General features: G+C 40.4%; 2 protein-coding genes across 8 annotated transcripts in view; both read left to right on the forward strand.

Moving 5' to 3' along the window:
- The first annotated feature begins 25,543 nt into the window (after positions 1–25,543).
- LOC128684995 (zinc finger and BTB domain-containing protein 14) lies at positions 25,544–97,256 on the forward strand. Of its 4 annotated transcripts, none has more exons than XM_070104048.1 (8): positions 25,546–25,719; positions 38,066–38,157; positions 48,251–48,448; positions 52,301–52,567; positions 66,082–66,240; positions 69,865–69,960; positions 79,531–79,687; positions 96,126–97,219. In XM_070104048.1, the coding sequence occupies exons 2-8, from the start codon at positions 38,077–38,079 to the stop codon at positions 96,245–96,247; spliced, it is 1,080 nt and encodes a 359-aa protein (XP_069960149.1). In that variant the 5' UTR covers positions 25,546–25,719; positions 38,066–38,076; the 3' UTR covers positions 96,248–97,219. The 4 variants fall into 4 exon arrangements, with proteins under 4 accessions (XP_069960171.1, XP_069960149.1, XP_069960157.1 ...); XM_070104056.1 differs by having other exon boundaries at positions 25,547–25,689; positions 96,126–97,223; XM_070104070.1 differs by lacking the exon at positions 38,066–38,157 and having other exon boundaries at positions 25,544–25,719; positions 96,126–97,256.
- Positions 97,257–129,179: 31,923 nt separating this feature from the next.
- The window catches only part of RabX6 (RAS oncogene family member RabX6), a 54,742-nt gene continuing 39,742 nt past the window's right edge, over positions 129,180–144,179 (forward strand). The window contains exons 1-2 of one of the 4 annotated variants that reach the window (XM_070104075.1): positions 129,192–130,665; positions 133,584–133,676. In XM_070104075.1, the coding sequence (XP_069960176.1) occupies positions 133,604–133,676 (73 nt within the window). In that variant the 5' untranslated portion in view covers positions 129,192–130,665; positions 133,584–133,603. Of the gene's footprint in view, positions 130,666–133,583; positions 133,677–144,179 lie in introns of all 4 variants that reach the window. The other 3 variants (XM_070104082.1, XM_070104094.1, XM_070104088.1) reach the window with 3 other exon arrangements.

Consider the following 144,179-nt stretch of genomic DNA (forward strand, 5'->3'; position numbering starts at 1 on the left):
GGTTGATCCCCAGGCATAAATACCATAGGTGAGGTAAGAATATATTACAGTGGTACTGGGTAAGGAGTGTCGCTGTGGTACATAGTACCGTATCTTGGAGTGTACAATAATATGGTATAAAATACCGACAGGTTGTTAGGTAAGACATATGCAACAGTTAGGTATCTTTATTTCGAAACGTTTCGCCTACACAGTAGGCTTCTTCAGTCGATGGTTGGTAGGTAAGACACATAGGCAACAGTTAGGCAACTTTATTCCGAAACGTTTCGCCTACACAGTAGGCTTCTTCAGTCGAATACAGAAAGTAGGCAGGAACAGTAGAGAAGACGATGTAATCAGTCCATCACCCTTGAAGTCGTAGAATTTGAGGTTGTCAGTTCCTCAGCCTGGAGAAGTTCAGTTCAATAGTCGAGTACAGAAAAGTTGATAGAAGCAGAAGAGACTTGAAGACGATGTAATCAGTCCATTACCCTTGAAGTTTTGAGGTGGTCAGTCCCTCAGTCTGGAGAAGAGTATTGTCCCATAGTCTGAAACAATATGGAGTTGAAGTGACAGGATGGAGCCTTATATAGCGCCAGGAGGTGAGACGTAGGTCACTAGTAGAGGTAAGAATGTAGACGTTGAGAGGTCAGGTCCCTCTCAAATCCAGCCATTCTCACTAGTAGAGGTTGTCGAAGTTGATTTCAAGTCTGTACCAAGATACCCTTGTGTTGCAGTGTCTGACAGAGTGTACAATAATATGGTATAAAATACCGACAGGTTGTTAGGTAAGACACATATGGCGCTATATAAGGCTCCATCCTGTCACTTCAACTCCATATTGTTTCAGACTATGGGACAATACTCTTCTCCAGACTGAGGGACTGACCACCTCAAAACTTCAAGGGTAATGGACTGATTACATCGTCTTCAAGTCTCTTCTGCTTCTATCAACTTTTCTGTACTCGACTGAATTATTATTATTATAATCAAGGGGGAAGCGCTAAATCCGGAGGATTATACAGCGCCTGGGGGGGGGGATGTGGAAGGCATTCAGGCTTAATTCGGGGAACTGGAGCACAGATCCAATTCCCTAAATCAAGAGCCCCTCACCAACATCAAGGAACCTTCCTTGAGGGGTACTGATTTGGAAATTTTCTTGGATATGTGTTGGATGTAAGAATGAAATTGAAGATTACAGTCAAGGAGAAAACCTAGAAATTTACCCTCAGTGTATCTTGATATAGAACTATTTATCGATAGTTTGATATTTAAAAGTCTGTTGCCAAACAGCATAAAGTATGTTTTGTCTTTTTTTCTTTCTTTCTTTGTTGGGTTTATCAGGGCCACTGACAACACAAGTCGTATCGAGCCCGACTTCTCGATGGTACGAGGAAAAATTGTTGCCCAAGTCTGGGCGATGAGAGAAAAGGAACAAAAGTTCCTTTGTAAACAGAGACAGAAACTTAAGTTTCCAATTAGATCCGGTGGACGCCCTTGCCAAGCTCCAGCAGGGAGGGACGCCCACACTCCCACCTGAGTTCAGTAACCGGCTTCCCACCAACTTGAGGCCCAGTCCCTGGACCCATTATGTACCTCTGTAATCTTTTGACTACCGCCCACAGGATGGGTATGGGGTGCATAATAAACATATTAAACTAAAAAATTAAACTACTCCCACATAACTCCCAAAGTATTTGGAATATTTCCAAAAACTCATCGGTGGAAATAAGAGAAATCATTATTCTACAATATCTGTGAATATTATTCCATTTAATTAAATAATAAAGGAAGCACTTCCTACTTTAGGTGAATAAGTTACTTCCGAGATATCGGCCGAGAACGCCGGCCGGCCCCCCGTCTCAAAAAAAAAAAAAAATCGCGAAAATCGCGTTTGTTTGGGTGTATTTCTTAGTAAACTGATGTTCTAGTGCAGTTATCCTCTTCAAAACACCGTTTTCTCTTACTCAGAGACCAAAGAATACGACATGGAGAGGAGTAACTCAATATTTATCGAAATATTCCCGATAATCTTTCGTCATATTATGGCCTATTTTATTCAGTCTAGAGTATATAACATGTTTGTATGTTATTTATAGTGTTTATTATATCATATTAGATCAATTCTGATAGACAAATAAGCCGTAGAGTTGATATATAAGCGTAATAATGGGTGATTCCTGCTGGCACCTCGGGAGCAGGAACACTGCCGAGCATTCCCGTCTGGTTCCCGGTTGTCTCTAAGTCTGCGGATAAGTCCCACCTACTGTTTTATGATGCCAAATAGTCGGTTATTATATTAGAAAGAATAATGCAAGAAAAGGCGATAAAAACAAGGAAACAACTCCAAAAAAATATATTGGGCGTGAGCAGACTCGCTATCAACATCGCCCGGTGGTCTGGTGGCTAAAGCTCCCGCTTCACACACGGAGGGCCCGGGTTCAATTCCCGGCGGGTGGAAATTCTGACACGTTTCCTTACACCTATTGTCCTGTTCACCTAGCAGCAAATAGGTACCTGGGTGTTAGTCGACTGGTGTGGGTCGCATCCTGGGGGACAAGATTAAGGACCCCAATGGAAATAAGTTAGACAGTCCTCGATGACGCACTGACTTTCTTGGGTTATCCTGGGTGGCTAACCCTCCGGGGTTAAAAATCCGAACGAAATCTTATCTTATCTTATCTTGTCACCATACCTGATATAAATGACTGTAATTTCTTGTAGAAACGTCGTAGAACATTCATTCTGGTACCCCAATGGAAATAAGTCACTCTGTCTGACTTTTTTGGGTTATCCTAGGTTCTCTACACATGCTGCTATATATGATAATTCTATGTAACTGTATTTGTGTATACCTGAATAAACTTACTTACTTACTTACTTACTTACTTACATTGTGTTGCCAAAGAGTTGAGCTATTTTCCAGTATATATAACTCAATTTCCATATTTTTTCGATTTTTGGGTGAGCGCGCGGGGAAAATTGCCCTACAACCCCCTTTATATACCCTCTATGTAAATACTATAATGATCCACAGCTGCGCAATCTAACACATGCAGCTAGGAGGATTGGTAAAGTATACCGTGAATGTAGAACCCCAGACCTGCTCAGAACGTTCCAAGCTGCACTAACAAATGCAAGGAATAGAAAGGAAGAACTTAGGCAATAGTAATGGGAACAGTTTGTTAGTGGATTAAATAGGTCCACCCCTTTGAGTTTGGCTTGGAAAGGTATAAATAAAATAACCAGGAAAAAGACTGGCAATGTTGCTCATCCCTTTCCTCTTGAAAAAGCAAATGACCTCATAAATGACTGGTCCAAAACATCCAGGCATGAAAGCCTTCCATCTCATATTAGAAAAAATTTAGAGAGTACTTCTGAAGAAATGTTGAAACTGATTAATTTTATGAGCCAAAATATTGATGAGAGTGATTGCCTCTTTACCGAGTATGAATTAGATAATGCATTAACCAAAGGTCGATCAACTGCTCCTGGAGAGGATGGTATAACCAATGATATTCTCAGAACTCTAAGGCACGTGCCTGATAACCCTTTGTTGGCACTGTATAATCTCAGTTACATTGAGGGCGTTCTTCCTACTTCCTGGACCAATAGTCTCATTGTGCCTATCCCTAAGCCCCAACAGCCTGATACATTTAGGCCGATCTCCTTAACTAGTTGTCTTTGTAAAACTTTTGAAAGAATGATGCTTAACAGACTGTACTACAGAATCAGACGTCAACTTTCCCCCTACCTCTATGGGTTCATGAAAGGTAAAAGTGTGCAGAACTGTATTTCCACCTTTCTCACTGCACACACCTCTACTAGTTTTACCACTTTTCTTGATCTAAAATCTGCATTTGATATTGCGAACAGAACCGTTATACTACATGAACTAGCCAAAATGAATATTGGTGGTAGCTTACTCTGCTGGATAATAGGATACCTGTCAAATAGAGTATCCTCTGTCTTTTACCAAGGCTTCAGAAGTGATTCTAAAGAAATGTCTTTAGGTACACCGCAGGGAGGAGTTCTTAGTCCCATGCTATTTAATATTCTGATTAATGCTCTCCTAAATGCTCTACCTGCCTCACCTAAACATATAGCTATAAGCTATGCTGATGATATCATGATCCATACAACAGGGCATAAGAAGATGAATACCATTCTTAATGAAGTTCAAGCAATTTGTAATCGACTAGGCCTCATAATATCTTCCTCTAAAACTAAGATATTAACAAGCAAACGACATCCCCCACCCATCTATTTGCAGGGTGAAATCATTAGCTACGTTAAAACTTACAGATATCTTGGTGTAGATGTACCCTTTAACAAATCCACTATACCACAACTAAACAAGAAATGTAAAGCTAGGCTAAATGCTCTCAAAGCTGTTGCTGGCTACAATCCCAACTAGGGTGCTAATGTGAGAATCGTGAGAATGATGTACATAGCCTATGTTAGGTCCTTAATTGATTATGCTGCTCCCATGTTGATATTAGCTAGAGAAAGTTATCTCCGACCCTTGGAGTTAATGCAAAATGAAGCTCTCAGAATTATTCTTGGCTGTCCCAGATCTACAAAAGTTCTTAACATGAGGAAGGAGCTTGGTATTTCTAGTATCAGTGATAGGATTGTTGAAATTAACACTGTACTCGGTATTAGAATGTTGAGAAACGAACCAGACACTGTCACAGTGAATCTTACCAAGTGTCTAGAGGTAAATACACACAGATCTAAATGGATTGTGAAAACGTGCAATTGCATTAAGTTTTATAACCTGCATGAACTGTATCACTGTAGGCAACAAGAGCATTTCACCCCTCCATGGAAGATGTGTTCATTTAATATCACATACCTACAAGTCCCTCCCAAGAAGCTCATTGCTAGTAATCCCTTCCTTAAATCTCTTGTTAGAGCAACTGCTCAAGAAGAAATTTCTCACCTAGCTGGTAGTAACAAGTTATCACAAGTTATATACACTGATGGATCTAAACAGGAGTCTTCTGGCAGGGCTGCATCTGCTCTTGTTGCCACCTCCCTAGTTAAGAACGATAACAAATTTGTTGAGTTAGGCATAAGAATTAACAACTGGGCGTCTACACTGCAAACTGAATTGTTTGCAATCCTAATGGCGCTAAAGCTAACCTATGACACTGAGCTTGACTCTATCATCATTACTGATTCTATGTCATCATTGAAGGCTCTTGGCTCATATAATGACTCCAACAACATGCTCATTGGGGAAGCCAGGTATAGATACTCAAAAATTAGGGACAAAGGAATTAATGTACAATTGCTATGGATCCCATCACACATTGGATTACTCCTTCATGATAAAGATATGTTAGCCAAGAAGAGTATCCAGAAGGAGAATGTAGAATATAACTTTGGTATAACTGTGTCTAGCATTAGGAATAATATTAGGGGAGAAGTAAATAATGAAAATGATTGTTATAGGAATGCAGTTAGAAGCCTGAGTAGATCTATAATCCACTGTGATAACATGAACGTAGATAAGTATGTTTATGGAGCAACTTGCAATGTGAACAGACTGACTGATGTTGTAGTGGCCAGGCTTAGGCTTGGTTACAAGTACTTCTGGCAGTTTGGCAGACACACAGATGATGATCAAACTAAATGTAAATTATGTGATCAGGCATATGGTCACTCTCTTGAACACTATGTGCTTAATTGTCCACTTATTGAGGAATACAGAGACAGACAGTATAATAACCTATGTGACATGTCAAGATATCTTATTAATGAAAATAAGATACCAGATATACTAAGCAAATTTCCTAAATTTGCTTGTAACAGATAAGTGAACTATAGATATGTAGATATAAATCCATATGTATTCCTGTTAACCCTTTGGGGCCTAGTTCCTAGGCCTTTTGTGTATCCATATGCTCTCGCGCTACCGTCCACAGGATGGATATGGGGTGCACAATAAACTAGCCACTTCGGTGGCAAAATCTAAAATCTAATCTATATACCCTCTGTGTCCATGTATTGTTTGTAATGGCTTGATAAAGCTCCTGGAGAGAGAAACGTTGCCACAATAAAATGTCACATTAGTTGCACTTGTGTCCTTTTACTTTACATGGTTTAAGGTTGCTGCTCACCATAACCCCCAAGTCCTTTTCGCAATCTGTATGGCTAAGTTCTACACTTGTTACAGATCCCCACTCGGATTTAACCCCATTTATGGACACTCTGCTTCCTGTCTGTGAGCCATGACTCGATCCATGAGAGCACTTTTCCCCCAATGCCATGAGCTGCCACTTTCTTCAACAGTCTTTGGTGCGGAACTCTATCAAAAGCCTTACTAAAATCTAAGTAAATAATATCAAACTCTTTATCGTGGTCAACAGCCTCAAAAGCTTTACTGAAGAAAGTTAATAAATTAGTTAGACAAGACCGGCCTCTTGTGAATCCATGCTGAGTATCATTAATCAAGCTATGCTTATCGAGATGGCTTCTTATAATCTGAGCTATAATTGACTCTAGTAATTTGCCTACAATTGAGGTCAGGCTTATTGGGCGGTAATTTGACGGTAACGACTTGTCCCCTGTTTTAAAAATAGGAATTACATTAGCCATCTTCCACATATCAGACACTACACCTGTTTGAAGAGATAAATTAAAAATATTAGTTAATGGTTCGCAGAGTTCCATTTTGCATTCCTTAAGAACCCTTGAAAAAACCTCATCAGGACCCGGCGACTTATTTTGCTTCAGTCTGTCTATCTGCTTCACAACCATTTCACTAGTGACTGTGATGTTACATAATTTATCTTCTTCTAGCCCACTATAAAAATTAATTACTGGAATATTGTTAGTGTCTTCCTGTGTAAAAACCGAGAGAAAATAATTATTTAAAATCGAGCACATTTCATTCTCTTTGTCAGTAAGATGCCCATAGTTATTTTTAAGGGGACCTATCTTATCTCTGACTTTTGTTCTATATACCTGGAAAAAACTTTTTGGGTTAGTTTTAGAATCCCTAGCAACTTTAATTTCATAGTCCCTTTTAGCTTTTCTTATCCCCTTTTTTTATGTCCCTCTTAATGTCAATATACTGATTAATAAGATGACCCTCACCTCTTTTGATACGCCTATAAATTCCTTTCTTATGCCCTAGTAGATATTTGAGTCTATTATTCATCCATTTTGGGTCATTTCTATTTGATCTAATTTCTTTATACGGGATAAACGTTCTTTGAGCAGCATGTATATTGTTCAGAAAACTGTTATATTGATAGCTCTCTTCGTTACCCCAGTCAACAGATGATAAGTGTTCTCTAAGCCCATCGTAATCTGCTAAGCGAAAATCTGGGACTGTTACTGAGTTATTGCTACTATCGTACTTCCATTCAATGCTAAATGTAATTGATTTGTGGTCGCTAGCACCCAGTTCCTCTGAAATTTCTAAATTATTAACAAGGGATTCATTGTTTGCCAGAACTAAGTCAAGCAGGTTATTTCCCCTTGTAGGTTCTCTCACAAACTGCTTCAAAAAACAATCCTGAACTACTTCTAAGAAGTCGTGTGATTCTAAATTCCCAGTCAAGAAATTCCAATCAATATGACTAAAGTTAAAGTCTCCTAGAATTACTACATTATCGTGCCTTGTGGCCATAACAATTTCCTCCCATAGTAGTCTCCCTTGGTCCCTATCTAAGTTTGGGGGATGGTATATCACTCCTAAAATCAATTTTTCATGCCCCTCTGAAAATTCTATCCAAACAGACTCTGTATGTGTTACTTCAGACTTAATACCCGTTTTTATGCAACAGTTCAAGCGATCTCGGACATACAATGCCACCCCACCCCCCTTCCCGATACTTCTATCTACTTGGAACAATTTAAAACCCTGAATGTGATATTCCGCAGGCATGTCCCGACTTTTTGAATTAAACCACGTCTCAGTTAAGGCAAATACATCAATGTTACCTGGACTAGCAACTAATCTCAACTCGTCCATCTTATTCCTAGCACTACGGCTATTAGCATAATAAACATTGAAAGACTCCTTTCTCTTTACCCTTCCTGCTCATTTCTGTTTTTCTACTAAACCTATTACTGTCCTTATCACCTAGTGTCACTGGCTTTTCAATATCTACCTCGTTCTGCTTATTACTAGTTCCCCTAGAACTCATAATATTACTACACTGGGACTTCACTGTTTTCCTGCCAAAACCCATACCACTAACTATTCCTAGTTTAAAGTCCTAACAGCTCCCTCCACTGCAGTTGCCAGTGCTCCCACCCTAGACCTAGATAAGTGAACCTCATCCCTGGCATACATGTCATTTCTGCCATAGAAGAGGTCCCAGTTGTTAATGAATGTTACCGCATTTTCCTTACAGTATTTGTCCAGCCAGCAATTGACACCAATTGCACTGCTCTGGAGAGAGTTTGCTCTGGAGAGAGTTTCGGGGGTCAACGCCCCCGCGGCCCGGTCTGTGACCAGGCCTCCTGGAGTCTGGAGTCTACCTGGAGAGAGTTCCGGGGGTCAACGCCCCCGCGGCCCGGTCTGAGACCAGGCCTCCTGGTGGATCACAGCCTGATCAACCAGGCTGTTGCTGCTGGCTGCACGCAAACCAACATACGAGCTACAGCCCGGCTGATCCGGAACTGACTTTAGGTGCTTGTCCAGTGCCAGCTTGAAGACTGCCAGGGGTCTGTTGGTAATCCCCCTTATGTGTGCTGGGAGGCAGTTGAACAGTCTCGGGCCCCTGACACTTATTGTATGGTCTCTTAACGTGCTAGTGACACCCCTGCTTTTCATTGGGGGGATGGTGCATCGTCTGCCAAGTCTTTTGCTTTCGTAATGAGTGATTTTCGTGTGCAAGTTCGGTACTAGTCCCTCTAGGATTTTCCAGGTGTATATAATCATGTATCTCTCCCTCCTGCGTTCCAGGGAATACAGGTTTAGGAACCTCAAGCGCTCCCAATAATTGAGGTGTTTTATCTCCGTTATGCGTGCCGTGAAAGTTCTCTGTACATTTTCTAGGTCGGCAATTTCACCTGCCTTGAAAGGTGCTGTTAGTGTGCAGCAATATTCCAGCCTAGATAGAACAAGTGACCTGAAGAGTGTCATCATGGGCTTGGCCTCCCTAGTTTTGAAGGTTCTCATTATCCATCCTGTCATTTTTCTAGCAGATGCGATTGATACAATGTTATGGTCCTTGAAGGTGAGATCCTCCGACATGATCACTCCCAGGTCTTTGACGTTGGTGTTTCGCTCTATTTTGTGGCCAGAATTTGTTTTGTACTCTGATGACGATTTAATTTCCTCATGTTTACCATATCTGAGTAATTGAAATTTCTCATCGTTGAACTTCATATTGTTTTCTGCAGCCCACTGAAAGATTTGGTTGATGTCTGCCTGGAGCTTTGCAGTGTCTGCAATGGAAGACACTGTCATGCAGATTCGGGTGTCATCTGCAAAGGAAGACACGGTGCTGTGGCTGACATCCTTGTCTATGTCGGATATAAGGATGAGGAACAAGATGGGAGCGAGTACTGTGCCTTGTGGAACAGAGCTTTTCACCGTAGCTGCCTCGGACTTTACTCTGTTGACGACTACTCTCTGTGTTCTGTTAGTGAGGAAATTATAGATCCATCGACCGACTTTTCCTGTTATTCCTTTAGCACGCATTTTGTGCGCTATTACGCCATGGTCACACTTGTCGAAGGCTTTTGCAAAGTCTGTATATATTACATCTGCATTCTTTTTGTCTTCTAGTGCATTTAGGACCTTGTCGTAGTGGTCCAATAGTTGAGACAGACAGGAGCGACCTGTTCTAAACCCATGTTGCCCTGGGTTGTGTAACTGATGGGTTTCTAGATGCGTGGTGATCTTGCTTCTTAGGACCCTTTCAAAGATTTTTATGATATGGGATGTTAGTGCTATTGGTCTGTAGTTCTTTGCTGTTGCTTTACTGCCCCCTTTGTGGAGTGGGGCTATGTCTGTTGTTTTTAGTAACTGTGGGACGACCCCCGTGTCCATGCTCCCTCTCCATAGGATGGAAAAGGCTCGTGATAGGGGCTTCTTGCAGTTCTTGATGAACACAGAGTTCCATGAGTCTGGCCCTGGGGCAGAGTGCATGGGCATGTCATTTATCGCCTGTTCGAAGTCATTTGGCGTCAGGATAACATCGGATAGGCTTGTGTTAATCAAATTTTGTGGCTCTCTCATAAAAAATTCATTTTGATCTTCGACTCTCAGTCTGGTTAGCGGCTTGCTAAAAACTGAGTCATATTGGGACTTGAGTAGCTCACTCATTTCCTTGCTGTCATCTGTGTAGGACCCATCTTGTTTAAGTAGGGGCCCAATACTGGACGTTGTTCTCGATTTTGATTTGGCATAGGAGAAGAAATACTTTGGGTTTCTTTCGATTTCATTTATGGCTTTTAGTTCTTCCCGCGATTCCTGACTCCTAAAGGATTCTTTTAGCTTAAGTTCGATGCTTGCTATTTCTCTGACCAGTGTCTCCCTGCGCATTTCAGATATATTGACCTCTTTTAGCCGCTCTGTTATTCTTTTCCGTCGCCTGTAAAGGGAGCGCCTGTCTCTTTCTATTTTACATCTACTCCTCCTTTTTCTTAGAGGAATAAGCCTTGTGCATACATCGAGTGCCACCGAGTTAATCTGTTCTAGGCATAAGTTTGGGTCTGTGTTGCTTAGTATATCTTCCCAGCTTATATCGGTTAGGACTTGGTTTACTTGGTCCCACTTTATGTTTTTGTTATTGAAGTTGAATTTGGTGAATGCTCCCTCGTGACTAGTCTCATTTTGTCGGTCTGGGGCTCCACGCATACATGTCTGAACCTCAATTATGTTGTGATCTGAGTATATTGTTTTTGATATGGTGACATTTCTTATCAGATCATCATTGTTAGTGAATATGAGGTCTAGTGTATTCTCCAGTCTAGTAGGCTCTATTATTTGCTGGTTTAAATTGAATTTTGTGCAGAGATTTAAAAGCTCGTGTGAGTGTGAGTTTTCATCAGAGCTGCCTCCTGGTGTTATTTCTGCAACAATATTATTTGCTATATTCCTCCATTTTAGGTGCCTTAAGTTGAAATCCCCCAGGAGCAAGATGTTGGGTGCAGGAGCTGGAAGATTTTCCAGACAGTGGTCAATTTTTAACAGCTGTTCCTGGAATTGCTGGGAAGTTGCATCCGGAGGCTTGTAGACTACCACAATGACTAGGTTTTGGTTCTCGACCTTTACTGCTAAAACTTCCACTACGTCATTTGAGGCATTAAGCAGTTCTGTGCAAACAAGTGACTCTGCAATGTACAGGCCAACCCCCCCCTTTTGCCTGTTCACTCTGTCACATCTGTATAGGTTGTAACCTGGGATCCATATTTCGTTGTCCAAGTGATCCTTTATGTGGGTCTCAGTGAAAGCCGCGAACATTGCCTTTGCCTCTGCAAGCAGTCCACGGATGAAAGGTATTTTGTTGTTTGTTGCTGGCTTTAGACCCTGTATATTTGCAAAGAAGAATGTTATCGGACTGGTGGTATTGTTGGTACTGGGGGGGGATTTTTTTTCCGGCATTAGTATCTGTATCTGTTGGTTTGGAGTGGAGGCCATCGACTGTGGTTCCACTCCAGGAATGACTCGATTTGGTGTACGATTTCTGCCATTTCCTGCCAGTTTTTTTTCCTTCCTGGCACTAAAAAACCTCTCCCTCTTGAGTGTCTGTGGCTACCCAGGTTTTCCCATGGCCTGGATGTTTTGTATCTTTTTGTCCCCTTTAGATGGTATGCCTGGCAATTTAAGTTATAGCACAGTCTTTCCTGTACTGAAGAGGTACACATTTCAGGGTGGTGGATCAGCGCCTGATCAACCAGGCTGTTGCTGCTGGCTGCACGCAAACCAACGTACGAGCCACAGCCCGGCTGATCAGGAACTGCCTTTAGGTGCTTGTCCAGTGCCAGCTTGAAGACTGCCAGGGGTCTGTTGGTAATCCCCCTTATGTGTGCTGGGAGGCAGTTGAACAGTCTCGGTCCCCTGACACTTATTGTATGGTCTCTTAACGTGCTAGTGACACCCCTGCTTTTCATTGGGGGGATGGTGCATCGTCTGCCAAGTCTTTTGCTTTCGTAGTGAGTGATTTTCGTGTGCACTGGACAATCATTCATTTCCAACTCCTCTCCTTGGCAAAATACCACATATGACAGGGTCCCCACCCTTCCTCCTAATTATTTCTATTGCTGACCTATACCTGCTAATCAGGTCTTCACTCCTATGTCTGCCAACATCGTTGCCTCCAGCTCTGAGACAGATAATAGGATTGCTCCCATTGCCTCCCATGATGTCATCCAGATGGCTAACAATATCCTCCATCCCAGCCCCAGGAAAGCAACCCTCTGTCTCCTACTCCTGTCCTTCAAGCAGAATGCCCTATCCATATACCTAACTTGGCTATCCCCAACAACAACAATATTCTTACCTTCCTTGGTGTCGTTCGTCGTGACGTTCCCAGTAGTCGACTCACATTCGTCGGGTAGCACTGAGAATGTATTAGATGTTTCCAAAACAGTTTCCATGGCAGTCTCTTTCTTCTTCATCGTTTCTACCTTTCCATTCGTCTTCTTGATCGCCAACTTCGTTCCCTGCTGTCCAGCCACTGACCAGTTTCCTTTCTTGACCTGAGGACTCAAAACAGGAGGACTACTAATCTTCTTGTTTTCCTCGGTCAGTCGCCGAATCTCCATCTTCGCCATCCTCAATTCTTCCTTAAGCTGTTGGTAAAGTTGCTCGATGGAGGGCATCTTGCTTCAATTCGTAGAGAGCACACAAACAGGTCTTCACAGAGCTAAGTACACGTCACCACTCCCGGCGACTTATTTTGCTTCAGTCTGTCTATCTGCTTCACAACCATTTCACTAGTGACTGTGATGTTACATAATTTATCTTCTTCTAGCCCACTATAAAAATTAATTACTGGAATATATTGTTAGTGTCTTCCTGTGTAAAAACCGAGAGAAAATAATTATTTAAAATCGAGCACATTTCATTCTCTTTGTCAGTAAGATGCCCATAGTTATTTTTAAGGGGGCCTATCTTATCTCTAACTTTTGTTCTATAGACCTGGAAAAAACTTTTTGGGTTAGTTTTAGAATCCCTAGCAACTTTAATTTCATAGTCCCTTTTAGCTTTTCTTACCCCCTTTTTAATGTCCCTCTTAATGTCAATATACTGATTCATAAGATGACCCTCACCTCTTTTGATACACCTATAAATTCCTTTCTTATGCCCTAGTAGATATTTGAGCCTATTATTCATCCATTTTGGGTCATTTCTATTTGATCTAATTTCTTTATATGGGATAAACGTTCTTTGAGCAGCATGTATAGTGTTCAGAAAACTGTCATATGACAGGGTTCCCACCCTTCCTCTTAATTATTTCTATTGCTGACCTATACCTGCTAATCAGGTCTTCACTCCTATGTCTGCCAACATCGTTGCCTCCAGCACTGAGACAGATAATAGGATTGCTCCCATTACCTCTCATGATGTCATCCAGACGGCTAACAATATCCTCCATCCCAGCCCTAGGAAAGCAAACCCTCTGTCTCCTACTCCTGTCCTTCAAGTAGAACGCCCTATCCATATACCTAACTTGGCTATCCCCAACAACAACAATATTCTTACCTTCCTTGGTGTCGTTCGTCGTGACGTTCCCAGTAGTCGACTCACATTCGTCGGGTAGCACTGAGAATGTATTAGATGTTTCCACAACAGTTTCCACGGCAGTCTCTTTCTTCTTCATCGTTTCTACCTTTCCATTCATCTTCTTGATCGTCAACTTCGTTCCCTGCTGTCCAGCCACTGACCAGTTTCCTTTCTTGACCTGAGGACTCAAAACAGGACTACTACTAATCTTCTTGTTTTCCTCGGTCAGTCGCCGAATCTCCATCTTTGCCATCCTCAATTCTTCCTTAAGCTGTTGGTAAAGTTGCTCGATGGAGGGCATCTTGCTTCAATTCGTAGAGAGTGCACAAACAGGTCTTCACAGAGCTAAGTACACGTCACCACAAATCACAAGAAACTATCACTTTCCCGACACTACTCAAGACAGCAAGGGTTACACCAATACACAACAATGGTGACCCTGTAAAGTAAAAGGACACAAGTGCAACTAATGTGACATTTATTGTGGCAACGTTTCGCTCTCCAGGAGCTTTATCAAGCCGTTACAAACAATACATGGACACAGAGGGTATATAAAGGCTCAGAGTGAGGTGAATACTAGTGAGGTACCATTTCGATGTTCACTAGTGGTAGTAGTGGTAGTGACAAAAGCAATTAATTCGTACATGAGTAAAAGGATATAAAAGCTATTACTTGGGTAACATAAAAATAATAACATAAAAGTAATAGCTTTTATATCCTTTTACTCATGTACGAATTAATTGCTTTTGTCACTACCACTACTACCACTAGTGAACATCGAAATGGTACCTCACTAGTATTCACCTCACTCTGAGCCTTTATATACCCTCTGTGTCCATGTATTGTTTGTAATGGCTTGATAAAGCTCCTGGAGAGCGAAACGTTGCCACAATAAATGTCACATTAGTTGCACTTGTGTCCTTTTACTTTACATATTGTCGGTAATTCTACCAACTTTATTACAATGGTGACCCTACAGATGTAAATAACTATCTTATCTCCAAGAGAGAACCCGCAGTAATGGATTTAAATTAGACAAGTTTAGATTTAGAAAGGACATAGGAAAGTATTGGTTTGGAAATAGGGTAGTTGATGAGTGGAACAGTCTACCTAGTTGGGTTATTGAGGCTAGGACTTTGGGTAGTTTCAAATTGAGGTTGGATAAATATATGAGTGAGAGGGGCTGGATTTGAGTGGAACTAGCAAATGAATGGATAGAGTTATCAGAGCTTATTTCTTGGGTAGCATTGAAAATTAGGTTGGGTAAATGTTTTGTTAGTGGGATGGATTGTAAAGGACCTGCCTAGTATGGGCCAACAGGCCTGCTGCAGTGATCCTCCTTTCTTATGTTCTTATGTAACTAGAGGCCAATATCAAACTTACCGGTTGTATCCAAAATCCTCGAGAAACTCGTGCACAAGAGATTATATTCCTTTATAACAACGCGAAACATCCTCAACCCCTACCAATTTGGTTTCAGGAAAAGCAAAAGCACAAGCGAAGCAATTGTAAAAACGCTAGAACTGCTTTACATAGCACTGAAACAATGAATATCCATTAGGACTCTTTATCGACCTAAGGAAAGCTTTTGATGCAGTAGATCACAGCATCCTACTCCACAAACTTGATCATTATGGTGTAAGAGGACACTCACTCACATATTTCAAATCCTATGTTACTAACAGGCATCAATTCGTCTCTATTAAGAACACGACCTCATCAACAAGACCACTAGATACTGGAGTGCCACGGGGAAGTGTCCTTGGTCCCCTGTTCTTCCTCTTATGACACGACTTATGTCATCTCTCACCCTATCTTGCCTCATTCAACACCATTGTTAACGAAAAGCTAGTAAAAATATCGACCAGAATGACTGTTAATAAACTTACACTTAATATTGACAAAACCTTCTATATTATGTTTGGGAGCAGAACAGGTGTTGCCCAGCTAACATTATGATTGATAACACTCTTATTGCTAAACATAATGAGGCCAAATTCCTGGGCCTGCACCTTGACAGCAACCTGAAATCCAACACCCATATCTAACACATAACAAAAAAAAAAGTATCCAAAACGGTTGGGATCCTTTCCAAGCAATTTGTAGCAATTTGTAATCGACTAGGCCTCATAACATTCCTCTGAAACAAAGATATTAACAAGCAAACGACATCCCCCACCCATCTATTTGCAGGGGAAAACATTAGCTACGTTAAAACTTACAAATATCTTGTTGTAGATGTACCCTTTAATAAATCCATTATATCACAACTAAATAAGAAATGCAAAGATAGGCTAAATGCTCTCAAAGCTGTTCCTGGCTACAACCCCAACTATGGTGCTAATGTGAGAATCGTGAGAATGACGTACATAGCCTATGTTAGGTCCTTAATTGATTATGCTGCTCCCATGTTGATATTAGTTAGAGAAAGTTCTCTCCGACCCTTGGAGTTAATGCAAAATGAAGCTCTCAGAATTATTCTTGGCTGTCCCAAATCTACAAAGGCTCGTAATATGAGGAAGGAGCTTGGTATTTCTAGTATCAGTGATAAGATTATTGAGATTAACACTTTACTCGGTCTTATAATGTTAGAAACGAATCAGACTCGTGTCATTCGATTTCGTGAGTCAGACTCTGTCACTAAGAATCTTACTAAATGTCTAGAAGTAAATGCATATAGATCTAAACTGATTGCGAAAACTAGACAACAAGAGCATTTCACTCCTCCATGGAAGATGTGTTCATTTAATACCACATACCTGCAAGTCCCTCCGAAGCTCATTGCTAGTAATCCCTTCCTTAAATCACTTGTTAAAGCAACTACTCAAGAAAAAATTTCTCGCCTAGCTGGTAGTAATAAGTTATCACAAGTTATATACACTGATGGATCTAAACAGGAGTCTTCTGGCAGGGCTGCATCTGCCCTTGTTGCCACCTCCCTAGTTAAGAACGTTAATAAACTTGTTGAACTAGGCATAAGACTTAACAACTGGGCATCTATACTGCAAACTGAATTATTTGGAGTCCTAATGGTGCTAAATTTACCTAGCTTATGACACTGAGCTTGACTCTATCATCATTACTGATTCTATGTCATCATTGAAGGCTCTTGACTCATATAATGACTCCAACAACATGCTCATTGGAGAAGCCAGAGATAGATACTCAAAAATCCAGGACAAATCAAATCAAATCAAATCAAGTTTATTCTCTATAAGGGTTACAGTGTGGGGTTTACAGGATTTGGATATTGTGTGGTTTACATGTTATAAAATGCTAATTACAGAGGGGCCCATTAGGACACCTAGCATGGCTAGGCATTTCGGGCAGACTTAGATTAATTCTTAACATTAAATCCTTACAGATTATGGTATTAAGGCTAGGTGACTACATCATAATTTGTGAGTTTAGCAATGTGAATGCTTTTGTTTTAGCACAATACAAAGTGTCTATATTGGAGTATCATAGGCAAACTTATGACCAGTTAGGATTCATTATTTTAAGATTAAGATTAGTATTTCTGTGTTTATAAAAAGTGGATGAGTGAGTGTAATTGTGAACCACCAGGTGGTTATCATGTAGTTAGTTGTCGGGGTGTATCAGGGAGATAAGATGTTTTCTAACTGTAGTTTTGAAAGTAATGAGTGTGTCTGCAGTTCTAGAGTTTTCAGGTAGGGTGTTCCAGATTTTAGGCCCTTTGAAATACATTGAATTTTTGTAAAGGTTTAGTCAGACACGGGGAATGTCATAGAGATGTTTGTGTCTGGTGTTATGCCTGTGGATCCTGTCACAACTATCAAGAAAGCGTTTTAAGTCAAGGTTAATATTGGAATTTAAGGTCCTGTAGATATAGACTGCACAGTAAGTGTGGATGTTCTGAACAGGGAGTAAGTTTAGATCTATGAAGAGTGGGGGGGGTTGCCAGGGATGGGATTTAGTGTTTATTCTTACTGAGGCTTTTTGTTGGGTTATTATTGGCTTTAGGTGTGTTGCTGCGGTTGAACCCCAAGCACAGATAGCATAGGTGAGGTATGGATATATAAGTGAATGGTATAGTGTGAGAAGGGCAGTTTGTGGTACGTAGTATCGTATCTTGGAGAGGATCCCCACCGTTTTGGATACTTTTTTTGTTATGTGTTGGATATGGGTGCTGAAATTTAATTTGTTGTCGAGGTATAGGCCAAGGAATTTACCCTCATTATGTCTGGCAATTAGTGTTGTCGACCTTCATGTTAGGTTGCGCAACACCTGCTCTGCTACCAAACATAATATAGTGGGTTTTGTCAGTGTTAAGTGTAAGTTTATTGGCTGTCATCCAAGTCGATATTTTGAGCAGCTCCTCGTTAACAATGGTGTTGAGGGTGGCAAGATTAGGGTGGGAGATGACATAAGTCGTGTCGTCAGCAAAGAGAATGGGTTTCAGATGTTGGGATTTGTTTGGAAGATCATTGATGTAAATGAGGAAGAGCAGGGGTCCAAGGACACTTCCCTGCGGAACTCCAGTATCAAATGGCCGTGTTGTTGATGCTGTGTCTTTAATGGTGACATACTGATACCTATTAGAAAGGTAGGACTTGAAATATGCAAGTGCATGGCCTCTTATACCATAGTGGTCAAGTTTGTGGAGTAGGATGCCGTGGTCAACTGTGTCAAACGCTTTTCTTAGGTTAATAAAACTTCCTAGCGGATATTCCTTATTTTCCAGTGCTGTGTAAAGCAGGTCTAGCATTTTTATAATTGCATCATTAGTGCTTTTATTTTTCCTGAATCCAAATTGGCAGGGGTTGAGTATGTTTTGTGCCGTTATAAATGAATACAGTCTCCTGTGCACGAGTTTCTCGAATTTTTTGGATAGCAATGGTAAGTGTGGAAAATTTTTTAATTTTCCGAAACTATAGTGCCTAATAGGTGTTTAATGTGTCTATATGGGTCAAAAATGTATTTGAAAATAAGAGTAGAACCAAGAGTTCCCTTTGCGCATGCGCGGATGTGCGGGGGGGTGAGGCGGATTGTTTTGAATGTGGTGAGGAAGCTGAGAAAGCATGGAACCACGAAATTGGCATTCACGGCGGCCTAAGGATTAATATAGGCCTCATTTCATAATAAGAAGTGTCGTAACTGTTCCTGGTGGAGAGTGAGGGAACGTGATTTACGGGACCACGGTAATAGAGTGGTAAAATGTGTGATAAGAGTAGGACCGGGTGGCAGGTGCACGGCCAGGGTGTGTGCCCAGGGGACATACCCTTGTGTTAATCCTCGCTCATCGGCCTCAGATCTTAATGGAGTGACCTCTAATTTGTATAATAGTTATGAGACGTTAAATCGTCTTGTGAATGGTAATGTAATCAGTGATAATAACATTGAGTTAAGAGAATGCGGGATGTGAAATAGAGCGCCTTGCTCCGAGTGAACGTGTGACTCTCGTACCGGGGATAATGGAGATTTATGGAATCACGACTTCTAACCGGGACAAACCGACGGATACCTCGTCCTGCCGGAATGAGAACCGTGTCGGTGTAGCAGGACATCGAAACTGAGATGGTGAATGGAAGAAATAAGGAGTATCAATCACCCACAGTTAAGTAACCCTTCTAGTTATAACAAACTTATGCTGGCCAGTTGTGTTATGTTGTAATTAGATAGGTTATGAGTGATCCAACTACATCAAGTGACCACCAGAGAACATCTGGTAAGTGGTGGGATTATGTATAAATGTTTTCCTTGATGGATGTATCCAGGTGTATCCTACCCCCCTCCCCTTCATTCAGCTAAACTAATATAATCTATACAGTCCACAATTAATTAGTAGCACCGTACTTGTGGGTGCTACCCAATCCATACTGGTCTCGGATAGATATGGATAAGATTGTGAGGTCGAGGGGACCACTTGGTGCGACCAGGGGTGGTTAAGTTTTCTCACATGTCTACACGGGGTGACTACGGTAAACAATATGATTGTCTCCCAATGAGATTACTGGTATGTATATAATGTTGAGGTACATACAGGTAAGCACCCTAGAAAATTTTCCATAACTGCCCGTTGGTCCTTCGAGAACCGGATGCAATCAGTGAAAAAATTAATTGAATTAATTACTTAATAATTAAGTGACTGATTGAAGGAAGTGGGTGTAGGGTGCACGAGTTTAATCGATCGTGTGATGGATGACAATTAGCCCAATTAATTGCTAGCACATGTGTGGCTAGGATTTATACAAGAGTAAAGTGCAAGAATTACTCTTATAAGGCGCCTACTTAAGTTGTATAATCAGTGATTAATAATTCTCTAACCATGACTGGATCTAATGGAGTTAATGTGGCTGACAAGTCCATGAATTTTAGAGTAATGAAAGCATCATTACAGGCTATTAAAAGCCATGTGACGAAGGCATTTGATTTAGTGAATCAAAGAACCGTGAACCCTAATGAATTAAAGTTATATTTAGATGCTTTAGAGAGTAGATTTGATTGGTACAAATTGTGGTTTAAAGACTGTGAAAGAGATCTGCTAGAGAATTGTGCAGATGGAATGGAAATGAATGTTTTAATTAATCAACATTACGAATTGGAAGAAAAACTGTCTTGTAAAAGTAAGGCTTTGAATAAATTAAAGGGTGTAAGCCAGACAGTTGATCAACCTATTAATGCAAAGGGTGTGTTTGCCAAAACCTCCATAGTACGATCTGGAGGAAATCAGACTAGGTCGGCAGGAATTAATTGTTCAATTGCAGACCAGTCAGCCAAACAGTTCTAAGGATATAACACATAATGACTCTGAAGTATCTGTCAAGTCTCAAAAGGGAAAACTAATCCCAGTGGTAATAATCATAGTTAAGAGTTAAATAGGCACATATCAAGTCAGGAATCAGTAATAGTGGTTCCTCACATCAAGGTAAGAGGAATAAGTACCTCAGTAAGTGTAACCCAGTTAATAAGAGGTCAGGCAAGGAAAAGAGAGACTGCCTCTTCTGCCAGGGTACTCATTTCACTAAAAAATTGTAATGCCTGTAATTCATGGGATATTAAAGTGGAAAGAATGAAAGAACTTGACAGATTTATCAGATGTCTAGACAATCATAATGTAAAGGATTGGCATACCAAATTGAACAGTTGCTATCAATGCAACAAGGGAAAGCACCATACAGTTATGTGCAGGGTTGTATGTGATTCTTATAATAATGGTGACAATAATGATAATGTTAATAACCCTGACACTACAGTGACTGATGTAAAGGTTGAAGCTAATGGCAATAATGATGGCCTAGCTGAGGTAGCCTTGCCGGTGTTGGATGTAAAAATTCAGGATAAAGGGCATAAATCCAAACCATACGGCGTCACTCTCCTCAACACTGGTACGGGCCATGTAATATATGGCAGACTACCGCCTAGTAATAATGACTAGAGGAAGTAGTGAATACGGTCACGGTGTCTTACTCATGAAAGGTCAACCCAGTACAAGTATTCTTCTATCGAGAATGATGTTGAACCAGTCTAATTTGTGGGAGCTGGACAGCATAGGGATTAATGTAAATGAGGAAAGTCCAAATGATTCCTTTACTCAGGAACAATACCTGAAGGATGTTAAATGTGAATCTGGACATTACTGGGTGCGACTACCGTGGAAGCTTGACCGTCCAGAATTACCTACTAATTATAGGATGGCGTATGGACAGTTAGAGGGCCCAGCTCTGCGAACTGAGCAAGACACCAAAATTGTTGACTGCTTATAATGATGTAATTAATAAACAGTTAAATAATAAATTGTTCTTACTTCAGGCGACGATAAATGTACACCTTAAGTGCACAGGTGGTCCACTGAGCGAAGTAATTGGGTAAATAATCTTATGTGGACAATTTCCGGGTGTGACGTCAACTGAAGAGGAACTAATGAGGATATGTGAAGGGATTAATGAAATAATGCAGTAAGGTGTTGGGACTGACTTGGGATACTGAGAGAGACTTGTTATTGTTAAAGTCTCAAAATTCCAGTATGCCCAATAAATTAATCCAGGGAGCATAGGCTTATGCCCCTGAGAGAATGGAACACTAATTAGTCCATTTTGAGGGATCGATAAATATAGATGGCCATGGAGTTGGTGCCTGTATGCAGTAATGTGCTGGGGCTGACTTGGGATACTGAGAGAGACTTGTTATTGTTAAAGTCTCATAATTCCAGTATGCCCAATAAATTAATCCAGGGAGCATAGGCTTATGCCCCTGAGAGAATGGAACACTAATTAGTCCATTTTGAGGGTTCAATAAATATGGGTGGCCAGTGAAGATGGGAAAATTGTACTCCACATTATGTAAGTCGTCTAGCAACGACCTCCGCCCGGCCGCAGTGTGGAAAATTTTTTAATTTTCCGAAACTATAGTGCCTAATAGGTGTTTAATGTGTCTATATGGGTCAAAAATGTATTTGAAAATAAGAGTAGAACCAAGAGTTCCCTTTGCGCATGCGCGGATGTGCGGGGGGGTGAGGCGGATTGTTTTGAATGTGGTGAGGAAGCTGAGAAAGCATGGAACCACGAAATTGGCATTCACGGCGGCCTAAGGATTAATATAGGCCTCATTTCATAATAAGAAGTGTCGTAACTGTTCCTGGTGGAGAGTGAGGGAACGTGATTTACGGGACCACGGTAATAGAGTGGTAAAATGTGTGATAAGAGTAGGACCGGGTGGCAGGTGCACGGCCAGGGTGTGTGCCCAGGGGACATACCCGTGTGTTAATCCTCGCTCATCGGCCTCAGATCTTAATGGAGTGACCTCTAATTTGTATAATAGTTATGAGACGTTAAATCGTCTTGTGAATGGTAATGTAATCAGTGATAATAACATTGAGTTAAGAGAATGCGGGATGTGAAATAGAGCGCCTTGCTCCGAGTGAACGTGTGACTCTCGTACCGGGGATAATGGAGATTTATGGAATCACGACTTCTAACCGGGACAAACCGACGGATACCTCGTCCTGCCGGAATGAGAACCGTGTCGGTGTAGCAGGACATCGAAACTGAGATGGTGAATGGAAGAAATAAGGAGTATCAATCACCCACAGTTAAGTAACCCTTCTAGTTATAACAAACTTATGCTGGCCAGTTGTGTTATGTTGTAATTAGATAGGTTATGAGTGATCCAACTACATCAAGTGACCACCAGAGAACATCTGGTAAGTGGTGGGATTATGTATAAATGTTTTCCTTGATGGATGTATCCAGGTGTATCCTACCCCCCTCCCCTTCATTCAGCTAAACTAATATAATCTATACAGTCCACAATTAATCAGTAGCACCGTACTTGTGGGTGCTACCCAATCCATACTGGTCTCGGATAGATATGGATAAGATTGTGAGGTCGAGGGGACCACTTGGTGCGACCAGGGGTGACTACGGTAAACAATATGATTGTCTCCCAATGAGATTACTGGTATGTATATAATGTTGAGGTACATACAGGTAAGCACCCTAGAAAATTTTCCATAGTAAGTTTGATATTGGCTTATAGTTGTTTACATCTGTAGGGTCACCACCTTTATGTATTGGTGTAACCCTTGCTGTCTTGAGTAGTGTCGGGAAAGTGCTAGTTTCTAGTGACTTGTTAAAAAGTAATGTAATAGCATGCGAAAGGACATGGGCCGCTCGCTTGTACAATAATGGTGGGACGTGAGACAGATTCCCCGAGTTATTTTTGAGTGACTTTATGATCGCGGTGACTTCCGTGGGCTCAGTTGGTACAAGATAGAAGGAATTTGGGAAATTCCCATCTAGATAGTCCCCGGCACGGGCATTGGTACCTGGGATTTTACTGGCGAGATTAGATCCTGTGTTTGTATCAGTGGGATGCAGTGGTGTTTCGTGAGGTTTAGTTAGGACAATATTCTTGTTTTTTTTTCAGTTTGTGGGTCCCCAGAATCTGGGAGTGTTTTTCAGGTCTTTTTTATATCTCCTCTTATGTCAGTGAATCTGCTGGAGTAGTACAGTTGTTTGGCTTTCTTTATTACTTTGGTGAGAACTGATGAATAGTGTTTAAGAATATCTTTGTGTATTAAGCCCTGTCTATATTGCTTTTCATGTTGGTGTTTCTTATCAATGGATTTCAGAATGGTGCTGGTTAGCCATGGGCAACCAAGCCGTTTATTCGTGATCTGTTTCGTTTTTATGGGACAATGTTTGTTGTATAGTCTAAGTATTTTGTTAAGAAAAATGTCTGTCCAGTCGTCAATACCATTGGCATTGGAGAATTCTGTAGGCCAGTCAACATCTCTAGGTCTGCTGTGAAATTCAAATTCAATTCAAATTCAAAGTTTATTCTCTATAAGGATTACAATGCTGAGTTTACAGAAATTTGGTTATTGTTTGGTTTACGTGTAGTAAAATTGTGATTACAGAGTGTACCACTAGAACGCTTAGCATGGCTAGGCATTTCGGGCATACTTAGTTTTATTCTTAATTGTAAAATATTACAAATTATGAGGTAAGTTGGTATTATGGCTAAGTGACTAAATACTAGTTTATGAGTTTAGCAATGTGAATGCTTTTGTTTTGGCACAGTATATTGAGGCCTCGTCATGGAACCTAAATCAAACTTTGTTGTATTCGAGTGGTGGCTTACTAATGTTTGTTAAGAGGAAGGATGGGTAGTGGTTTGTAGTGCTGTCTGTGATCATCCCTGATTTAAGGGGGGCTAGTATATTGGTCCATATGTGGTCTATTATAATTGCACTTGTCTCAGTCAGCCTGGTTGGTTTAGTTATTGTTGGTATGAGAAGTGTGTTGTTGATATTGTTGATGAAATCAGTTACAGCCTGATCATCATCATGTACCTCAAAACTCCAGCCCGTCGCGTTAGCCACTAGACCAGCTAGCCACAATAAGATTCATCCAACTAGGTATATTTCTACACCATAGGAAAGTTAGCACAGGCACCTCTGTGACCACAAATGCAAGTTTTTACAGACGAATCTCCAGCTAACTTTCCTATGGTGTAGAAATATACCTAGTTGGATGAATCTTATTGTGGCTAGCTGGTCTAGTGGCTAACGCGACGGGCTGGAGTTTTGAGACTCTATGACCGCGGGTTCAATCCCGGCCGGGGGTATGGATCATCATGTACAATTGATCCCATCACACATTCGATTACTCCTTCATAATAAAGTTGATATGTTAGCCAAGAATGTGTACCTAGAAGGAGAATGTAGAATATAACTTTGGTATATCTGTGTCTAGCATTAGGAATAATATTAGGAGAGAAGTAAATAATGAAAATGATTGTTATAGGGATGCAGTTAGAAGTCTGAGTAGATCTATAACCCACTATTATAACATGAACGTATATAAGTATGTTTATGGAGCAACTTGCAATGTGAACAGACTGACTGATATAGTGGCCAGGCTTAGGCTTGGTTACAATTACTTCTGGCAGTTTGGCAGACACACAGATGATGATCAAACTAAATGCAAATTATGTGGTCTGGCATATGGTCACTGTCTTGAACACTATGTGCTTAATTGTCCACTTATTGAGGAATGCAGAGACAGACAGTATAATAACCTATGTGACTAAATTTACTCATTGTAATATTGTTATATGTTTTGTACTACCTCATTATAATTAATCTAATTATTCAGTTTAGTTACCTAACTTTTATATCAGTATGCAATAAGGTACATTAAAATGTACTGCTCCATAACCTGTGTCAGTATAGAGTAAGAATTATGATTAGTCTGCCCGAAATTCCTAGGCATGCTAGAGGCCTTCTTTGTAATTAATATTTTGTAATATGTAAGCCACACATTGTAAGCTTTGAAAGGAAATAAACATTTACATTTTCATTTTCATATTCGTACTATCGAGAAGTTGGGCTCAGTGCGGCTTATACTGTCAGTTGCCCTGACAAACCCAACTAAGAAAGAAAGAATACGGCAACAGTTGTGGTGACCCTATAAACCCCCAACAACAAGTAGACTATAATAAGAGGCTTCTCTAAGTGTTCCCGATTTTTTCGTCTTAATTTGGTAAATATTTTTCTCCTCAAACTCCGACAGGTAAGGCGATATACGACGTAAACTTTTGTTGTTTTGAGTCACCCAACAACAAATGAAATCAACTGTTAATAACGGACACTGACAAGAGAACCATGCACTTAGTGTGCAAGGTCAGCTAAGTAAGTAAGTAAGTTTATTCAGGTATACACAAATACAGATACATAGAATTATCATACATAGCAGCATATGTGTAGAGAACCTAGGATAACCCAAAAAAGTCAGACAGAGCTCTATTATAAAGTTTCTATATAGTGAAATTTTTCATAAATGCGATTAAAAAATACATCCATAATTGAATAGCACAAAGCCAGGCCTTCATAGTACGTGTTATTCAATTTTCGATATACTTTCTAAATCACATTTACAAAAAATGCCCTATGTAAAGGAGGTTTATAAATGATTTTGAGGAATTTTAATGCAACCTTTGTCCTCAGAACATCTACTTCTTTCTCCTTCACAATTTTCATAACCTTGTATTTGATGGGGTTGAATTCTTGAAGTCACTTATTTGATCAGTCATGTAGTTTATCCAGGTCCATTAAATTCAATTCAATTCAATTCAATTCAAATTCAAAGTTTATTCTCTATAAGGATTACAATGCTGAGTTTACAGAATTTGGTTATTGTGTGGTTTACATGTAGTAAAATAATAATTACAGAGTGTACCACTAGAACACCTAGCATGGCTAGGCATTTCGGGCAGACTTAGTTTAATTCTTAATTTTAAAATATTACAAATTATGAGGTAAGTTGGTATTATGGCTAAGTGACTAAATATTAGTTTGTGAGTTTAGCAATGCGAATGCTTTTGTTTTGGCACAGTACATAGTTTCAGTATTGGAGTATCACAGGATTCATTATTTTAAGATTGAGATTAATATTTCTGTTTATGGTCAAATGGGTGGGTGAGTGAGTGTAAGTGTGAACCACCAGGTGGTATTCGTGTAGTTAGTTGATGGGGTTTATCAGGGAGATAAGATGTTTTCTAATGGTAGTTTTGAAGGTGATGAATGTGTCTGCAGTTCTAGAGTTCTCAGGTAGGGTGTTCCAGATTTTAGGGCCTTTGACATACATTGAATTTTTGTAAAGGTTTAGTCGGACCCGGGGAATGTCATAGAGATGTTTGTGTCTGGTGTTATGCCTGTGGGTTCTGTCACAACTATCAAGAAAGCATTTTAGGTCAAGGTTGATGTTGGAGTTTAAGGTCCTGTAGATGTAGATTGCACAGTAGTAAGTGTGGATGTACTGAACAGGGAGTAAGTTTAGATCTATGAAGAGTGGGGGGGGGGCTGTTGCCAGGGATGGGATTTAGTGATTATTCTTACTGCGGCTTTTTGTTGGGTTATTATTGGCTTTAGGTGTGTTGCTGCAGTTGATCCCCAAGCACAAATAGCATAGGTGAGGTATGGATAAATAAGTGAGTGGTATAGTGTGAGTAGGGCATTTTGCGGCACGTAGTATCGTATCTTGGAAAGGATCCCAACCGTTTTGGATGCTTTTTTGGTTATGTGTTGGATATGGGTGCTGAAATTCAGGTTGTTGTCAAGGTATAGGCCAAGGAATTTGCCCTCATTATGTCTGGTAATTAGAGTGTTGTCGATCTTAATGTTAATTTGTGCATCTCCTGCTCTGCTACCAAACATAATATACAGTGGACCCCCGCATACCGTTGGCATCACATAACGTTAAATCTGCATACCGATACATTTTATCCTAAGATTTTGCCTCGCATACCGCTAAAAAACCCGCTCAACACTATTCGTCCGAGACGCATCTAATGTGCGGCCTGAGCCAGCCTCACATGTTCCGCCGGTGGCATTGTTTACAAGCCAGTCTCCGCGGTAACATCCAAGCATACAATCGTAACATTTCATATTATTACAGTGTTTTTGGTGATTTTATCTGCAAAATAAGTGACCATGGGCCCCAAGAAAGCTTCTAGTGCCAACCCTATGGTAAAAAGGGTGAGAAATATTATCGAAATACTGTGGTACCATGGCCAACTGCTGATGCTGCTGCTGCTGTAGCACTGTCAGCTGCTGCTGCTGCTGTACCACCTTCAGCTGCTGCTGCTGCTGCTGCTGTAGTACCATCTGCTGCTGCTGTAGCATCGTCTGCTGCTGCTGTAGCACTGTCAGCTGCTGCTGCTGCTGCTGCTGTAGCACTGTCAGCTGCTGCTGCTGCTGTAGCACCATCAGCTGCTGCTGCTGCTGCTGTACCACTGTCAGCTGCTGCTGCTGCTGTAGTACCGTCTGCTGCTGCTGCTGCTGTAGTACCGTCTGCTGCTGCTGTAGCATCGTCTGCTGCTGCTGTAGCATCGTCTGCTGCTGCTGTAGCACTGTTGTTGGTGTGGCTTATTGAGAATACCAAGAAATAATTAACCCCAGAGGGTTAACCACCCAGGATAACCCAAAAAAGTCAGTGTCATCGAAGACTGTCTAACTTATTTCCATTGGGGTCCTTAATCTTGTCTCCCAGGATGCAACCCACACCAGTCGACTAACCCAGGTGAACAGGGAAAAACGCCTGGAACTAGTGCTCATATTGGTGAATTTAAAGCCAGCAAAGGTTGGTTTGAGAGATTTAAGAATCGTAGTGGCATACACAGTGTGATAAGGCCTGTTCTGGAAGAAAATGCCAAACAGGACCTACAGTACTCAGGAGGAAAAGGCACTCCCAGGACACAGTGTCTCATGTCATTGCTGCATCTTCAATAAAGGTAAGTGTCATTTATTCTTCATTTAGTAGAGTAGTACATGCACAATATATATTGTGCATGTACTACTCTACTATTGTGCATGTATCCTTCTCTTTGTGTGTAGGAAAATGTATATTTCATGTGGTAAAATTTTTTTTTCATACTTTTGGGTGTCTTGCATGGATTAATTTGATTTCCATTATTTCTTATGGGGAAAATTCATTCGCATAACAATAATTTCGCATAACAATGAGCTCTCATGAACGGATTAATATCGTTATGCGGGGGTCCACTGTAGTAGGTTTTGTCAGTGTTAAGCGTAAGTTTATTGGCTGTCATCCAAGTCGATATTTTGATCAGCTCCTCGTTAACAATGGTGTTGAGGGTGGCAAGATTAGGGTGAGAAATGACATAAGTCGTGTCGTCAGCGGAACTCCAGTATCAAGTGGCCGTGTTGTTGATGCTGTGTCTTTAATGGTGACATACTGATACCTATTAGTAAGGTAAGATTTGAAATAAGCAAGCGCATGGCCTCTTATACCGTAGTGGTCAAGTTTGTGGAGTAGGATGCCATGGTCTACTGTGTCAAAAGCTTTTCTTAGGTCAATAAAAATTCCTAGTGGATATTCCTTATTTTCCAATGCTGTGTAAAGCAGATCTAGCATTTTTATGATTGCATCATTAGTGCTTTTATTTTTCCTGAATCCAAATTGGCAGGGGTTGAGTATGTTTTGTGCCGTTATAAATGAATATAGTCTCCTGTGCACGAGTTTCTCAAAGATTTTGGATAGCAAAAGTAAGTTTGATATTGGCCTATAGTTGTTTAAGTCTGTAGGGTCACCACCTTTATGTATTGGTGTAACCCTTGCCATCTTGAGTAGTTTCGGGAAGGTGCTAGTTTCTAGTGACTTGTTAAAAAGTAATGAAATAGCATGTGAAAGGACATTGGCCACTCGCTTGTACAGTAATGGTGGAACATGAGACAGATTCCCTGAGTTATTTTTAAGTGACTTTATAATCTCGGTGACTTCCATGGGCTCAGTTGGTACAAGATAGAAGGAATTTGGAAAATTCCCATCTAGGTAGTCCCCGGCATGGGCATTGGTATGTGGGATTTTATTGGCGAGATTAGATCCTATGGTTGAGAAGAAGTCGTTTATCTTGTTAGCTGTGTCACTGGGATGTAGTGGTGTTTCATTAGGTTTAGTTAGGACAATATTCTTGGTTTTTTTCAGTTTGTGGGTCCCTAGAATCTGAGAGTGTTTTCCAGGTCCTTTTTTATATCTCCTCTAGTGTCTGTGAATCTACTGGAGTAGTATAGTTGTTTGGCTTTCTTTATTACTTTGGTGAGAACTGATGAATAGTGTTTAAGAATATCTTTGTGTATTAAGCCCTGTCTATATTGCTTTTCATATTGGTGTTTCTTGTCAATGGATTTCAGAATGGTGCTGATTAGCCATGGGCAACCAAGCCGTTTGTTTGTGATCTGTTTCGTTTTTATAGGACAATGTTTGTTGTATAGTCTAAGTAATTTGTTAAGAAAAATATCTCTCCAGTCATCAATACCATTGGCCTTGGAGAATTCTGTAGGCCAGTCAACAGTCTCTAGGTCAGCTGTGAACTTCCTTATTGAGGCCTCGTCATGGAGTCTAAATGAGACTTTGTTGTATTCAAGTGGTGGTTTACTAATGTTTGTCAGGAGGAAGGTAGGGTAGTGGTCTGTAGTGCTATCTGTGATTATCCCTGATTTAAGGGGGGCTAGTATATTGGTCCATATGTGGTCTTTTATGGTTGCACTTGTCTCAGTGAGCCTGGTTGGTTTAGTTATTGTTGGTATGAGAAGTGTGTTGTTCATATTGTTGATGAAATCAGTTACAGGCTGATCATCTAGTATGCCAAGGTTGATGTTGAAGTCTCCAGCTAAGAGAAGGTGGTGCTTATTCATTTGTCTGTTTGTTATTAGTGACTTTAATTTCTCACTGAAATTTGGGATGTTTGTGTTAGGTATCCGGTAAATGGCACCGATTGTTATAGGTGTCTTAAGGTTTTTTACAGTAAAATTAGCAAAAATGTATTCCCCATATTCATCACTAAAGCAAGTGGTGCTAATACAAGATAATTGGTTTGAGTAATAGATTGCAGTACCACCCCCAACTTGGTTTGGTCTGCAGTTGTGAATTGCTGTGTATCCTGGTAGAGGGTAGATATCTATTGTGTCCTGCTTAAGCCAGGTCTCAGTAAGAATAATGCAGTAGGGTGTCTTTAGTGATTCAAGGAGTGCCAGGAGGTCATCATAGTGTTTGCTTAAGGACCTGATGTTGTAGTTAAGTACTGATAGACTTTTAGCATTGTTTAGGATAGTGCTGGCTTGTGATGCTGTGTAATAAAGGCAGTTACTTTCCAATAGGTTTTGATTGGGTGTCAGATTATGGAGGTTTAGATCAGGGTCAACGTGATCAATCATCTTCTAGGTTTAAATTATGGTTATTTATATCCTGAGTTGTGTGTTGAGTTCTAGTACTGATATCTGTAGTGGTGGTAAGTTTGGACAAGTATATAGCTAGAGTATTTTGGTCATATAGAGTATAGTTACTAATACACATAATGAAGTTGATGTTGTCTATGTGTTGTGCTGGAATGAACTAAGGTACAACTAGGTATAAACTAGTAATATAAAAATACAAATTAAAAATAGAACAAGACTCTCACTTGCAATTGCACTAAGGTCTAATATAATGACTTTTGTGGAGTCTATGTTTTGAGCTAGAATGAGCTATAGTACAACTAGGTTTAATCTAATAATATAAAAATACAAATTAAAAATAGCACCAGTCTCTCACTAGTAATTGCACTATGGTCTAATATAGTGAATTTGGTATTGACTATGTATTGAGCTAGAATGAGCTATAGTACAACTGAGTTTAATCTAATAATATAAAAAAGGCACAAGACTCTCAATTGTAATTGCACTAAGGTCTTATATAACTTGTTTACAAGAATTAGAGTATAACTAGATTTAAATTGACAGGATAAAATACACAAGTTAAGGTAGCAAAAGAATAAGAAAAAAAATGATAAAAATAAAAATGGCAATGACTTGGTTATAATATGCTATTAAGATGGTAGACAGGATAATATAAAAGTTGTAGTTGAAAATACTAGTTTAAAAAAGTATAGAATAAAAATGGTCTATAAAAGAAGTTTACAATAAGTTTGGTCAATATAGTTTAACCCTTTCAGGGTCCAAGGCCCAAATCTGAAGTGGTGCCCCAGTGTCCAAGAATTTTCAGAAAAAAAATTTGTTATTTTTTCTTATGAAATGGTAGAGAATCTTTTTGTGAAGGTAATAAAACAAAAAGTACGAAATTTGATGGAAAATTGACGAAATTATGCTCTCGCGAATTTTGATGTGTCAGCGATATTTACGAATTGGCGATTTTGCCGACTTCGACTCCCATTTTAGGCCAATTACATTATTCCAGTCAACCAAATTCTTAGCTATTTCACTAGTATTACTTCTATTCTATCGATTGAGCACAAGAAATCGCCAAGTCAACTGTTTCAACTACAAATTAAAGTGATTGGAGATTGTTAATTTGGCCAATTTAACACAAAGTTCAAAATATTCCAATTTCAAAATAGGGTCCAGAATAAACAATGTAGGTATTCCTGGAACTAAACTAACATTTCCTCTGTTCATTAGTTACGTTTTGAGGCTTTACAAATAAATTCCATTTTGATTTTTTATTCACATAATGAATTTTTATTCACACCAAAAAATAGAAGATTTACTGTTATGCAATACTGTAATAATTGTATAAATATCATCACCATATTTGTGAATGCATATTAGACCCACCAGCTGGCGTGTATTAGACGTGTGAGGTCGTTTGTTTACTCTTGAATATCAGCAAAAATTTAACATTTCTGCTACTTTGAGCTCAGTTTCAAGCCATTTCCAGTGCTAAAACCAATCAAAATCATCTCTATTTCTGTAATATGTCTTCCATTCTATCAAATGAGACCAAGAAATCGCAAATAGATCTATAAAAAACATACGAAAAAACACTGCAAAGTTGCTGTTTTAATCGAAAAATCATGATTTCAGTTTTTTTCTCTCATTACACACAGCGTGCTGCAGAATCTGTTTTATGTGGTGCACACATACCACATAGATGTATTCTCTCATATCTAGGCCCACTCGCAGTTTATCAGAGTGAGCTGAGCTCATGACGTAGATCTACGGTTTGGACCCTGAACGTAAAGCCGTAGATCTACGGGACGGACCCTCAAAGGGTTAAAGCAAAATTGGGCAATAATAGGGATTTTAGAATAAAATTGGGCAATTGAGTATTTCTTAAAGTGAGGTAGAATTATTGAGGACAGGTTATGGTTAGTTTATAATAAAATAAGATAGAACAGTGATGTGGTAAGTTGTAAAAAAGGAGATAGATTCTGTAGATATTAAACAAATTAAGACTCTGAGGTAGAATGGTCGTTGAATACAACAATGACAATCAAAAGTAGTTGGGGTATTAGAATTTTAGGGGGGCACAAATTTATGACAATATAACACTAACGGTGGACTATGGGTATTATCTGCACTTTACTCTGATTCTATTAGTCCAGCCTCACTTAGGAATGTTTTAAGGTCATGTTCTGTAGAGATGAAGTATCTCTTCCCAGTGGGCTGTTTCCTAACTGCGATTTTTCCATCCCTCACAAAGCACTGGTGGATTTTTTGGGCATAGCGTAATTTTCTTAGCCGATAAAGAAGGTTTTGTCTTGTTTTGGTAAGGCACTCATTGACGTAAACATCAGTTTTCATAGAAATAGATGTTTTTAGTAGGTTGCTGGATGTTGTTGTGTAACATTGAATACTGTATGAAAATAAATAGCAGTAATTAGTTATGTAGATATTTAGGTAAGTATATGGATTAATAAAGCTCCTGGTGAGCAAAATGTATCCATATAAAAATTTCCTAATTTTCACATTGGTAGTAAGAAGGCAGTAAATGACAATATTTTACAGGAAAAAAGACACAAGTTTGTTTATTCAGGATGCTGTTACTGAAGACATTTCAGTAATGGACCTCATGTCTTTGAAGTGATCAAGGTCCCAGGACCAAAATGTTTTTGATAAATTTGCCCTAAGAGAATGAACTTGTGTCCTTTTCTCTCTTACTGCATTACTGTATCCATACAGTTGAGATTCCCTTCAGGAGGAAGAGTGATGATGATGATGAATAGTGTTTGATCCAATGACCTGGATATACCTTCCCCTTCCTGGGATCAAACTTGGTTCTCTCATTCATGATTGAACCCTACAGGCTTAGTGCTTCCCCCTTATTATAATAATAATAATAATACTAATAATGTGGTAGAAACTTATGAAGGGAATGAATTAGTTATGGTTAAAATATTTTATAAACTCATGCTGGATATATAAAGCCTAGGCACCCTGTCTTTGAAAGTAAAGCGATGAACGTTGTATGAGCTTTTACTGCTTCTGGGATGCTGTTTTGTTTTTTGGGCTCCTGTTTTTGCCCTGAGTACCTGCATAAATTGCTTCATATATTAGGTATGTTAGATATAATTAACGTGTTGTGTCCATGTGAATTATTGCAATTGTCTAGAAATGCAATATCATTATGACTTGGGTAAAAATACATATTTTCTGTAGACAGACAGTGTACAATGAAGGAAATGTATTTTTAGCACTGTAGATTTGAGAGTTTGCTTTATATTATAGTTTCACATTTCTGATCCCCAGTAGAGACCCTTATGGGTAAAATGCATTGATAAGCAAGTAGTACAGTCTAAGGTTATTAAGAGGTGGATATGTAGTTGTGCATTTTAGAATATACAGTTGTCCCTCAATAATCGTCCAGCCTGAAAGTCGTCCATTTCAGAAATAGTCCCGTTATTTCATCTAAACATTGGCTCGCAAATGGTCTGTTAACTTGCTAATCGTCTTTTGTCCTGGACGTGTACTCACGGCTCTGAGCCACGTTGTCCTCCCTTCCCAGCCAGTGTGCCATTGTTTACCAGTGAGCGATGGTCCCCTCACGTGTTCATACGAAATATTTCATAATATTCCATTCATTTTAGTGCTTGCAAGTGCTAAATAAGCTACCATGGCTCCAAAGAAAGCTCCTAGTCCCAAGCCTTTGGTAAAGAAGGTGAGAAATACGATTGAATTTAAGAAAAACATCATTGAACAATATGAAAGTGGCGTACAAATCCCGTACAACCATATCTTCCATCATAGCCAAGAAAAAGGAGGTAAATATACTGACAAAAATGAGATCACCAGTACTCGAAGCTGTTGAGAAGTTATTATTGGTGTGGATAAACGAAAAACAATTAGCAGGAGATAGTCTTATGACGTTGCTCATTTGTAAAAAGGCTAGGCAGTTGCATGACGATTTGGTAAAGAAATTGCCTGCAACTAATGCTGATGTGAGTGAATTTAAGGCCAGCAAAGGCTGGTTTGAGAGATTTAAGAAGCATACTGGCATACACAGTGTGATAAGGCATGGTGAGGCTGCCAGTTCGGACCAAAAAGCGGCTGAAAAATATGTGCAGGAATTCAAGGAGTACATAGAGGCTGAAAGACTGAAACCTGAACAAGTGTTCAGTTGTGACGAAACAGGCCTCTTTTGGAAGAAAATGCCAAAGAGGACCTACATTACTCAGGAAGAAAAGGCACTGCCAGGACACAAGCCTATGAAAGACAGGCTGACACTCACGTTCTGTGCTAATGCTAGTGGGGATTTCAGAGTGAAGCCTTTACTAGTGTACCATTCTGAAAATCCCAGAGTGTTCAAGAAAAACAATGTTATGAAGAGTAAATTGTGTGTGTTTTGGAGATCTAATAGTAAGGCATGGGTCAAGAGGGACATTTTCATCGAGTGGTTCAATGAAGTGTTTGGCCCTAGTGTGAATTACCTCCTGGAAAAGAAATTGGATCTCAAGTGCCTCCTAGTAATGGACAATGCACCTGCTCATCCTCCAAACTTGGATGACCTAATTCTGAAGGAGTTTGGGTTCATCACAGTAAAGTTCTTGCCCCCGAATACTACTCCTCTCCTCCAGCCCATGGACCAGCAGGTCATTTCAAACTTTAAAAAACTCTGCACCAAAGCAATGTTTGAAAGGTGCTTTAATGTGACCTCAGACACTCACTTGACCCTAAGAGATTTTTTGAAAGAACACTTCAGTATTCTCCATTGCATAAGCCTTATAGGTAAGGCTTGGGAGGGAGTGACTACCAGGACTTTGAACTCTGCTTGGAGAAAATTGTGGCCAGATTGTGTCCACAAGAGGGATTTTGAAGGGTTTGAGGCAGCCCCTGATGAGCCTATGTCAGTTGTGAACTCTATTGTGGCACTGGGGAGTTCCATGGGGTTGGATGTGAGTTTGGAGGATGCGGAAGAGTTGGTGGAGGACCACAACGAAGAGCTAACCACTGAGGAGCTGCAAGAGCTTCAGCAGGAGGAGCAACAGATTGCAGCTCGGAATCTTGCTGCAGAGGAGGAGGAAGAGAGATGGAAGAAGGTGCCTTCAGAAATTAAGGAGATTTTTGAAATGTGGGATAAGATGGAAAGATTTATGGAGAAACATCACCCTGAGAAGGATGTTGCAAGTCATATTGGCAACTTGTACAGTGACAGAGTCTTGGCCCATTTTAGGGAAGTTTTAAAGAGACGCCAGAAACAGAGCTCTATGGACAGGTTTTTTGCGAGACAGGACTCCAGTGACTCTCAAGCTGGCCCTAGTGGCATGAAGAAACAGAGAAGAGAAGTAACCCCAGAAAAGCACTTGGTACCTGAGGTGTTGATGGAAGGGGATTTCCCTTCCAGACAGTAATTCAATCTCTCTCCTCCTCCAGTCTTCCATACACTAAGAAGAATCACCAATAAAGGTAAGTGTTATGCTGTTAATGTTTTATTCATCATGTCCCATTGTATTGTTTATGTACTACATCTATATTTCACGTAAAAAATTTTTTTGTTTTAATACTTCTGGGTGTCAAGAACGGATTAATTCTATTTACATTATTTCTCATGGGGAAAATTGATTCGAAAATCGTCTATTTCGATAATAGTCCCACTTCTAGGAACAGATTATGGACGATAATTGAGGGTTCACTTGTGTTATTTATATTTAAATGTTTTGTTTGTTGATATGAGTGTTGAAGATTAATGTTTTGTTCATTTGTAAAGGTAAAGTAGAATTATCTCGTGTTCTTCTTAATATATCATAGTAGTGGTAACATTGGGTGATCTTTAAAAATAGGTCATACAAATATGTGAGGCCAGTAGCCCTTCTGCAGTGCTCGTTGGTGCAGCTAGTGTCATTTAATTCTAGGCAGGTCCTATCCCTACCCAAGGATGCAGCAGGCTTAATATTGCTGGTTATGGTCATATCCAGATTGGGTAGTAGTTAGTTTGCAAAGACTAGGAAATACTATAACTGCCAGATTTCTGTGAGAAATTGCAAGTGACTGCTATCAAGGTGACCTCTTAACACATTTGACAGTATAGGCCATTTTCATTTACAATTAACTTATTATTATTATTTTATTAACACACTGGCCAATTCCCACCAAGGCAGGGTGGCCCGAAAAAGAAAAACTTTCACCATCATTCACTCCATCACTGTCTTGCCTGAAGGGTGCTTTACACTACAGTTTTTAAACTGCAACATTAACACCCCTCCTTCAGAGCGCAGGCACTGTACTTCCCATCTCCAGGACTCGAGTCCGGCCTGCCGGTTTCCCTGAATCCCTTCATAAATTTTACTTTGCTCACACTCCAACAGCACGTCAAGTATTAAAAACCATTTGTCTCCATTCACTCCTATCAAACACGCTCACGCATGCCTGCTAGAAGTCCAAGCCCCTCGCACACAAAACCTCCTTTGCCCCCTCCCTCCAACCTTTCCTAGGCCGGCCCCTACCCCGCCTTCCTTCCACTACAGACTGATACACTCTTGAAGTCATTCTGTTTCGCTCCATTCTCTCTACATGTCCGAACCACCTCAACAACCCTTCCTCAGCCCTCTGGACAACAGTTTTGGTAATCCCGCACCTCCTCCTAACTTGGCTTCTCTAAATTTCATGAGCTAGCCCTGCTTGCTCCTGTGCCGGACACAGGCATTATTTTGATCATTGTAGTTGCAGGCATTTCACTGTTCACATACTCTTACTTCCAGAGATCTTGCCGTTTTGCCCACATACTTCTTTTCACACCTTCCACAGGGTATAACATAAACTCCGACACTGGTGATTGTGTTGTCAGTTTGTTTGCTTCTTATGAAATCCCTGACAGTAGCAAAAGAATTTGTAGCTGTATTTAAACTGACTGTCTCACTGTCTAGGATACATTGACAGTGAGAAACAGTCAGTTTTATATACTGTAGCTACAAACTCTTCAACCACTGTCAAGAACTTAGTAGGGAGCAACTTAAGCTTATATTAGCATGTTTCAGTGTTCTTTAATATACATTTGGTGCAGTGTTGTGAATTTAAGATGGTAAAAATGTAAACTTATCACTGTAAGGATGTGAAGATAATAATGTATTAAATTAGCTTTATATGTAGGTACAATAACTCATACCTTACTATGCTTCTTTCTCCTGTAGAATAGCCAGCAATGACCGAGGAAATTTTATCACTCAAGTGGAATAATCATCGTACAACATTTCTTCATGTATTATCAAATGTTAGACTAAAGGTAGGTCTAGAGTACAGCTGCATATGTATGTATTTTCTAATCATGTTTAAGCATGCATAATTGTTAAATGTGTTAAATATACTTTTTTTTTTTTTCCAACACACCGGCCATCTTCCACTGAAGCAGGGTGACCCAAAAAAGAAAGAAACACCTTCACCGTCATTCAACGCTTTCACCATCATTCACACGCAATCACTGTCTTTGCAGAGGTGCCCAGATATGACAGTATAGATGTCACTCCAAACAGCCAATATCCCAAACCCCTCCTTTAAAGTGCAGGCATTGCACTTCCCACCTCCAAGACTCAAGTTCAGCTAACCAGTTTCCCTGAATCCCTTCACAAAATATTACCCTGCTTACACTCCAACAGCTCGTCAGGTCCCAAAAACCATTTGTCTCCATTCACTCCTATCTAATACACTCATACATGCCTGCTGCATATCCAGGTCCCTTGCACACAAAACCTCTTTTACCCTCCCTCCATCTTTTCCTAGGATGACCCCTACCCCTTCTCCCCTCCATTACAGATTTATACACCCTCCAAGTCATTCTGTTTTGATCCATCCTCTCTAAATGACCAAACCACCTCAATAACCCCTTTTCAGTCCTCTGAATAATACTTTTTATAACTCCACACCTCCTAGTTTCCGCACTACGAATTCTCTGCATAATATTTATGCCACACATTGCCCTCACACACAACATCTCTACTGCCTCCAGCCTCCTCCTCGCTGCAGCATTCACAACCCATGCTTCACACCCATATAAGAATGTTGGTACCATTATATTCTTGTACATTCCCTTCTTTGCCTCCATGGATAACGTTTTTTGCCTCCACAAACACCTCAATGCAATGGCATGAGTCAGTTCAAGAAGAGAGCCAAAAGGTACCAGATGAATGTAGTGACAGTAAGGGAGGAGAATGATTTTTTATTTTTTTTTTTTTAGCTAACACATGTAAATATAAATAACTCATTTTACATTATTCCTAGTATATCTCCTTTACAGTATAATAATAAGATATTATCTCCTTTATAGTATAATAATAAAGTATTAAATGGACCCAAGTAGAAATAAGTCACTTTGTCTGACTTTTTTAGGTTATCCTAGGTTCTCTACACATATACTGCTATATTTGATAATCTGTGTAACTGTATTTGTGTATACCTGAAAAAACTTATTACTTACATCTGCTGACAAATCTACTCCCAAATATACGAACAATCTTCCATACTCCCTCCCAGTGGTGGCTTGTCCATAGGAGCTGCAGAGCTGCAGTTCCCCCAGATGCTCACTGCTAGATGTATGACTTCATTAAACTTAGGTTAAAATAATTTTCAACTGACAAATATATTACAGGAAAAATCAGTTGTATGTTGTTTTCAATGTACAGTGGACCCCCGACATTCAATAAATCCGACATTCGATGCATTTTAACGCAAAAATTTCGCCTTGGCATTTGATGGAAAACCCAACATTCGATACAATTCATACGAGACGTGTCCACGTGTGGCCTGAACTGCCCCGTGTGTGCCAGTGTTTACAAGCCAGCCAGTGTGCGCGCATCTAAGGATACATTCAGTACATTCCATATTATCACTGTTTTTGGTGCTTGTTTCTGCAAAATAAGTCACCATGGGCCCCAAGAAAGTTTCTAGTGGCAACCCTTCAAGAAAGAAGGTGCTAATGACTATTGAAATGAAGAAAGAGATAATTGCAAAGTACGAAAGTGGAGTGCGTGTGTCGGAGTGCATGATGATTTGGTAAAGAAATTGCCTGCAACTTGTGGTAATGTGAGTTAATTTAAGGCCAGCAAAGGTTGATTTGAAAGATTTAAGAATCGTAGTGGCATACACAGTGTGGTAAGGCATGGTGAGGCTGCCAGTTCAAGTCCTAATGGAAGGGGTTTCCCCTTCTAAACACTAACACCATCCACACTCTCCCCTCCTCCCATCCCATCAATCATCACCAGATCTTCATTAAAGGTAAGTGTCAATTATTCTATTGTCATTAATCTATTGTTATTGTAATTATTCTATTGCATTAAACTTAATATTTCATGTGGTAAAATTTTTTTTTTCATAATTTTGGGTGTCTAGCACGGATTAATTTGATTTCCATTATTTCTTATGGGGAAAATTAATTCGACTTTCGATATTTTCGACATTCAATGGCTCTCAGGAACGGATTAATATCGAATGTTGGGGGTCCACTGTATTTACAAGCGATTTTTTTTTTTTTTTTTTGAAATGAGAAAAAGAAATTATTAAAAATAGGAGTTTGATGCAGTACGATAGTATAGGCATTACTGGCGTTGCATCTGGCAGCGAGGAGCTGCATTCGATGCAGCACACACCCAATTGCCTCACGTTGACATCATGTTTTCTTAGCTTCAGTCTAGAAATATTAATGCAGTTAAGGCTAATGGCTCTTTAACCCTTTGAGGGTTTCGGCCATACTAGTACGGCTTACGACCCAGGGCTTTTGACGTACTAGTACTGTCATGTGGGTTCGATTACATGGATGGGGTAAAAATACTCACGTAGGCTGGTTTGTACGTATAATATATAATGGGAAGTATGGGAAGCGCCAACAGCCGACCTGCCTCTCTCTGCTCCCTATCTTAGACTGACTCACCAGTGCCTAGCAGGTAAGGCATTCAAAATATGCTATGGTCAGCAGCAACATGAATAACAGTTAGTGATTCACACAGATGGTTGGTAGTGAGTCATCTACTGGTAACTGGTTACTGGTAACTGGTACTACTGAGAGCTCAGCAACTCTGACTTCCCAGACGAGGTCAAGCGTTTGTTGACTGTTGAACAAACGTCGTAAAGCCATTGCCTTACCAGGTGAGAAGATGGGTATAACGAACTTATTGTCCCATCGTATTCCACTTGAACCTGGTACTAGACCTATCTATATACCTGCGTACAGAATGCTTCATTCACAAGTTGCTGTTGCAGAAGAATTGATCAATCAAATGCTTGATGATGGAGTTATTGCACCTAGCAATTCACCTTGGAATGTGCCCTTGATCCTAGTACCTAAGAAGGATGGTACTTGGCGCCCAGTGATTGACTTTAGGAAGTTAAATGCGAAAACTATTCCAGATCGCTTCCCACTTCCTGTACTGGGTGATCTTTTACGTAACATTGGAGATAACAAAGTCTTTTCAACCCTGGACTTGTTACAAGGGTTTTGGCAAGTCCCTCTTCACGAGGACAGCCAAGAGCTAACTGCATTCTCCACTCCTACAGGTCATTATCACTTCCTCCGTATGGTGTTTGGATTACGATCCTCCCCATCACGTTCTCAAGGCTCATGACTAATATCTTTAGAGGTCTCATAGGTAATGCACTTATGGTGTACTTAGATGACGTAATCGTCATGTCTAAAGACGTGGATACACACTTGAAAAGACTTGATGTAGTACTTGGTAAGCTTGAAGAAGCCAATTTAAAGATCAAACTGTCTAAATGTCAATTTTTCAGATCAGAAATTAAGTTTCTTGGTCACATAGTCACTCCTAGAGGGGTTACGACTGACCAAAGTAAAGTAACTGCAGTACTAAATTTTCTAACTCCCAAAACTGCTGATGCCGTAAGATCCTTTGTGGGCTTAGCAGGTTTTTATAGATCATTCATTGCCAATTGTTCTTCCATAGCTGCTCCTCTAACTGAGTTGCTTAAGAAAGATGCTCCTTTTGTTTGGACCTTCCGTCAAGAAAGAGCATTCAAACTCTAAAAGAAAAGCTAACATCTGTTCCAATTTTGAAATTTCCAGATTTTTCTAAGCCCTTCTATCTGACAACTGATGCTAGTTCTATTGGCAAGTACAACGCAGTTGCATTTGCTAGCCGAGTCCTTACGAAGGCTGAACGTAATTATACAGTAACTGAGCAAGAAGCTTTAGCAATAGCATGGTCTTTGAAGCACTTCCGAGACATTATTTATCAGTACTCTGTTCATGTCTTGACAGATCATGCTCCACTGATACCTTTATTCCAGAACAAACAACCTACTGGAAGGTTAGCCAGATGGACCTTGACTATCCAAGAGTTCAATCCCACCGCTGCCACCAATTTGTCATGTGGGTTCGATTACGTGGATGGATGGGGTAAAAATACTCATATAGGCTGGTTTGTACGTATAATATATAACGGGAAGTATGGGAAGCGCCAACAGCTGACCTGCCTCTCTCTGCTCCCTATCTTAGACTGACTCACCAGTGCCTAGCGGGTAAGGCATTCAAAATATACTATGGTCAGCAGCAACATGAATAACAGTCAGTGATTCACACAGACGGTTGGTAGTGAGTCATCTACTGGTAACTGGTTACTGGTTACTGGTAACTGGTACTACTGAGAGTACGCCTAAATTCTAGTGCCCTCAAATCTAGTGGGAGAAAGCTGGTAGGCATACATATGAAAGAACGGGTCTATGTGGTCAGTGTGCACAGTATAAAAAAAATCCTGCAGCACACAGTGCATAATGAGAAAAAAAAAACTTTGACCATGTTTTTGGAATAAAACAGCGACTTTGCACTGTACTTTCGTATGATATTTATTGTTGTATTCTAGTTTTCTTGGTCTCATTTTATAGAATGGAAGACATATTACAGAAATTGAGATGATTTTGACTGGTTTTACAATGAAAAGTACCTTGAAATTAAGCTCAAAGTAGCAGAAATGTTCGATTTTTACCAAAGTTCAAAAGTAAACAAATCATGCCAAGCGTCCAATACACGTCAACTGGTGAGTCTAATATTCTTTCACAAGTGTGCTGATATTATTTATACCATTTCTACACTAATGCAGCAGTCTGCATAACAGTAAATCTTCTATTTTTTGTAAGAATAAAAATTGAAAGTGGAAAGCCAAAGAAATATAAGAGAGGCCTTGGGATGTGATTAATGAACAGAGGAAATGTTATTTTAGTGCCAGGAATGTTTTTCTTGTTTATTCTGGATCCTATTTGGAAATTGGCATCTTTTGAAATTTGTGTGAGATTGGCAAAGTTGCTAAATTCTGACCACTGTATTGGATAGTTGAAATCAGTAAATGGGTGGTTTCTTGTACTCATTCAATAGAAAAAATAGAGTTCTAAAGAAATAGTTATGATTTTTGTCGACTAGTACACTGGAATTGGCCGAAAATAGGGCTCAAAGTGGGCAAAATCGCCGATGAGTAAACATCGTCGAGACTGCTAACTTCGCTAGAGCATAATTCTGTAAGTTTTCCATCAAATTTCAAACTTTTGGTGTCAATATGATCGGGAAAAGATTCTCTATCTTTTCATAAGAAAAATAATTTTTTTTTTTTTTAAATTTGGCCGACCCTGAGAATGAGTTGGAGAGGGCCTGTCAACCCTCAAAGGGTTAACAGTTTTTGCCTCATCAGTTCAGAAATTAAGAGATGAATGTGATGCTTCCACAGTGCCTTCTGAACAAAAGAGAAGAAAATTTAATACAGATAAAGCAGTCCCTGCAAAAGAGGTTTGTGACGTAATTTTATTGCAGTGTAGAACGAGATTCAGCTTCATGGATCATTTGGAAGCTAGCCAGTTACTACTAGTGAGTAATTTTTCAACATATACTGTAAACTTCCCTAGTGATGCACTTGAGCATGTAGCTGCAGCCTATCCCATGCTCAAAAAAGATAAAGTGAGAACTGAACTATCTGTACTGTATTTGCGAGAAGATTTGTGCAAATCGTAAAAACTTATTGACTTGCTAGAGATGATAAATGACAGTCATCTGCAGTCAACATTTTCAGAAACTGTCAAGCTGTTAAAAATTTTAATAACGACTCCAGTGATAACAGCAGAAGCAGAAAGATGTTTTTCAACCTTGAAAAGAATCAAAACTTTTTTGCACAGTGCAGTGGCAAATGAAAGATTGACTGCTCTGGCAATGATATTGATTGAAAACATAATGACAGAAATGAAAACTTTTAATAGAAAAGTTATAAACCATTTTGCGACATCAAAAAATCAATGCTCGGATTTTATTTTCAAATACTGTAGTTGTAACATCACCTCAGCTAGCCACGTCTCCACCAGCAGGACTGTGACAACCTCTATGGGTACATATATGTGAACGCTTATCATTATTAAGTTTATTTAATTTTAAAAATTATTACTTTAATAATGTTTATTATGCTGTCCTATGAGGCTTCAGTCACGCAGTCCCCCATTCTATTTTTTAACGAGCCGCCACTGCTTCCTGCCTCGATTGTGATATCCGATTTTTCTTTACCTAACTCGTTTGATACCCTCATCACCTTACTCTTATCTGTGTTTGCTTTCAACTTTCTTTACACACCCTCCCAAACTCGTTCACTAACCTTTGCAGCTTCTCTTTAGACTCTCCCAAAAGCTCAGTATCATCAGCAAAAAGTAACAGTGATAACTCCCATTTTGTATTTGATTCCCCATAATTTAATCCCACCCTTCTCTGCAACACCCTAGCATTTACTTCTTTTACAACTTCATCTGTGTGTGTTTTAAACAACCACAGTGACATTATATACCCCTGTCTAAGGCATACTTTTACTGGGAAGTAATCACTCTTTCTCATACACCCCTAACCTGAGCCTCACTATCCTCATAAAAACTCTTTACAGCATTTAGTAACTTACTACCTGTTCCATACACTTTCAACATCTGCCACATTGCTCCCCTAACCACCCTATCATATGCCTCTTCTAAATCCATCAATGCAGTGAAAACATCTCTCCATTTATCTAAATATTGTTCACTTATATGCTTCAGTGTAAACACTTGATCTACACAGCCCCTACCCATTCTAAAGCCTCCTTGTTCATCTGCAATCCTGCTCTCTGTCATTGTATATTCATATAAATAAATATATATAACACAAATGCACAGAAAGAATACAGTGGACCCCCGGTTCGCGAAGTCATCAGTATCCGATAAATCCGGTATCCGAAGCATTATATCGCAAAAAATTTACCTCGGTTCCCGTTACAAAACCCGGTATGTGATACGATTCGTACGAGACGTGTCCATGTGTGGCCTGAACTGCCCCGTGTCTGCCAGTGTTTACAAACCAGCCAGTGTGCGTGCATCTAAGGATACATTTGGTACATTCCATATTATCACTGTTTTTGGTGCTTGTTTCTGCAAAATAAGTCACCATGGGCCCCAAGAAAGCTTCTAGTGCCAACCCATTGAGACCAAGGGTGCTAATGACTATTGAAATGAAGAAAGAGATAATTGCAAAGTATGAAAGTGGAGTGCGTGTGTCGGAGCTGGCCAAGTTGTATAGTAAATCCCAATCAACCATCTCTACTATAGTGAGCAGGAAAACAGCAATCAAGGAAGCTGTTCTTGCAAAAGGTGCAACTGTGATTACAAAACAGCAATTGCAAGTGTTAGAAAATGTTGAGAGACTGTTATTGGTGTGGATAAATGAAAAAACAGATAGCAGGAGATAGCATCTCTCAAGCGATCATTTGTGAAAAGGCTAGGCAGTTGCATGAGGATTTAATTAGAAAAATGCCTGCAACTAGTGGTGATGTGAGTGAATTTAAGGCCAGCAAAGGTTGGTTTGAAAGATTTAAGAATCGTAGTGGCATACATAGTATGATGAAAATCACCCTGACACAGCTACTGCAAGCTGTGTTGACAACCTGTACACTGACAATGTTGTGAACCACTTTAGGAAAGTCATAAAGGAACGACAGGTACAGGCTTCTATGGACAGATATGTTGTGCGACAGAAGTCCAGTGACTCTCATGCTGGTCCTAGTGGCATTAAAAGAAGAAAGGAAGTAACCCCGGAAAAGGACTTGCTACCTCAAGTCCTAATGGAGGGGGATTCCCCTTCTGAACATTAAAAACTTCGACACTCTCCCCTCCTCCCATCCCATCAATCATCACCAGATCTTCATTAAAGATAAGTGTCAATTATTCTATTGTGATTATTCTATTGTTATTATTGTTATTGTAGTTATTCTATTGCATTAAACTTAATATTTCATGTGGTAAAAGTATTTTTTTTCATACTTTTGGGTGTCTTGCACGGATTAATTTGATTTCCATTATTTCTTATGGGGAAAATTGATTCGCTTTCCGATAATTTTGCTTTACGATGAGCTCTCAGGAACGGATTAATAACGTGAACCGGGGGTCCACTGTACAAGCATATGATCAGAGAAGAATTATTCTATTTGCTTCTGCTTCAGATAAATGAGTTCCTATATTTTTTCCTTACATTTTACCATTTGGCATTGACAGAGTCCCCTAGTGACTTTGAAAAGGATTTGAAACTACGTATTTTTTATTCCTTGGAATAATGTTTCCAAGTTCTTAGGGCAACTAGTGTGACTCTGAGCTGGCAGTCTCAGAAAGGCCAGACTGCAGGTTTGAATCCATTTAATTTCCATAAATTGTTTATATTTACTTATGGTGAATTTTTATTTTATTCAGCTTTCCCTTTAGATACAAGAATAATGACTTCATAAACACTAAATTACGACTTTTTTCTAGAAAACTGGGGAAAGACTTTGACTCTCTGAACCTGCATCCACAATTTGGATAATGATTTCATTATCATGAAATTAAACTCGAAAGAATTTTGATAGGTGGGTTTTTTAACCCTTTCACTGTCAAGACCCCCAAAATTAATACTATTGCTCTCAATGTCCACTTTAAAAAAAAATTTCTTCTGAAATGGTAGCAGATTTTTTCCAAAGGTAATGACATCAAAAGAATGAAATTTGATGAATAATTTAAGGAATTACTCAGGCACAAAGTTAGCAGTCTGGGTGCAAGTTATGCCAATTTTGTTGCTCTATTCAGCCAAATTCTTAGCTGTTTCACTAGTATGCTTTCTGTTCTATTGAGCGAGCACAAGGAACCATCTTTTCAACTATTACAACTACCCTATAAAATGTACAGAAGTTAGTAATTTGACCCAGTTTTACACAATTTAAAAAACACCAATATAAAACTAGTCCAAATTACAGTAATCACACAAAAATAAAAGATTTACTCATATATTTGTGATTAAGTTACTGAAACATTATAGTTTATGATGTCTCAGTAATTGAATCACACCTATTAAAAACCCATCAAACAGACTGGGAGGTGTTGTGGGGGGCTTTACCTGTTCTCAGTTAAATTGGCAAAAATCTAATATTTCTGCTACTCTGAGCCCAGTTTCAAGTTACTTCCAGTCCTAAACCCAAGTTAAATCATATCTATTTCTGTAATATGTCTTTCATTCTATCAAATAATACAAAGAAACACCCAATAAAACCATAAATATCTTAGAAAACACCTCAAAGTTACTATTTTAAACACACACTGCATGGGGCAGGATTTTTTTTTATAATGTGCACACTCGCTACACAGACCCACTTTCTCATATCTAGGCCAAAATTTACCACTCACAGCTTATCTGAGTGAGGTGACCCTGTATCATTCACATTTTAGCCTGTATCATTCACATTTTAGCCTGTATCATTCACAAATTAGCCTGAATCATTTATATTTCCTCATAAAAAAAGTCTCCCAAAACTTTCATATTTTTTTAGAACTACCATCAGCAAACATTAACCACTGGTGTATGAAATTTATCCCAGTCTTATGTTTGGATGAAGTTAATATGCCACAGGTGGCTGGTAATAATGATTGTGGTAGATAGATGTGAGCTTGTTTTGCCATGATCATAATAATTGACAGTTCTGTAAACAATGAAATTTGTTTGTTTCCAAATCATTTGATCCAGGTGAGACTGGTTAAATTGAAGGTTTACTTTAGATATGTTGAGAAACTACTCTATGTGAAAGTTGTCCTTAACAAGGCTATTCAGCTGAGTAAAACTAGAAAAAGACAAGCATGAAAAAAATGACAAATAAAATAAAATGAATGCATGTATTGCCAGTGAAAAAAATTTACTAGGGTGTCAAGGGATAACCCCTCCACTTATCTCATATTAGTGCTCTCACAAGAAACTGAAACCATTAAGTCTTTCACTTATTATAACAACATATATGTAGTAATAATGTTATTTGTAATTTTATTTTATATTTGAAATGCAGTCCCTTTCCTTTTTTTCCTTTCAGGACTCTTACTCTGATGCAACAATCACCTGTGAAGGAAAATTCTACCCAATTCACAAGCTTGTTGTATCATCATGCAGTGATTACTTTGATAAAATCTTTCAAGCAACTCAATGCAAGCATCCTGTTATTGTCATAAAGGACATCAGACACAACGATATGGAAGCTCTATTGAACTACATGTACCAAGGTGAAGTGAAGGTATGGGTAAAGAATACAAAGGCACAATATACAAACAACACCGCACATAGGAGAAGAAGCTTATGATGACATATAGGTCCTACTTGGACCATTAACTAGTCACATTAGTCACTGGTCCAAGTTGGACTGAAATGTCATAGCTACAATACAGGAATAATAAGCATTATTTTACATTGCAGTGTATATGTGGGTTTTGGCAAATGTATTGAATGCAAAATATGGAAATAATAATTTTTTTTTTTACATGCTGGCTGTCTCCCACTGAGGCAGGATGACCACAAAAAGAAAAGAAACTTTTACCATCATATTATCATTGTCTTTGAAATGGTGTGCAGATATGACAGTTGAGATGTCACCCCTAACAGCAAATATCCCAAACCCTTCCTTTAAAGTGCAGGCATTGTACCTCCCACCTCCAAGACTCGAGTCTGGCTAACTGGTTTCCCTGAATCCCTTCACAAAATATTACCCTGCTCACACTCCAACACTTCATCAAGCCATCTAGAAAAGACCCAGCCCAGGACAAGACTGGTGAACCTACTACATTACAGCTCATCAAGTCCCAAAACCATTCATCTCCACTCACTCCTACTTAACATGCTCACACATGCCTGCTGTATTTATTATATATCTTGAAAGGTTTTCAGCAAAGTAAGATTAACATCATCATTGAGCTGAAGCCAAGTAGTTTTAACCAGAAATTATTGTACAACAAAAGTAGCATAGGAAAATCAATATAGAATTATGAAAGTAACTAACTGAAGAAACACTTTCCAGCAGGCATCATGATACATGGAAACTAAGACACTAGTAGCAAAGAATGATTTTTAATAGGTTTCACATAATAATGGGTTTCTTCAAGAATATAGGAGTGAGTAAATACACTATAAGGCAGATGAGTACCCAGAAGTCAGGCTTGGAGAAAAATAGGTCACATGTGAGGTCATGAAAATGCAAAATCAAGTATAGGTGAGGTCAAGTATATGTGGGGTCAGATATTGGTAAGAGTAGGGGATGAGGCTTGTGTTTATTATTTAGCTGATTTTTTTTTTTACTTTATAGATTGCTATAGAATAAACATTAATATTTTTTTTTTTTTTCAACAAGTCGGCCGTCTCCCACCGAGGCAGGGTGACCCAAAAAAGAAAGAAAATCCCCAAAAAGAAAATACTTTCATCATCATTCAACACTTTCACCACACTCACACATTATCACTGTTTTTGCAGAGGTGCTCAGAATACAACAGTTTAGAAGCATACACATATAAAGATACACAACATATCCCTCCAAACTGCCAATATCCCAAACCCCTCCTTTTAAGTGCAGGCATTGTACTTCCCATTTCCAGGACTCAAGTCCGACTATATGAAAATAACCGGTTTCCCTGAATCCCTTCACTAAATATTACCCTGCTCACACTCCAACAGATCGTCAGGTCCCAAGTACCATTCGTCTCCATTCACTCCTATCTAACACGCTCACGCTCGCTTGCTGGAAGTCCAAGCCCCTCGCCCACAAAACCTCCTTTACCCCCTGTCTCCAACCCTTTCAAGGACGACTCCTACCCCGCCTTCCTTCCCCTATAGATTTATATGCTTTCCATGTCATTCTACTTTGATCCATTCTCTCTAAATGACCAAACCACCTCAACAGCCCCTCTTCTGCCCTCTGACTAATACTTTTATTAACTCCACACCTTTTCCTAATTTCCACACTCCGAATTTTCTGCATAATATTTACACCACACATTGCCCTTAAACAGGACATCTCCACTGCCTCCAACCGTCTCCTCGCTGCTGCATTTACCACCCAAGCTTCACACCCATATAAGAGTTTTGGTACTACTATACTTTCATACATTCCCTTCTTTGCCTCCATAGATAACGTTTTTTGACTCCACATATACCTCAACACACCACTCACCTTTTTTCCCTCATCAATTCTATGATTAACCTCATCCTTCATAAATCCATCCGCTGACACGTCAACTCCCGAGTATCTGAAAACATTCACTTCTTCCATACTCCTCCTCCCCAATTTGATATCCAATTTTTCTTTATCTAAATCATTTGATACCCTCATCACCTTACTCTTTTCTGTGTTTACTTTCAACTTTCTACCTTTACACACATTCCCAAGCTCATCCACTAACCTTTGCAATTTTTCTTTAGAATCTCCCATAAGCACAGTATCATCAGCAAAAAGTAACTGTGTCAATTCCCATTTTGAATTTGATTCCCTAAAATTTAATCCCACCCCTCTCCCGAACACCCTAGCATTTACTTCTTTTACAACCCCATCTATAAATATATTAAACAACCATGGTGACATTACACATCCCTGTCTAAGACCTACTTTTACTGGGAAGTATTCTCCCTCTCTTCTACACACCCTAACCTGAGCCTCACTATCCTCATAAAAACTTTACAGCATTTAATAACTTACTGTCTATTCCATATACTTGCAACATCTGCCACATTGCTCCTCTATCCACTCTATCATATGCCTTTTCTAAATCCATAAATGCAATAAAAACTTCCCTACCTTTATCTAAATACTGTTCACATTTATGCTTCAATGTAAACACTTGATCTACACATTCCCTACCCACTCTGAAACCTCCTTGCTCATCCACAATCCTACATTCTGTCTTATCTCTAATTCTTTCAATAATAGCCCTACCGTACACTTTTCCTGGTATACTCGGTAAATTTATTCCTCTATAATTTTTACAGTCTCTTTTGTCCCCTTTCCCTTTATATAAAGGGACTATACATGCTCTCCGCCAATCCCTAGGTACCTTCCCCTCTTTAATAAAAAATACTTCTATCAAATTGATAGTTTGAAAGTTTATTTTATTTAAAAATCTCCAAATGCATGTATAGCCCAGTCCTCAATAAGCATGTATCTTTAAAAATAATTATTTACTCCCCACTTCCCAGGAACAATATACAGTGCCAATATTTCACAGGGTATCATTCACACTTTTTTCTTATTTGATTGTTTTGTCATGAATAAAAGAAAAAGTTGATAAACTTGCTCCAAAATCTCATTTTTTTTTTCTTTTTTTTTTTAACACATTGGCCATTTCCCACCGAGGCAGGGTGACCCATAAAGAAGAAATATTATCATTATCATTCACTCCATCACTGTCTTGCCAGAGGCATGCCAATACTACAGTTCAAAAATGCAACATACTTCCACCCCTCCTTCAGAGTGCAAGCCCTCTGCTTCCCACCTCCAGGACTTTAGTCCAGCTAACCAGTTTCCCTGAATCTCATCACAAACATTACCTTGCTCATACTCCAACAGCACATCAAGTTTTAAAAAACATTTGCCTCCATTTGCTCCTCTCTAACATGCTCATGCATCCACACAAAACCTTTACCCCCTCCCTCCAACCTTTCCTGAATGACTCCTACCCTACCTTCCTTCCACTACAAATTTATATGCCCTCCAAGTCATTCTATTGTGTTCCATCCTCTCTTAATGTCCAAACCACTTCAACAACCCCTTTTTAGCCCTCTGGATAATACTTTTAGTAACCCCACACCTCCTCCTATTCTCCAGGTTATAGATTCTCTGCATAATATTCACACCACACATTGCCCTCAGACATGACATCTCCACTTCCTCCAGCCACCTCGTCACTGCAATTTTCACCATCCTTGTATCATACCCATATAAGAGCGTTGGTACGACTATACTCTCATACATTGGCAGATATATACAGGAAAATAGATAGTTCAACTCTCATATTACTTTTGTATGTCATTTATATAAGCTAATTTAACCTCATAGTTATTAATTCTCCAAACCCAGCTTTATCTTTATTTTTGTTTTATATTCCAGGTGTTGCAGAGGGATCTACCTGGATTATTAAGAGCTGCTGAGTGCCTTAGAATAAAAGGTCTGGCAGTACCTGATGAAGCACCAACAAAGGAGGAACGTGATGTACCTCCCACAGAAATTGATCCCGACCCTCCTAAAAAGCGATCAAAATCAGACGAGTGCATAGACACCTTACCACTATCAGAAATACCTGTAACTCAGTCTGAACAATCAGATTACCCCTTGATATATCCTAATCAAGAAAATGGTGAATCCATAGATATTCCGGTAAATAGGTCAGGAAGTATTCAGAATAAATTACTCTCTATGTAGTGTTGCCACTTTAAACTATACAGTATACTGTGATTTGTTCTGAAATGTCTGTAGAAGAACCTTTTATACCTAATTATACATGATTAGCTCTTAATGAGTCTTAACTAATAGTGGTCTTAGCTTTCAATTATCCAGGTAATGACAGATGGCCTTAACCTTCAGCTGTCACTAATGATAATTTATCTTAGCCTTCAATTATCCTTAACCCTTAAACTGTCCAAACATAGATCTGCATTTTCACTGCCAGCACTCAGAATATTTTGAATTTTTTTTTTTTTTTAATTTATTAAAGAGGGCAATTTTCTGTGTGTGATAAGACCAAAAAAAAATTTAGGGTCAATACTTACCAAGATATAAGGTCACGAAATTGGCGCTGGATGCCCACCTGATGGCAACATGGAGTCCTGCCGCTTGCAGAAGTGTTGCCAATATGCCTTTTTTCTCGTTTTTATTTTATTTAATTTTTATGTGCTGATAATTACAGTTTATAGTAGTTCTTGTGATTTCATAGCCAATCTTTGTTCTGATGCTAATATTAAGTACTGAAATAGTACTCAAATAGTCACAAACACACTGGCAGGTGAACATTTTCACCTGTCTTGATCACATACTATTGTCTACAAATACAGTGGACCCCAAACTTACAATATTAATCCGTTCCTGAGAGCACATCGTAAGACGAAATTATCGTTTGTCGAATTAATTTTCCCCACAAGAAATAATGGAAATCAAATTAATTCGTTCCAGCCACCCCAAAGTATGAACAAAAATATTTTTACCACATGAAATATACATTTTCCTACACACAAAAAGGAGGATACATGCACAAAATATATATTGTGTAATGAAGAATAAATGACACCTTTATTGCAGATGTGGTGATGGGATGGGAGGAGGGGAGATGATGGAGGTTTATTAAATTTTGGAAGGGAAATCCCCTTCCATAAGGACTTTAGGTAGCAAGTCCTTTTCCAGGGTTACTTCCCTTCTTTTAAAGCCACTGGGAACAACTTGAGAGTCACTGGACCTCTCGCACCAAAAATCTGTCCATAGAGCTCTGTTCCTCGCGTTCCTTTAAGATTTTCCTAAAGTGGTTCACAACATTGTCCTTGTAATAGTCACCAGCACGGCTTGCTATAGCTGTGTCAGGGTGATTTTCGTCCATAAAGGTTTGCAGTTCAACCCACTTTGCACACATTTCCTTAATCTTTGAAGAAGGCAACTTCCTCAATTTCTCTCTCCCCTCCTCTGAAGCAATTTCCTCAGTTGTGGCCTCTTGCTGTTGCAGATGCTCTTGCAGCTCATTAGTGGTTAGTTCTTCATCGTTGTCCTCCACCAACTCTTCCACATCCTCCCCACTAACCTCCAACCCCATGGACTTTCTCAACTGTCAGAGGCTCCTCAGGGTTAGCCCCAAACCCTTCAAAATCCCTCTCTTCTACACATTCTGGCCACAATTTCCTCCAAGCAGAGTTCAAGGTCCTCTTAGTCACTCCCTCCCAAGCCTTACCTATAAGGTTTACACAATTGAGGATACTAAAGTGATCTTTCCAAAACTCTCTTAGGGTCAATTGAGTGTCTGAGGTCACTTCAAAACACTTTTGAAACATTGCTTTGGTGTACAGCTTTTTGAAATTTGAAATGACCTGCTGGTCCATGGGCTTGAGGAGAGGAGTGGTATTAGGAGGCAAGAATTTCACTTTAATGAAGCTCAAGTCCTCTGAAATTTGCTCTGCCAAGTCTGAAGGATGACCAGGAGCTTTCTCTAATACCAGGAGGCACTTAAGCTCCAATTTATTTTCCAGGAGGTAATTTTTCACAGTGGGGCCAAACACATGGTAAAACCAGTCATAGAAAAAGTCCCTAGTGACCCATGCCTTACTGTTTGCCCTCCATATCACACACAAATTAGCTTTGACGACATTGTTTTTCCTGAACACGCTGGGAGTTTCAGAGTGATACACGAGTAGAGGCTTCACTCTGCAATCACCACTAGCAGTCCTGGCAGTGCTTTTTCCTCCTGTGTAATGTAGGTCCTGTTTGGCATTTTCTTCCAAAACAGGCCTGTTTCATCACAATTAAACACTTGGGGTTTCAATCCTTCAGCCTCTATGTACCCCTGGAATTCCTGCACATATTTTTCAGCTGCATTTTTGTCCAAACTGGCAGCCTCACCATGCCTTATCACACTATGTATGCCACTACAATTCTTAAATCTCTCAAACCAACCTTTGCTGGCCTTAAATCCACTCACATCACCACTAGTTCCAGGCATTTTTTTAATTAAATCATCATGCAACCGCCTTGCCTTTTCACATATGATCGCATGAGAGATGCTATCTCTTGATATCTGTTTTTCGTTTATCCACACCAATAACAGTCTCTCAACATCTTCGAGTACTTGTGATCTGTGTTTCGTAAAGATACTTGCACCTTTCGCAACAACAGCTTCCTTGATTGCCTTTTTGTTGGCCAGGTTAGTAGTGATGGTTGACTGGGGTTTGGTGTACAACCTGGCCAGCTCAGAGGCACGTACTCCACTTTCAAACTTATTATCTGTTTCTTCATTTCAATAGTAATTTTCTGCCTTTTTACCACAGGGTTGGCACTAGAAGCTTCCTTTGGGCCCATGGTGGCTTATTTAGCAGTTACAAGCACTAAAAACACTGGAATAATGCAAAATGTTCCGAATGTATGCATGGAAGCGACCGCACTGGCTTGTAAACATTGGCACACTAACTGAAGGCAGGCCAACTGAGGCACACTCAGGCCAGCCAGACGCTGGACGCGTACGGGACGTACGGGACGAATGATGTAAGTCGAGTTTTTCACCGTAGGTCGGGGTCAAACTTTTACTCTGACAAGCATCGTAAGTCAGTTTTATCATAGGTTGAGGTCATCGTAAGTCGGGGGTCCACTGTATATACAAAATATTTATAGGTCATACCAATGTTTTAGAGATGCTGGAGTATACATGAAACTCCTTGAAGCACAGTATAAGACAAGTGTCACTCCACTGCTGACAGTGCAGCAGCAGAGTAACATTTGAGGATCGAGCACCACTCCAGGGAACCATGGCTTTATTTGTTTTCACTGTTACACACAAATATATCTCTATCAGTCTGTCTAGCTCTGTCTGTTTATCTGCCTTTCTGTCTACTTGTGTGTGTCTGTCTTCCTGTCCCTCTCTGCTTATCTATCTCAGAGAGCCGCTCATGAACCAATAGGTATTACACATGATGCAGAGTCGTCACGTCTGATTCCTGATCAAGTGAAAATATGTATTACTTGCCAGTCATGCTTATTATGTCTTATATCTACAAGCACAATATAGCACTTTGCATTTTTTGGGTTATCCTAGGTAATTTACACTATGTATGATAATTGTACTTATGTGTACCTGTGAGACAGAGACAGAGATAACATAAGAACATAAGAACGAAGGAACACTGCAGAAGGCCTACTGGCCCATGCGAGGCAGACAAAGATAGACAGACAGACAGAGACAGAAGCAGAGAGAGACAGCCAAAATCAATCAGCCTCCCACCCACCCACCCAGCCTGCTGAATATGTATTGTTCAAATTCAAATTCAAATTCAAAGTTTATTCTCTATAAGGATTACAATGCTGAGTTTACAGAATTTGGTTATTGTGTGGTTTATATGTAGTAAAATAATAATTACAGAGTGTACCACTAGAACACCTAGCATGGCTAGTCATTTCGTGCAGACTTAGCTTAATTCTTAATTTTAAAATATTACAAATTATGAGGTAAGTTGGTATTATGGCTAAGTGACTAAATACTAGTTTGTGAGTTTAGCAATGTGAATGCTTTTGTTTTGGCACAACATAGTTTCGGTATTGGAGTATCACAGGCCAACTTATGACTAGTTAGGATTCATTATTTTAAGATTGAGATTGATATTTCTGTTTATGGTCAAATGGGTGAGTGAGCGTAAGTGTGAACCACCAGGTGATATTCGTGTAATTAGTTGACAGGGTGTATCAGGGAGATAAGATGTTTTTTAATGGTAGTTTTGAAGGTGTTGAATGTGTCTGCAGTTCTAGAGTTTTCAGGTAGGGTGTTCCAGATTTTAGGGCCTTTGACATACATTGAATTTTTGTGAAGGTTTAGTCGGACACAGGGAATGTCATAGAGATGTTTGTGTCTGGTGTTATGCCTGTGGGTTCTGTCACAACTATCAAGAAAGCATATTAGGTCAAGATTAATATTGGAATTTAAGGTCCTGTAGATGTAGATTGCACAGTAGTAAGTATGGATGTACTGAACAGGGAGTAAGTTTAGATCTATGAAGAGTGGGGGGGGGGGGGTTGCCAGGGATGGGATTTAGTGATTATTCTTACTGCTGTTTTGTTGGGTTATTATTGGCTTTAGGTGTGTTGCTGCAGTTGAACCCCAAGCACAGATAGCATAGGTGAGGTATGGATATATAAGTGAATGGTATAGTGTGAGAAGGGCAGTTTGCGGCACGTAGTATCGTGTCTTGGAGAGGATCCCAACCGTTTTGGATACTTTTTTGGTTATGTGTTGGATATGGGTGCTGAAATTCAGGTTGTTGTCGAGGTATAGGCCTAGAAATTTGCCCTCATTATGTCTGGCAATTAGAGTGTTGTCGATCTTAATGTTAATTTGCGCAACTCCTGCTCTGCTACCAAACATAATGTAGTAGGTTTTGTCAGTGTTAAGCATAAGTTTATTGGCTGTCATCCAAGTTGATATTTTGATCAGCTCCTCGTTAACAATGGTGGCAAGATTAGGGTGAGAGATGACATAAGTCGTGTCATCAGCAAAGAGAATGGGGTTCAGTTGTTGAGATACGTTTGGAAGATCATTGATGTATATGAGGAAGAGCAGGGGACCAAGGACACTTCCCTGCAGAACTCCAGTATCAAGTGGCTGTGTTGTTGATGCTGTGTCTTTAATGGTGACATACTGATACCTATTAGTAAGGTAAGATTTGAAATATGCAAGTGCATGGCCTCTTATACCATAATGGTCAAGTTTGTGGAGTAGGATGCCGTGGTCTACTATGTCAAAAGCTTTTCTTAGGTCAATAAAAATTCCTAGTGGATATTCCTTATTTTCCATTGCTGTGTAAAGCAGATCTTGCATTTTTATGATTGCATCGTTAGTGCTTTTATTTTTTCTGAATCCAAATTGGCAGGGGTTGAGTATGTTTTGTGCCATTATAAATGAATATAGTCTCCTGTGCACGAGTTTTTCAAAGATTTTGGATAGCAATGATAAGTTTGATATTGGCCTATAGTTGTTTAAATCTGTAGGGTCACCACCTTTATGTATTGGTGTAACCCTTGCCGTCTTGAGTAGTTTTGGGAAGGTGCTAGTTTCTAGTGACTTGTTAAAAAGTAATGAGATAGCATGCGAAAGGACATGGGCTGCTCGCTTGTACAATAATGGTGGGACATGAGACAGATTCCCTGAGTTATTTTTAAGTGACTTTATAATCTCGGTGACTTCCGTGGGCTCAGTTGGTGCAAGATAGAAGGAATTTGGGAAATTCCCATCTAGGTAGTCCCCGGCATGGGCATAGGTACGTGGGATTTTATTGGCGTGATTAGATCCTATGGTTGAGAAGAAGTCGTTTATCTTGTTAGCTGTGTCAGTGGGATGCAGTGGTGTTTCATTAGGTTTAGTTAGGACAATATTCTTGTTTTTTTTCAGTTTGTGGGTCCCTAGAATCTGAGAGAGTGTTTTCCAGGTCATTTTTATATCTCTTGTGTCAGTGAATCTACTGGAGTAGTATAGTTGTTTGGCTTTCTTTATTACTTTGGTGAGAACTGATGAATAGTGTTTAAGAATATCTTTATGTATTAAGCCCTGTCTATATTGCTTTTCATATTGATGTTTCTTGTCAATGGATTTCAGAATGGTGCTGGTTAGCCATGGGCAACCAAGCCGTTTGTTTGTGATCTGTTTCGTTTTTATAGGACAATGTTTGTTGTATAGTCTAAGTATTTTGTTAAGAAAAACGTCTGTCCAGTCATCAATACCATTAGCCTTGGAGAATTCTGTAAGCCAGTCAACAGTCTCTAGGTCAGCTGTGAACTTCCTTATTGAGGCCTCGTCATGGAGTCTAAATGAAACTTTGTTGTATTCAAGTGATGGTTTACTAATGTTTGTCAAGAGGAAGGTAGGGTAGTGGTCTGTAGTGCTATCTGTGATTATCCCTGATTTAAGGGGGGCTAGTATATTGGTCCATATGTGGTCTATTATGGTTGCACTTGTCTCAGTGAGCCTGGTTGGTATAGTTATTGATGGTATGAGAAGTGTGTTGTTCATATTGTTGATGAAATCAGTTACAGGCTGATCATCTAGTAGGCCAAGGTTGATGTTGAAGTCTCCAGCTAAGAGAAGGTGGTGCTTATTCATTTGTCGGTGTGTTATTAGTGTCTTTAATTGTTAGGTAAGACACATGTGCAACAGTTAGGTATCTTTATTTCGAAACGTTAAGCCTACACAGTAGGCTTCTGCAGTCGAGTACAGAAAAGTTGATAGAAGCAGAAGATACTGCTTCTATGGAACAATACTCTTCTCCAGACTGAGGGACTGACCACCTCAAAACTTTAAGGGTGATGGACTGATTACATCGTCTTCAAGTATCTTCTGCTTCTATCAACTTTTCTGTACTCGACTGAAGAAGCCTACCGTGTAGGTGAAACGTTTCGAAATAAAGATACCTAACTGTTGCATATGTGTCTTACCTAACAACCTGTCGGTATTTTATGCCATTTTAATGAATATATATTACACATGTTCTAGAATTGTTTCTCTTTACTTAGGGCATAGGTTATAGGACATTCTGGCAGGATGACACTACCAGTGGTATCAAAATTGAAAGGATGTTGCACATGGGTTATTATCCAGTTTTCTTATGTTTCCTTGACCATTTGTGGCCACATCCATCTCAAAGCCACTAAACTCAGGGTCAGTATCCCTTTCCTTTTAACCCTTTGAGGGTCCGTCCCGTAGATCTACGGCTTTACGTTCAGGGTCCAAACCGTAGATCTACGTCATGAGCTCAGCTCGCTCTGATAAACTGTGAGTGGTACATTTGGGCCTAGATATGAGAGAATACATCTATGTGGTATGTGTGCACCACATAAAACAGATCCTGCAGCATGTTGTGTATAATGAGAGAAAAAAACTGAAATCATGATTTTTCGATTTAAACAGCGACTTTGCAGTGTTTTTTCGTAAGTTTTTTATAGTTGTATTTGCGATTTCTTGGTCTCATTTGATAGAATGGAAGACATATTACAGAAATAGAGATGATTTTGATTGGTTTTAGCACTGGAAATGGCTTGAAACTGAGCTCAAAGTAGCAGACATGTTAAATTTTTGCCGATATTCAAGAGTAAACAAACGACCTCACACGTCTACTACACACCAGCTGGTGGGTCTAATATGCATTCACAAATATGGTGATGATATTTATACAATTATTACAATATTGCATAACAGTAAATCTTCTATTTTTTGGTGTGAATAAAAATTCATTATGTGAATAAAAAATCAAAATGGAATTTATTTGTAAAGCCTCAAAACGTAACTAATGAACAGAGGAAATGTTAGTTTAGTTCCAGGAATACCTACATTGTTTATTCTGGACCCTATTTTGAAATTGGAATATTTTGAACTTTGTGTTAAATTGGCCAAATTAACAATCTCCAATCACTTTAATTTGTAGTTGAAACAGTTGACTTGGCGATTTCTTGTGCTCAATCGATAGAATAGAAGTAATACTAGTGAAATAGCTAAGAATTTGGTTGACTGGAATAATGTAATTGGCCTTAAATGGGAGTCAAAGTTGGCAAAATCGCCTATTCGTAAATATCGCTGACACATCAAAATTCGCGAGAGCATAATTTTGTCAGTTTTCCATCAAATTTCGTACTTTTTGTTTTATTACCTTCACAAAAAGATTCTCTACCATTTCATAAGAAAAAATAACAAATTTTTTTTTTGAAAATTCTTGGACACTGGGGCACCACTTCAGATTTGGGCCTTGGACCCTGAAGGGGTTAAAAAGGGAGTGTTAATATGACATGGCATCAGTGAATCCCTGGTGGTAAGATAAGATAAGATAAGATTTCATTCAGATTTTTAACCCCGGAGGGTTAGCCACCCAGGATAACCCAAGGAAGTCAGTGCGTTATTGAGGACTGTCTAACTTATTTCCATTGGGGTCCTTGACCTTGTCCCCCAGGATGCGACCCACACCAGTTGACTAATACCCAGGTACCTATTTGCTGCTAGGTGAACAAGACAACAGGTGTAAGGAAATGTGTTGAAATGCTTCCACCCGCCAGGAATCGAACCCGGGCCCTCTATGTGTGAAGCGGGAGCTTTAGCCACCAGGCCAGCGGGCCACGCTGTTTGCTCTAGCTGGCGCTCGGTTGAACTGGTGCTCCCACACGGTACTGAGTGGTCCCCAATTTTTTTAATACTGTACACACCGAGTGTTAAGACTCATTCTGTAATGACCAGGCATCTGAGGCCAATCATTCCAAATTTGGAGGCAGGAAAAATAAAGCGTTGATCTACGTTTGGAATGGTAAGTGACCCTAGCCTTCAACCATGTTCATTGATAGGTGGTTAGCCTTCAGTTAATTTCATCAGTAGGTGGTTAAGATTTTTTTTTGTTTTTTGTTTTGTTTTTTGTTTTAGCCTCCAGCTATCCTTAACCCTTGACCCTTAAACGGTCCAAATGTATATATACGTTCTCTCACGTAGCGCCCCAAATTTTTTGAGAAAAAAAAAATCTTGTTTTTTAATCGGAAAAAAGAGCATATGGTACCCAGACGTCCCCAATTTTTTTCATATGGTGCACAGTGAGTGCGCACACCTATTCTCTCATGTCTAAGCTACTCAGGCTTATCATGCCAATGTTGAATGAATGACAAAGGAAACGTATATATATGTTTGGGGCACTACGCGAGAGAATGTATATATACGTTTGAACCATTTGAGGGTTAAACTGCCTAAACGTAGATCTATGTTTTCACTGCCAGTGCTCCGAATATTTTGAATTTTTTTTATTAATTAAAAAGGGCAATTTTTTTGTGTGTAATAAGACCAAAAAAGAACATTTTAGGACCAGTACTTACTGAGATATAATTCTGCAAAATTGGTGCTGGATGCCCACCTGATGGCAACATCGAGCCCTGCTACTTGCAGAAGTGTTGCCGATATACCTTTTTATCTCATTTTTATTTTAATTTATATAATTTTTATGTTCTGATAATTACAATTTATAGTAGTTCTTGTGATTTCACAGCCAATCTTTGTTCTGACACTAATATTAGGTACTCAAATAGTCACAGACACACCGACAGGTGAACATTTTCACTTGCCTTTGTCATTTACTATTGTCTAGAAATATATACAAAGTATTTATAGGTCTCAGCAATGTTCTAGATATGCTGGAGTATACAATGGTACCTTGACTTATAAGTGCCCCAACTTACGAGTTTTCCAAGTTACGTGCCGTCGCTCGGTCGATCTTTTGCCTTGAGTTGCGAGCCAAAATTCAAGTTACGAACGAGCTTCAGATATGCTGCCACTCACAGGAGACAGGAAATATCAAAAACCTCGATAATGACCACTGTATAACATCCTTTCAATTTTCATACCACTGGTAGTGTCATCCTGCCAGAATGTTCTATAACATATGTCCTAAGTAAAGAGAAACAATTCTGGAACATGTGTAATATATGTTCGGCAGGCTGGCTGTTTGGGTGGACAGTTGGCTGATTTCCTTTGGTTGTCTCTGTCTCCTTCTGCCTGTCTATATCTAAATCTGTCTATCTGTGTCTCTATATCTGTCTCTGTCTATCTCTATCTCTGTACACGTAAATACAGTTATACATAGTGTAAATTACCTAGGATAACCAAAAAATCCAGATAATGTTATACTATGCTTGTAGATATAAGGCATAATAAGTATGACTGGCAAGTAATACACATTTCCACTTGTTCAGGAATCAGACTTGACCGATTCTGCATCATGTGTAATACCTGTTGGTTCATGAGTGACTCTCTCTCTGAGACAGAGACAAGTAGGGAGACAGGAAGACAGATAAGCAGAGACAGAGATAGACAGACAAATACAGATAGAAACAGACAGATAGACAGACATGTTTATTTGTAACAGTGAAAAATAAATCCAAGGCAGTGAACGATCATCAAATGTCACTCCACGAGTGACACTCCACTGGTAGTGGAGTGACAGACAGATAGACAGAAACAAACAGATAGAAAGACATGTTTATGTGTAACAGTGAAAAAGCCAAGGCAGTGCACGCTCATCAAATGGCACTCCACTGCTGCATTGTCAGCAGTGGAGTGACTCATCTTACACCGTGCTTCAAGGAGTTTCATATATACTCCAGCATTTCTGAAACATTGCTGGGACTTGGCAAAAATGGCAAAAATCATTTCTTATTTATAAATACATTTTTCTTATTTAAAAAACCCATAATAAAAAAATTGGTTTTTTTTTGGGGGGGCTGGAACGGATTAATGGCATTTCAATTAATTTCAGTGAGGAAAATTTATTTGACCCTTGACCAGCGATGGCGTCGATTAACGATAAATCCGACCAGCGATACATTTTAACCCAAAAATTTTGCCTCGACTAGCGCTAAAAAATTCGACTCGACCAACACTATTCGTTCCGTCTGAGATGCGTCCACTTCTGGCCAGTGTTTACAAGCCAGCCAGCCACCGTGGTCGCTTCCAAGCATACAATCGGAATATTTCATATTATCACAGCCTTTTTAGTGATTGCACTTGCAAAATAAGTCACCATGGGCCCCAAGAAAGCTTCTAGTGCCAACCCTACAGCAAAAAGGGTGAGAATTACTATGGATATGAAGAAAGAGATCATTGCTAAGTATGAAAGTGGAGTGCGTGTGTCTGAGCTGGCCAGGTTGTACACAAAACCCCAATCAACCATCGCTACTATTGTGGCCAAGAAAACGGCAATCAAGGAAGCTGTTCTTGCCAAAGGTGCAACTATGTTTTCGAAACTGAGATCGCAAGTGATAGAAGATGTTGAGAGACTGTTATTGGTGTGGATAAACGAAAAACAGATAATAGGAAATAGCATCTCTCAAGAGATCTTATGTGAAAAGGCTAGGAAGTTGCATGAGGATTTAATTAGAAAAATGCCAGCAACTAGTGGTGATGTGAGTTTAAGGCCAGCAAAGGTTGGTTTGAGAGATTTAAGAATCGTAGTGGCATACATAGTGTGATAAGGCATGGTGAGGCTGCCAGTTTGGACCAAACTGGCAGCCTCAAATATGTGCAGGAATTCAAGGAGTACATAGACAGTGAAGAATTGAAACCTGAACAAGTGTTTAATTGTGACACTGACAATATTGTGAAACACTTTAGGAATGTCATAAAGGAACGGGAGGTACAGGCCTCTATGGACAGATATGTTGTGCGACAGAGGTCCAGTGACTCAAGCTGGTCCTAGTGGCATTAAAAGAAGAAGGGAAGTAACCCCGAAAAAGGACTTGCCACCTCAAGTCCTAATGGAAGGGGATTCCCCTTCTAAACACTAAGAAGATCAACACTCTCCCCTCCTCCCATCCCATCAATCGTCACCAGATCTTCAATAAAGGTAAGTGTCATGTAACTGTGCATGTCTTCTTCAGTTTGTGTGTATTAAAATTAATATTTCATGTGGTAAAAATTTTTTTTTTCAATACTTTGGGGTGTCTTGCACGGATTAATTTGATTTCCATTATTTCTTATGGGGAAAATTAACTTGACTAACGATTATTTTGATTAACGATGAGCTCTCAGGAACGGATTAATATCGCTGGTTGAGGGTCCACTGTACGAGCAAATTGAGTTATGAGCTGGGTCATGGAACAAATTCAGCTCATAAGTCAAGGTACCACTGTATATGAAACTCCTTGAAGCATGGTGTTAAGACGAGTGTCACTAAACTGCTGATGGTGCAGCAGTGAAGTGACACTTAATGAACGTGCAATGCTCCAGGGGACTTTATTTGTTTTCGCTGTTACACATGAACATGTGTGTCTGTCTGTCTGTCTGTCTAGGTCTGCTTATCTGTCTTTCTGCTTGCCTGTGTGTCTGTCTTTCTATCTGCCTGTGTGTGTGTCTGTCTTTCTGTCTGTCTGTGTGTGGGTGTGGGTCTTACTGTCTGCATGTGTGTGTGTGTTTCTGTCTGCCTGTATGTGTCTGTCTCAGAGAGCGGCTCATAAACCAACAGGTATTACACACAATGCAGAGTCGTTACTTCTGATTCCGAATCAAGTGAAAATGCGTATTACTTGCCAGTCATGCTTATTATGCCTTATATCTACAAGCACTGTATACCACTTTGCCTGGAATTTTTGGGTTATGCTAGGTAATTTACACTATGTATAATTGTACGTACTACTTATACCTGTGAGAGAGACAGAGACAGAGAGATATAGACAGACAGAGATATACACAGACAGAGATCTAGACAAACAGATGTAGACAGAGACACAGACAGAGAGACAGTCAAAGTCAGTCAGCCAGCTAGCCAGCCAGCCAGCCAGCCAGCCAGCCAGCCAGCCAGCCAGCCAGCCAGCCAGCCAGCCAGCCAGCCAGCCAACCAGCCACCCAGCCAGCAGGCCATCCAGCCGGCCAGCTGGTCAGCCTGCTGAATACGTATTACAGGTGTTCCAGAATTGTTTCTCTTTGCTTAGAGCATAGGTTGTAGGACATTCTGGCAAGATAATACTACCAGTGGTATCAGAAATGAAAGGATGTTGCACATGGGTTATTATCGAGGTTTTTGATATTTCCTCGACCACTTGTGGCCACATCCACCTCAAAGCCACTACACTCTGGGTCAGCGTCACGTTCCTCTTAAAAGGGAAGTGTTAATACGACACATGACATCAATGAATCCCTGGTGTTTGACACGCTATTTGCTCTAGCTGGCACTCAGTTGAACTGGTGCTCCCACAAGGTACTAAGTGGTCCCAGAATTTTTTTAATACTGCACACACCGAGTGTTAAGACCCATTCTATACTGACCAGGTATCTCAGGCCAATCATGCCAAATTTGAAGGCAGGAAAAATGGAACATTGATCTACATTTGGAGTGCTAGTGGTAGGTAGCTAGCCTTCAGCTATTCCCAGTGATAGGTGGCTATCCTTCATGTATTCTCTTTGATAGGTAGATAGCCTACAGCTGTCCTCAGTGATAGGTGGTTAACTTGAGTTCTGTGTAGAGCTTTATCAAGCTCTACCCAGAGCTTTGTTGTGACAATTTCTTTTGTGTAGAGCTTTATCAAAAGTTGCTCTTTATCTCTTTTCTTCAGTACTGTCAGCAGCATGCCTCTGTTTCTAATAATATTCAGTGCAATTCTGTATTGTTACATTTAAGGAAACTAATTAGGATCTTCATTTTTAGGTTCAACCTTTTGCTGACCCTGGGAATGTCGTTAAAGAAGAAGTAAAATTAGAAAATGAGTTACACGAGGACAGTACAATTAATACAAGTATAATTGCACCAGAAAGTCAAGTATATAATTCACCAGGAATTGTTTCTGCCCACCAACAAATAATACAGGTAAAGAAACTTTGTAAAGATATGATCCTTAGTAAAAACTAAGATGACAGTCTTATAAACATTGTAATGTATCTTATTTTACATTGTGTAAATATACCTATGAAACTGTGAAGTTCATCTGTCACTTCTTATCAGTATGAAAGAGTAATTAAACAGTTTAGAGAAAAATGTTTTAGCTAGATCATTTTTATTAATGTAGCACCAAGTACAGTAGGGCCCCACTTTTATGTCAGGTTAAGTTCCAGGCTACCGCCGTAAAGTGTAACACCATTTTTTCCACTTATAAATGCATGTAAATGCCAGATAAGTTAACACTAACATGTATTAAGTTAACAGTAGTACTGGGCATTAAAAACAGTAAAAAGTAAAATACATATGTACACAGTACACTCATTACTTACCTTAAAATATTTGTAGTCTTAATGTAGGGTGAGAGGTGAGTAGTATTTATTGTAGGAAGTCAGGAGTGGTAGGGGATGGTAGCTGTGGAAAATTTTTTACATAATTTTCCTAAAGGTGGAACATATAAATGAATAATATAATAATTGCGTATTAAAATGTGATGCTATTTGGACCCTTCGAGAAGTTTTAAGTGAAGGGGGGTGTGGAAGAGCCAGAGAGTGACATGGACAAGAGACGCCATATTGAATTTAATGTGTGAACACTGGACCAAGTTGTGCAATGTAATCAGGTGTTCTCGAAGGTCAATTGGGGTTTTTCTGCCTGAATTTGTACTTAGGAACTTGTGTTAATTTCCCCTGCTGAAGTATTGGGACAGGAAATTTGCAGGACCTCGAGAATTATGTGTGGGTGGTGGAAAATAAGGGAACATCACTCACAGGGATGTACACCATTAGTCCTTTCATTTAGATCTCTTGCTGGCCAGTGTTAGGCAGGTGTTGTGGTGTGATCCATCTACAGAAATTGGATGGTAAGTGTGAATACCAATTATATTTTGTGTACCCAACAAGCCAAATCACTTACAGTCCACAACTTCAATTTACCAGAGTAGCTGGTTTTAATATTATAATTATTAATGTCAGGTCTAGCTTTATAATTATTATAATTAAATGTCAGATCTAGCTTTTGGTAGGTAGTGGGCATCGAAGGAGCTATAGTTCAGCGACCTGCTGTGACAAAAGTCCCACTTACCTCACTCAAATTACTTGCAGGCAATAATTCAGGTAAGACCCTGTAAGCCTCCTGCAGGTGATTTGCTCACATATAATAATAATAATTTTCGCAGTAACCCACCTGGCTACCACACCTACACATAATATACGATATTTAAAGCAGCCCAGAGCTATAAAGTACACATACAGTACACTCACTACTTACCTTAAAATATGTGTAGTCGTAATATAGGGCGAGAGGTAAGTATTTATTGTAGAAAGTCTGGTGTGGTAGGTCCTACACCAGCTACCATACCTACATGAAATATATGTCTTAAATTTAAAGCACCCCAGAGCGATTATTATTATTATTACCATTGACATTCCTTGTTCACCGAGTTTAATCATTTCTGATAACTACCCTTAGATTCCATTGTAAACGAGAGAGAATGAGTAAACGAGAGAGAGAACAAGTAAGCGAAAGATAAGGAGTTGCCAAGAATTGTAAACAAGCACATGCTTATTAATGCCTGTCAAATTTTGGCTCAAACACTTACATATTCATGAATTGGTGAAGCATTTACCCCATAATACAAACACTTACATTGTGTACAAATTGTCTTCATGTTAGTGCAGTAGAATAAATAAGCAGCTATGAGTGAAAACATACAAAAGGAATAATTTTCTACAGTTACCCCCAGTAATACTATATCGTACACATTTTCTCTGGTGTTGGACCAGAGAAAACATAATTCTTGCCGTCATTTCAACAAGCCATCCAGCTTCCACATCTCATATTTATGTTAACTTTATTCTACTGTGGGTGTATGTATCATGTTTATGTTATGTAGCATGTTTCTTATATAATTTTGAAAAATATCATAGAGTGATTAATGAAAATTTCTATATTAACGTAATATACAACATTTAAAGCGCCCCATAGTGATTATTATTATTAATATTATTATTATTATTAATAATATGGTGTCTTCAAGACTAGTGAGACACCAGAAATTTACACACGGTGCATGCCAGCACAGTGTGTAAATTTCTTTAGGTACAGGTACACATAAGTATAATTCTTCTTCTTTCTTTCAACAAACCGGCTGTATCCCACCGAGGCAGGGTGGCCCAAAATGAAAAACAAAAGTTTCTCTTTTTAAATTTAGTAATTTATACAGGAGAAGGTTTTACTAGCCCCTTGCTCCCAGCATTTTAGTCGCCTCTTACAACACGCATTGCTTACAGAGGAAGAAATCTGTTCCACTTCCCCATGGAGATAAGAGGAAATAAACAAGAACAAGACCTAGAAAGAAAATAGCAGAAAACCCAGAGGGGTGTGTGTATATATATGCTTGTACCTGTATGTGTAGTGTGACCTAAGTGTAAGTAGAAGTAGCAAGACGTACCTGAAATCTTGCATGTTTATGAGACAGAAAAAAAGACACCAGCAATCCTACCATCATGTAAAACAATTAAAGGCTTTCATTTTACACTCACTTGGCAGGACGGTAGTACCTCCCTGGGCGGTTGCTGTCTACCAGCCTACTACCTAGGATAAGTATAATTATTAGAGTATATATAAAATATGCAATAACTTTAAAACATTTGAAATTTTGGAAAGTTTCTAGACATAATGGAGAGGTGCAGAGCTCACAGATGATGTAAACAAATGAGTGGCACACCTCCGTATTAGCAAGTCATGTAGAGCAGGTCATAATTTGAAATGTCCGTGTTAACGAAATGCTGTAAAGTGGGGCCCTACTGTAATTAATGTGTGGTGTGAATATGAGTGATCAGAGGTTGGTACATTGGTAAGAAAGATATAATTCAGGAAAGAAGAGTTTTTGTTGAAACCAAGAGAGTGTATACATCTGAAGTGGATGGAAGGCAGGGTGTGAAAAAGACTTTGAGAGGTAGGGGCTTGAGCACTGAACAAGCATGTGTGTGTTAGATTAGAATGAGTAGAAACAGATGGATTTAGGGATTTGATGTGCTATTTGAGTGTGAAGGGAGTCAGGGAAAAGTGATTAGCCAATCATGACTTCTGGAGATCGGAAGCACAGTACCGGCACTCTAAATAATGGGTGGGAATATTGCAATTCAGTAAGTAATTAGTACAGTGGACCCCCGCTTAACGATCACCTCCAAATGCGACCAATTATGTAAGTGTATTTATGTAAGTGCGTTTGTACGTGTATGTTTGGGGGTCTGAAATGGACTAATCTACTTCACAATATTCCTTATGGGAAAAAATTCGGTCAGTACTGGCACCTGAACATACTTCTGGAGTGAAAAAAGTTCGTTAACCGGGGGTCCACTGTAATGTGAGTGCTCTAGGAAATAAGTAAGGTTAAGGGCATTTTCCTTCTCTAGATCACCCTACTTACCTTGGTAAGTAGTAACTATTGTTTTAATTTTATTTATCCTATTGTCATCCTGCTTTGCAGTTGTATGGTCAATACACGTTCAATAAAATCATTCAGAAATTCTCCTCATACTCTACTTGCAGGAGCCTTTACGACGGTGGAGCCAACCTGAAAGCAGTCTTCAGAATACTCCTAGTTTCCCCATTGGTTTGCCAAACTCTCTACCTGATCCTAATATGGTAAAGTAAAATTTGGTTATTTAAAGCAATTACAATACCATTATTTATACTGTACTGGTAATCAGGCCCAATGCAACTGTTAGGCAAGTAAAAGCTTAATAAATTCATGAAACTATGTAAGTAAACAAACATGTTTCAGCAATGGGAAGTGAAAAATCTTGGTCTGCTGACTCACATCCCTGTTATCACAGCTGTCTTTGGAAATGTCTTTTGGGGATGAAGAAAGAGAAGAAGAAATCAGGATTCCATGTAGCAGTTTAGCTCATTAAATTTGTCTCCAACTGCATCATAATTGATTTTCTTCAAATGTGTTGCAGTGTACAGATATAATTTATGTACATCTACTGTATATATAGGTGTACATAAAATGTTGTAGGTAGTAGGTTGGTAGACAGCAACCATCCAGGGAGGTACTACCGTCCTGCCAAGTGAGTGTAAAACGAAAGCCTGTGATTGTTTTACATGATGGTAGGATTGCTGATGTCTTTTGTCTGTCTCATAAATATGCAAGATTACAGGCATGTCTTGCTACTTCTGCTTACACTTAGGTCACACTACACATACATGTACACATTTATTTATACACACTCATCTGAGTTTTCTTTGATTTTATCTTAATAGTTCTTGGTTTTATCTTAATAGTTCTTGGTATTACTTTTCCTTTTATATCCATGGGGAAGTGGAATAAGAATCTTTCCTCCGTAAGCCATGCGTGTTGTAAAAGTCAACTAAAATGCCGGGAACAATGGGCTAGTAACCCCTTTTCCTGTAAAGATTACTAAAAAGAATAAGAAGAAGGAAATTTTCAAAGTGGGAAGTCTGAATGTGCGTGGATGTTGTGCAGATGATAAGAAAGAGATGATTGTGGATGTTATGAATGAGAAGAAGCTGGATGTCCTGGCTTTAAGTGAAACAAAGCTGAAGGGGGTGGGAGAGTTTCAGTGGAGAGGAATAAATGGGATTAGGTCAGGGGTTTCAAATAGAGTTAGAGCTAAAGAAGGAGTAGCAATAATGTTGAAGGATAAGCTATGGCAGGATAAAAGGGATTATAAATGTATTAATTCAAGGATTATGTGGAGTAAAATAAAGATTGGATGTGAAAAGTGTGTTATAATAAGCGTGTATGCACCTGGAGAAGAGAGAAGTGTAGAGGAGAGAGAGAGATTTTGGGAAAAGTTGAGTGAATGCGTGGGGAGTTTTGAATCAAGTGTGAGAGTAATGGTGGTTGGGGATTTCAATGCTAAAGTGGGTAAAAATGTTATGGAGGGAGTAGTAGGTAAATTTGGGGTGCCAGGGGTAAATGTAAATGGGGAGCCTTTAATTGAGCTATGTGTAGAAAGAGATTTGGTAATAAGTAAGATATATATTTTATGAAAAAGAGGATAAATAAATATACAAGGTATGATGTAGCACGTAATGAAAGTAGTTTATTAGATTATGTATTGGTGGATAAAAGGTTGATGGGTAGGCTCCAGGATGTACATGTTTATAGAGGGGCAACTGATATATCGGATCATTATTTAGTTGTAGCTACAGTTAGAGTAAGAGGTAGATGGGAAAAGAGGAAGGTGGCAACAACAAGTAAGAGGGAGGTGAAAGTGTATAAACTAAGGGAGGAGGAAGTTCGGGTGAGATATAAGCGACTATTGGCAGAAAGGTGGGCTAGTGCAAAGATGAGTAGTGGGGGGGTTGAAGAGGGTTGGAATAGTTTTAAAAATGCAGTATTAGAATGTGGGGCAGAAGTTTGTGGTTATAGGAGGGTGGGGGCAGGAGGAAAGAGGAGTGATTGGTGGAATGATGAAGTAAAGGGTGTGATAAAAGAGAAAAAGGTAGCTTATGAGAGGTTTTTACAAAGCAGAAGTGTTATAAGAAGAGCAGAGTATATGGAGAGTAAAAGAAAGGTAAAGAGAGTGGTGAGAGAGTGCAAAAGGAGAGCAGATGATAGAGTGGGAGAGGCACTGTCAAGAAATTTTAATGAAAATAAGAAAAAATTTTGGAGTGAGTTAAACAAGTTAAGAAAGCCTAGGGAAAGTATGGATTTGTCATTTAAAAACAGAGTAGGGGAGTTAGATGGGGAGATGGAGGTATTAGGTAGATGGCGAGAATATTTTGAGGAACTTTTAAATGTTAAGGAAGAAACAGGCAGTAATTTCATGCACTGGTCAGGGAGGTATACCATCTTTTAGGAGTGAAGAAGAGCAGAATGTAAGTGTGGGGGAGGTACGTGAGGCATTACGTAAAATGAAAGGGGGTAAAGCAGCTGGAACTGATGGGATCATGACAGAAATGTTAAAAGCAGGGGGGGATATAGTGTTGGAGTGGTTGGTACTTTTGTTTAATAAATGTATGAAAGAGGGGGAGGTACCTAGGGATTGGCGGAGAGCATGTATAGTCCCTTTATATAAAGGGAAAGGGGACAAAAGAGACTGTAAAAATTATAGAGGAATAAGCTTACTGAGTATACCAGGAAAAGTGTACGGTAGGGTTATAATTGAAAGAATTAGAGGTAAGATTGCTGATGAGCAAGGAGGTTTCAGAGTGGGTAGGGGATGTGTAGATCAAGTGTTTACATTGAAGCATATATGTGAACAGTATTTAGATAAAGATAGGGAAGTTTTTATTGCATTTATGGATTTAGAAAAGGCATTTGATAGAGTGGATAGAGGAGCAATGTGGCAGATGTTGCAAGTATATGGAATAGGTGGTAAGTTATTAAATGCTGTAAAGAGTTTTTATGAGGATAGTGAGGCTCAGGTTAGGGTGTGTAGAAGAGAGGGAGACTACTTCCCGGTAAAAGTAGGTCTTAGACAGGGATGTGTAATGTCACCATGGTTGTTTAATATATTTATAGATGGGGTTGTAAAGGAAGTAAATGCTAGGGTGTTCGGGAGAGGGGTGGGATTAAATTTTGGGGAATCAAATTCAAAATGGGAATTGACACAGTTACTTTTTGCTGATGATACTGTGCTTATGGGAGATTCTAAAGAAAAATTGCAAAGGTTAGTGGATGAGTTTGGGAATGTGTGTAAAGGTAGAAAGTTGAAAGTGAACATAGAAAAGAGTAAGGTGATGAGGGTGTCAAATGATTTAGATAAAGAAAAATTGGATATGAAATTGGGGAGGAGGAGTATGGAAGAAGTAAATGTTTTCAGATACTTGGGAGTTGACGTGTCGGCGGATTGATTTATGAAGGATGAGGTTAATCATAGAATTGATGAGGGAAAAAAGGTGAGTGGTGCATTGAGGTATATGTGGAGTCAAAAAACGTTATCTATGGAGGCAAAGAAGGGAATGTATGAAAGTATAGTAGTACCAACACTCTTATATGGGTGTGAAGCTTGGGTGGTAAATGCAGCAGCGAGGAGACGGTTGGAGGCAGTGGAGATGTCCTGTTTAAGGGCAATGTGTGGTGTAAATCTTATGCAGAAAATTCGGAGTGTGGAAATTAGGAAAAGGTGTGGAGTTAATAAAAGTATTAGTCAGAGGGCAGAAGAGGGGTTGTTGAGGTGGTTTGGTCATTTAGAGAGAAGGATCAAAGTAGAATGACATGGAAAGCATATAAATCTATAGGGGAAGGAAGGCGGGGTAGGGGTCGTCCTCGAAAGGGTTGGAGAGAGGGGGTAAAGGAGGTTTTGTGGGCAAGGGGCTTGGACTTCCAGCAAGCGTGCGTGAGCGTGTTAGATAGGAGTGAATGGAGACGAATGATACTTGGGACCTGACAATCTGTTGGAGTGTGAGCAGGGTAATATTTAGTGAAGGGATTCAGGGAAACCGGTTATTTTCATATAGTCGGACTTGAGTCCTGGAAATGGGAAGTACAATGCCTGCACTTTAAAGGAGGGGTTTGGGATATTGGCAGTTTGGAGGGATATGTTGTGTATCTTTATATGTGTATGCTTCTAGACTGTTGTATTCTGAGCACCTCTGCAAAAACAGTGATAATGTGCGAGTGTGGTGAAAGTGTTGAATGATGATGAAAGTATTTTCTTTTTGGGGATTTTCTTTCTTTTTTGGGTCACCCTGCCTCGGTGGGAGACGGCCGACTTGTTGAAAAAAAAAAAAAAAAAAAAATATATATATATATATATATATATATATATATATACACACACACACACACACACACACACACACACACACACACATACATACATACATACATACATACATACAGACATACATAAAGTCACTGGACACTTCCTAGAACTGCTACAGCTTCTCTAAGCTTGTAGTTGTTGTGTGGGGGTGGATTTGTAAATATGCTGAGTCACCAGCATAATTAGTGTCACAATGACAAATTACACCATCACTCACCACCCTCACTGCCTGTCAACACCCATCCCTTCCTCCCCACCCCACCAACTGGAAATAAGTCACTGTCTGAATTTTTTGTGTTATCCTAGGTTGATGGTCTCCTTCCATCCTTACTTCTTACCTTCCTTCCTTCCTTCCCTCCTTCTTCTCTTCCTTCCTTCCTTCTTCTTTCCTTCCTTCCTCTCATTTCTTCCTTTCTTCATTCCTACCTTCCTTCCTTCCTCTCATCTTTTCCTACCTTCCTTCCTTCCTTCCTTCTCGTTTCCTGGGCATTGCTCTCGGTCACAAACTCCTCAGAACCATGAAATTCATCTTCACTGACACTTCCATCTGTGTTTGAATTGTCACTTGGGAACAAAAGAGCCCCAATTAGTCAAGGAGTGAGGAGTTTCTTAGTGCTAGACATGGTGAACAAGGTGTAATAAAATGGCTTTCCCACAATGCACCACTGGGTCCCTGGTTTTTTTGTACTGCATACACTGACCATGCAGACCCATTCTCTCACATCTAGGCCTACCAGCCTTTTTCTGCTTGATTTGAGGATGCTAGAATTTATACATACTAGTACAGTACATCAATAACCCTGGCGCATAAGACGTACATAGTACTAGCACGTCAAAAACACTGAAAGAGTTGAGCTATTTTATTTGTCAAAAAATTAAAAAAAAAAAAATTTTTTTTTTCTAAACATGGGTTATCTCCTTGCCAGAAGTGCACAGACATCACAGTTCATATGACCCTTCAAACTGCAAGATCCCCTTCCCTCCTTCAAGATGCAGACAATGTACAGTGGAACCTCCGTACTCAAACAGCTCCCTACTCGAACAAAGCTCAGCTCTCAACCAAACAAACACGACCTGCCAGAACTTCACTGTAAACTATTTCATGTTTCTTCGCATTTTTTGGTGTTTTTTTTTTTTTTTATTATTTGTATAAATAAGTCACCATGGGACCTATGAAGATTAGTGATAACAGCCAACCAACAAGAAAATTGGTTGGGAAGAAGTTGTTCAATACTCAAACAGATCAGCACTCGAACGGCCTTCTGGAATGAATTAAGTTCGAGTACTGAGGTTCCACTGTACTACCATCCTCGAGTCTGGTTAACCAGTTTCCCTGAATTCTTTCATAAATGTCGTTCTTCTCACATTCCAGCAGCATTTTAAGCCAAAAAAAAAAAACACTTGTTTCCACTCATTCTGAACTAACGAGTTTACACAAGGCTGTTGGATACTCAGGTCCCTAGCACTCAAAATTTCCAACCCTTCCTGGGATGACCTCTACCCTGCCTTTCTTCCACTCCAAGTTTATACACCCTCTTCATCATCCCATTTTGCCATGTCCTCTCTAAATGCCCAAACCACCCTAACAATATCTTCTCAGCCCTTTGAATTATATCTTTGGTAGCCCCACACTGTCTTCTAATTTCCACACTTTGAGTTCATTACATAATATGTATACTACACCATACGTTGCTCTCAGATATGATATCTCCACTAATTCCAGCCTCCTTCTCACTACGACATTTCTGGCCCATGTCTTACAGTCATATAATTGTGTTGTTACCCCTGTACTCTCTCCTTGTTCACTTCTTCAACAGCAAGTAAAATATCCATATTACCATGTACCAATATCAATACATTTCATTATATTGTATTTGTAGATTTGGTTCTTTTTTAGTATCTAAAGTTTGCCAATGCATTTATATGTTTTTTTTTTTTTCAACAAGTTGGCCGTCTCCCACCGAGGCAGGGTGACCCAAAAAAGAAAGAAAATCCCCATAAAGAAAATGCTTTCATCATCATTCAACACTTTCACCACACTCACACATAATCACTGTTTTTGCAGAGGTGCTCAGAATACAACAGTTTAGAAGCATATACGTATAAAGATGCACAACATATCCCTCCAAACTGCCAATATCCCAAACCCCTCCTTTAACCCTTTCAGGGTCCAAGGCCAAAATCTGAAGTGGTGCCCCAGTGTCCAAGAATTTTCAAAAAAAAAAATTGTTATTTTTTCTTATGAAATGGTAGAGAATCTTTTTGTGAATGTAATAAAACAAAAAGTACGAAATTTGATGGAAAATTGACGAAATTATGCTCTTGTGAATTTTGATGTGTCAGCGATATTTACGAATCGGCGATTTTGCCGACTTTGACTCCCATTTTAGGCCAATTACATTATTCCAGTCGACCAAATTCTCAGCTATTTCACTAGTATTACTTCTATTCTATCGATTGAGCACAAGAAATCACCAAGTCAACTGTTTCAACTACAAAATAAAGTGACCGGAAATTGGTAATTTGGCCAATTTAACACAAAGTTCAAAATATTCCAATTTCAAAATAGGGTCCAGAATAAACAATGTAGGTATTCCTGGCACTAAACTAACATTTCCTCTGTTCATTAGTTATGTTTTGAGGCTTTACAAATAAATTCCATTTTGATTTTTTATTCACATAATGAATTTTTATTTACACCAAAAAATAGAAGATGTACTGTTATGCAATATTGTAATAATTGTATAAATATCATCACCACATTTGTGAATGTATATTAGACCCACCAGCTGGCGTGTATTAGACGTGTGAGGTCGTTTGTTTACTCTTGAACATCGGCAAAAATTTAACATTTCCGCCACTTTGAGCTCAATTTCAAGCCATTTCCAGTGCTAACACCAATCAAAATTATCTCTATTTCTGTAATATGTCTTCCATTCTATCAAATGAGACCAAGAAATCACAAATACAACTATAAAAAACATTCGAAAAAACACTGCAAAGTCGCTGTTTTAATCGAAAATCATGGTCTCAGTTTTTTTTCTCTCATTATACACAGTGTGCTGCAGGATTTGTTTTATGTGGTGCACACATACCACATAGATGTATTCTCTCATATCTAGGCCCAAATTTACCACTCAAAGTTTATCAGAGTGAGCTGAGCTCATGACGTAGATCTACGGTTTGGACCCTGAACGTAAAGCCGTTGATCTACGGGACGGACCCTGAAAGGGTTAAAGTGCAGGCATTGTACTTCCCATTTCCAGGACTCAAGTCCGACTATATGAAAATAACCGGTTTGCCTGAATTCCTTCACTAAATATTACCCTGCTCACACTCCAACAGATCATCAGGTCCCAAGTACCATTCGTCTCCATTCACTCCTATCTAACACGCTCACGCACGCTTTCTGGAAGTCCAAGCCCCTTGCCCACAAAACCTCCTTTACCCCCTCTCTCCAACCCTTTCGAGGACGACCCCTACCTCGTCTTCCTTCCCCTATAGATTTATATGCTTTCCATGTCATTCTACTTTGATCCATTCTCTCTAAATGACCAAACCACCTCAACAACCCCTCTTCTGCCCTCTGACTAATACTTTTATTAACTCCACACCTTTTCCTAATTTCCACACTCCGAATTTTCTGCATAATATTTACACCACACATTGCCCTTAGACAGGAAATCTCCACTGCCTCCAACCGTCTCCTCGCTGCTGCATTTACCACCCAAGCTTCACACCCATATAAGAGTGTTGGTACTACTATACTTTCATACATTCCCTTCTTTGCCTCCATAGATAATGTTTTTTGACTCCACATATACCTCAATGCACCACTCACCTTTTTTCCCTCATCAATTCTATGATTATTCTCATCCTTCATAAATCCATCCGCCGACACGTCAACTCCCAAGTATCTGAAAACATTTACTTCTTCCATACTCCTCCTCCCCAATTTGATATCCAATTTGATATCCAATTAACTGTGTTAATTCCCATTTTGAATTTGATTCCCCATAATTTAATCCCACCCCTCTCCCGAACACCCTAGCATTTACTTCTTTTACAACCCCATCTATAAATATAATAAACAACCATGGTGACATTACACATCCCTGTCTAAGACCTACTTTTACCGGGAAGTAGTCTCCCTCTCTTCTACACACCCTAACCTGAGCCTCACTATCCTCATAAAAACTCTTTACAGCATTTAGTAACTTACCACCTATTCCATATACAGTGGACCCCCGCATAACGATTACCTCCGAATGCGACCAATTATGTAAGTGTATTTATGTAAGTGCGTTTGTACGTGTATGTTTGGGGGTCTGAAAGGAATAATCTACTTCACAATATTCCTTATGGGAATAAATTCGGTCAGTACTGGCACCTGAACATACTTATGGAGCGAAAAAATATCGTTAACCGGGGGTCCACTGTACTTGCAACATCTGCCACATTGCTCCCCTATCCACTCTATCATATGCCTTTTCTAAATCCATAAATGCAATAAAAACTTCCCTACCTTTATCTAAGTACTGTTCACATATATGCTTCTGGCAAGACAGTGATGGAGTGAATGATGGTGAAAGTTTTTTTTTTTCGGGCCACCCTGCCTTGGTGGGAATCGGCCAGTGTGATAATAAAAAAAAAATACAAAAAATAAAAATATATGCTTCAATGTAAACACTTGATCTACACATCCCCTACCCACTCTGAAACCTCCTTGCTCATCCGCAATCCTACATTCTGTCTTATCTCTAATTCTTTCAATTATAACCCTACCGTACACTTTTCCTGGTATACTCAATAAACTTATTCCTCTATAATTTTTACAATCTCTTTTGTCCCCTTTCCCTTTATATAAAGGGACTATACATGCTCTCTGCCAATCCCTAGGTACCTTCCCCTCTTTCATACATTTATTAAACAGAAGTACCAACCACTCCAACACTATATTTCCCCCCTGCTTTTAACATTTCTGTCATGATCCCATCAGTTCCAGCTGCTTTACCCCCTTTCATTCTACGAAATGCCTCACGTACCTCCACCACACTTACATTCTGCTCTTCTTCGCTCCTAAAAGATGGTATACCTCCCTGACCAGTGCATGAAATTACTGCCTCCCTTTCTTCCTCAACATTTAAAAGTTCCTCAAAATATTCTCACCATCTACCTAATACCTCCCTCTCCCCATCTACTAACTCCCCTACTCTGTTTTTAACTGACAAATCCATACTTTCCCTAGGCTTTCTTAACTTGTTTAACTCACTCCAAAATTTTTTCTTATTTTCATTAAAATTTCTTGACAGTGCCTCTCCCACTCTATCATCTGCTCTCCTTTTGCACTCTCTCACCATTTATATGTACTTACATTATTTTTTACTTAAGTACATAAGTATAGATTGTTCAGTATGTTTTAATAATATACTTTGATCTTATCTATGTAATATGAATTTTACTATCATTACAGAATGCTGACCCTGGAAATACTCGAACATATACCTTAAAGTGTCCTTATTGTGATAAGCTATTCATCTATCCTGCTAAATTGGCGAGTCATGTAAGAACTCACACTGGAGAGAAACCATATGGTTGCCCATTTTGTCCCTATCGTGCTACACAGCAAGGTAACCTCAATCGACATGTAAAGATTAGACATCATGTTGATCAAGGGAATTGAATTGGGAATGAGGTTTGAACTTTCTACAAATGTTTTCAGGGTTTAGAAACTTTTGACTATGCATGTTGGATTTTCTGCTCTTGTATATGAAATGAAAATACTTGTATACATTAATTGTGGAATCATTCAGCAAGTTGTATATCAGAAGTAAACAGTTCATGGATGTACAAAAATAAATAGATATTACTGTTGTTAATACTGTGTTTATTCCATATGGTATTTCATATTGAAATATAGATATTTTTTATTTTTTAGAGATTTAATTACTGAAATTCTATTTATTTTTTTAACTGGCTGTCTCTCACCAAGTTTGAGCGACCTTTATTCATTCAGTTGTCATTCCAGAAGTGTGCAGACTTAATTCAAATGACCTTCTGAACTGCAACATCCTCACCCCTGAAAGTTTATTGGTTTGTAATATTTGCTAGGTGATACAATATTGTAATAGGCAGATGTTAGGTATTCCTTAACCCCATAACTGTCCAAACGTAGATCTACGTTCTTATCACTAGTGCTCCAAACATAGATCTCTGTTTTATTTTTCCTGCCTCCAAAATTGGCACAATTGGCCTGAGATGCCTGGTTAGCACAGAATGGGTCTTAACACTTAGTACTTTGTGGGAGCACCGTTCAGTTGAGCGCCAGCTAGAGCAAACAGTGCGGAAAACACCAGGGATTCACTGATGTCATGTCGTATTAACACTCCCCTTTTAAGAGGAAAGTAATGTTGACCCCAAGTTTAGTGGCTTTGAGGTGGATGTGGCCACAAGTGGTGGAGAAAATTTCAAAAACCTCGATAATAACCCATTGTGCAACACCCTTTCAATTTTGGTACCATTGGTAGTGTCATCCTGCCAGAATGTCCTATAACCTGTGCCCTAAGTAAAAAGAAACAATTCTGGAACATGTAATACGTGTTCAGCAGGCTGGCTGGCTGATTGGCTGTCTCTATCTCTGCTGTCTATCTGTATCTCTGTCTGTCTCTCTATCTCAATCTCTGTCTCTGTCTATCTCTATCTCACAGGTACATATAAATACAATTATACATAGTGTAAATTACCTAGGATAACCCCAAAAAATGCAGACAAAGTGCTATACTGTGCTTGTAGATATACAGTGGACCCCCGCATACTGTTGGCATCACATAACGTTAAATCCGCATACCGATACATTTTATCGCTAAGATTTTGCCTCGCATACCGCTAAAAAACCCGCTCAACACTATTCGTCCGAGACGTGTCTAATGTGCGGCCTGAGCCAGCCTCACATGTTCCGCCGGTGGCATTGTTTACAAGCCAGCCTCCGCGGTAACATCCAAGCATACAATCATAACATTTCGTATTATTACAGTGTTTTTGGTGATTTTATCTGCAAAATAAATGACCATGGGCCCCAAGAAAGCTTCTAGTGCCAACCCTGTGGTAAAAAGGGTGAGAAATATTATCGAAATACTGTGGTACCATGGTCAACTGCTGATGCTGCTGCTGCGGATGCTGTAGCACCGTCAGCTGCTGCTGCTGCTGTACCACCGTCAGCTGCTGCTGCTACTGCACTGTCTGCTGCTGCTGCTGTAGCACTGTCAGCTGCTGCTGCTGCTGTAGCACTGTCAGCTGCTGCTGCTGCTGTAGCACTGTCAGCTGCTGCTGCTGCTGTAGCACCATCAGCTGCTGCTGCTGCTGTACCACCGTCAGCTGCTGCTGCTGCTGTAGTACCGTCTGCTGCTGCTGCTGCTGCTGTAGTACCATCTGCTGCTGCTGTAGCATCGTCTGCTGCTGCTGTAGCACTGTCAGCTGCTGCTGCACTGTCAGCTGCTGCTGCTGCACTGTCAGCTGCTGCTGCTGCTGTAGCACTGGCAGCTGCTGCTGCTGCTGTAGCACCGTCAGCTGCTGCTGTACCACCGTCAGCTGCTGCTGTTTTAGTACCGTCTGCTGCTGCTGTAGCATTGTCTGCTGCTGCTGTAGCACTGTCAGCTGCTGCTGCTGCTGCTGTACCACCGTCAGCTGCTGCTGCTGCTGTACCACCGTCTGCTGCTGCTGCTGTAGTACTGTCTGCTGCTGCTGTAGCATCGTCTGCTGCTGCTGTAGCACTGTCAGCTGCTGCTGTAGCACTGTCAGCTGCTGCTGCTGCTGTAGCACTATCAGCTGCTGCTGCTGCTGCTGTAGCACTGTCAGCTGCTGCTGCTGTAGCACTGTCAGCTGCTACTGCTGTAGCACTGTCAGCTGCTGCTGCTGTAGCACTGTCAGCTGCTGCTGCTGCTGCTGTAGCACCGTTGTTGGTGTGGCTTATTGAGAATACCAAGAAACAATTAACTCCAGTGGGTTAGCCACCCAGGATAACCCAAAAAAGTCAGTGTCATTGAAGACTGTCTAACTTATTTCCATTGGGGTCTTTAATCTTGTCTCCCAGGATGCAACCCACACCAGTCGACTAACACCCAGGTGAACAGGGAAAAACGCCTGGAACTAGTGCTCATATTGGTGAATTTAAAGCCAGCAAAGGTTGGTTTGAGAGATTTAAGAATCATAGTGGCATACACAGTGTGATAAGGCCTGTTCTGGAAGAAAATGCCAAACAGGACCTACAGTACTCAGGAGGAAAAGGCACTCCCAGGACACAGTGTCTCATCAGTCATTGCTGCATCTTCAATAAAGGTAAGTGTCATTTATTCTTCATTTAGTAGAGTAGTACATGCACAATATATATTGTGCATGTACTACTCTACTATTGTGCATGTATCCTTCTCTTTGTGTCTAGGAAAATGTATATTTCATGTGGTAAAATTTTTTTTTTCATACTTTTGGGTGTCTTGCACGGATTAATTTGATTTCCATTATTTCATATGGGGAAAATTCATTCGCATAACGATAATTTCGCATAACAATGAGCTCTCATGAACGGATTAATATCGTTATGCGGGGGTCCACTGTAATGCATAATAAGCATGACTGGCAAGTAATACGCATTTTCACTTGTTCAGGAATCAAATGTGACGACTCTGCATCGTGTGTAATACCTGTTGGTCCATGAGTCGCTCTCTCTGAGACAGAAAGGCAGATAAGCAGAGACAGAGATAAACAGAACTAGACAGACAGACAGACATGTTTATGTGTAACAATGAAAACAAATAAAGCCAAGGCAGTGCACGATCATCAAATGTCACCACTGCTGCGCTGTCAGCAGTGGAGTAACACTCGTCTTACACTGTACCTCAGGGAAACTTATTATTATGTATTATTACATACTCCTGCATGTCCAGAACATTGCTGGGACCTATAAACACTATGTATATATTTTTAGACAACAGTATGTGACGAAGGTAGGTGAAAATGTTCACCTGTCACTGTGTTTTTGACTATTTGAGTACTATTTCAGTACCTAATATTAGTGTCAGAACAAAGATTGGCTGTGAAATCACAAAACTACTACAAATTGTAATTATCAGAACATAATTTTTTTTTTTTTTTTTCCAACAAGTCGGCCGTCTCCCACCGAGGCAGGGTGACCCAAAAAAAAGAAAGAAAATCCCCAAAAAAGAAAAAACTTTCATCATCATTCAACACTTTCACCACACTCGCACATTATCACTGTTTTTGCAGAGGTGCTCAGAATACAACAGTTTAGAAGCATACATATATAAAGATACACAACATATCCCTCCAAACTGCCAATACCCCAAACCCCTCCTTTAAAGTGCAGGCATTGTACTTCCCATTTCCAGGACTCAAGTCCAACTATATGAAAATAACCGGTTTTCCTGAATCCCTTCACTAAATATTATCCTGCTCACACTCCAACAGATCGTCAGGTCCCAAGTACGATTTGTCTCCATTCACTCCTATCTAACACGCTCACGCACGTTTGCTGGAAGTCCAAGCCCCTTGCCCACCTAACCTCCTTTACCCCCTCTCTCCAACCCTTTCGAGGACGACCCCTACCCCGCCTTCCTTCCCATATAGATTTATATGCTTTCCATGTCATTCTACTTTGATCCATTCTCTCTAAATGACCAAACCACCTCAACAACCCCTCTTCTGGCCTCTGACTAATACTTTTATTAACTCCACACCTTTTCCTAATTTCCACACTCCGAATTTTCTGCATAATATTTACACCACACATTGCCCTTAAACAGGACATCTCCACTGCCTCCAACCGTCTCCTCGCTGCTGCATTTACCACCCAAGCTTCACACCCATATAAGAGTGTTGGTACTGCTATACTTTCATACATTCTCTTCTTTGCCTCCATAGATAACATTTTTTGACTCCACATATACCTCAATGCACCACTCACCTTTTTTCCCTCATCAATTATATGATTAACCTCATCCTTCATAAATCCATCCGCCGACACGTCAACTCCCAAGTATCTGAAAACATTCACTTCTTCCATACTCCTCCTCCCCAGTTTGATATCCAATTTTTCTTTATCTAAATCATTTGACACCCTCATCACCTTACTCTTTTCTATGTTCACTTTCAACTTTCTACCTTTACACACATTCCCAAACTCATCCACTAACCTTTGCAATTTTTCTTTAGAATCTCCCATAAGCACAGTATCATCAGCAAAAAGTGTGTCAATTCCCATTTTGAATTTGATTCCCCAAAATTTAATCCCACCCCTCTCCCGAACACCCTAGCATTTACTTCCTTTACAACCCCATCTATAAATATATTAAACAACCATGGTGACATTACACATCCCTGTCTAAGACCTACTTTTACCGGGAAGTAGTCTCCCTCTCTTCTACACACCCTAACCTGAGCCTCACTATCCTCATAAAAACTCTTTACAGCATTTAATAACTTACCACCTATTCCATATACTTGCAACATCTGCCACATTGCTCCTCTATCCACTCTATCATATGCCTTTTCTAAATCCATAAATGCAATAAAAACTTCCCTATCTTTATCTAAATACTGTTCACATATATGCTTCAATGTAAACACCTGATCTACACATCCCCTACCCACTCTAAAACCTCCTTGCTCATCCGCAATCCTACATTCTGTCTTACCTCTAATTCTTTCAATTATAACCCTACCGTACACTTTTCCTGGTATACTCAGTAAACTTTTTCCTCTATAATTTTTACAGTCTCTTTTGTCCCCTTTCCCTTTATATAAAGGGACTATACATGCTCTCCGCCAATCCCTAGGTACCTTCCCCTCTTTCATACATTTATTAAACAAAAGTACCAACCACTCCAACACTATATCCCCCCCTGCTTTTAACATTTCTGTCATGATCCCATCAGTTCCAGCTGCTTTACCCCCTTTCATTTTACGTAATGCCTCACGTACCTCCCCCACACTTACATTCTGCTCTTCTTCACTCCTAAAAGATGGTATACCTCCCTGACCAGTGCATGAAATTACTGCCTCTGTTTCTTCCTTAACATTTAAAAGTTCCTCAAAATATTCTCACCATCTACCTAATACCTCCATCTCCCCATCTACTAACTCCCCTACTCTGTTTTTAACTGACAAATCCATACTTTCCCTAGGCTTTCTTAACTTGTTTAACTCACTCCAACATTTTTTCTTATTTTCATTAAAATTTCTTGACAGTGCCTCTCCCACTCTATCATCTGCTCTCCTTTTGCACTCTCACCACTCTCTTTACCTTTCTTTTACTCTCCATATACTCTGCTCTTCTTATAATACTTCTGCTTTGTAAAAACCTCTCATAAGCTACCTTTTTCTCTTTTATCACACCCTTTACTTCATCATTCCACCAATCACTCCTCTTTCCTCCTGCCCCCACCCTCCTATAACCACAAACTTCTGCCCCACATTCTAATACTGCATTTTTAAAACTATTCCAACCCTCTTCAACCCCCCCACTACTCATCTTTGCACTAGCCCACCTTTCTGCCAATAGTCGCTTATATCTCACCCGAGCTTCCTCCTCCCTTAGTTTATACACTTTCACCTCCCTCTTACTTGTTGTTGCCATCTTCCTCTTTTCCCATCTACCTCTTACTCTAACTGTAGCTACAACTAAATAATGATCCGATATATCAGTTGCCCCTCTATAAACATGTACATCCTGGAGCCTACCCATCAACCTTTTATTCACCAATACATAATCTAATAAACTAGTTTCATTACGTGCTACTTCATATTAAATTAAGAAAAAATGAGAAAAAAAGGTATATCAGCAACACTTCTGCAAATGGCAGCGCTTCACGTTGCTGTCAGGTGAGCAACAAGCGCCGACTTTGTGGCCTTATATCTCCGTAAGTACTGACTCTTAAAAAAAATTTTGTACATTACTTTACGTAAACAAATGTCATCTTTATTTAATTTTTTTTTTTTTTTTTTTTTTTTTTTAATATTCAGAGCGCTGGGCGAGAGAACATAGATCTACGTTTGGAGTTAACTTTTGGCTGGTTTCTTAGTTAAAGCAATCAACTTAATTACTGCATTAGAAGCTGTGATTTTTTTATTTAATATTACTAATTTACAATATACTTTATTGCTTTGTTTCCAAACAATATTTTGGTAAGGTCTCTTCCCAAAATATTGTTTGGAATACAGTTGAACAATTTGCCCTCTTATGATCATTTTCTGGTTCTGTTTGTATTCAACTGGGATTTTCATCTGTGGATGATACGACTAACAATTTGAGTGAAGTTCACCAGACTTACTATACACATTGCTTAGTCTAAGATGATGTACTGGGTAGTTTCAGTAAATATTACACAGGCAGTTTTTTTTTTTTACTACACAGACAGTTTTCTGCTTTATTTATGCATCACTTAAGAGCAGTAAAGGAAATCTTAAATCTTTGATCTAGTTATATTGAATGTATTTTACTCATTCAGGTTTTACATATAGTGTACATGCATCAAATGATTTTTTACATCTCTAGGATAAGAACATTGTAACACTGTATGACTTTAATGCCTCCAGATCTCAGATAATTAATGTACATTAGGTCTTGGATTACAGTTCAACACCATTTTCAATATTCATCTGCTTCATTTTTTTCCTGAAAGCCATTAAAAACAAAAGTAACACATGAAATATATTAATACTGTATGAAAATAATTGAGCTATTACATGTCTCAAAATGGCCAGTATTTTCTATTACACAAAAATTTTCAGTGTACCTATTTAAAATTGTCATCACCGATTTGCTGATTGGTGTAGAAGTCCAAAGGAACTGAAGAGAATATAGATACATATGTATCTATAACATCAAAAAAAAGGAATGGGAGTAACAAATTGTCACTTGATACTATCTTGGTTAAGGGTCTGAATTCTTCTTCGTCCATATCCAGTGATGGAGGAGATGCTACAAGAGGCTGCTCTAAATAGAAGTTTTATCATTTCTGAAAAATTATCACCATATGGTTTGTACAGTTTTACCTAATTTTGGTAGATGTGCCCTGAAGGCAATACTTCAAGAATTCTTATTTGGGTCACATATGCCAGGTAATTTTTTCCTTATAAAGGGTATCATTTTATCCTAAATTTGGTATAAACATGTTCATTAACTTACATATACCTGTATGTTGATGAACTTGTTACTCATTTTCTTTATTTTTGTCATTTTCTTCATTGCTTATATTCAAGATAATGTCAGTAATTTCCAGGTCACTTGTGTACAATAAACAGAAGCATTTCTGTCAAACTTAATCCATTCCTCAAAGTCTCAGTAATTTTTTTTTTTTTCAATTTGGCTGTCTTCCACCGAGGCAGGGTGGCCCAAAGAAAGAAACATGTTCACCATCATTCACACTATTACTGTCTTGCCAGAGGTGCATAGATACAACAGTTTAGATGTCCCTCTAAACAGCAGATATCCCAAACCCCTCCTTTAGACTGCAGGCCCTGTATTTCCCACCTCCAGTAATGTAGGAGGGCCTCGTTTATACAGCAGGTCAGGTTCCGGGCTGCTGGTGTAAAGCAAAAATCGCTGCAAAGTGAATCATAGCTTTTTTTCACTTGAAAAGTCACATAAAAGGCTGATAACATGTTTACATTATCATATATTAAGTGAGCATTATAGCTAGGCTTAAAAATCTATATACAGTAAACACATTACCTTTTTTTTCAACGAACCAGCCGTATCCCACCGAGGACGCATTACTTACCTTAAAATATTTTTGTTCTTAGATTCTAGTGAGTGCTGAATATATTTATTTAGGAAGTCTGAATAAATGAAGAATGGGTATAATTGAAAACCACTGTATTAGTAAAACGCTGGAAAGCAAAGTGCTGTAAAGCAGGGCCTGCCTATATTAGGAATTATTTTATACATTCCTTTGGCATATTTCATTATTTCTGCCCTTGAAAGGGGCTGTGTGTGCTGGTGAAGGGTTCTCAGTCCAAATAGTTGGATCTGCCCTCCCCTTGGATCAAACTTAATTGCCTCCTGTTCCATAAGCACTATGATCCCTGTAGGTTTAGCGATTTCACATGACAGTAATCATAAGTACTGTATAGTTATTCATTTAGCACCTTGAATTGTCTGAATGCCTTTCATTTCCCCAGGCACTGTATGACCCCCATGGGTTTAGTGCTTCCCCATGAATGTAATAATATAATATTCATTTAGTAAATTCATCCATCTCTGATGACATTCATGCAACCTGACAACATCTGTAATATTTTTATTTTTTTATTATCACACTGGCCGATTCCTAGATAATTGTATAATTATCTATAAGTCTGTTTGCTAGGGATGGGACAGTACCAAATATTTTGCCAATACTAATACACTCAGTTTTAGGTTGATACCAATACCATAAAAATGATTTGATACTCATCAATACTGGTACCAAAACCTATATGATACCATCAAAGTTAGCCAGTACCCACTAATGCCAGTACTTAATTATAGGACAATGCCACCAAAATTAACTGATACACACTGATACCAATACGTACTTTAGCATGCTCCTAATATTTGCAGACTAAATCTGTGGCATGTATTCTTATAGTATGAGTACTGTATTGATAGCTTTGTATTCAACAATGATTCTAATTCCCTTTCTAATGGAATCTTTCTTGAATTTTTACTAGTCCCCAATTTCTTTAAATTCTGGAAAGTTTCTCAGGACATTGATCCCCGGAATACGCAAGTAGGTAAGTAGGTAGTGCTCTGTTAGGCTACCTGGATTTTAATTTTCTAGCTAATCTTTTATCCAGATTCTGGCTCAGGGATGTACATGAAGTGGCAATGTATGTAACAAAAACATTGCTTATAATTCATTTTTTTTTTTTTTTTTTTTTTTTTTTTTTTTTTTTTTTGAGTAGGCACCTCTTCAAGGGGGGCTCCTTGGCGTAGTGAAGAGGCTCTTGGTCTGAGGAATTAGACCTGTCGGTCTTCTTCCTCAGACCGAACCTAATTACCCCCCAATCTCCCCTCCCCTATCCCATCCTCCCCTTTTTCCTTTCCTCCTCCTCCTCTCCACCCCTCCCTTTTGCCCTTCCTCTTTTCGGCCTTTGGGATTTCTCCCACAGGCGTGCTAGTTCCTAGGTAGGGGAAAGGATACCGGGGTCCATCCCATTTCGTAGAGGTTCTTGGCGGTGGCGTAGTTTGCCGTGGAATCTGGATCGCCTGGGGATGTCCCGATCCCTCTCCGGTATCCCGGAGTAGCTTTGGGTGTCTTTCGGGCGACGGGTGTATCTCTGGAAGCCACCTTTCGGATTCCGGGGGTGGTGGCCGAAGGAGGTATGCTTTGTGGCGGATATCTGGCCGCCCTCTCTTTTGTCCACCGAGGTAGCTCGGCAGATGTGAGGTTGCTATCCCGGATTGTTAGTTTACTAGCATGATGGGTAGGGTATGGCACGGGTTCCATGCTGCATCTGCGCTACTTGCGGTGCTGAGGTCCTCTTGGGCGCGGAGGGAGATTTCTGGCCCTTTCATTCCTCCTAGGAACTATCCCTCCCCGGTCCCCCTTTTTTTTTATTCTTTTTTTTTATTTTTATTTTCTTTTCTTCTTTCTTTTTTTTTCTTAAAAACAAAAAGAAAGAAGTAACCTAACCATGGCAGCCCTAGTCCATGAACCTCCTACTCCCGGGCCCCTTCTTGATACCGCACCCCGTTCTGACCCCGCCTCGTCTTTGGACCACTCTTCAGACACTCCTCATGCCTCTGTACCTCTTGCCGGTGCTGTTTCCTCACCCGCTTCAGGTACTGAGGCCTCGACTGACTCCTTCGATTTATCGGACCTTCACTCTCCTCTGACTATGCTTCCGGCCTCTCCCTCTACGGTGCGGCAATTTTCAAATTGCTGACCCGTTCCACGTCGGACCAACTCTGGTCCCACGCCTAAACGCCAACGACAATTACCTGCTGATGATACTTCTCCACCTTCTCGTTCTTCTCAGAAACGATCGACACATCCTTCACTACCTTTCCACGCTCAGTTTCAGACTGCACAATGGACTAAATTCTTCACTTTACGACCGACTTCCTCTACTGCCTATCTTTCTGACCACAGTATTGGCAAGGCACTCCTACGCCATGTTGGTAAAGATATTTCTTTTCATGCTCTTAAGAGTGGTACGCGCATCATCACCGTACAGAATGCTACCCAGGCTCATGAGCTCTCTCGTCTTTCCCATATCGATACTGTTCCTGTCACTCTTGAAAAACATCATTCCCTCAATTCTTGTAGTGGTACCGTCATTCTGCCCCATACCATAGTTCAACAAAATTTCCAGACATGTGGCACTGACATTCTTGAACAGCTGGAACTCCAAGATCTCCCAATCCTCAAGGTAGACACTTACGTTCTTCCTGCCCGCGGGCGGAGACGATACCCTAGCAATGTGGCTCGTTTAACTTTTGACAGCCGAGAACTCCCATCCTCAGTTTATATAGCAGGACATCGGTTACAAGTCCGAAAGGTGATCCCTACACCACAACAGTGTAGAAATTGCTGGCAATTTGGCCATCCAGCGAAATATTGCAGATCTATCGCCGAATGCCCAGTCTGTGGTGCCGATGACCATTCTCATACGTCTTGCAATCGATCTCCCTCTTGCCTTAACTGTCATGAGGCTCACCCTTCGTACTCTCGCCGTTGTCAAGTCTATTTAAACGAGCGGGAAATCCGTTACCTCAAAGAGGCAGAAGGTCTCCCTTATGCCATGGCAGTTTCTCATCTCCGCCTCCAAGGGAGACTCCCACGTGTTTCTTATTCCCGTGTTTCAAAACGTCCCCCCACTTCTGGTATCCCATCTTCTACACCCACCTCTGTGGTTACCTCTCCCATAGTCACTCCTGTATCTAATCCTTTTGCTGTCCTCGGCTCAGACGTCCCTACTTCAACGCCTCAGTCTGATCTCGCTTCTTTGTGTTCTCTCTCACAAGCCTCAGTAACGACGAGATCTCGTATGACACCTCCTCCCAATCGTCCCTCTACTTCTCAAAAGTCAAAAAAAGGTCCGTTAACACCTCCTACCCATCTTCCACCTCCTCATTTTACCCTCCCTGTCTCTGTCCCTGGTTCTCCCCCTCTCACTGGCTCTGTTACAAGTGTAGAGGTTCACCCTCCTCCTCGTACTGTACCTTCCTCCCCTGTTCCCTCCCAGGTTTCTTCCTCTTCTGCCACCTCCCAGGTTTCTGCCTCTTCTATCCCCTTCCACGCTTCTCCAGTTCCCTCCACCCTTTCGCCCCCCCCCTACCTTGGTACAGTCCAATACAGTTCCAATCTTTACTCATCCTCCCCCTACCATTTCCAATATTGTCTCCCATACGACGTCTCTGAATTCCGAAACACTTGAAGCAATCTCTGAATATATTGCAGAGACCAAACCATCAATGGACACTGATCCACCCTCTGTTCCTTCTCTCTCCTCTCCTCCATCTGCGCAACTCCTTTCTTCACAGCGCACCGTTCCTTCGCTGCTTGAACGTTTTCCACTGCCTCCGCATGTGGACTTTTCTAACCCCTCTAGTCCGTAGGAACCCTTACCTGCGGATTTCAAGTATCTTTATCATTGCCAATCATGGCCTATTTACAGTGGAATATACGCTGCCTCAGGGGTAATCGGACTGAGCTTCAGATGTTACTCTCCCAGTTTGCCCCTGTTGGTGTTTGCTTACAGGAACCAAAATTACAGTCTGCTGTTATCTCTCCCATCTCAGGCTATAATTTATTGTATTCTTCAGATCCTTTTCCTGATGGGACCTTTAATGAAAGTGCCCTTCTTCTACGCACTGATATTCCGTACCATCAGCTATTTGTTCATACTTCGCTGCATTACGCAGCAGCCCGTATCCACTTGCATAGGTGGTATATGCTCTGTTCTTTATATCTCTCTCCTTCTTGGGCATTATCTATTCCGGATATTGCCTTTCTTGTTTCGTCATTACCGCCACCGATTCTGTTACTTGGTGATTTTAATGCCCACCATTTCCTCTGGGGGGGTCTCACTGTGATTCCTGTGGAATTCAGTTAGAGGCTTTTCTTGCCACCCACCCCCTCCATGTTTTAAATACAGGTACGCACACCCATTTTGATCCTCGGACTCATACTCTCTCTTGCATCGATCTCTCAGTCTGCTCTTCCTCCACCGCATTAGACTTCACTTGGTCTGTTCTCCCGGACTTACATGACAGCGATCATTTCATAATCATTCTTACTTCCCCTTCATATTCACCACCTCTTCGCATCCCATGCTGGCAATTTGATTGGGCAAATTGGAACCTTTACTCACACCTAACTGTTTTTAGAGAGGTTCCTTCTTCGTCCTCCATCGATGAGCTTTTACACCTCTTCTCGTCCTCCGTTTTAACCGCAGCTTCTCATTCTATACCCCAAACTTTGGGCAGGCATTCTCAGAAATGCGTGCCTTGGTGGTCTCCTGCTTGTGCTCGTGCAGTACGTTTGAAACGCGCTGCATGGGGCAGGTACCGGTACAATAGAACCACAGAGAGACTCCTTGATTTTAAACAGAAGCGTGCGATCGTTCGCCATGTCATCCGTGACGCTAAACGCACTTGCTGGTGAGGTTATGTCTCCACCATCACCTCTGCTTCCTCTATGAGTGCAGTCTGGAAAAAAGTACGAAAACTGAGTGGTAAATATTCTCCTGACCCGGCTCCTGTTCTGCGGGTTGCTGGTGTTGATATAGCAAACCCACTAGATGTTGCCAATGAAATTGGCAATCATCTGGTCCGTATTTCTCAGGGACTCCATCTATGCCCCTCATTTCTTTCCTCAAAGTATGCCAGAGAGTTAGCACCCTTGGACTTTTCTTCTCTCAGAGAAGAACAGTATAATGTGCCTTTTACACTTCAAGAACTGGAGGCAACACTCTCAGCTTGCCGATCATCGGCAGCTGGGCCCGACGACATTCATATTCGTATGCTACAACATTTACATCAGTCAGCCCTTGCAGTCCTATTACGCCTTTACAATCTTATTTGGTCACAAGGAGTTCTTCCACAGCTGTGGAAATCCGCCATTGTTCTCCCTTTCCGCAAACCAGGCACTACGGGACATGAAACCTCCCACTATCGTCCCATTGCTCTTACCAGTGCAGTTTGCAAAGTAATGGAACGCCTAGTAAATAGACGTTTAGTGTGGCATTTAGAGACACATAACAGTCTCTCCACTCGTCAATATGGCTTTCGTAAGGGACGTTCTACCATAGACCCCTTACTACGCTTGGATACGTATGTTCGTAATGCCTTTGCGAATAACCACTCAGTTATTGCCATATTTTTTGACCTTGAGAAGGCATATGACACAACTTGGAGGTATAATATTTTAGCCCAAGCCCACTCCTTAGGCCTTCGAGGCAATCTACCATCCTTCCTTAAGAACTTTTTAACTGACAGGCATTTCCGTGTTCAGGTTAATAATGTGCTCTCCCCGGACTTTATCCAAGCTGAAGGTGTCCCCCAGGGATGTGTTCTGAGCACAACACTTTTTCTCCTTGCTATTAATGATTTGGCCTCTAGTCTTCCATCAAATATTTGGTCATCACTCTATGTTGATGACTTCGCTATTGCCTGTGCAGGCGCTGACTGTCACCTCATTACAGTTTCTCTCCAACATGCAGTCGACCGTGTTTCCAATTGGGCCACCACACGTGGGTTTAAATTTTCCAGCACTAAAACCCACCAAATTACTTTCACTAGACGCTCTGTCATCTCCGATCATCCTTTGTACCTCTATGGCTCCCGTATCCCTGAACGTGATACAGTCAAGTTTCTGGGCCTCCTCTTTGATCGTAGGTTATCCTGGAAACCTCACATTACCTCTCTGAAGGCAACTTGTCACAGCCGGCTGAACCTTCTTAAAACCCTTGCTCATCTTTCATGGGGAGCTGATCGTCGAACCCTCCTCCGCCTACATTCCACCCTTATTTTATCGAAACTTGATTATGGTGACCAGATCTATTCAGCGGCATCTCCTGCTACTCTCTCTAGCCTTAACCCCATTCATCACCAAGGATTACGTTTATGCCTTGGTGCTTTTCGCTCTTCCCCTGTCGAGAGCCTCTATACAGAAGCAAACGTTCCATCCTTATCCGATCGCCGTGATGCCCATTGCCTGCGCTACTATGTACGCTCTCATGATCTCTGCAATCCTTCCATTTATAGAATGGTCACTGATATTAGTAGACATTCTTTATTTGTTCGCCGCCCCTGTTTACTCCGTCCCTTCTCTCTTCGCCTTCATTCGCTCTTGTCTTCTCTTCAACTACCACCTTTCTATGTACATGTAGCATCTCACTTTTCCCTACCCCCCTGGGAAGTTCCAGCTATTCGAGTCTGTTCTTTCTCCCTCCCTTGCTCGAAAGCCCAACTGTCTACGGTCGCTTCCCGCTCTCTTTTTCTTGACCACTTTCACTCTCATTCTCATGCCATTGCCGTGTACACAGATGGCTCTAAGTCTTCTGACGGCGTAGGATTCGCAGCAGTGTTTCCGGACAGCGTCGTACAAGGGCATTTACTATCTTCGGCTAATATTTTTACTGCTGAATTGTATGCCATCCTTACAGCACTTATCCGTATTGCATCTATGCCTGTGTCATCATTTGTGGTTGTCTCAGACTCCCTTAGTGCTTTACAGGCTATACAAAAATTTGATACACCTCACCCCTTAGTCCTCCGTATCCAACTTTGGCTATGCCGCATCTTTACCAAGCATAAAGATATTGTTTTTTGTTGGGTCCCTGGTCATGTTGACGTACAGGGCAATGAACAGGCAGACACTGCTGCGCGGTCAGCAGTACATGACCTACCAGTTTCTTATAGAGGTATTCCATTTACGGACTATTTTGCTGCAATATCTTCCCACCTTCACACCCGTTGGCAACAACGTTGGTCTACTATGCTCGGCAACAAACTTCAATCTATTAAACCGAGTATAGGTTACTGGCCGTCTTCTTATCACCAGTGTCGAGGTTGGGAGACTACTCCCTCCCGTCTTCGCATTGGCCATACTCGTCTTATTCATGGATATCTCATGGAGAGGCGTCCTGCTCCTCTCTGTGAGAATTGCCAAGCTCCATTATCAGTCAGCCACATTCTGTTGGACTGCCCACTTTATCAACGAGCACGCAGAATTTACCTCTGTCGTCGTCTTCGCTCTGCTACTCTCTCTTTACCTTCCCTTCTCGCTGATGGACCCACCTTTCATCCGGACTTTCTCATTGACTTTTTGACAACAACTGACTTACTTCACAAATTCTGATACCTTCAGCCCTTTCTACTTCAATCTCTTGCTACCCTCTACCCCCTTACTATCCCCTGCCCCGCTGTTTTCTGTAACCTGCTGATCATCCCTCCTCCCTTCTGCCATCCAATACCCTTGCTTCCTTCCTTACCCTGCAGCACTGTATAGCCCTTGTGGCTTAGCGCTTCTTTTTGATTATAATAATAATAATAATAATAATTTGAGTAGGCAGGTGAGCAGAATATTGTCAAGCAATAGTACAGGAGGGCCCTGCACATACAGCACATATTTTGGGTGTTTCACATTTTTGTTGGCTTTCAGTCGAGCCATTGTTCAACTCACCAGTAACAATCACCCGCTGGTGAAACACGATGAGCAATGGCTCAATTTGAAAGCCAACGAAAACATGGAACTCCAAAAAGAAGGTGCTGTATATACAGAGCCCTCCTGTATAATTTTAAAATGTGTAGAGAGCCTGATGTTTGCAATGAGCTTTTAGAGTGAATTGTAGGCAAAAATTCATTCTCAAATCAGCTACACTTAACCCAGTAATTAACTGAAGACTGTGTTCCATCCATAAGTCACATGTGTATACACTTTCTTCATTGACAACCACAGTTTGTGTTGTTGGGGTTTACAGGGCCACAGCCACAGTTTGTGTACCTATAAACATTACCACATGTTAGAACAGTTAACCTCTCTTTTGATTCTTTTTTCACCCCAGGTGCTGACGTGTCATCCTTATTATCAAGAAAATGTAATTCCACACTTCCACATATTTTTTGGCAGCACCATTATCTCAAGAAGACTTTTCACCAAATGTTTTCAGTTGAAGATATACCTTGACAACTTCAACCTATATAGTCAGCCAAAAGAATGGACTTGACTTTTTCAATCTTCATTTGTTCAGTATATAATCTTGCCTTTTCCATCTACAGGCATACCTTCACTAGCAATGCTGGCAAAACCATTTGTATTTTACAGACTTTTGACATTCTCACAGGCCTACAGTGTTTTAGGGTAAGATAGATTATTATTACAGTAAGGTCCCATTTATACAGCAGGTTAGGCTCCAGGCTATCACCAGAAAGCAGAACACCATTATTTCCACTTATAAATGCAAGATAACAAGTTTACACTAACATATATTAAGTTAGCAGTAGAACTAGGCATTTTTAAAAACAATAAAGTAAAATACACACACACACAGTACACTCATTACTTACTTTTAAATATTTGTAGTCTTATGTAGGGTGAGAGGTGAATAAACAAGATAAAAATGAATAAATGAGATAGAGAGAATGAGTAAATACGAGGATAGAGCTGTAGAGTATGTAAACAAGCAGACGAACACATCTGGTTATAGTTGACACATGTTCATTTCCATGCTTGTGAAGCTTATACCATAATACATATGCCTTACATTGTGTACAAGTTGTCTCCATGTTAGTACAGTAGAATAAATAAAGAGCAACACTCCCATTCTCATGTAACACACCATTTTTAGAAGGAATGACACTCTGAGTGAAGGCACATGAAAGGAATAATTTTCTCCAGGTACCCGCAGTAATGCTATTGTGTACGCATTTTCTTTGGTGTTGGACTAGAGAAAAATGTTATTTTTCTGACACTTTTACAAGACAACTGGAAAAACACATCATTTATGTTAATTTATTCTACTGTGGGGTGTATTTATCATGTTTATATATTATGCAACATATTTATTATATAATTTTGAAAAAATATCATAGATGGATTAATGTGTATATTAACATAATATACGACATTTAATGCATCTCAGAGTGATTCTTATTGCGTGTTATTATTATTATTATTATTATTATTCTTTTCTTTCAACAAATTGGCCGTTTCCCAAGGAGGCAGGGTGGTCCAAAGAGAAAAAACAAAAGTTTCTCTTTCTAACTTTAGTAATGTATTCAGGAGAAGGGATTACTAGCCCCTTGCTCCCATTATTATTATTATTATTATTTTTTTTTTTTTTCAACAAGTTGGTCGTCTCCCACCGAGGCAGGGTGACCCAAAAAAGAAAGAAAATCCCCAAAAAGAAAATACTTTCATCATCATTCAACACTTTCACCACACTCACACATTATCACTGCTTTTGCAGAGGTGCTCAGAATACAACAGTTTAGAAGCATATACGTATAAAGATACACAACATATCCCTACATTATTATTATTATTATTATTATTATTATTATTATTATTATTATTATTAATATGGTGTCTTCCAGACTAATAAGATACTCTTAGTGATTTTAATGTGTACCTGCATGCCAGCACAGTGTGTAAGTTGATTTAGGTACAGGTACACATAAGTATAATTATCAGAGTACAGTAGACCTTTATATTGCACTGTAGTTATGTTCCTGAAAATGCTGTGTTAGATAAATCCGTGTTAGATAAACCGAAGAACTTACAGGAGAAATAGGATTATGTTCTTGGGAGCCCCAAAAAAGCCAGACAACTTTTTATAGACCTCCAGATCTTACAAAAATAAAAGTGGATATGTAATTGTTCACTGTTGTGATGTATTATGTTTTTTTACTGCGTAAGACTACAAATGCAACAGAAATAATAGTATTTCTTACCTTAAATTGTGGGTGCTGGTGTTTGTTGATAATTGTGAAAAGAGTGGAGAGTTATGCTGTGACCCTCCTTGGCTGAGGTAGATGGTAGAGGTTCTGGTACTGAAGTCGATGGTTTTACTGGAGTGTGCAAAAATTTTGTAATATATTTCTGGGCTATTTTACCCTGCAGTACATTATACAGCTGATGATAAGGCATCAGCTGCTCTAGACACTGTTTCAGAGCACTGCTTCTAGATTTGTAAGGGTCCTCTTCAGTGAAAAAGTCTGATTATAAGTCAGTAAAGTCAATAAGTCAAGTCAGCCAGTAAGGCAGTCAGTAAATCAGTCAGGTCAGTCAGTAAGTCAGTCAGTCAAGTCAGTCAGTTATTTATCATACAAACTTGTATATTTACCTCATTCTTTTTAACTGTACAAACTGGAGACAATGGTCTCAGCCACTGCAAGGCGGCAGCCAGAGCTAGGGAAATATCCCATGGGGGACACTCCAGATTTTTTCCCCTCCCACAAACCGAACTCTGTTAAGTTAATTTTATGAAGTATTGTATAAAATTATGCCACAATTTTTCAATAGTACATATAGTAACCAAAATGTGCTAAAGAAATCTGTGCAATATAAGGGTTTACTATACAGGTACCATCCAACTTACGACCAAGCTTGGTTCCGACCAACCGGTCATAAGTCAAAATAGACATAAGTTCGAACCTTACTACTGAATATCAACAACACATTTTTGTAATGATTTTATTTTATTGTTTTATTTTGGTACGTATTTCATTTTTTACTTAACTTTTTATGCTGTAAGTATTGTATTTTATATCATAAGTTTTAGGATAAACAATGTGTACAACACAAGTAGTTGTTTATTTCCTAGAAATCTGGCATAAAAAACATGGTCGTAAGTCGAGTGGTGGTATGTCGAGCAGGTCGTAAGTCGGATGGTAGGTGTATATATAAAATGTGAAATAACTTTAAAACACTTGAAATTTCTGAAAGTTTCCAGACATACATGTAATGGAGAGACGCGGTGCTCACAGAGAACGTAAACAAACCAGGTGGCACACAGTGGCCGTATTAGAGAGTCAGGTGTATGGGAGCCGTATAGCGAGTTTTGGTCATAATTTGAAATGTCCATATTAGTGGAATGCCATAAAGCAGGGCCCTACTGTATTATTGTTATTTTTCTTTCAACAAGCCAGCCATATCCCACCAAGACAGGGTGGCCCAAAAAGAAAAACAAAAGTTTCTCTTTTTAACTTTAGTAATATATACAGGAGAAGGGGTTACTAGCCCCTTGCTCCCGGCATTTTAGTCACCTCTTATGATACACATGGCTTACGGAGGAACAATTCTGTTTCACTTCCCCATGGAGATAAGAGGAAATAAACAAGAGCAAGAACTAGTAAGAAAATTAAGAAGAAAAGCCAGAGGGGTGTATATACGTATGTATGCAAAACAGCCACTGTGAAAGGATAATGAAATTCCAAGTTCTTTCATGAATTCTCACATTATCAATCCATAGTTCCTTGATAATGTGAGGAGTCACGAAAGCGCTTGGAATTTCACTATCCTTTCACAGTGGTTGTTTTGCATATTCTGATATCACCTGTTTACTGTGATCTTATTGCATACGTATATATATATGCTTGTACATGCAAGTGTAATGTAACCTAAGTGTAAGTAGAAGTAGCAAGACGTACCTGAAATCTTGCATGTTTATGAGACAGAAAAAAGACACCAGCAATCCTACAATCATGTAAAACAATTACAGGCTTCCGTTTTACACTTGCTTGGCAGGACGGTAGTACCTCCCTGGGTGGTTGCTGTCTACCAACCTGCTACCTGTTAGTATTATTATTATTATTATTATTATTATTATTATTATTATTATTATTATTATTCTTTCTTTCAACACACCAGCCGTATCCCACCGAGGCAGGGTGGCCCAAAAGGAGAAACGAAAGTTTCTCCTTGTACATTTAGTAATATATACAGGAGAAGGGGTTACTAGCCCCTTGCTCCCGGCATTTTAGTCGCCTCTTACAACACGCATGGCTTACAGAGGAAGAATTCTGTTCCACTTCCCCATGGAGATAAGAGGCAGTAAACAAGAACAACTTATATATAGCAACTTATAATAGCAGAAAACCCAGAGGGGTGTGTATATATATATATATATATATATATATATATATATGTATATATATATATGTATATATATATATATATATATATATATACATATATATATATATAATATATATATTTTAGGTAGTAGGTTGGTAGACAGCAACCACCCAGGGAAGTACTACCGTCCTGCCAGATGACTGTGAAACAAAAACCTGTAACTGTTTTGCATGATGGTAGGATTGCTGGTTTCTTTTTCTGTCTCATAAACATGCTAAGATAACAGGGATATCTTGCTACTCCTACTTACACTTTGGTCACACTTCACAGACACGCACATGCATATATATATATACATACATCTAGGTTTTTCTCCTTTTTCTAAATAGCTCTTGTTCTTTTTATTTCTTCTATTGTCCATGGGGAAGTGGAAAAGAATCTTTCCTCCGTAAGCCATGCGTGTCGTATGAGGCGACTAAAATGCCGGGAGCAATGGGCTAGTAACCCCTTCTCCTGTATACAATTACTAAAAAAGAGAAGAAGAAAAACTTTATAAAACTGGGATGCTTAAATGTGCGTGGATGTAGTGCGGATGACAAGAAACAGATGATTGCTGATGTTATGAATGAAAAGAAGTTGGATGTCCTGGCCCTAAGCGAAACAAAGCTGAAGGGGGTAGGAGAGTTTCAGTGGGGGGAAATAGATGGGATTAAATCTGGAGTATCTGAGAGAGTTAGAGCAAAGGAAGGGGTAGCAGTAATGTTAAATGATCAGTTATGGAAGGAGAAAAGAGAATATGAATGTGTAAATTCAAGAATTATGTGGATTAAAGTAAAGGTTGGATGCGAGAAGTGGGTCATAATAAGCGTGTATGCACCTGGAGAAGAGAGGAATGCAGAGGAGAGAGAGAGATTTTGGGAGATGTTAAGTGAATGTATAGGAGCCTTTGAACCAAGTGAGAGAGTAATTGTGGTAGGGGACTTGAATGCTAAAGTAGGAGAAACTTTTAGAGAGGGTGTGGTAGGTAAGTTTGGGGTGCCAGGTGTAAATGATAATGGGAGCCCTTTGATTGAACTTTGTATAGAAAGGGGTTTAGTTATAGGTAATACATATTTTAAGAAAAAGAGGATAAATAAGTATACACGATATGATGTAGGGCGAAATGACAGTAGTTTGTTGGATTATGTATTGGTAGATAAAAGACTGTTGAGTAGACTTCAGGATGTACATGTTTATAGAGGGGCCACAGATATATCAGATCACTTTCTAGTTGTAGCTACACTGAGAGTAAAAGGTAGATGGGATACAAGGAGAATAGAAGCATCAGGGAAGAGAGAGGTGAAGGTTTATAAACTAAAAGAGGAGGCAGTTAGGGTAAGATATAAACAGCTATTGGAGGATAGATGGGCTAATGAGAGCATAGGCAATGGGGTCGAAGAGGTATGGGGTAGGTTTAAAAATGTAGTGTTAGAGTGTTCAGCAGAAGTTTGTGGTTACAGGAAAGTGGGTGCAGGAGGGAAGAGGAGCGATTGGTGGAATGATGATGTAAAGAGAGTAGTAAGGGAGAAAAAGTTAGCATATGAGAAGTTTTTACAAAGTAGAAGTGATGCAAGGAGGGAAGAGTATATGGAGAAAAAGAGAGAAGTTAAGAGAGTGGTGAAGCAATGTAAAAAGAGAGCAAATGAGAGAGTGGGTGAGATGTTATCAACAAATTTTGTTGAAAATAAGAAAAAGTTTTGGAGTGAGATTAACAAGTTAAGAAAGCCTAGAGAACAAATGGATTTGTCAGTTAAAAATAGGAGAGGAGAGTTATTAAATGGAGAGTTAGAGGTATTGGGAAGATGGAAGGAATATTTTGAGGAATTGTTAAATGTTGATGAAGATAGGGAAGCTGTGATTTCGTGTATAGGGCAAGGAGGAATAACATCTTGTAGGAGTGAGGAAGAGCCAGTTGTGAGTGTGGGGGAAGTTCGTGAGGCAGTAGGTAAAATGAAAGGGGGTAAGGCAGCCGGGATTGATGGGATAAAGATAGAAATGTTAAAAGCAGGTGGGGATATAGTTTTGGAGTGGTTGGTGCAATTATTTAATAAATGTATGGAAGAGGGTAAGGTACCTAGGGATTGGCAGAGAGCATGCATAGTTCCTTTGTATAAAGGCAAAGGGGATAAAAGAGAGTGCAAAAATTATAGGGGGATAAGTCTGTTGAGTGTACCTGGTAAAGTGTATGGTAGAGTTATAATTGAAAGAATTAAGAGTAAGACGGAGAATAGGATAGCAGATGAACAAGGAGGCTTTAGGAAAGGTAGGGGGTGTGTGGACCAGGTGTTTACAGTGAAACATATAAGTGAACAGTATTTAGATAAGGCTAAAGAGGTCTTTGTGGCATTTATGGATTTGGAAAAGGCGTATGACAGGGTGGATAGGGGGGCAATGTGGCAGATGTTGCAAGTGTATGGTGTAGGAGGTAGGTTACTGAAAGCAGTGAAGAGTTTTTACGAGGATAGTGAGGCTCAAGTTAGAGTATGTAGGAAAGAGGGAAATTTTTTTCCAGTAAAAGTAGGCCTTAGACAAGGATGTGTGATGTCACCGTGGTTGTTTAATATATTTATAGATGGGGTTGTAAGAGAAGTAAATGCGAGGGTCTTGGCAAGAGGCGTGGAGTTAAAAGATAAAGAATCACACACAAAGTGGGAGTTGTCACAGCTGCTCTTTGCTGATGACACTGTGCTCTTGGGAGATTCTGAAGAGAAGTTGCAGAGATTGGTGGATGAATTTGGTAGGGTGTGCAAAAGAAGAAAATTAAAGGTGAATACAGGAAAGAGTAAGGTTATGAGGATAACAAAAAGATTAGGTGATGAAAGATTGAATATCAGATTGGAGGGAGAGAGTATGGAGGAGGTGAACGTATTCAGATATTTGGGAGTGGACGTGTCAGCGGATGGGTCTATGAAAGATGAGGTGAATCATAGAATTGATGAGGGAAAAAGAGTGAGTGGTGCACTTAGGAGTCTGTGGAGACAAAGAACTTTGTCCTTGGAGGCAAAGAGGGGAATGTATGAGAGTATAGTTTTACCAACGCTCTTATATGGGTGTGAAGCGTGGGTGATGAATGTTGCAGCGAGGAGAAGGCTGGAGGCAGTGGAGATGTCATGTCTGAGGGCAATGTGTGGTGTGAATATAATGCAGAGAATTCGTAGTTTGGAAGTTAGGAGGAGGTGCGGGATTACCAAAACTGTTGTCCAGAGGGCTGAGGAAGGGTTGTTGAGGTGGTTCGGACATGTAGAGAGAATGGAGCGAAACAGAATGACTTCAAGAGTGTATCAGTCTGTAGTGGAAGGAAGGCGGGGTAGGGGTCGGCCTAGGAAGGGTTGGAGGGAGGGGGTAAAGGAGGTTTTGTGTGCGAGGGGCTTGGACTTCCAGCAGGCATGCGTGAGCGTGTTTGATAGGAGTGAATGGAGACAAATGGTTTTTAATACTTGACGTGCTGTTGGAGTGTGAGCAAAGTAACATTTATGAAGGGATTCAGGGAAACCGGCAGGCCGGACTTGAGTCCTGGAGATGGGAAGTACAGTGCCTGCACTCTGAAGGAGGGGTGTTAATGTTGCAGTTTAAAAACTGTAGTGTAAAGCACCCTTCTGGCAAGACAGTGATGGAGTGAATGATGGTGAAAGTTTTTCTTTTTCGGGCCACCCTGCCTTGGTGGGAATCGGCCGGTGTGATAATAAAAAAAAAAATAAATAAATATATATATATATATATATATATATATATATATATATATATATATATATGCTTGTACACGTATGTGTAGTGTGACCTAAGCGTAAGTAGAAGTAGCAAGACGTACCTGTTATCTTGCATATTTATGAGACAGACAAAAGACATCAGCAATCCTACCATTATGTAAAACAATTACAGGCTTTCATTTTACACTCACTTGGCAGGACGGTAGTAGCTCCCTGGGTGGTTGCTGTCTACCAACCTACTACCTTATTATTATTATTATTATGATTATTATTTTTTTTTTTAACAAGTCGGCCTCTCCCACCGAGGCAGGGTGACCCAAAAAGAAAGAAAATCCCAAAAAAGAAAATACTTTCATCATCATTCAACACTTTCACCTCACTCACACATAATCACTGTTTTTGCAGAGGTTCTCAGAATACAACAGTTTAGAAGCATATATGTATAAAGATACACAACATATCCCTCCAAACTGCCAATATCCCGAGCCCCTCCTTTAAAGTGCAGGCATTGTACTTCCCATTTATTATTATTATACTATTTATGATAAAGTGCCAAACCCATAGGGGCTATACAGCAAAGAACAAAAAGGCACATTACCATGACTGGAACAATAAACGAATAACCTGTACATAGGAGAGAGGAGCTTACGACAACGTTTTGGTTCGACTTGGACCATTTCCCAGGTGCTATAAAGCACCTGGGAAATGGCCATGGGGAAGTGCTATAAAGCACCTGGGAAATGGAAGGTAATCAGGCTTGTTCCAAGGAAAGGAAGAGCATTTCCAATTCCTTAAATCAAGATCCCTTCACCAACTTATAGGAACCCTTATCTTCTCTTCACCAACTTATAGGATTCCTCTGCTGTATGACCCTTGTGGGTTTAGCACTTAGTTTTTATTATAATAATAATAATAATAGGAATCCCCCTTTAGGTTTATCTGTTTTTGTTTTCAGAGCTTGTACAAGCACTGTACTGTACATTTATTTTATTTCTCCTACAGTGTACTCTGTCATGTGCTATATTACACTTTTTCCATGGTTTTTCTGCTTTTGTTAGATACAGCTGAATGTTTCTCTTAACAGCTGAAACATGTATGCTCCCAACACCACCACTCATTTAACCCCTTTATATGTAAATTTATCTTCAGAGAGATTTCATATTGTGACTTAAGAAATCGTAATGACACGATTGCAAATAAACCATACCCCCGGCCGGGATTGAACCCGCGGTCATAGAGTCTCAAAACTCCAGCCCGTCGCGTTAGCCACTAGTGGCTAACGCGACGGGCTGGAGTTTTGAGACTCTATGACCGCGGGTTCAATCCCGGCCGGGGGTATGGTTCATATTGTGATTAAATAACTTATTACACAGGCATGTGGATTTTGCATATCACAGCCACTAACATAATGACCAGGTATAGAATTATGATCTCAATCAATATCTCAATGTATTAAGTTGGAATTACAGTACTACCTCATACTTGGAATATACCTGGAGAGAGTTCCAGAGGGCCAACACCTCCACGGCCTGGTCTGTGGCTAGGCCGCAGAAATGTAGTTGAGCTTGCTGTCTTCTATCTTTATTCCTCTTCTGGTGTGACCACGTCAATGAACTCTCACAAGGAAATGGGCTGTCTTTAAAACTGAGAACCAGCCTCAATCATGAGCCTTGGAACCTCTTCAAGGGGGGAGCAAGGGGCTAGGAACCCCTTCTCCTGTACAAATTACTAAATTTATTAAGAAAAACTTTTGTTTTTCTTTTAGGTTTCTTTTTGATTATAATAATAATAATAATAATAATTTTCTTTTAGGTCACTTTCAGAGCACACACAAGTGAGGCTCTTGGTCTGAGGAATTAGCCCTGTCGGTCTTCTTCCTCAGACCGAACCTAATTACCCCCCATTCTCCCCTCCCCTATCCCATCCTCCCCATCCTCCCCTTTTTCCATTCCTCCTCCTCCTCCTCACCCCTCCCTTTTGCCCTTCCTCTTTTTAGCCTTCGTGATTTCTCCCACAGGCGCGCTAGTTCCTAGGTAGGGGAAAGGACACCGGGGTCCATCCCATTCCGTTGAGGTTTCTTGGCGGTGGCGTAGTTTGCCGTGGAATCTGGATTGCCTAGGGATGTCCCGATCCCTCTCCGGTATCCCGGAGTAGCTTTGGGTGTCTTTTGGGCGACGGGTGTATCTCTGGAAGCCACCTTTCGGATTCCGGGGGTGGTGGCTGAAGGAGGTATGCTTTGTGGCGGATATCCGGCCGCCCTCTCTTTTGTCCACCGAGGTAGCTCGGCAGATGTGAGGTTGCTATCCCAGATTGCTGGTTTACTGGCATGAAGGGTAGGGTATGGCACGGGTTCCATGCTGCATCTGCGCTACTAGCGGTGTCGAGTCCTCTTGGGCGCGGAGGGAGATTTCTGGCCCTTTCATTCCTCCTAGGAACTATCCCTCCCCGGTCCCCCCTTTTTTTTTCTTTTTTTTATTTTTATTTTCTTTTCTTCTTTCTTTTTTTTTCTTAAAAACAAAAAGAAAGAAGTAACCTAACCATGGCAGCCCTAGTCCATGAACCTGGTACCCCCGGGCCCCTTCTTGATACCGCACCCCGTTCTGACCCCGCCTCGTCTTTGGACCACTCTTCAGACATTCCTCATGCCTCTGTACCTATTGCCGGTGCTGTTTCCTCACCCGCTTCAGGTACTGAGGCCTCGACTGACTCCTTCGATTTATCAGACCTTCGCTCTCCTCTGACTATGCTTCCGGCCTCTCCCTCTACGGTGCGGCAATTTTCAAATCGCCGACCCGTTCCACGTCGGACCAACTCTGGTCCCACGCCTAAACGTCAACGACAATTACCTGCTGATGATACTTCTCCACCTTCACCTTCTCGTTCTTCTCAGAAACGATCGACACGTCCTTCACTACCTTTCCACGCTCAGTTTCAGACTGAACAGTGGACTAAATTCTTCACTTTACGACCAACTTCCTCTACTGCCTATCTTTCTGACCATAGTATTGGCAAGGCACTCCTACGCCATGTTGGTAAAGATATTTCTTTTCATGCTCTTAAGAGCGGTACGCGCATCATTACCGTACAGAATGCTACCCAGGCTCGTGAGCTCTCTCGTCTTTCCCATATAGATACTGTTCCTGTCACCCTTGAAAAACATCATTCCCTCAATTCTTGTAGTGGTACCGTTATTCTGCCCCATACCATAGTTCAACAAAATTTCCAGACATGTGGCACCGACATTCTAGAACAGCTGGAACTCCAAGATCTCCCAATCCTCAAGGTAGACACTTACGTTCTTCCTGCCCGTGGGTGGAGACGATACCCTAGCAATGTGGCTCGTTTAACTTTTGACAGCCGAGAACTCCCATCCTCCGTTTATATAGCAGGACATCGGTTACAAGTTCGAAAGGTGATCCCTACACCACAACAGTGTAGAAATTGCTGGCGATTTGGCCATCCAGCGAAATATTGCAGATCTATCGCCGAATGCCCAGTCTGTGGTGCCGATGACCATTCTAATACGTCTTGCAATCGATCTCCCTCTTGCCTTAACTGTCATGAGGCTCACCCTTCGTACTCTCGCCGTTGTCAGGTCTATTTAAACGAGCGGGAAATCCGTTACCTCAAAGAGACAGAAGGTCTCCCTTATGCCATGGCAGTTTCTCATCTCCGCCTCCAAGGGAGACTCCCACGTGTTTCTTATTCCCGTGTTTCAAAACGTCCCCCCACTTCTGGTATCCCATCTTCTACACCCACCTCTGTGGTTACCTCTCCCATAGTCAATCCTGTATCTAATCCTTTTGCTGTCCTCGGCTCAGACGTCCCTACTTCAACGCCTCAGTCTAATCTCGCTTCTTCGAGTTCTCTCTTACAAGCCTCAGTATCGACGAGACCTCGTACGACACCTCTTCCCAATCGTCCCTCTACTTCTCAAAAGTCAAAAAAAGGTCCGGTAACACCTCCTACCCATCTTCCACCTCCTCATTTTACCCTCCCTGTCTCTGTCCCTAGTTCTTCCCCTCTCACTGGCTCAGTTACAAGTGCAGAGGTTCACCCTCCTCCTCGTAATGTACCTTCCTCCCCTGTTCCCTCCCAAGTTTCTTCCTCTTCTGCCACCTCCCAGGTTCCTGTCTCTTCTGTCCCCTGCCACGCTTCTCCAGTTCCCTCCACCCTTTCGCCCCCCCCTACCTTGGTACAGTCCAATACAGTTCCAATCTTTACTCATCCTCCCCCTACCATTCCCAATATTGTCTCCCATACGACATCTCTGAATTCCGAAACACTTGAAGCAATCTCTGAATATATTGCAGAGACCAAACCATCAATGGACACTGATCCACCTTCCGCTCTTTCTCTCTCCTCTGCTCCATCTGCGCAACTCCTTTCTTCACAGCGCACCGTTCCTTCGCTGCTTGAACATTTTCCACTGCCTCCGCATGTGGACTTTTCTAACCCTTCTAGTCCGTAGGAACCCTTACCTGCGGATTTCAAGTATCTTTATCATTGCCAATTATGGCCTTTTTACAGTGGAATATACGCGGCCTCAGGGGTAATCGGGGTGAGCTTCAGATGTTACTCTCCCAGTTTGCCCCTGTTGGTGTTTGCTTACAGGAGCCAAAATTACACTCTGCTGTTATTTCTCACATCTCAGGCTATAATTTATTGTATTCTTCAGATCCTTTTCCTGATGGGACCTTTAATGAAAGTGCCCTTCTTCTCCGCACTGATATTCCGTACCATCAGCTATTTATTCATACTTCGCTGCATTACACAGCAGCCCGTATCCACTTACATAGGTGGTATACGCTCTGTTCTTTATATCTCTCTCCTTCTCGGGCATTATCTATTCCGGATTTTGCCTTCCTTGTTTCGTCATTACCGCCACCGATTCTGTTACTTGGTGATTTTAATGCCCACCATTCCCTCTGGGGAGGGTCTCACTGTGATTCCCGTGGAATTCAGTTAGAGGCTTTTCTTGCCACCCACCCCCTCCATGTTTTAAATACAGGTACTCACACCCATTTTGATCCTCGGACTCATACTCTCTCTTGCATCGATCTCTCAGTTTGCTCTTCCTCCGCCGCATTAGACTTTACTTGGTCTGTTCTCCCGGACTTACATGACAGTGATCATTTCCCAATCGTTCTTACTTCCCCTTCATATTCGCCACCTCTTCGCACCCCACGCTGGCAATTTAATCGGGCAAATTGGAACCTTTACTCACACCTGACTGTTTTTAAAGAGGTTCCTTCTTCGTCCTCCATCGATGAGCTTTTACACCTCTTCTCGTCCTCCGTTTTCACCGCAGCTTCTCATTCTATACCCCAAACTTCGGGCAGGCATTCTCAGAAATGCGTGCCTTGGTGGTCTCCTGCTTGTGCTCGTGCAGTACGTTTGAAACGCGCTGCATGGGGCAGGTACCGGTACAATAGAACCACAGAGCGACTCCTTGATTTTAAACAGAAGCGTGCGATTGCTCGCCGTGTCATCCGTGACGCTAAACGCACTTGCTGGCGAGATTATGTCTCCACCATCACCTCTGCTTCCTCTATGAGTGCAGTCTGGAAAAAAGTACGAAAACTGAGTGGTAAATATTCTCCTGACCCGGCTCCTGTTCTGCGGGTTGCCGGTGTTGATATAGCAAACCCACTAGATGTTGCCAATGAAATTGGCAATCATCTGGTCCGTATTTCTCAGGGACTCCATCTATGCCCCTCATTTCTTTCCTCAAAGTCTGCCAGAGAGTTAGCACCCTTGGACTTTTCTTCTCTCAGAGAAGAACAGTATAATGTGCCTTTTACACTTCAAGAACTGGAGGCAACACTCTCAGCTTGTCGATCATCGGCAGCTGGGCCCGACGACATTCATATTCGTATGCTACAACATTTACATCAGTCAGCCCTTGCAGTCCTATTACGCCTTTACAATCTTATTTGGTCACAAGGAGTTCTTCCACAGCTGTGGAAATCCGCCATTGTTCTCCCTTTCCGCAAACCAGGCACTACGGGACATGAAACCTCCCACTATCGTCCCATTGCTCTTACCAGTGCAGTTTGCAAAGTAATGGAACGTCTAGTAAATAGACGTTTAGTGTGGTATTTAGAGACACACAACAGTCTCTCCACTCGTCAATATGGCTTTCGTAAGGGACGTTCTACCATAGACCCCTTACTGCGCTTGGATACGTATGTTCGTAATGCCTTTGCGAATAACCACTCAGTTATTGCCATATTTTTTGACCTTGAGAAGGCATATGACACAACTTGGAGGTATAATATTTTAGCCCAAGCCCACTCCTTAGGCCTTCGAGGCAATCTACCATCCTTCCTTAAGAACTTTTTAACTGACAGGCATTTCCGTGTTCGGGTTAATAATGTGCTCTCCCCGGACTTTATCCAAGCTGAAGGTGTCCCCCAGGGATGTGTTCTGAGCACAACACTTTTTCTCCTTGCTATTAATGATTTGGCCTCTAGTCTTCCATCAAATATTTGGTCATCACTCTATGTTGATGACTTCGCTATTGCCTGTGCAGGCGCTGACTGTCACCTCCTTACAGTTTCTCTCCAGCATGCAGTCGACCGTGTTTCCAATTGGGCCACCACACATGGGTTTAAATTTTCCAGCACTAAAACCCACCAAATCACTTTCACTAGACGCTCTGTCATCTCTGATCATCCTTTGTACCTCTATGGCTCACGTATCCCTGAACGTGATACAGTCAAGTTTCTGGGCCTCCTCTTTGATCGTAGGTTATCCTGGAAACCTCACATTACCTCTCTGAAGGCAACTTGTCACAGCCGGCTGAACCTTCTTAAAACCCTTGCTCATCTTTCGTGGGGAGCTGATCGTCGAACCCTCCTTCACCTACATTCCACCCTTATTTTATCAAAACTTGATTATGGTGACCAGATCTATTCAGCGGCATCTCCTGCTACTCTCTCTAGCCTTAACCCCATTCATCACCAAGGATTACGTTTATGCCTTGGTGCTTTTCGCTCTTCCCCTGTCGAAAGCCTCTATGCAGAAGCGAACGTTCCATCCTTATCCGATCGCCGTGATGCCCATTGCCTGCGCTACTATGTACGCTCTCATGATCTCCGCAATCCTTCCATTTATAGAATGGTCACTGATATTAGTAGACATTCTTTATTTGTTCGCCGCCCCTGCTTACTCCGTCCCTTCTCTCTTCGCCTTCATTCGCTCTTGTCTTCTCTTCAACTACCACCTTTCTATGTACATGTAGCATCTCACTTTTCCCTACCCCCCTGGGAAGTTCCAGCTGTTCGAGTCTGTTCTTTCTCCCTCCCTTGCTCGAAAGCACAACTGTCTACGGTCGCTTCCCGCTCTCTTTTTCTTGACCACTTTCACTCTCATTCTCATGCCATTGCTGTGTACACAGATGGCTCTAAGTCTTCTGACGGCGTAGGATTCGCAGCAGTGTTTCCGGACAGCGTCGTACAAGGGCATTTACTATCTTCAGCTAGTATTTTTACTGCTGAATTATATGCCATCCTTACAGCACTTATCCGTATTGCATCTATGCCTGTGTCATCATTTGTGGTTGTCTCAGACTCCCTTAGTGCTTTACAGGCTATAAAAAAATTTGATACACCTCACCCCTTAGTCCTCCGTATCCAACTTTGGCTACGCCGCATCTTTACTAAGCATAAAGATATTGTTTTTTGTTGGGTCCCTGGTCATGTTGACGTACAGGGCAATGAACAGGCAGACACTGCTGCGCGGTCAGCAGTACATGACCTACCAGTTTCTTATAGAGGTATTCCATGTACGGACTATTTTGCTGTAATATCTTCCCACCTTCACACCCGTTGGCAACAACGTTGGTCTACTATGCTCGGCAACAAACTTCAGTCTATTAAACCGAGTATAGGTTACTGGCCGTCTTCTTATCACCAGTGTCGAGGTTGGGAGACTACTCTCTCCCGTCTTCGCATTGGCCATACTCGTCTTACTCATGGATATCTCATGGAGAGGCGTCTTGCTCCTCTCTGTGAGAATTGCCAAGCTCCATTATCAGTCAGCCACATTCTGTTGGACTGCCCACTTTATCAACGAGCACGCAGAATTTACCTCTGTCGTCGTCTTCGCCCCGCTGCTCTCTCTTTACCTTCCCTTCTCGCTGATGGACCCACCTTTCATCCGGACTCTCTCATTGACTTTTTGACAACGACTGACTTACTTCACAAATTCTGATACTTTCAGCCCTTTCTACTTGTATCTCTTGCTACCCTCTACCCCCGTACTATCCCCTGCCCCGCTGTTTTCCGTAACCTGCTGATCATCTCCCCTCCCTTCTGCCATCCAATTCCCTTGCTTCCTTCCCTACCCTGCAGCGCTGTATAGCCCTTGTGGCTTAGCGCTTCTTTTTGATTATAATAATAATAATAATCCTAAACAATGATAAAAGTCTATCAGTACTTAACTACAACATCAGGTCCTTAAGCAAACACTATGATGACCTCCTGGCACTCCTTGAATCACTAAAGACACCCTTCTCCTGCATTATTCTTACCGAGACCTGGCTAAAACAGGACACAATAGATATCTACCCTCTACCATGATACACAGCAATCCACAACTGCAGACCATACCAAGTTGGGGGTGGTATTGCAATCTATTACTCTAACCTATTATCTTGTATCAGCACCAATTGCTTTAGTGATGAATATGGAGAATACATTTTTGCTAATTTTACTGTAAAAAACCTTAAGACGCCTATAACAATCGGTACCATTTACCGGATACCCCACACTAACATCCCAAACTTCAGTGAGAAATTAAAGGCACTAATAACAAACAGACAAATGAATAAGCACCACCTTCTCTTAGCTGGAGACTTCAACATCAACCTTGGCATACTAGATGATCAGCCTGTAACTGATTTCATCAACAATATGAACAACACACTTCTCATACCAACTATAACTAAACCAACCAGGCTCACTGAAACAAGTGCAACCATAATAGACCACATATGGACCAATATACTAGCCCCCCTTAAATCAGGGATAATCACAGATAGCACTACAGACCACTACCCTACCTTCCTCTTGACAAACATTAGTAAACCACCACTTGAATACAACAAAGTCTCATTTAGACTCCATGATGAGGCCTCAATAAGGAAGTTCACAGCTGACCTAGAGACTGTTGACTGGCCTACAGAATTCTCCAAGGCCAATGGTATTGACGACTGGACAGACATTTTTCTTAACAAACTACTTAGACTATACAACAAACATTGTCCTATAAAAACGAAACAGATCACAAACAAACGGCTTGGTTGCCCATGGCTAACCAGCACCATTCTGAAATCCATTGATAAGAAACATCAATATGAAAAGCAATATAGACAGGGCTTAATACACAAAGATATTCTTAAACACTATTCATCAGTCCTCACCAAAGTAATAAAGAAAGCCAAACAACTATACTACTCCAGTAGATTCACTGACACAAGAGGATATATAAAAAAGACCTGGAAAACACACTCTCAGATCCTAGGGACCCACAAACTGAAAAAAACCAAGAATATTGTCCTAACTAAACCTAATGAAACACCACTGCAACCCACCGACACAGCTAACAAGATAAACAACTTCTCAACCATAGGTTCTAATCTCGCCAATAAAATCCCACGTACCAATGCCCATGCCGGGGACTACCTAGATGGGAATTTCCCAAATTCCTTCTATCTTGCTCCAACTGAGCCCACGGAAGTCACCGAGATTATAAAGTCACTTAAAAATAACTCAGGGAATCTGTCTCATGTCCCACCATTATTGTACAAGAGAGTGGCCCATGTCCTCTCGCATACTATCTCATTGCTTTTTAACAAGTCACTAGAAGCTAGTACCTTCCCGAAACTACTCAAGACGGCAAGGGTTACACCAATACATAAAGGTGGTGACCCTACAGATTTAAACAACTATAGGCCAATATCAAAGTTACAATTGCTATCCAAAATCTTTGAGAAACTCGTGCACAGGAGACTATATTCATTTATAATGTCACAAAACATACTCAACCCCTGCCAATTTGGATTCAGGAAAAATAAAAGCACTAACGATGTAATTATAAAAATGCTAGATCTGCTTTACACAGCATTGGAAAATAAGGAATATCCACTAGGAATTTTTATTGACCTAAGAAAAGCATTTGACACAGTAGACCATGGCATCTTACTCCACAAACATAAGAACATAAGAAAGGAGGAACACTGCAGGAGGCCTGCTGGCCCATACTAGGCAGGTCCTTTACAATTCATCCCACTAACAAAACATTTACCCAACCCGATTTTCAATGCTACCCAAGAAATAAGCTCTGATGTGAAAGTCCCACTCAAATCCAACCCTTCCCACTCATGTACTTATCCAACCTAGATTTGAAACTACCCAAAGTCCTAGCCTCAATAACCCAACTAGGTAGACTGTTCCACTCATCAACTACCCTATTTCCAAACCAATACTTTCCTATGTCCTTTCTAAATCTAAACTTATCTAATTTAAATCCATTACTGCGGGTTCTCTCTTGGAGAGACATCCTCAAGACCTTATTAATATCCCCTTTATTAATACCTATCTTCCACTTATACACTTCGATCAGGTCTCCCCTCATTCTTCGTCTAACAAGTGAATGTAACTTAAGAGTCTTCAATCTTTCTTCATAAGGAAGATTTCTGATGCTATGTATTAATTTAGTCATCCTACGCTGAATGTTTTCTAACGAATTTATGTCCATTTTGTAATACGGAGACCAGAACTGAGCTGCATAATCAAGGTGAGGCCTTACTAATGATGTATAAAGCTGCAGTATGACCTCTGGACTTCTGTTGCTTACACTTCTTGATATAAATCCCAGTAATCTATTTGCCTTATTACGTACGCTTAGGCATTGCTGTCTTGGTTTAAGGTTGCTGCTCACCATAACCCCCAAGTCCTTTTCGCAATCTGTATGGCTAAGTTCTACATCATTTAATTTATAAGTACTAGGGTTATGGGCACTCCCAAGCTTCAGAACCTTGCACTTATCTACATTGAACTGCATCTGCCACTTTTCTGACCAAGAATAGAGTTTGTTTAAATCCTCCTGAAGTTCCCTAACATCTACGTTTGAATCAATTATCCTACCTATCTTTGTGTCATCGGCGAATTTGCTCATATCACTAGTAATTCCCTCATCAAGATCATTGATATATATTATAAACAACAACGGGCCCAAGACTGATCCCTGTGGAACGCCACTTGTTACAGATCCCCACTCGGATTTAACCCCATTTATGGACACTCTCTGCTTCCTGTCAGTGAGCCATGACTCGATCCACGAGAGCACTTTTCCCCCAATGCCATGGGCTGCCACTTTCTTTAACAGTCTATGGTGCGGAACTCTATCAAAAGCCTTACTAAAATCTAAGTAAATAATATCAAATTCTTTATTGTGGTCAACAGCCTCAAAAGCTTTACTGAAGAAAGTTAATAAATTAGTTAGACAAGACCGGCCTCTTGTGAATCCATGCTGAGTATCATTAATCAAGCTATGCTTATCGAGATGGCTTCTTATAATCTCAGCTATAATTGACTCTAGTAATTTGCCTACAATTGAGGTCAGGCTTATTGGGCGGTAATTTGACGGTAACGACTTGTCCCCTGTTTTAAAAATAGGAGTTACATTAGCCATCTTCCACATATCAGACACTACACCTGTTTGAAGAGATAAATTAAAAATATTAGTTAATGGTTCACAGAGTTCCATTTTGCATTCCTTAAGAACCCTTGAAAAAACCTCATCAGGACCCGGCGACTTATTTTGCTTCAGTCTGTCTATCTGCCTCACAACCATCTCACTAGTGACTGTGATGTTACATAATTTATCTTCTTCTAGCCCACTGTAAAAATTAATTACTGGAATATTGTTAGTGTCTTCCTGTGTAAAAACTGAGAGAAAATAATTATTTAAAATCAAGCACATTTCATTCTCATTGTCAGTAAGGTGCCCATAGTTATTTTTAAGGGGACCTATCTTATCTCTAACTTTTGTTCTATAGACCTGGAAAAAACTTTTTGGGTTAGTTTTAGAATCCCTAGCAACTTTAATTTCATAGTCCCTTTTAGCTTTTCTTATCCCCTTTTTAATGTCCCTCTTAATGTCAATATACTGATTCATAAGATGACCCTCACCTCTTTTGATACGCCTATAAATTCCTTTCTTATGCCCTAGTAGATATTTGAGCCTATTATTCATCCATTTTGGGTCATTTCTATTTGATCTAATTTCTTTATATGGGATAAACGCTCTTTGAGCAGCATGTATAGTGTTCAGAAAACTGTCATATTGATAGCTCTCTTCGTTACCCCAGTCAACAGATGATAAGTGTTCTTTAAGCCCATCGTAATCTGCTAAGCGAAAATCTGGGACTGTTACTGAGTTATCGCTACTATCGTACTTCCATTCAATGCTAAATGTAATTGATTTGTGGTCGCTAGCACCCAGTTCCTCTGAAATTTCTAAATTATTAACAAGGGATTCATTGTTTGCCATAACTAAGTCAAGCAGGTTATTTCCCCTTGTAGGTTCTGTCACAAACTGCTTCAAAAAACAATCCTGAAATACTTCTAAGAAGTCGTACGATTCTAAATTCCCAGTCAAGAAATTCCAATCAACATGACTAAAGTTAAAGTCTCCTAGAATTACTACATTATCGTGCCTTGTGGCCTTAACAATTTCCTCCCATAGTAGTTTCCCTTGGTCCCTATCTAAGTTAGGGGGACGGTATATCACTCCTAAAATCAGTTTTTCATGCCCCTCTGAAAATTCTATCCAAACAGACTCTGTATGTGTTACTTCAGACTTAATACCCGTTTTTATGCAACAGTTCAAGCGATCTCGGACGTACAATGCCACCCCACCCCCCCTCCCAATACTTCTATCTTCTTGGAACAATTTAAAACCCTGAATATGACATTCCGCAGGCACGTCCCGACTTTTTGAATTAAACCACGTCTCAGTTAAGGCAAATACATCAATGTTACCTACACTAGCAACTAATCTCAACTCGTCCATCTTATTCCTAGCACTACGGCAATTAGCATAATAAACATTGAAAGACTCTCCTTTCTCTTTACCCTTCCTGCTCATTTCTATTTTTCTACTAAACCTATTACCGTCTTTATCACCCAAGGTCCCTGGCTTTTCAATATCTATCTCGTTCTTATTATTACTAGTTCCCCTAGAACTCGTAATATTACTACACTGGGACTTCACTGTTTTCCTGCCAAAACCCATACCACTAACTATTCCTAGTTTAAAGTCCTAACTGCTCCCTCCACTGCAGTTGCCAGTGCTCCCACCCCACACCTAGATAAGTGAACCCCATCCCTAGCATACATGTCATTTCTGCCATAGAAGAGGTCCCAGTTGTCAATGAATGTTACCGCATTTTCCTTACAGTATTTGTCCAGCCAGCAATTGACACCAATTGCCCTGGACAACCATTCACTTCCAACTCCCCTCCTTGGCAAAATACCACATATGAGAGGGTTCCCACCCTTACTTCTAATTATTTCTATTGCTGACCTATACCTGCTAATCAGGTCCTCACTCCTACGTCTGCCAACATCGTTGCCTCCAGCACTGAGACAGATAATAGGATTGCTCCCATTACCTCTCATGATGTCATCCAGACGGCTAACAATATCCTCCATCCCAGCCCCAGGAAAGCAAACTCTCTGTCTCCTACTCCTGTCCTTCAAGCAGAACGCCCTATCCATATACCTAACTTGGCTATCCCCAACAACAACAATATTCTTACCTTCCTTAATGTCTTTCGTCGTGTCGTTCCCAGTAGTCAACTCACATTCGTCGGGTAGCACTGAGAATGTATTGGATGTTTCCACAACAGTTTCCACGGCAGTCTCTTTCTTCTTCATCGTTTCTACCTTTCCATTCGTCTTCTTGATCGTCAACTTCTTTCCCTGCTGTCCAGCCACTGACCAGTTTCCCTTCTTGACCTGAGGACTCAAAACAGGAGGACTACTACGAATCTTCTTGTTCTCCTCGGTCAATCGCCGAATTTCCAAATTCGCCAACCTCAATTCTGGTATAAGAGGTCATGCGCTTGCATATTTCAAATCTTACCTTACTAATAGGTATCAGTATGTCACCATTAAAGACACAGCATCAACAACACAGCCACTTGATACTGGAGTTCTGCAGGGAAGTGTCCTTGGTTCCTTGCTCTTCCTCATATACATCAATGATCTTCCAAACGTATCTCGACACCTGAACCCCATTCTCTTTGCTGACGACACGACTTATGTCATCTCACCCTAATCTTGCAACCCTCAACACCATTGTTAATGAGGAGCTGATCAAAATATCGACTTGGATGACAGCCAATAAACTTACGCTTAACGTTGACAAAACCTACTACATTATGTTTGGTGGCAGAGCAGGAGATGCGCAAATTAACATTAAGATCGACAACACTCTAATTACCAGGCATAATGAGGGCAAATTCCTAGGCCTATACCTTGACAACAACCTGAACTTCAGCACCCATATCCAACACATAACCAAAAAAGTATCCAAAACGGTTGGGATCCTCTCCAAGATACGATACTACGTGCCGCAAACTGCGCTTCTCACACTATACCATTCACTTATATATCCATACCTCACCTATGCTATCTGTGCTTGGGGTTCAACTGCAGCAACACACCTAAAGCCAATAATAACCCAACAAAAAGCCGCAGTAAGAATAATCACTAAATCCCATCCCTGGCAACACCCCCCCCCCCCCCACTCTTCATAGATCTAAACTTACTCCCTGTTCAGTACATCCACACTTACTACTGTGCAATCTACATCTACAGGACCTTAAATTCCAATATTAACCTTGACCTAAAATGCTTTCTTGATAGTTGTGACAGAACCCACAGGCACAACACCAGACACAAACATCTCTATGACATTCCCCGCGTCCGACTAAACCTTTACAAAAATTCAATGTATGTCAAAGGCCCTAAAATCTGGAACACCCTACCTGAAAATTCCAAAACTGCAGACACATTCATCACCTTCAAAACTACCATCAGAAAACATCTTATCTCCCTGATACACCCTGTCAACTAATAATACGAATACCACCTGGTGGTTCACACTTACACTCACTCACCCATTTGACCATAAACAGAAATATCAATCTCAATCTCAAAATAATGAATCTTAACTAGTCATAAGTTGGCCTGTGATACTCCAATACTGAAACTATGTATAGTGCCAAAACAAAAGCATTCACATTGCTAAACTCACAACTACTATTTAGTCACTTAGCCATAATACCAACTTATCTCATAATTTTGTAACATTTTAAACCTAAGATTTAATATAAGTCTGCCCGAAATGCCTAGCCATGCTAGGCGTTCTAGTGGTACACTCTGTAATTATTATTTTACTACATGTAAACCACACAATAACCAAATTCTGTAAACTCAGCATTGTAATACTTATAGAGAATAAAGTTTGAATTGAATTGAATTGAATTGAATATACACTTGGAAAGTCCTGGAGGGATTGGTACCAAACTTGCACACGAAAATCACCCTATGAAAGCAAAAGACTCGGCAGGAGATGCAACATTCCCCCGATGAAAAGCAGGGGTGCCATGAGTACATTGAGAGATGACACAGTAAGTGTCTGGGGCCCAAGACTGTTCAACTGCCTTCCAGCATACATAAGGGGGATTACCAATAGACCCCTGGCTGTCTTCGAGAAGGCACTGGACAGGCACCTAAAGTCAGTACCTGACCAACCGGGCTGTGGCTCATACATCAGTTTGTGTGTGACTGGCAGTAACAGCCTGGTTGATCAGACCATGAGGCCTGGTCTCAGACCAAGCTGCAGGGGTTTTAACCCCCAAAACCCTCTCCAGGTAAACTCCAGGTTCCTTAGTGGGATATGGCCAGTTTGTTGAAAAAAAGTTAAGAAATGTAGTTGAGCTTGCTGTCTTCTATCTTTATTCCTCTTCAGCTGTGACCACCTCAATGAACTCTCACAAGGAAATGGGCTGTCGTTAAAACTGAGAACTGGCCTCAGCCATGAGCCTAGTTCATGAGGCCAGTTCAGGTGAATTTAAAAGTTTATAAACAGTCTTAAACTAGGAGATCCAAGGCACAGTTTTTACTACAGAAGTGTTGAATGGCTAGTGTGGATTTAGCAACTTTTTTGTGAAAATAAGGAATATCCATTAGGACTTCTTATTGAACTAAAAAAAGCTTTTGACTCCACAAACTTGAACATTATGGCATAAGAGGCCATGCACTTGCATATTTCAAATCCTACCTTACTAAAAGGTATCAGTATGTCACCATTAAAGACAACCTCATCAACACGGCCACTTGATACTGGAGTACCACAGGGAAGTGTCCTTGGTCCCCTGCTCTTCCTCTTACACATCATGATCTTCCCACCATATCGCAACACCTGAAACCCATTCTCTTTGCTGACGACACAACTTATGTCATCTCCCACCCAAATCTTGCCACCCCCAGCCCCATTGTTAACAATGAGCTACTCAAAGTATCTACTTGGATGACAGCCAATAAACTTACACTTAATACTGACAAAACCTTCTATATTATGTTTGGTAACAGAGCAGGTGTTGCACAACTTAACATTAAGATCAACAACACACTTATTGCCAAACATAATGAGGGCAAATTCCTAGGCCTGCACCTCGACAGCAACCTGAATTTCAGCACCCATATCCAACACATAAAAAAAATATCCAAAACGGTTGGGATCCTCTCCAAAATACATTACTATGTGCCATGATCTGCCTTTCTCACACTATACCATTCACTCATTTATCCTTACTTCACCTACGCTATTTGTGCCTGGGCATCAACTGCAGCAACACACCTAAAGCCAATAATAACCCAACAAAAAGCTGCAGTAAGAATAATCATGCAATCCAATCCCAGGCAACACCCCCCCCCCCACTCTTCATAGATCTAAACTTATTCTCTGTTCAGAACATCCACACTTACTACTGTGCAACCTACATTTACAGAACCTTAAATTCCAACATTAACCCTGGCCTAATACACTTTCTTGATAGTTGTGACAGGACCCACAGGCATAACACCAGACACAAACATCTCTATGCCATTCCCCGTGTCCGGCTAAACCTATACAAAAATTCAATTTATTTATTTATTTATTTATTTATTTCCAATTTGAGCACACATACAGAGGTACAAAAAAATACAGATAAGAGCAGCATGCCAAAGCCACTTATACTATGCATAGCATTACGGGCTGGCTTAAAATTAACTTAAGATTAACTAAGCAATGATGAAATCAGTGATAAAACATTAATGAAAACAGATTACTATAAATCACAAGTGAGTATTACAAAGACAGGTCATATGGTTGCTTGCATTGTTGTACATTCAGTCATATGAAGGATTCTGTTAGGTAGTGTATTTAAGAAATAATAAAGTTAGATTCGGTTTTAGGTTCAACATTTATGTGATATAATTGTGAGAAACATTTAAGATATACAATTTATAAGGTTCAGTTATTCAGTATTTATTTGGTTTTGGGTGAGTAAGTGATCTTTGAGAAGAGACTTGAATTTATAAACAGGTAGTGTTTCTTTTATATTTACAGGTAATGAATTCCAGATTTTAGGGCCTTTTATGTGCATTGAGTTTTTGCATAGTGTGAGATGGACACGAGGAACATCAAAGAGTGATCTGTGCCTTGTGTTATGGTCATGTGTTCTGTTGAGGTTGGCAAGGAGATGTTTGAGGGGAGGGTTAATATCAGAGTTAAGTGTTCTATGTATGTAATAGGTGCAGTAATAAGTATGGATGTTTTGTATGGTGAGTAGGTTTAGTGTATTGAATATTGGTGGAGTGTGCTGCCTGTAGTGAGAATTTGTTATCATTCTAACTGCAGCCTTTTGTTGGGTAATTAGTGGTCTGAGATGGTTAATTGTTGTTGAGCCCCATGCACAAATTCCATAGGTGAGATAGGGGTAAATAAGAGAGTGATATAGGGCCAGGAGGGCTGACTGTGGAACATAGTACCGCATCTTCGATAGTATGCCTACAGTCTTGGAAATTTTCTTAGAAATTTGTTGTATATGTGTATGAAATTTGAGTCTATTATCAAGGTGGATTCCTAAGAATTTTCCCTCTGTTAGTTTTGTGATAGGTGATCCGTTTATCATTATGTTAAGAGGGACATCTGTAGCTCTGTTACCAAACTGAATGAAGTAGGTTTTGTCAATGTTTAGTGTAAGTTTGTTAGTCCTCATCCAGGTAGATATTTTCTGTAATTCGGTATTTACAGTATTGGCTAGCGTGACTGGGCTCGGGTGAGAGAAGACGTATGTAGTGTCATCTCCAAATAGTGTGGGTTTGAGTAATTGCGAAGCATTTGGAAGGTCATTTATGTATAGGAGAAAGAGAAGAGGGCCAAGGACACTTCCCTGTGGGACACCAACTGTAATTGGTTGCGCAGAAGAGTTTGCCCCATTTGCGTACACATATTGGCTTCTGTTGCTGAGGTATGACTTGAGGTAGTTGAGGGAGTGCCCTCTTATACCATAGTGTGACAATTTTACGTGGAGCAAGTCATGGTCAACTGTATCAAAAGCTTTACGTAAGTCAATGAAGATCCCCAGTGGGACTTCTTTTTTCTCTATTGCAGTGTATATATGTTCTAGCATGTGTATAATAGCATCATTAGTATTTTTATTAGGCCTGAATCCAAATTGGCAGGGGTTGAGTATGTTTTGGGAGATAAGGTAGGAGTAGATTCGTTTATGAATTAATTTTTCGAAGATTTTTGAGAGAGGGTGTAAGTTGGATATTGGCCTATAGTTATTCAACTCTGTTTGGTCTCCTCCTTTGTGGATCGGGGTGACCCTTGCTATTTTGAGTACTGTAGGGAAGGTGGAGGATTCAATGGATTTGTTAAAGAGCGTTGCAATGATTGGTGATAGCACTTGTGACACTTTTTTGTATATAAAGGGTGGTAAGGTATTTAAATCTCCTGCCTTGTTTTTTAGTGCGTTGATAATAAGGGAGACTTCGTATGGGTTAGTCGGAGCTAGGAACAGTGTGTTCGGGTAGTTGCCGGTGAGGTAGTCATTTGGTGGGGTATCCGAGCTTGGGATTTTATTGGCAAGGTTTTGTCCTATAGTGGAGAAGAAATCATTGAGTCTGTTTGCTGTTTCTGTTGGTGGGAGTTGGGGTTCATCTGATTTTGCTAATTTTATTACGGTATTTCGTGATATCTTTTTTGTTCCCAGAATTTCTGATAGGGTTTTCCAGGTCTTTTTTATATCACCTCGTAAGTTGGATAATCTGTTCTCATAATACAATTTTTTTGCCCTTCTTATCAGGCTGGTTAGGATTGACGAGTAACGTTTTGTTTGGTCTCTGGTTATGTGACCCATTCTGTACTGTTTTTCATATTGGTGTTTTGTATTTATGGATTTGAGAATGCTGGGTGTTAGCCAGGGACTGTTCAGTCTCTTTGCTGTCATCTGTTTCGTTTTTTTAGGGCAGTGCTTGTTATAGAGGTATTGTTTTTTTATTAGAAAATTATTAATACATTCGTCAATATCTGTATAGGTTTCTAGCTCAGTGTGCCAATCAATGTTTGCTATTGCAAACATCACTTTCAAAACTACCATTAGAAAACATCTTATCTCCCTGACACACCCCACTGTCAGCTAACTACATGAAAACCGTGTATTCTCTTGTATCATACACACAAAAAAAAACAACCTAGACCTCCCATCGATATCTGTGATTCCCCACAATTTGCACACTACACTCGCCCAATTACTATAAACATAGAAATACGTAATACAACTATTACCTAACGAATCTTAACTAGTCATAAGTTTGCCTGTGATACTCCAATATAGGAGCTTCAATAGAAACAATGTATTGTACCAAAACAAAACCATTCATATTGCTAAATTTACGAACTGTAATGCAGTTACTTAGCCTAAATACCAATATGCTCCTTGATCTGTACCAATATAGAGTGAATTAATCTTAGCCTGCCCAAAATGCCTAGTCATGCTAGGTGTGATAGTGGCCCTCTCTGTAATTAGTTTTATATAATATGTAAACCACACAATATCCTATAATATGTAAACCCCACAGCCCGGCTGATCAGGTACCGACTTTAGGTGCTTGTCCAGTGCCTGCTTGAAGACAGCCAGGGGTCTATTGGTAATCCCCCTTATGTATGCTGGGAGGCAGTTGAACAGTCTCAGGCCCCTGACACTTATTGTATTGTCTCTTAACGTGCTAGTGACACCCCTGCTTTTCATTGGGGGGATGTTACATGGTAATATACACTTGAAAAATCCTAGAGGGATTAGTAATAAACTTGCACATGAAAATCACTCCCTATGAAAGCAAAAGACTCGGCAGAAGATGCAACATTCCCCTAATGAAAAGCAGGGGTGCCACAAGTACACTGAGAGAGAACACAATAAGTGTCAGGTGCCCAAGACTGTTCACCTGCCTTCCAGCATACATAAGGGGGATTACCAATAGGCCCCTGCCTGTCTTCAAGAAGGTACTGGACAGGCACCTAAAGTCAGTACCTGACCAGCCGGGCTGTGGTTCGTATATCAGTTTGCGTGCAGCCAGCAGTAACAGCTTGGTTGATCAGACCTTGATCCACCATAAGGCCTGGTCTCAGACCGAGCCGTGGGGGTGTTAAGCCCCGATACCCTCTCCTGGAGTTTACCTGGAGAGAGTTCCGGGGGTCAACGCCCCCGCGGCCCGGTCTGTGACCAGGCCTCCTGGTGGATCAGAGCCTGATCAACCAGGCTGTTACTGCTGGCTGCACGCAAACCAACGTACGAGCCACAGCCCAGTTGGTCAGGTACCGACTTTAGGTGCTTGTCCAGTGCCAGCTTGAAGACTGCCAGGGGTCTATTGGTAATCCCCCCTTACGTATGCTGGGAGGCAGTTGAACAGTCTCGGGCCCCTGACACTTATTGTATGGTCTCTTAACGTGCTAGTGACACCCCTGCTTTTCATTGGGGGGATGTTGCATCGTCTGCCAAGTCTTTTGCTTTTGTTGTGAGTGATTTTCGTGTGCAAGTTCGGTACTAATCCCTCTAGGATTTTCCAGGTGTATATAATCATGTATCTCTCCCGCCTGCATTCCAGGGAATACAGGTTCAGGAACTTCAAGTGCTCCCAGTAATTGAGGTGTTTTATCTTCGTTATGCGCACCCTTAAGGTTCTCTGTACATTTTCTAGGTCAGCAATTTCACCTGCCTTGAAAGATGCTGTTAGTGTGCAGCAATATTCCAGCCTAGATAGAACAAGTGACCTGAAGAGTGTCATCGTGGGCTTGGCATCCCTAGTTTTGAAGGTTCTCATTATCCATCCTGTCATTTTTCTAGCAGCTGCAATTGATACAATGTTATGGTCCTTGAATGTGAGATCCTCCGACATGATCAGCTCCAGGCCTTTGACGTTGGTGTTGCGCTCTATTTTGTGGCCAGAATTTGTTTTGTACTCTGATGAAGTTTTAATTTCCTCATGTTTACCATATCTGAGTAATTGAAATTTCTCATCGTTGAACTTCATATTGTTTTCTGCAGCCCACTGAAAGATTTGGTTGATGTCCGCCTGGAGCCTTGCAGTGTCTGCAATAGAAGACACTGTCATGAAGATTCGGGTGTCATCTGCAAAGGAAGACATGGTGCTGTAGCTGACATCCTTGTCTATGTCAGATATGAGGATGAGAAACAAGATGGGAGCGAGTACTGTGCCTTGTGGAACAGAGCTTTTCACTGTAGCTGCCTCGGACTTTATTCTGTTGACTACTACTCTTTGTGTTCTGTTTGTGAGGAAATTATAGATCCATCTACCAACTTTTCCTGTTATTCCTTTAGCACGCATTTTGTGCGCTATTACGCCGTGGTCACACTTGTCGAAGGCTTTTGCAAAGTCTGTATATATTACATCTGCATTCTTTTTGTCTTCTTGTGCATCTAGGACCTTGTCGTAGTGATCCAATAGTTGAGACAGACAGGAGCGACCTGTTCTAAACCCATGTTGCCCTGGGTTGTGTAATTGATGGGTTTCTAGATGGGTGGTGATCTTGCTTCTTAGGACCCTTTCAAAGATTTTTATGATATGGGATGTTAGTGCTATCGGTCTGTAGTTCTTTGCTGTTGCTTTACTGCCCCCTTTGTGGAGTGGGGCTATGTCTGTTGTTTTTAGTAACTGTAGGACGACCCCCGTGTCCATGCTCCCTCTCCATAGGATGGTAAAAGCTTATGATAGGGGCTTCTTGCAGTTCTTGATGAACACGGAGTTCCATGAGTCTGGCCCTGGGGCAGAGTGCATGGGCATGTCATTTATCACCTGTTCGAAGTCATTTGGCATCAGGATAACATCAGATAGGCTTGTGTTAACCAAATTCTGTGGCTCTCTCATAAAAAATTCATTTTGATCTTCGACTCTCAGTCTGGTTAGCGGCTTGCCAAAAACTGAGTCATATTGGGATTTGAGTAGCTCATTCATTTCCTTGCTGTCATCTGTGTAGGACCCATCATGTTTAAGTAGGGGCCCAATACTGGACATTGTTCTCGACTTTGATTTGGCATAGGAAAAGAAATACTTTGGGTTTCTTTCGATTTTATTTATGGCTTTTAGTTCTTCCCGCGATTCCTGACTCCTATAAGATTCCTTTAGCTTAAGTTCAATGTTTGCTATTTCTCTCACCAGTGACTCCCTACGCATTTCAGATATATTGGCCTCTTTTAGCCAAGGTATACTTTACAGTCCTCTCCACCAACTCCATTGCCAAACACGTTTCCAACATCTTTTCCAATACCTCATTCCAAGAACATCTACCTCCACATCCACCACCATCAAGGACATTACCAATAATAGACAGGACAAGTTTCATTCCTCTGCAGGGGTATACATAATCTCTTGTAATAACCGCAGCAAACTATACGTGGGCAAAACATCCAGAGACCTCCAAACACATATTTGAAACACAAGTGCACAGGCAGATTGGATGATTTAAGGAATGCCTGTGTTCAACACTGAAATTCACACACTCATTTAATCAACTACAGAAATGCAAGACTTATCACCAGAGAAGAAAGCACTCAATACTGCAGAATCCTGGAGTCATCACTTATCTGTACAGTGGACCCCCGCTTAACGATCACCTCCAAATGCGACCAATTATGTAAGTGTATTTATGTAAGTGCGTTTGTACGTGTATGTTTGGGGGTCTGAAATGGACTAATCTACTTCACAATATTCCTTATGGGAAAAAATTCGGTCAGTACTGGCACCTGAACATACTACTGGAATGAAAAAAGTTCGTTAACCGGGGGTCCACTGTATATCCAACAACTTAAATCAAAGCAACGGTTTCTATAACATAGTTGAACCCCTTGCCAAGAAACTTCTTCATCGTTTTCCCAAAGAACTACATATGCACCCGCCAGTCCCGTACTGGTCCTTATCAGATCCAAGCTACCCACCCCTCAAGGAAGGTTCCTTGATGTTGGTGAGGGGCTCTTGATTTAGGGAATTGGATCTGTGCTCCAGTTCCCCGAATTAAGTCTGAATGCCTTCCACATCCCCCCCCCCAGGCGCTGTATAATCCTCCGGGTTTAGCGCTTCCCCCTTGATTATAATAATAATGCAAGCTACCCAGCATTCTCCACCTGACTCCATCCTATAAATACTCACGTACCTTTCACCCAGGTAGATCTGTTTGTGACTTGATAAAGCCCACTGTGTGGGCAAAACGTTGTCAATAAAAGATCACATTATACTGCTTATGTGTTTATTTTTCCATGTGTTGGTATTTTATACCATTTATTTCCACACAGGATGAGTTTCCTGTTATACTCCATCACAGGATGAGTTTTTCCTGTTATACTCCATCACAGGATGCATTTCCTGTTATACTCCATTATAGGATGAGTTTCCTGTCATACTCCATCACACAGCCTGAGTCTCCTGTTATACTCCACCACACAGCATGAGTCTCTTGTTATACTCAATCACACAGGATGGGTTTCCTGTTATACTCCTTTACAGGATTAATTTACTGTAATACTCCATCACAGGATGAGTTTCCTGTTATACTCCATCACACAGCATGAGTTTCCTGTTATACTCCATCACACAGCATGAGTTTCCTGTTATACTCCATCACACAGCATGAGTTCCCTGTTATACTCCACACAGCATGAGTTTCCTGTTATACTCCATCACACAGCATGAGTTTCCTGTTATACTCCATCACACAGCATGAGTTTCCTGTTATACTCCATCACACAGCATGAGTTTCCTGTTATACTCCATCACACAGCATGAGTTTCCTGTTATACTCCATCACACAGCATGAGTTTCCTGTTATACTCCATCACACAGCATGAGTTTCCTGTTATACTCCATCACACAGCATGAGTTTCCTGTTATACTCCATCACACAGCATGAGTTTCCTGTTATACTCCATCACACAGCATGAGTTTCCTGTTATACTCCATACATGATCAATTTATTTAGTATTAAGTAATCTGTAAGCCATTAAATTAAGTCTGCCCATAATACCTAGGCATGATAGTGGCTCTCTTTGCACTGCAACTCATTGTTGTAATGTCATAATCTCAATGTAATCGTGAAAAGAAATAAAATTTGTTTGCTTTCTGTTATACTCCATCACACAGGATGAATTTCCTGTTGTACTCCACCACAGGATCCCCTCAAGGAAGGTTCCTTGATGTTGGTGAGGGGCTCTTGATTTAGGGAATTGGATCTGTGCTCCAGTTCCCCGAATTAAGCCTGAATGCCTTCCACATCCCCCCCCAGGCGCTGTATAATCCTCCGGGTTTAGCGCTTCCCCCTTGATTATAATAATCCACCACAGGATGAATTTCCTGTTATACTTCATCACATAAGATGAATTTCCTGCTTTAATTCACTTCTGAGAGTTTTAGGTTACGTATATAACATTCAGTACAAATAAAATGAGTAGAACATGTCACTGAGGTGAAACATGAGTACCAAAACGGCATTCAAATCTGGCGCCCAAAACAAAAACCATCGTATCCTTGTATCATCAAATATATATCACTAAAAAATATTTTAGTTTTGTTTTATAATGTACCTTATTTTATATATAGATATGTTGAAGTCTCCACATATTTATTGTAATGTTAAAATAAACGAAGTTTTTATTTGGTTGCAGTGTTCTCAGCTGATAGTAGACAACAATTTTGCTGTCAGGTGTGGCCCGATATCAATTATTACTCCATTTCTGCCATATAACATCCTTAATTTAGTGTCTGACGTGAATATATGTACAAAAAAATGTATATTTGACCAAGGGCAAAGAAGATTAGTCGAAAATATTGGGAGGAAATCCCGACTGACAGTCTGCCTCTTAGGGAGGCGATTCCTAGGCTGTAGCCCAGGACTATGTCAAGTGTCCTGGGAGGTCGACCAACGACGCTGACACTGTAGCCTAGGCCTGCATCACAAGTGTCCCTGGAAGTAGACCTACCAGGCAGACACTGTAGCCTAGGCCTGCATCACAAGTGTCCCTGGAAGTAGACCTACCAGGCAGACACTGTAGCCTAGGCCTACATCACAAGTGTCCCTGGAAGTAGACCTACCAGGCAGACACTAGCCTAGGCCTGCATCACAAGTGTCCCTGGAAGTAGACCTACCAAGCTGACTGTAACCCAGGCCTGTATCACGTGTCCAGAGAAATAGACCTACCAGGCAGACACTAGCCTAGGCCTGCATCACAAGTGTCCCTGGAAGTAGACCTACCAGGCAGACACTAGCCTAGGCCTACATCACAAGTGTCCCTGGAAGTAGACCTACCAGGCAGACACTGTAGCCTAGGCCTGCATCACAAGTGTCCCTGGAAGTAGACCTACCAAGCTGACTGTAACCCAGGCCTGTATCACGTGTCCAGAGAAATAGACCTACCAGGCAGACACTGTAGCCTAGGCCTGCATCACAAGTGTCCCTGGAAGTAGACCTACCAGGCAGACACTGTAGCCTAGGCCTACATCACAAGTGTCCCTGGAAGTAGACCTACCAAGCTGACTGTAACCCAGGCCTGTATCACGTGTCCAGGGAAGTAGACCTACCAGGCAGACACTAGCCCAGGCCTACATCACAAGTGTCCCTGGAAGTAGACTTACCAGGCAGACACTGTAGCCCAGGCCTACATCACAAGTGTCCCTGGAAGTAGACTTACCAGGCAGACACTGTAGCCCAGGCCTACATCACAAGTGTCCCTGGAAGTAGACTTACCAGGCAGACACTGTAGCCCAGGCCTACATCACAAGTGTCCCTGGAAGTAAACCTACCAGGAAGACACTGTAGCCCAGGCCTACATCACAAGTGTTCCTAGAAGTAGGCCTACCAGGCAGACACCAGCCCAGGCCTACATCACAAGTATCCCTGGAAGTAGACCTACCAGGCAGACACTGTAGCCCAGGCCTATATAAGGTGTCTAGGGAAGTAGCCCTACCAGGCAGACACTAGCCCAGGCCTACATTACAAGTATTTTGGGAAGTAGCCCTACCAGGTAGATGCTGTAGCCCAGGCCTACACAAGTATCCCGGGAAGTAGCCCTACCAGGCTGACGAAGAGGACAAGAACCATGGACTGAAGATGACCTAGGATGACCCACTAAGCCTCACACTTGAGGTAATGTGTCAGTGCTGTGTTTGTGAATCCTTTAAGGTGAAAAGCTCTTGATCCAAGGAACTGGATCAGTTGCTTCCTACCTTGAATTGGGTCTTAATTGTATCCCATTCTCCAGGTGCCATATGATTACCTACTGATTTAGCACTTCCCCTCTCATGTTAATAGATCTATTGAAGTGTTCTTCCAAGGATTTGGCACTGCCCTTCCTGTGGATCAAACTTGATTATTTTCCATTTTCCATGTGCTGTGTAACACCTTGAATACTTTAATATTACTTCTATGTTGGTCTGTAAATGGCAAGTGAATGTACATAATTGTTGAGAGAAAGAGAAAGGCTGTGTCTGTATCTCAAAATTACTGGCATCCCACAAGCTCAGTTTTGGTAGCAATATTTTGGCTTATTTTAAGTTAGATCTTCATTACTTATCACCATTATTTAACTATAATAATGTGGCTAGCGTAGAAATTTACAAGTGTGTGAGCCCAACTGTGTTTAACTTAAATAAGCATATCTAACAGTCTCTCCCAAGGGAGGAACCTTGATGTTGGTGAAAGGCTCATAATCCAAGGACTGTTATCTGCCTTCCCCTTCCTTGGATCAGACCTGATTGCCTCCCATTTCCCAGGTGCTGTATGACCCCTACAGGTTTAGCACTTGCCCCATGAATATAATAAAGTGGTTAGTTTTGAGGGTTCTACCCTTCCAGCTGGTCTGAGCCCATGCTACTCTGTTGATTACTTGGTCAACCAGGCTGTTGCTGCTAGCACCCTGTTGGCCTATATAACCATCACAGCCTCTCTGATCTGTCACTTACAGAAGCTAGTAGTTGAGGCTTTTCTTGAAAGCTTCTACCTTTGTTCTGGCAATATTTTTGAGGTCTGCTAGTACCAGGTTAAAAAGTCTTGGACCATAGATGTTAACAGTTGTCTGTATTGTGCATATGGCAAGACTGGATTTATTTTACACTTCCAATCATCTCTCACAAATTTGGGACATGGTCCTCAAGTATTTTACCATGTACAATATATATTATTATGTATCTCAACATTCCAGAGCACCATTGCCACTGTCAGCATACATAAGTGTTAGGATGCAGTTCCACAGTAAATTTCAGGCACCTGTATAAATGATGTAAAGGGCATGCTATATAACCAGAGGTCTAGATATTGTTTATTCTCTGTTAGCTTTAAAAATGGAGATCGCTCATGATATTGCTGAAAATGCTTGTTAGATGTAACTTGAATAGAGGTTAGCAGTCTGCAAAATGAAACCAGATATGAATTGCAGTTCAGTTTTACTATTTCCTCTGCAGATGAAGGGCACCTAAAGTGGCTTATATTATAAAAAAAACTTAGTTGGCTGAACAGTTTTCAGAAATTTTAAACTGTGAGCCAATACCTTTGCCTTGACATACACTGGTAAAATAAGCCAGTACAGTATTTAGTCGAAATTTTAAAATTATTCTTTACAAAGTGTTAGTTTCATTGAGTGGTCTCGGACATCCTTCAACACTGTATTCTACCCTCATGAATTAATATTATGACATTCCTATTCTACATCAGTGTCCTTTCCAATGCTTCACAGGAACTTAAACCAATTCTGTTTGCTGTTAATACAATTTTTGTGATTTTAAATCCTCATCTGGCTACACTCAATAACACAGTAAATGCTAAACTTGTTAAACTATCAACTTGGGTCACAGCTAACCAAATCTCATTCAGGACTGACAAGATCTGTATAATAATTGGCTCTGGTGGCCTGGTGGCTAAAGCTCTCGCTTCACACGGCAAGGGTGTGATGTAATTTCAATGTAATTTATTTGCAATTGTCCAGTTCCTCATTTGCAACCTATCTCATCATACATATGATTGCAATGAATTGCCCAAGCTAAACTGACTTAAATTTTATTCTAGGTCTAGATATATAGTAAGTAGTAAAAGCCTTAAGATTAGTTTGCCTGAAATGCATTTGCATAATTAATACCTTTCTTCTGAGCCTTATATTGTATCAAATTATATCTGTATTTTAATAAGATGGAACTCAAAATGTAGTTATTTTTAGTGTATAATTACTGTATTTGCATAGCTCTTAAGAAATAAATAATTATATTTTTTTTAATCTTGTAAATATACGTACTCTCTTTCACTTTGTAACATCCTGGCCATAGGGTGTCTTGATAAATTTTTAAGTTAGTTTTGCAAAATCATATCATAGCATTATTTATATTGTATAGTACAAATTTGTAACAATAGGGATTTACTCTATTTCTGAAAAAAAATATTCAGTAATGGAAAAATAAATATATACTGTACAGTACAGTAAACTAAAAAAAAAAAAAAAGCTGGTCTGGTCAATACCCAAGTTGTATTGTATTGGTGTCTCAGAATTTGCAAATATGCCATTTTCTTAAAAAAAATAGACTATACTATATTCTGATTTGTACCGATGAGTATATACTACAGTGTTCTGTCAAATCACCATTTTTGTGAGGTGCCAAAATTCTTCTCATTTCAGAGATTCCTATGAATATAAATATTAATTAGTTAAATTGTAAAAGGTAGTGTATATTGTCTCAGAAAATCACAAAATGAGCACAAATCTGAAACATAGATTTTTGTATTGTACGCAAATTCTATGTCCATGTTACTTTTAGGAATTCACGTAACTTGTGAATTGGGGGCTTCTAGGGCAATAAGTACCTTCAAAATGTCAGATTCTCAAAAAATATGTTTTTTCATGTGATGGTTATTACAGAGGGAATTCTGTATAAATTACCAATAGTTTTTAATATACATATGTCAGAGGGAAAACCTTGGCAAAACTATTTCAGTTTCTCATTATCAGGGTATTACTAGTTTAGGTTGGAGCAATGCTTAAACATCTACATCATTTCTGGTGCTAACATCATCATTCACAGCCATTCACGGCTTGGGTGACATGACGTCATCAACAGGAACCTATCACAACTTGGGTGGCAGTCGCTCATTAATGGCATGTGAAATTGCCAGAGGTATGGATGCAAGTGCTTAGTACTGTAGTTAAATTTGTTTGCTATTGTATTTTTAATTTTTAGCTTTATGAAAATGAAAAACTTCATACCTATGGCTATACAGTTTCTTTTTAAATAATCGGAAAAAGTTGTACTACAGAATATTAAAAATTAAAATAAATATCCACGACAATCAACGTTTGGTAGCAACATCATTATAATCAAATCTCATTAATAAAAAAAAAACACTTGAGACCAAGGGTCTCTCAGATTACAGACTAAATGTTAAAAGTCCAACAATGCTGTCCTCTTATCTTAACATTCATACTGCAGTAATCTCTTTACTTTGAAAACTATTTCAAATTTAGTCATTGATTTGTTGCAGTCTACCATAAATGATTTGTATCCTGTGGCAATTTTTTAGTTTGTAAAAATAACTATTTTCTGTTACACCTGTAGACCTGATTAGTGAGGTCAAAGTACATCACTGCCACATCTGATTGATGTAATGATGTCATTGGGCTAAAAGTTTGACCTGACTAGTCAGATGATGTATTTACCAAGCTGTGCAACATCCTGATATGTCACCTTTTGTTATTGTTCACCATGTTACTTAAAAATGTGATTCTGTAGAAACGTCATTCAAGACTCTTCAGCTTTGTTTCTTTTTCTTAATGCTGTAATCATTTTGTATATTGTTCTATAATAAACTTTAATTTGGCCTGCTTATGAAAGGTCCTTTCATTTGGTTTATCATCTTGTAAGACAATTTCACCAAAGATTTTCCAGATCAAATAGTTTAGCTCTGTGCATTTGTTTAAAACTCATTATAACATGTCAAATCCCTTTGCTTTAATTTTGCCAATGTCCAATACTAGCGTCTTTAACCCTTTCAGGGTCCACAGGCCCTCTCAGAGACTGGTTCTCAGGGTCCCCCAAATTTAAAAAAAAAAAATTATTTTTTCTTATAAAAATATAGAGAATCTTTTCCTGATCATAATGACACCAAAAGTATGAAATTTGATGGAAAACTTACGGGATTATGCTCTCGTGAAGTTAGCGGTCTCGACGATGTTTGCGCATCGGCAATTTTGCCCACTTTGAACCCTGTTTTCGGTCAGTTCCAGTGTACTAGTCGACAAAAATCATAACTATTTCGCTAGAACTCCATTTTTTTCTATCGAATGAGTACTAGAAACCACCCATTCACCAATTTCAACTATCCAATACAGTGGTCAGATTTTAGCAATTTTGCCAGTTTCACAAATTTCAAAAGATGCCAATTTCCAAATAGGGTCCAGAATAAACAAGAAAGGCATTCCTGGCACTAAAATAACAAGTTCTCTGTTTGTTAGTCACATCCCCAGGCCCGTCTTATATTTCTTTGGTTTTCCACTTTGAATTTTTATTCTTACAAAAAATAGAAGATTTATTGTTATGCAGACTATTGCATTAGTGTAGAAATGGTATAAATAATATCAGTGCACTTGTGAAAGAATATTAGACTCACCAGTTGACGTGTATTGGACGCTTGGCACGATTTGTTTACTTTCGAACTTTGGTAAAAATCGAACATTTCTGCTACTTTGAGCTCAATTCCAAGGTACTTTTCATTGTAAAACCAGTCAAAATCATCTCAATTTCTGTAATATGTCTTCCATTCTATAAAATGAGACCAGGAAAAATAGAATACAACAATAAATACCATATGAAATTACAGTGCAAAGTCGCTATTTTAATCCAAAAACACAGTCGAAGATTTTTTTTTCTCATTATGCACTGTGTGCTGCAGGATTTTTTTTATACCGTGCACACTGACCACATAGACCCATTCTTTCATATGTAGGCCTACCAGCTTTCTCTCACTAGATTTGAGGGCACTAGAATTTAGGCGTACTAGTACGTCAAAAACCCTGGGGCGTAAGCTGTACTAGTACAGCCGAAACCCTGAAAGAGTTAAAAGACATCACCTATGGCCATTTTGGTACATTCTTTTTATATACAGTGGTGCCTTGGTATAATATAATAATAATGTTAATAATAATAATGATATTTTATTTCTTTGTAAGGGTTACAATGTGCAATTACAATTTTGGTTTGCTAAGTACAAAGATAGCCACTATCATGCTGAGGCATTTCGGGCAAACTAATCCTAATACATAGTAACTAATTAAAACTAGATAATCCTTAATCCATTCCAGGACCTTGGACTTACATTAAACAGGACATATACCAAACTAATTTTCCCATAAGAAATATAGGGAAAATGATTAATCCGTTCCTATGAAAAAATCCTATTGTTATTAGCATATTATACATTGATGGGGATTGTATAAAATAATTTAAACATTGCTTAATACTAAAATATGTAATTTAAACACTACTTAACCCTTTGACTGTCGCGGCCGTATATATACGTCTTACGAGGTACTATGTTTGACGTGTATATATACTCATAAATTCTAGCGGCTTCAAATCAAGCAGGAGAAAGCTGGTAGGCCCACATGTGAGAGAATGGGTCTGTGTGGTCAGTGTGCACCATATAAAAAAAATCCTGGAGCACCCAGTGCATAATGAGAAAAAAAAAATCTGACCTTTTTTTTTAATTAAAATGCCGACTTTGTGGTCTATTTTCGTATAGTATTTATGGTTGTATTCTCGTTTTCTTGGTCTCATTTGATAGAATGGAAAACATATTATAGAAATAGAGGTGATTTTGATTGATTTTGCTATAAAAAGAACCTAGAAATGGAGCTCAAAGTAGGGGAAATGTTTGATTTTTGCCAATGTTCAAAAGTAAACAAATGATGCCATTGTCCAATAAATATCCAACTAGCCATTCTAATATGCAGTCATAAATGGGTTGATGTTATTTATACAATTATTACAGTATTGCAGTAGTCTGCATAACAGTAAATCTTGTATTTTTTGTTTGAATAAAAATTCAAAATAGAAAGCAAGAGTAATATCAGAGGGGCCTGGAGACATGACTGATGAACAAAGAAAATGGTATTTTAGAGCCAGGAATGTCTGCATTGTTCATTCTGGACCTTATTTTGAAATTGTCATATTTTTTAGTTTTCGTGAAACTGGCCAAATTGCAAATTTCTGACCACATAATTAGGTAGTTGAAATCGGTAAATGGGCAGTTTTTTGTACTCAATCGATAGAAAAAATGGAGTTCTAAAGAAATGGCTATGAGTTTGGGCGACTGGAACAATGGAATTAGCCGAAAATAGGGCTCAAAGTGGGCGAAATCGCCGATTTGTAAACAGCGCCGAGGTCGCTAACTTCGCGAGAGCATAATTCCGTCAGTTTTCCATCAAATTTCGTTTTTTTGGTGTCATTACAATCGGGAAAAGATTCTCCATCATTCCATAAGAAAAAATTTTTTTTTTTTTTTTTTTAAATTTTGCGACACCATGAGAGACCTCAGGATTGGGGGTTGCGACAGTCAAAGGGTTAATACTAAAATACACACATAAATACAAAAGAATTAGATGAAATAAATGCAAATTTAACCTCATTTTACTTTGCTGAAAAGAGTCGAGTGCCTACTAGGATAGTGCTGAAAAGGGAGGAGGAGGAACTATTATTGTTTGGCTCTTCTCATTGACTTTCTTAGAACTCGTGGTTAATGAATTTACTAAAAATTTATACGAAAAAACACAAAATCGCGTGAAAATTCTGAGAGTTACAGCACGGGTTGTTCACTAAAAGGTAGCAATGGGCACAGTGTCGTGACTCATTTTGACCCATACAGGTTCTAGCATGCGAGTTGTATTCCAAACAGAAGTCATATACCAAGCAAAAATTTTTGCATCCAAACAGGATGTATACCAAATTGGACTTATTCCAAAGCAGACATATACCGTGGTACCACTGTATCTTTTATGAGTATTTAATGTGTCCTTTGTCACATTGAAAGGTTATTTCTGTGTTCAGTTCACATGAACCACTAATAAGAATAGAAACCTGTCAGTTAAGCCACTGTAACACCAATAATTAAGTCTTTACTCAATACTTTCCTGTGGCTGCACACCTCCTTTGCTTTACTGACTTGCTGAATAAACCCCAAGAGCCATTCATGTTAGTGTAGAGAACATACTGTACACCATATGTATGTTCAACTTTCACCTCCCTCCTAGTGGACAGTAATTTACATTTGTTCTGCTAAGCAGATAGGCTGTGTGCCTAGCAGTGTATGTTCAGTGGGTTTAGCTAAATCAACAGTAGATTTAGGTGGGAATTTTCACTCCTAAAGTGCAACAAGTGTTGTGACATTTGTGGTTCACACTACACTTAGCTGCTTTTTGCTGAGTACGTATCTATTATATTTGTTCCAAACAGGGTTGATAGACCATTGGTGATATTCTCACTTAGTCATCTCTGCCTTTCACTTTTAATCAGTCATTGATGACAATCATCCATCAATTTCTACACCTCTGAGGTGGCTCTCACTCACCACTCACTACCTGGCTACAAGCCATTGTGAAGACACTCCTGCATTTTTGAGGTTTTATAAAAACTCCATCAGTTCTAGTTTGGAAAATACTGATAAACAAGGATGTATATTATATCACCACTGATATTTAAAATACTGGTGATAATACGGCTGACATAGGACTGACAATGCTGACTCAGCAAGTGTTCCATCTCTTGACTCTCTGCTTCTTTTTCATGGGACCCCTAGTTGGGTAGCTGTGCATATTGTCAACTCTGACTTCCTCAGCTCAGTGTTCATCTGGCAGCTCTTTATCTTCTTTTTCTTGTCTGGGAAGTCTCACCTCTGCCCACTTCCTCTTGTGGATCTGGATACTTATCCCAGGATTGTCATCCTGTAGCACCATGAGCATACTGCAGAGCTGACTGTTGCTATTGTGACCTCTGATATGGCTCTTTTCTTCTCCGGCTATGGCTTGTTTCTCCTGTGGACCTTCAACTTCTATTTCTTTTTGGTGGAGGGCTCCAGACTGCCCTTTAACTGGGGGGCCTGAGCTGTGAAGAAGCCAGAATTGTGGCTGACTCTTATTGTTCATTGATATGTTATCACTACAGATCTGTCAAGAATATTTTTCAGAGCTTCCTGTGTGGTTGTATCATTCCTGCCTCTGGCATTACCTTACTATGGTTGTTGGATTCATGCTTCGGATGTTTGACTCTGGCAAGGCTGTCTGAACTATCCAAGTCTATAGATGCACTCTAGACAAGTCTGCATTTGGGCATCTTCTTCCGGGATGAACTTGTCTGCTCTGTTATTGAGGTAATGTTCCTGGTGCATCAGCACCTGAAGTCTGTCCATAAGTGGTCCTTTTTGGTGATTATCAACTACATTAAGATCAGCTGGACCTTCTGCCCAAGCTGACAAATTAGCTATACACTGCATAGAAAAGACCTCCTGGAATATTTCATGCTCTTCAAAGGCTCAATTAGTTTGTGGCAATATGTAATGAGGACTCTACCCTTACTCCCATTCCTGAAGTGGAATTCCTCCTCAAGAACAGGCATGTGCCCAACTTGCAAACTTCTGTCAACTTTACTGCCTGTGGGATACTGAGCAGCTCTACCCTTCACCTGGTTGGGGACCACTGTAATCACTTTCCTTTTGGCTTCTTGGCCAAAGGACATTTGTTAGACTGGCCTGCTCATCAACTCATCCTCTGGTCTCTTGGCTAATGTTTGCCTTGTCTATGCATGGAGGTGTGCTGCTTCATCTGTATGGCCTGTACCCATGTAGGCAAATGTCCTCCCTAGGTCTGCATCCATAACAGCTGGGGCATGGCAGGCACTCAGTTCGTGGTGGCCTATATTTCCCTGCCACTGTTTCTTGAGGGCATGCATCTCACCAACCAGTGGGCATCTTTCAGGCATTTAGCATACCAAATCATTCTCATTTCAGAGTCTTCTTTGCAACCTTCATGCATCATATGAGGTGAGGTCATTCCCAGTAGGTCCTAATATTGTCTAGTGTGGGGTAGGAATCCTCATAGGTTGTCGTTAGGGCCCGGCCTAGGCCCTACCTCTTCTCTGGGTGTTCCTGCAGATGCTGCCTAATACCGGGACATGTCTGTGGGCACATGCCCCCTCCTCCAGAGTAGTTTTGAATCTACTATATTACATGTTCTGCTCCCTCTTTAGCTAGCCACTCGTGTACTTAATTGTGAAGAGGGTACTCAGTCAAGGTTCATGCCTGTGTTGGGAGTATGTCATAGGTGACTCTTTAATCCTAAACTGCCTAATTACCTCCCTCATTTGTGCCTCACCAGCCTTAGTGCACATGGCTGGTATTAACCTTCAGAGTGATTTACCTATGTTGATGAACAGAAGGATGTTTCAACTGTTAGGTTAATTTCTTGACTTTCTCACTGGTGGGTCATCCACATATGTTTATGAACTTAGACGTGCTCCTGTAGCTTCAAATAAATAATATGTAGCCACAGGACCGAAGCTAATTTCGTGTAATTCCATCTTCAGTAGAAAATTATTCCATTGATCAAACACACTGTTTACAGTGTGTTTGAATAGTTGATAGTTATCAAATCATCCTTGTCAGTTCTTTCATAGCATCTTATAATCTTGAATGTGGTTATTATGTGCCTCCTCTTAAGCCAAAGATAGTATATTCAATACTCTTGTAACCTGTTGTTGCTTGTTCTGGTGTTGGAGTGTGCATGCAATAGCAGGATCTAAACATCACAGGATGCCATTACTTATGGCTTGCTGTATTCTGGTGCATTCTTTGCCCAGGGTTGAGTGCAATATTCTTACACATCATTTGTGACTTTTCTTTAGGTCTCTGAAGAGTTATCTCTTCATACTAACCCAGGTTTCAGTTATAAGAGACTGCCCCGTTTTTTTCTTCCTTGGTTTAACAGCTGTTTCCTCTTTTTGGGAGCTCGTGTTACGATTCCACCTGCAGTTAGTGTTTCTAGTGGTTAAATGAACCTGGACAGGTATGTATGTACCCACTGACAACAGCAGAGCAGCGATGAGAAGCTGAGGTAAGGAGACTGAACTGGGCACAGTAGTGCATGCAAGCTCATACAGTGCTGGGGTTAGAAAAGGTAGGTACAGTGTTACTGTATGTAGTGAATAGCTTTGCCATATTCCAAGTGAGCACTCCAGGACCCCTGATGCTTTTTTTTATGATCTTAATGTGGCTAACAGTTTTCCCAGGTACAAGACTGTAGAACAATTTACATAAACTCTGGAGCATTTAACCCTTAAACTGTCCAAACGTAGATCTATGTTCACGTGCATAGCGCTCCGACCTTGATTTTCCCCATTTGAAAGCATGTAAAAAAAAAACAGATCTACATTCAGAGTTCCCCGCACGTGGACGTAGATCTGTGTTTGGACAGTTTAGGGGTTAATAATCTACAAAGACTGATATTCATTTATTTACACTAGCATTATGTTAATGGTATACAATACCATCACGTTGATGTGATCTATTTGCAATACTGTATATTTTTATGTGAATTAGGTAATAAATTCTGAAATTATAGTTATATAGTACACATACAGTACTGTGTTTTTTCTTAGTTACTATTAGTCATATGGTGAATATCTAACGTGATACTATATAGGGATTGGGCTATAAAAATTTCATTCTGTAATGTATATGAGTTATGAAAATAGGCAGTTGTGAAGAAACAAAGTCTTATATTGAAAACTCTCTCAGATTAGACAAAATTTTTATTTTATTTATTTTTTTACCACTGACCATCTCCCACCAAGGTAGGTGACACAACAAAGAAAACACTTTCACTGTCACTCCTCCAATCACTATCTTGCCAGAAGGGCACCAACATCACAATTCAGGTGACCCTCCTAACTCCAGTTTAATTTAAAATAGACTGCATAATTGATACTCTTATTAAATTTGAAAGAAACAGTGATGAGTAATTGCCTTCAGAGTTTAATTAAAAATTAATAAAAAAAATGAAAGGGGGAGAGACACTGAGAGAGAGAGAGAGAGAGAGAGAGGGAGGGAGGTAAGGGAGAGTGTGACATTTAAATGAGTGACTGTACTTGTGTAGTTGTAGGTACAGAAATAAAGCTCTTCTTGTGTGTCCTGTCCTCTTCAAGGGGGGCTCCTTGGCTTGGTGAAGAGGCTCTTGGTCTGAGGAATTAGCCCTGTCGGTCTTCTTCCTCAGACCGAACCTAATTACCCCCCATTCTCCCCTCCCCTATCCCATCCTCCCCATCCTCCCCTTTTTCCATTCCTCCTCCTCCTCCTCACCCCTCCCTTTTGCCCTTCCTCTTTTTGGCCTTTGGGATTTCTCCCACAGGCGCGCTAGTTCCTAGGTAGGGGAAAGGACACCGGGGTCCATCCCATTCCGTTGAGGTTCTTGGCGGTGGCATAGTTTGCCGTGGAATCTGGATTGCCTGGGGATGTCCCGATCCCTCTCCGGTATCCCGGAGTAGCTTTGGGTGTCTTTCGGGCGATGGGTGTATCTCTGGAAGCCACCTTTCGGATTCCGGGGGTGGTGGCCGAAGGAGGTATGCTTTGTGGCGGATATCCGGCCTCCCTCTCTTTTGTCCACCGAGGTAGCTCGGCAGATGTGAGGTTGCTATCCCGGATTGCTGGTTTACTGGCATGAAGGGTAGGGTATGGCACGGGTTCCATGCTGCATCTGCGCTACTAGCGGTGTTGAGGTCCTCTTGGGCGCGGAGGGAGATTTCCGGCCCTTTCATTCCTCCTGGGAACTATTCCTCCCCGCTTCCCCCTTTTTTTATTCTTTTTTTATTTTTATTTTCTTTTCTTCTTTCTTTTTTTTTCTTAAAAACAAAAAGCAAAGGAGTAACCTAACCTAGTCCATGAACCCACTACCCCCGGGCCCCTTCTTGATACCGCACCCCATTCTGACCCTGCCTTGTGTTTAGACCACTCTTCGGACACTCCTGATGCCCCTGTACCTCTTGTTGGTGCTCTTTCCTCACCCGCTTCAGGTACCGGGGCTTCGACTGACTCCTTCGATTTGTCTGAACTCCGCTCTCCTTTGACTATGCTTCCGGCTTCTCCCTCTACAGTAAGGCAATTTTCGAATCGCCCGCCCATTTCATGCCGGACCAACTCCGGTCCTACTCCTAAGGTTGATCAGCCCTTATGACATATAGAACTGAGTCCCTATCAATTCAATATAATTAGGTATTCCAGAGTAACTGTTACTTATAAATACATGTTGGGTCCTATAGCCCCATAACAAACGCCAACGTCAATCTCCTGATGATGCTCCTTCGTTACCTTCCCATTCTACTCGGAAAAGACCGACACGTCAAGCACTCCCTCTCCACGCTCAGTTTCGGACCACACAATGGACTAAATTCTTTACTTTAAGACCGACTTCTTCTTCTGCCTACCTTTCTGACCATAGTATTGGCAAAGCGCTCCTGCGTCATGTTGGCAGAGATATTTCATTTCATGCTCTCAAGAGCGGTACGCGCATCGTCACTGTCCAGAATGCTACCCAAGCTCATGATCTTTCTCTCCTTTCGAATATCGATACTACTCCTATCACTATTGAAAAACATCTTTCTCTCAATTCTTGTAGTGGTACTGTCATTCTGCCCTATACCATAGTCCAACAGAATTTCCAGTCATGTGGCAATGACATTTTTGAACAGCTGGAACTCCAGGATCTCCCAATCCTCAAAGTAGACACTTATGTCCTTCCTGCCCGGGGGCGGAGACGTTAATCTTGCAATGTGGCTCGTTTAACTTTTGACAGCCGAGAACTCCCGTCCTCTGTATATGTCGCGGGACATCGGTTACAAGTTCGAAAGGTGATACCTACACCGCAACAATGTAGAAATTGCTGGCGTTTTGGTCACCCAGCGAATTATTGCAGATCTATGGCCGAATGCCCAGTCTGTGGTGCCGACGACCATTCTAATACATCTTGCAGTCAACCTCCATCTTGCCTTAATTGTAATGAAGCTCACCCTTCGTACTCCCGCCGTTGCCAGGTCTACTTAAATGAACGTGAAATCCGTTGCCTCAAAGAGGCAGAAGGTCTCCCTTATGCTATGGCAGTTACTCATCTCCGCCTCCAAGGGAGACTACCCCGTGTTTCTTATTCTCGTGTTTCCAAACATCCCCCCACTTCTGGGGTCCCATCTTCTGCAGCCTCCTCTGTTGTTACCCCTCCCATAGCCACTACGGCATCTAATCCTTTTGCTGTCCTTGGCTCTGACGTCCCGACTACAAGTCAGTCTGTTCTCACATCTTCGCGTCCTTCCTCACAAGCCCCAGTATCGACAAGACCTCGTATGACACCTAATACCAATCGCCCCTCTACTCAGAAGTCCAAAAAATCCACATTGCTCAAATCTTCTTTGCCCCTTCCTTCCCTTCTTCCACCTCCACACTTTACCTTTCCAGTCTCTGTACCTAGTTCTTCCCCTCTCTCTGGCTCTATTACAAGTGTGGAAATTCACCCTCCTCCTCGTACTATGCCTTCCACCCCCGTCCCCTCCCAAGTTTCTCCCTCTTCTGCCACCTCCCAGGTTTCTGCCTCT

Source organism: Cherax quadricarinatus, chromosome 5, assembly GCF_038502225.1.
Source record: "Cherax quadricarinatus isolate ZL_2023a chromosome 5, ASM3850222v1, whole genome shotgun sequence".
In the NCBI taxonomy this organism is placed as follows: domain Eukaryota; kingdom Metazoa; phylum Arthropoda; class Malacostraca; order Decapoda; family Parastacidae; genus Cherax; species Cherax quadricarinatus.

Excerpts from the sequence above, each read along its gene's own strand:
- LOC128684995 (XM_070104048.1), top strand. The coding sequence starts at position 38,077 with ATGACCGAGGAAATTTTATCACTCAAGTGGAATAATCATCGTACAACA. Across the intron at positions 52,568-66,081 it reads GTGAATCCATAGATATTCCG|GTTCAACCTTTTGCTGACCC; the intron begins GTAAATAGGTCA and ends CTTCATTTTTAG. Across the intron at positions 66,241-69,864 it reads CCCACCAACAAATAATACAG|GAGCCTTTACGACGGTGGAG; the intron begins GTAAAGAAACTT and ends CTCTACTTGCAG.